The following is a 140,753-nucleotide window of genomic DNA, read 5'->3' as shown; positions in this document are numbered from 1 at the left end:
TTTTGCGTGACAATTACAAGCGATGCAGCTATACCGCTGAGCACCTGTGCAGACTCAGTAATGTGAGGTGCCTTTCTTCACAGGACCACTTCCAGGAGGACCCTGTGCACATGGCCATGATCATCTGTAGATACCTGAAGGAGGAGAAGAAGATTCTGGCATTGGCCAAGAACACAGAGGTGCCACCATTTTATCGGCAGCAAGGGAAACGCGTGTGCTCTCAGAGCGTGTTTGAAGGGCCATCTTGGCCTCGCTGATGGCGCTGGTCCAGTAGGGTCCACATGTGCTCAACGGTGTTGCTTGTGTTCTTGTCAGGAAGCTGTGGGAAACACCCTGAACAGCGTGGTGGTCGAGAAGCAGAAGGAGATGGATAACAAAGTTAAATACATTAAGAACAAAGTTCAGGTGGAGTATGACCTGGGTGCTGCCATTGACTTACCATGTGGTATCCGGATCGCTTTTATTCATTGTTTTTCTTATCAAGTTCTGGATCACAAGATGCATCTGGCGTGGTGTTTATATACACAAACAAACACTACGCAAGTAGACATGCTGTTGTGTTCATTTCACTTGTTACGCAGATATGTCATTGAGACTTTGACTGCAGACGTTATTCAACTGAAGTATGGTACAAAATGGCGCTGTCTGGGTTGCATCCACGCAGCTGCTTTGACTCGACGGACTAGAAGCTTTGCTCTTGGGGTTGTGCATTGCAGTGCTGGTGGAATTGCGTTCATGTTCCTCTCCCCCTCGCCAGGAAACAGAGCAGAAGATAAAATCACTCGAGGACTTGCAAGATGAACACGACTTCAAGCACAAGACGCTGCAGAGCAGAGGTGAGAGAGGCAAATGCTGGGGAGGAATCTGGGCCAGGTGACAAATGTGTTCTTTATGAGGGACGTGTGTTCCTCCTCATCCATCCACAGGGCTTCTAGTGTCTTTTCTCATTACTGGATGATTGCTTTTTGTTGACAGCCTTTGATGGCCTTTGCTTTGTTCTGCTGTAGTGGTTTTTTTTTTTCTTTTTCTTTTTTTTTCTTTTCTTTTCTTTTCCAATGAATCGGTTTCCTTTTCCCATTCATGGCTGATCCTGCTGTACGTAGCAGAGCATGATCTCAACATGACGAACCAGAGGGAGATCAGGCATGAGGAGATGGTCATCCGAGAGATGTTCCTCAAGCTAAGTGTGAAGCGTGAGGTAGGAGACTGTTAAGGTCCACATCAGTGATGTGCCCGCCAAGAGCTCTGTTGTGGACTCCTTACCTCTTCCTTGTGTCCAAGTGCTTTGTGTTTGGGTCTGGGGCAAGAGTCCACGGCTATATTGCTGCTCCAGTTCAAATTCAATTCTGAGGTATTAAATATTAAAAAAAAAAAAAAAAAAATTCTTTTGATGGGCAATATGTTGTGTAGCTGAGGAACACAGCAGCAGAAAGCCTGATCTCTGGTTCAAAGTCAAGTTGCACATAGAAGTGAGCTCGTCACAGTAACTATCAGTAAAAGTATCTAAACTTGAAAGCTTGAAGTGGCCATTTCTGTTTAAATTAGTTAGTATCCCAAGCACCATCTTTGGAATTAAATATAGAAATAAAAGATTGTGTCCAGTTGCACTTAATGACTAATGGCTGTGTTTTTCGAATGAGCATAAACATTGAAATCTGTCATAAAACTGCTTTGTTTTCTTGCGTATGCATGAGTTGAGGAAAGGCGCGGTTTAAAATGTGCCGTGATCCTGTTTTTCTTCATACTTGTGCTAGCAAGTTCTCAAGAGTTAGACTGACAGGGGCTCATGCTGCTGTGTTTTTAAGCACATCTCTCGTTGTGTGACTTGACATTTACATTTGTTCCTTTAGTAGATGCTTCTCTCCAACATGACGTACGTCTCGGGAAACAATACAAATTTGGATCATTCCAACAGAAGGAGCGCTCTAGATACAGACATGTGATTCTTCAAGTTCAGTCAGTTTATCACATACTGTGATTTCCACCAGTATTTATTCACAGGGAGCTGCATACTTCTACTTGAGCACGGTTTCCTCTCATAAAGAATCCGATTGTAATTGGCCAGCTGTTCAAAGGCATCAGATGAAATTTGACAGCTCAGTTTGCAATTATGTCTTGAGATACACAATTTTGACATACAGTTGTAGGAAGTAAGTTGTGAAGCTTTTGGAATTGCCTAGATTTCTCTATGAGTGGCTTCTAAAATGTGATGTGATCTTCATCCAAGTTGTAACAATAAACAAAGACAGCCCTATTTAGCAAAAAACACACAATATTTTACACTACCATCTCATTATTGAACAAATAGTTTAAATAATCTGGGTGTTAATGAAAAAAGTTTGTGAATTGCTATGGTAATACCTTTAAAAGAGAGTAACTGGAGTCAGGTTTTCCAAGCAATAAGTCAGGAGTTTTGATCAGTTCATGTGTGGGTATTATCTGCACTGCCATAGAAAAACCACACAGTTTTGATTCAACTGTTCTTAACAGAATTCTATTGATATGCAATCTGGCCCAAAAAAGGAGATTTCGGAAGACCTTAGAGATCTGTTGACGCTTATAACAGTGGAAAGGTTTACAAAACATTGTCTAAAGACTTTGGCCTCCACCAGTCCACAGACATGCAGAAAGTTTACAAATGGACAGGGACAGCCGGTGGCATAGTGGTTAGAGCTACTACCTTTGCATCCAAAGGTCAAACCTCCAGCTTTAGTACCCTTGAGCAAGGTACTTAGCCTAAAATTGCTCCAGTAAAATTACCCAGCAGTATAAATGGGTAAATAGTTGTAACCTTAACACTGTAAGTCACTTGGGAGAAAAGCATCAGCTAAATGAATAAATGTTAGTGGAAGAAATTCAGCACAATTACTACTTTCCTTAGAAGTGGCTGCCCTACAAAGATTAATCTAAGGGTACAGTCCTCATACAGGTGACAAAGAACCCTAGGGTGACAACTAAAATCTGTAAACATTTCTTGCTCTTCATAACATCTGTGTTCATGAGTTTACTGTAATACTGAACAAGAGTACCGTTCATATGTAGTTACCATGGAGGAAAATACTTCTAAAATCTTTGCCTGTCTCAAGTTTGCTAAAAAATCACCTGGATGTTCCACAGCACTACCAGAATAATTTCCTGTAGCCCGATGGGACAGAAATTATAACACGGTGTAACATTTGGAGAAAAGAAAATGCTCTATAGCAACACCAGAAGCTCATTCATCTGTGAAGCATGGTGGATGGAGAATAATGACATGAGGCTGCTTTGCTGTCTCGTGGGCTGAAAGACTTGCAATAATTGAGGGATCAAAGAATTCCAAGTTGTATTAGGAAATTCCAGGGTAGAATGTCAGGGTGTCTGTCTGTCATCTAAGACTCAAAAGAAGCTGGATCATGCAACGTAATAATGATCCAAAACACAGGTGTAAGTCAACAGCGGAGTGGCTCAAACAGAAGATATTCCAGACTTTAGAATGGTCGTCAGACTCCTGACCTCAAACCCACTGCGATGCTATGGCCTGAGCTGAAGGAGGCCGTTTAAGCAAGATGTCTAAAAAATATACTGGAACCGAAACAGTTTTGTACAGGGAATGGGCCACAATACTTTGTAATCGCCTTGCAGCTACAGGAAGTGTTTTGTAGTGGTTACTGCAAATGGAGGAGGTTCCATGCAGTACTACTGACCTTGATTATGTAAATTATTTTTTCAGCAAGGATATGGCAGTATGAAATGCTCTGTGTGTGTGTTGCTTGTTAAATTAGACTTTTGTTTATTATTCTGTATTAAATGAAGATGAGATCACATTTTAGGAGCCCTTCATGCAGAAATCCAGATAGTCTGAAAGGTTTGCAAACTTCTTCTCGGGACTGTACACTCTGGTCCTGTTCAGAAACCTTGAACTGGTTGGATCAAATTGTTCCCTGTTTGTTCCACATGATAGGAAGTGGTGCGCCAGATGGCAGAAGTGCTCAACCTGGCCGAGCAGATCCAGTACGACCTGATCAAGGACAAGCTTCCCGAGTGGAAGCGGAGGCAGCAGTTTGCCTGCATTGGCGGCCCACCCAATGCCTGCCTGGACCAGCTGCAGACATGGTGAGAGTCTCGAGGCGGGCTGACTTACTCTCTCATGAGAGAGTGTGTTCCAGGTTCCTTACACAGAGCATATCCATAAAAGCCTCTTTGTTGCTTTGTGTTAAGATGGGGTTTCCCAGTCCTGCCCCCATGGGTGCAGCTGTTTTTATTTACACTGTAGTATCAATTGACAATACAGCAGCTCCTCACCTTATGACCACAACTGGGACAAGGAGTATGTTTGTAACTTGTTTCATTTTTGCAACTCTGAAGTCACTTTCAGTTGTCGTTAGTAATCCTGACCCTCCTTCATTTATTCGCAGGTTACATTTTATGAAAGTCTTCATAGTGCTATAATACATAAGTAAAATAAAATCACTGTCATTTTTTTATTAAGTTATATTGTTAAATACACACACACACACACATTTTCAGAACCGCTTGTCCCATACAGGGTCACGGGGAACCGGAGCCTACCCGGTAACACAGGGCGTAAGGCCAGAGGGGGAGGGGACACACCCAGGACGGGACGCCAGTCCGTCGCAAGGCACCCCAAGCGGGACTCGAACCCCAGACCCACGGGAGAGCAGGACTGCGGTCCAACCCACTGCACCACCGCACCCCACTATTGTTAAATATTTTTATTGAAATAAAAACACCTCTCCACAAACTTGTATTCAATGCCAGTTGTTCACTGATTTATCCCATAAACGTGCAGCATTCCTCGCCTTGTTATTGATCACCGACAATCAAGAATACCAAGTATGAGCTGTAAACACTGCAGAACTGAACTGAATTAAGGCAGTCCCATACTCCTGTTATATTTGGGTGTATTTATCTAGCAACTAATGGCTTGGTCTGGAAACATGCAAATCTTAAAAAACAGACATGTGGAAAAAAAATAATTAAAAAAACATAATTACACATTTCTGAAGATTCAGTTCAATTTACTTTTATAGAGTGCTCTTCTCACGCAGTGACGCAGAGGGCTTTAACACAGCCATAAGACAAGAAAAACAAATACATCAGATAAGAAACAAAGAAGACAGTTGACTAATGACTACCATAATGTAGTACTTTTATAGAGCTATAAGTATGCCTGCTGGCCATGGAGGAAAGTAACAGAAACTCCCAAATGAAAATCGAGGGAGAAAAATCCTCTGGGGGTCCAATGGCCAGTGGTTGCCCCCCCACCCCACCTCTCCTGGGCATTCTAGATTAAGAAACATGCAAACATACAGTTTAACACCGGACTGTTTTACTGAAAGGCACTAATGATAGTGACATGATGTTAAAAGTATCTAGAAAATGAAATAAATGCGCTAATTAAGGTGATCCCACTATTCTTTTTCAGCACTCAATACTGCCTTCTATTGCAAACACAGGGTGCGTTTGCTTAGCTGTACAGAAATATTACAAATTCGATGAGTGAATAATAATTAATCCCAAATAAATTAACTGGAAACTGTTAGTATCTTTAAAAATTAGTAATGACCATTTGTAACAGGAGGAGCCCATGTACATGGCAAAGAGTTGGGAGACCCTATGTTAAAATGGCAGTGGGAACAAATTGTAGTGGGAAATGTGCGCTGCTGACTGGAACCGAAAGGAGGATGTAAGAACAGTTAACCAGCTGCGAGAAAAACACCTGAGAAAAGCACGTGTGACAGTGCTGACCCTCCCACGTGTCCCGCAGGTTCACCGCGGTGGCCGAGAGCCTGCAGCAGGTTCGGCAGCAGTTGAAGAAGCTCCAGGAACTGGAGCAGAAGTACACGTATGAGAACGACCCCATCACCCAGAAGAAGAGCTTCTTGGAGGATCGTGCCATCTCACTCTTTAAGAACCTCATCGTCAAGTGAGGACGTGCTTCCCTCGCACCGCTGCCTCCTTCCTTCTGTTGGGTTGTCTTGACGTAGTTGGGATCTGCTGTGTTCTGGTCTCACATCACGGGAAACCACATGGTTAAGACAGCACATTTTAACATTTATTTTGCTTCCATCCTTGCATCCGGTTCCTCAACCAACCTTAGAGAGGAAGTGCTATCAGCCACTGTAGAAGGCCACATAACCTCGGCTGTCTGAGAGAGAGGTCCAGCTATAGAGGCTTCAGTGATGAAAGGACGGTCAGCAATGGCAGTGAGGGAAATGAAATGAGTTGTAGGCCAGAGAAAGGATGTGGGAATAGTGATATTTGAGGGGAACGGCACACTGTAGCTTTGATGAGGTCGTGCGAAGGTATCCCTCATGTCCCTCATGTTATTTCAGCTCCTTGGTGGTAGAGAGACAGCCTTGCATGCCCACAAACCCTCAGAGACCTCTGGTGTTGAAGACCGGAGTGCAGTTCACCGTCAAGCTCAGGTAGGTCCACCTCATGTCACCTGGATATAAAGAATTTATTTACGATGTAGCCTGGTTTGTTGTTGTACCACTTTGTGACCACTTTTTACCCTCAGGCTCCTGGTCAAGCTGCAGGAACTGAACTACCAGCTCAGAGTCAAGGCTTCCATTGACAAGTGAGTGCGTCACACCATCGCCTGTACAACATCTTCTACCTACACCGTCCCATGGCTCTGATGTCAGGTGTCTGTTGTTTTTCAGGGATGTAACGGAGAAGAACACAGTGAAAGGGTATGGTAGTACCTCGCTGAAATGCTTTTGACTACTTTAAGCTTCTGCTTTAACCAGGATGGTCCTGTGTTTGGTTGTAGCTTCCGCAAGTTCAACATGCTTGGCACCAACACCAAAGTGATGAACATGGAGGAGTCCAACGGCAGTTTGGCAGCAGAGTTCCGTCATTTGGTAGAAACCTTTTATTAGTGGTCAGTGACTTGAGCTGGTTTCTTTCGGCTGATGTGGCTTTTCCATGTTCCGTCTTTTCTTCTTGACAGCAACTGAAAGACTGTAAGGCAGCCGGGATCAGGACTAATGAGGTGAAAAATGGGTCGGCCGCATTGTTTACTGTGGTGGGCTACCATTAGGGACCAAGACTTCATGGATTCTCTCGCTTCAGGGACCACTCATCGTGACGGAAGAGCTCCACTCCATCAGTTTCGAGACCAGGTTGTGTCAGCCGGGCCTCACCGTTGACCTAGAGGTAGGTCTGCCGCACCCCACTGACCACACTCCTGTCCCCTTGAGCCGTTGGCTCGTCGGACATTCCTCAGCACTCCGTCTGTGTCCACACCTCAGATAACCTCCCTTCCGGTGGTGGTGATCTCCAATGTGAGCCAGATGCCCAGCGGATGGGCCTCCATCCTGTGGTACAACATGCTAAACACTGATACCAAGGTGAGTGGAGCTGCTACACCCTGGACTGTGGAACCTGAAGTTTCCATGAGGAAATTCCTTCGCGTTCGCAGACACATTGGGTTCAGCGCCCAAGTTTAGATTTCCCTCTCTTTCCTCCTCTGGGGTAGAATCTCTCGTTCTTCCTGAACCCCCCTCCAGTGTGCTGGAGCCAGCTGTCCGAGGTCCTCAGTTGGCAGTTCTCCTCCATCACCAAGCGGGGCCTCAACTCTGAGCAGCTGAGCATGCTGGGAGACAAGCTGCTGGGTGAGTCTGGGAAATGGTGAGGAAGTTATCGTCCAAGTCAAACTCCACGCCCTCCTAAAAGTCTCATTTCACCTTATACACAGTAGCTGAGCTTCGTTGTAGGTAGTGATCCAGCAAGTGTCCCCAGGTTCTGAGGAGCGTGGTTCTGATTCCACAGGTCGAGAGGCTGCTGGGAATCCCGATGGCCTTATCCCCTGGACCAAGTTTTGCAAGGTGGGCCTTCATCTGCCCTTTTCACCGATGTCTTTACTCTTATTTGGGCGCTTTTGATAAGGCAACGTTGTGTCTGTTGAAGCAGAACCTCAATGAGAAGAACTTCCCTTTCTGGCTGTGGATGGAAGGCATCCTGGAACTCATCAAGAAGCATCTGCTACAGCTGTGGAATGATGGGTGAGATGATCTCCAGGGAGAGACAAAACTCGATGAGATGTTTCCTAGTTGAAGAGCACAAGACGCCCCCCCCCGTGTCGGGACACCGCAGACCGCAGTGACCACAGTCCAGTGCATCGCAATGTTGTTTTTTAAAAGCATTTTCTAGAATTGAAGAGTTAGTAAACTGATACCTAAAATGCTAAGAAATCACTTTATTTCAGTATTTAAAGTGGTTTTCAAAAAACAGCTGTCAGTACATAAAATATTTGCTTAGCGATAAAGAACTTGGAAGGAGTTGCTCCTCTCTCTCATTGAAGACATTGTTCTCCCCAGTGGGGGGATATTGAGCAAAATGAGACCCAATTTGTTGAAAAAAAATTTCAATATTTCATATGATTTGCAAGAATACAACAGTAAATACACACACACACACACACACACACACACACACACACACACACATTATCTGAACCGCTTGTCCCATACGGGGTCGCGGGGAACCGGAGCCTAACCTGGCAACACGGCGTAAGGCCGGAGGGGGAGGGGACACACCCAGGACGGGACGCCAGTCCGTCGCAAGGCACCACAAGTGGGACTCAAACCCCAGACCCACCAGAGAGCAGAACCCGGTCCAACCCACTGCGCCACCACGCCTCCCACAGTAAATACAGCACACATAAAATATTTTATTGAATGCAGAATTGGGAAGGAACCCCTGTGGGTGGAGCTTTGAGCGGGGCTACTGTTTACATGTCCCCGGTGTGTGTCATTGTATTTATGTATAAGATTACTGTTGTGTCAACAATTTTTAAAGGTCACGTGTATGATACATGGGAATGAGTGGTCAGTCATGATGGTATGGGTCCCCCTTGGCCCGTTGGTGCGGTCATGAGAGGATGAACCGTACATACAGAGAAGTGACTGCAACAGAACTTTCGTTAGATAACGATTTCTGGTGTTGCGTGGTCGTCTGACTGCCGTGAGCGCATGGATGCCGTGAACACCCGTTCTTTGGTCACGGTTGCCGTCTGCTGTATTGGCCCAGGTTCATCATGGGCTTCGTGAGCAAGGAGCGCGAGCGGATGCTGCTGAAGGACAAAGCCCCCGGCACCTTCCTGCTGCGCTTCAGCGAGAGCAGCCGCGAAGGCGCCATCACCTTCACCTGGGTGGAGCGTTCCGTTAATGGTGAGCCCTTCTGGATACCGTCCTTCCCTGGGCGTAGTGCTCTTGCTCCTCCCACTACGGCGTCACGTGACCCCGTTGAGATGTTTGTCTGTCTAGCAGTAAATGTTGAACTAGGAATGGTACCCTGTTGATGCTCCACACCTGCTGCCCCAGAAGTGAGTAATGTTTATTTTTTTTTAAGGTCAAGTTAATAAGTGTGTATATATATAACAGTTCTGCGAAAGCTCACGCTTTATTGTGGACCTGCTCTACTGGGAACTCTTAAACATTTACTCTACTCTGCGGAGGCATCAGACAGTCCCCCTCCCCCATGGGCTAAATGGAGGGACGTGTGTTAATGTGGAGTCTAAAACCCTGCTGTGTGTGTGTGTGTGTGTGTGTGCGCGCAGACGAACCCCTGTTCCATGCCGTGGAGCCCTACACGAAGAAGGAGCTCACCGTCGTCTCCTTCCCCGACATCCTACGCAACTACAAAGTCATGGCGGCCGAGAACATTCCAGAAAACCCGCTGCGCTTCCTGTATCCCGACATCCCCAAGGACAGCGCCTTTGGGAACTACTACAGCAGGCCCCCGGACCGTAAGTCCCGCCCAAAAGAGGCTCTGTTCGGATGGTGCTTAAGCTCTTACTTGAGATCTGTTCCACTTAGACATTTATCAAAGTTGCACATTTGTATCCCACAATACATTTGCATACTTGTCCTTTGAAAAGCTTTGGACTCTGTACTGCTCTGCAGTACCTCACTGTACTCAGTTCACTAGAAATTACCCTGCTGTACAAATGGGCCAATCAGTGTAGGTAGCATTGTAAGCTGCTTTGGAGAAAAGTGTCAAATTAATGAGTTAAGACATATTGTTGTTGATGATGATGATGATGTGTGTCGCTGCTCAGCATCAGAGCCCATGGACACAGAGAGCGCCACTCAGAACGGCTATTGGAGGACGGCGCTCATCTCCGTCTCCGAAGTGTGAGTAGCTCTACCTGGAGGTGGGCATGGCAATGGTCCCATTCCAGTGGCGTGTTGACTGGCACACTTGTTTTCGTCCAAGGTGTGCGTGCGTACATATTTGCCAGTCTTCTGGCTGTGGTGTAACCCGCATTGGTGCCTTCCCCAGGCATCCGTCACGCCTCCAGGATGCCATAATGCCCCTGTGCCCGGAGGATTTTGGCGCCCTGTCGCGGCTCATCCACCCAACGGATATGGATACTGCGGTAGGTGGGACGCAATTCGTCCAGGTCCTGTTACGAACCTGTGCCCCCCCCCCCCCGGGGTTTCCTGTCGCTTCACTGAACCATGGCCTTATCGACCATCTCAAGTGTTCATGTCACAGCCGGCCGCTTGTGCACATGTCATTTCCTGTTCTCTCATGTTCAAAGGCTGTCTGGGTGAAGCAGAAATGGGAAGTAAATCTGTCTTGGTTTTTACTTGTAACTAAAGTGAACAGGAAGTCTGCCCCCCCCATCATGTTCCTGGATGTGTGTAAAAGACCTTATTCCTGAATGTTTTCTCTACAGATGTCCACTGCATTCCAGAGCTAATCACCCACCTGGAGCAAAGCAACCGCTGGACCACCAGAGCTCCCCCCGCTGTACAAAAGGCATAAAGAGTGCGGCTGAGCGCATCGTCGTTTCCCATCAGCCCTGTGTTGTTCTCCTTTTACCCATGATGTCTGCTCATGTACTTATGAAAGCATTTTTAAATTAGTTGCATTTCACCCGCTTGTGCTCATGACTAAACTTGTGTCCTGTTTACTATAATGACAAAACTTTTCATGTTTTCATTATACACCCTAGAAGAAATTGTTGTAATCAACCACTTTATTTAACAGTGGTGTTAACACACAGTGCAGAAAAGTCCAGCTGAGTGGAGACAGAGGAGGAGGACAAACATCACAATGCCAGTCAACAGCCCCAGAATAAGCCCAACACACAGCTGGCAGAACAAACACACAACACTGTATGTCTGAGCAACTGCTACCTGTTGAACACACCATTGAACATGGATGGAATGGACAGCAGGAGGGCTGTTTACGTGACACACACCCACAGAGAAACTCGTGTACACTTCTCCTTGATCCATGTGGCCAAACTGGCCCTTGGCTGCCATTTTCCAAGGGATTAGACCTGCTGTCCTCCAGTATTGCTACACTATCTGAGCCAGTGGTGACCTGAAGCTCGCTCAGATTTACAGAAAAACCCTTTTCAACCGAATGTTGCACCTACTCACTTTGTGCCTGCTTTTCGTGGGGTGGACTGGAGGGAAACAAAAAATGCCCGAGATCACGAGCAAAAAATATTTGAATACAAACAGTGAGTAGGCAGTAATACTGGTACTCGCTGGTAATGCTGTAAAACTCACCTGTATCCCCGCACGGACGTGAAGTTGCTACGTTTGACAGTATCGATACCCTGAACGCACCAGTCACACAACAGCAGCATCTGTCCCAAACTGCAGGGTTCATCTTTTTTATTGCTAGTGCTATTTGTCCTGACTTTTGTGCTATTCCACCGTAAGAGAACTGAGACCACAAGGAAAAATAAAGAATCCGATTGAACTGGCCGTTCAAATAGCATATGCAGAACAGCTGTGCAAAGCTCTGCCGAAGCAGCTGTGAACAGAAACACGGAGAGAAAAATCATGTTCCAACAGCACGCGCATGGGATCCGTGTCAATTTAGTGTGGGAGCAACATGTTCGAGGTCCTTCACATTAGTGTCACCTCTCTGGTAAAACGCAACACTCTGGGTAAAGAGTGGACCCGCTTTGGTTCAGAATCACCTGACGAAAGTAAGACGGCCTCCTCCGGTGGAGTGTCTGGCTGCGTTAGAAAAACCAGCCCTAAAGTACACTGGAGTCACCCCGTGATCCACACACACACACACACACACACACGACAACTCCATTACATCAAAACCACAGGGAATCAACACGGCTTGACTTAAAGGAACACAAGAAATTAATCTAAAATTTACATTTGTATGCATAAGCATATAACAATTTTATACACTCTTACACATAGAAAACTGTGTTACTTACACAGCTGGTTCTCTACAGCTTTGGGGGGGGGGGAATAAATTACTGTCACTGGGCAACAAGGACAAAGTTCTGAAGTCTTCATCCTGAAAGATAACTTTTTTCCCACCGAATGCAGCACATGAACATCCTAAGAGCATCTTTCTGTCCAGCTTTGAGAAGAGAGGAGGGCGATGGCAATGAGCTCCCCATCACCCCCCAGAGCTCTACAGCAGGCCGTCCAGGTTCTTCTCGGCCGTCTCCTTGTCCGTCGTGCTCTCCGCAGGGCTGTACTTGTTGTGATAGTCCTGAAGGATGGTCACAACATCGTGGTGGCCAAAGTGCACCGCCTCATCCATCGGTGTGTTGCCCCACCTGGACGGCCACACACACACACGACTTACAATCACGACAAAGTCCTGCTGTTGTCCAGCTACCCTAACAGCTAGTTTTCCCAGTATCCAGCACTTCAGAATATGCCTTCTGACCCCATACTGTCTCTCTCTGTGTGTGTGTGTGTGTGTGTGTGTGTGTGTGTGTGTGTGTGTGTGTGTGTGTGTGTGTGTGTGTGTGTCAAACACAAAGACATCAGTTCAAGTTTTCATATGATAATATTCTCTTGTTAAACCCGTTAAAAAAGCCAAAGTGTATGTATTGGTGGATAAGAAGTCTGAACTCGGCCTCCTCACCTGTCCCTGGGTACTGGGTTCACCTTGCAGGCCTCCAGCAGGAAGCGAACAACCTCAGTGTGTCCTGTGAATGGAGAACAAACACACACACACACACACACACACACACGAGTAGGTTTAAAAAAAAAAAAAAAAAAAAATGTGGACCACACTTGAATTGTGAACAGTATTTTAGGAGCTTAACCATCAAAGGGCAGTGACAGAAGTGATGCCATCTGAGAAATCTGCAGAAGACCGATTTGGGGGGAGTCGTACCCTCAGCAGCGGCCACATGCAGAGCTGTTCTCGAGTCGTAGTCCCTCTGCTCCATGTCCATAGAAGACAAGGCGAACCTGCAGAGAAAGTACAGGACCCGAGTCACGCACGAGCACTGCCGCCCATGAACACGGGACCGAGTTTGAAGGGGGAAGGGGGGGGCACTTACCTCCTCAACGCAGACACGTCCCCTGTGTAAGCGGCAAACAGCAGGTTGATGACAGACTTCACCTGCAAGGGGGCGACACGCACAACATCACACAACCGCGGAGAGACCACCGGCCGGCAGACACGGGTTCGACAGGAAGCTCCTCCTGCTCAGCAACATTGTGCCAAACTGCCCCCCCATGCTAATCTCTAGCAAACACATGTTGCCACTACCCAGCAGGACATGGAGATCCCAAAGTTGCACAAAGGACCTTCAGTATTTCCTCTAGACTCTTGTTTTTCAGCCAGTGGTTTGGTGGAGATCTTTACCCTGAATCACCTGCTTTGTCTCCTCTTCCACCCTCCACCTGCAAGCATTTTAAAATCTTCCCGCTACATTATAGTTTAAATACTTTTTCCATTTCAAATTCAAACGCAGCGTGGGACGGCGAAACAATCGTTCAGCAAATGCACGAGTTCACCACTAGGGGCGAGATGAACGAGGAAAGAGCCTGAGGTAACGTGTCAGGAGCTCATCACTGTTGCAAAAAATTCAATAAAACAAGAGACTATGGAGCCCCTGGTCATCCGTCTAGGACCTGTAATTAAAGTAGCGACAGCTGGGAAACATCACAACTTCCTCCTCTGCACCTCGCTCACATCACACACCCACTGTTCTCTGTTCATTTAGCTGCTTTTCTGCAAATTAATATCTAGGAAAATGTTGCAGTTAATTCTGGAGACACTTCTGAGGAAGAGAAGCCACACTGTTCTGGTCAGGCGGTTAACCACTAAATGAGCCAATTGCAGGCGAGCAGAGTTGCGAGACAAGATAGTACTCCGTGGAGAAAAGAAACAGAGTAAACACAATGAAGCTTAGTGAAACCACAGACAAGCACAGTGATCCAGCAGCAAAAATAAAAAGTTACAAACCAGGTGTATTATAAAGGCTTTTCCAGCCTTACAGGTGCGAGTACTTTGCAGTGTAGTTCACCCTGTGTGGCCTTCAGAGTAGAGCAAACAGATGCAGGTGAAGCGTGACCTTGAACACGTCCATTAACACGTATGAGCAGAAACCGGTGAAGGAGAAAACGAGTGGAGGAGGAGATGTTTCCCGTGACACTTTGCAGGCCAGAGGGCATCACAAAGCTTTTAAAACCGGAATTGCCCAACTTGCTCCAGTTTAGCATTCTTTTAATAGAGCCATGTTTTTTTGGAGCACATTTATAAGTAACTGCTGATCCTACACCAAACGAAAACAGTGTGGACAGCAAAACACCTTGTGGGTCTGTTCACACATCTCCAGGAAACATGTTAAAGTCCTCTCTGTACGGGGAAAACAAAAACGACACGTCCAAAGAGTAAAAACAGAACTCGGAACATCCGAGTCGCGGTAAACGCAACAGTTAGGGACCGTTAGTCCCACAAAAAGGAAACGTGGAATTCCTCCTTTAGACAAGAACTGAAAGAGCAGAAGTTTCTGCAGGACACACTGGTTTGGATGACAGTCACAACAACGAAGGGGTCAGTGGAACAAAATGAGCATAAAATGATAAGTGGGATTTAAATGAATTTATTAAAGCATATAAAAACAGACATGCTGGAAGGACAAAATGAAGGGAAACAGACAAGAACAATCATGTTTACATATGGGAGTGTGTGAAGGCATTTTACACAGAGCCTGTGGAATCGTTCAAACATCTGCAGTCAGACATTCGCATCGCGCTGCACGCAAATGGTGTCTTGTGTCTGGCGCTCAGCTTCACCAGTGTGGGATAATAAGGAGTCAAAGCCCCTCGTGTTGGTCCCCTTTCGTTGAACAAACACATTCAAATAAGAGCCAACAAAGCAATTAATGTTTCTTGTTTCAACAAAGCAGTGCGAATGTCCAGTGGAATCTCGGTTTTACATATTTACACTTAAATGGGTTAAATACTGCTTTGATCGAGCTCAACATCAGTCCTGTGAGGGCAACACGATATACTCTATAATGAACATGTTAAAAGTGTGTTAGTGACTCATTCTGGAAGAGCTAATTCAGTCATGTACATTAACACCTTCCTAAACGTTGAAGTGTAACAGCTCTGCAAGTGCACCTATTGTGAAATGCAAGAAGAAAAAGCAAACAACTGATTTATTGTCCCCTGACCATTCACACAGCGCACACACACCGGGAAAAGAGGCGAGCTGCTAGACCCCACTTCCAGGGTAACGTGACATCTACAGTTACCTGCAGGAAAAGAGCTCTCAGCCAAACAGCACCCGCCCCTCAGGCCGCAGCGCAAAAACTGGGGAATATCGGCCTGACATGCTGGTGTACAGCAGATTTAGTGGAAGGAGGTCAAACGTGTGTGTAGAAGTGGTCGCCCTCAGATTCTGATCTACTGTTGAGTGTTGTGTGTTTCCTTGGTGAAATACACGTCAGCGCCTGTGAGAAGTGACCCACAAGTTCTATTTCTGGAACGCTGACTTTTTTTTTTTCCACAGCTGATGGACATGTGGGACCACGGTGTCATTCAGAGGATCAAAAATCAAAACGCTGATATCGTCAATGTCATTTCATTTATGAACCAAATGAAAGAGTAAGGTTTGTGAGAACCTCCTCATTCTCACATAGTGAGAGAACATTAAAGTTTAGTTTTTAAAATGATTAGAAATGGTTTTTTAAAAAAAAAAAAAAAACACAAACTGCTGCTGGATGCAGCAGACTTGAAGGAATGACTCCTGGGAATGACAGACATGTGACCAATTGAAGTTCTGCTCCAGCAGGAGTGCAGAAGAAACACTGAGCAGCCCATCAGGAGAAACACCTTAGCAAGGGCTGCTGGATAGATTCGAGTGTATTGAGGCGTGTATGTGTATCTGCGTGTCTGTGTGCAAGAGATGCGCGCGCAAAAAAAAAAAAAAAAAAAAAAAAACCTACACATACACACACAACCAAAAGAACAAGTACAACTCGCAACAGAAAACATACAGTAACTCACTCCAGCACACAATCATTTACTGTAACATTTAAAATGCATCAGAGCCACTGAAAAATAAATATTTGCCTTGGAAGTTTATACAGTGGTCCGTACGAGGGCACAGGAGAGGGGTGCGATGGGGCGGTGGTCCTCCTTTCTCCACAAAGCCCCCCAATCTCAAAGCGATGTCTGCCTTTTAGTGGTGGTCCAGAACATTCTCCATCCTATAGACTACAGTGGTGGAGCTGTCCTCGTGGGACTCTGTGGGCGACACCTTTTTCCACAGAGCCTCTTTGAGAGCTAGCTCTTGCTGAAGGCTCTCGTAATCCATCGGCCCAAAGGAGTACTGCTGTTTCAAGCAACACGGACACAACATTAGCATTTCCTTCTGTCGTCAGCTCTCTCAGATGTGTTCATCTTCAGCTGGATGAGGACCAGCTGTGTGTGCAATGCTAAAGGCTTTCAGCAAGGGCTTCCAAGTGTTTGTTGAAAATCTCCAGCTGAAAGCCAACCGGTACAACGCCTAGGTTCGCATGCACGCACGCACAAACTGGGACCCAATCACACAGCCCTCTAACACAGTCAGTTGTGGTGGTCTGACCACACACAGCGAGAGCCCTTCATTTGCCCTCTATTTTAATCATCTATGTTGTACACAAACAATACACCACATTCCTCAGCCACTGCAACATCAGAATAAACTCATATTCAGTTAAAACAACAACCATCAGAGGTGTTTCTCCTGACACACACCTGGCTCGTATCCCTGAACCTTTCAGCATCTTACTTAAGACAGACTGTTGCCTCATACCCAACACACCTCTCCAGAGAAGTGTGACCAGGGCTGGGACAGGGAGGGTCACACGGGGAAGGGGTGGGGAAACGGAGTTGCACTCACCCGCTGGTCGCCGCCCTCTCTACGGGGGTCCAGCTTCTTCGCAAAGTGCCTCAGGTTGTCGTAGTTATGGAAGTTGAAGAGGGACACGAGATCCTGAGAGGCAGCACAGAGTGCAGTCAGACGGTAACAAAGTCTCAAACACACTCCTTCTCCGGCTCCTCCCTACCTGCCCCTCCCTTTATTATAACTCCTATCAGTGCCTGTGACCTGCCGTTGTAAGAACACAGTCAGTATAGAGGAGCCTAAAGAGCTCCTCACTGCAGCACTGCTCTGCAGCTAAGGGGACCGTGGAGGTGTTTACTGGGTTACCAACACAGTCACAGCATAGATCCAGATGTTTGTCATAGATCCTAAAGGCAATGCTGTTCTATTATTGTTCGCTAATTGAGTACATAAGTGTTTGCTGGGAAGAAAAAAAAAAGTTTTTAGAAAATACATCAGTGCGATACACCACAGCACTGCATACAAACATGTATGTGACCAAACAAGGGTGCACGTAATGTGTGTGGCGATGCCTACCGTACAAAACTGGATGCCCCGCACACTGTTGCCCAGCTTGTCCAGTGGAGGAGACCAACACATGACGCCCATGACATTAGGCACCACCAGCAAGATGCCTCCGGACACACCCGACTTGGCTGGCAGCCCCACCTGTAGCAGTGGAGGCAGATTACCCACGATACCTCAGTGAAACAGAGGCACCATGGAGAGGGAGGTGCCTGACCAATACCAGCAGTGGCCACAAGATGGGACTCACGTGGAAGGCGAACTGGCCAGAGAAGTCGTACATGCCGCACGAGTGCATGAGACTCAGCGTGTTGCGCACGGCCTCGGGGCTGAGCACACGTTCCCCTGTGATGGGGCAGAATCCACCATTGGCCAGGGTGGCGGCCATGACGCTGGCACTCTCACATGTCACCTCGATTGAGCATAGCTGCCAAAGAGGGGCAACACTGATTTAGATCGAACATTAGATGCAACCAGATAAAGTAAAAGTGTTTGGGGGGGGGGGGGGGGGGGAATACAGGGGATCTGATGACCAGGTTGGACAAAGATACTGTCAGATAATGTGTCCGTCTTCCTACAAAATACTACAATCATCATGTACTGTATGGTCAGTGACCACATACCTCACTGTACCTTTATACACAGTACTGCGTTAATGCATCAGTAACACAGATAGCCTCAGCGCCAATTATCATGCCAAAAAATGTTTTCTTCACCGGTCATTTAAGAGGAGACATTACCATTACAGAAAAAATTAAATTACATGAAAATGAAAATTTCAAAGGCAGTCACACTGATGATCACAGTCTCACATGTTGCCACTTTCAGCTGTGTTCTACTACTTTCAGCTGAACCTGAGATTTGTCTGCTTCCTGCTAAAGTGAACCCACTTTTTTGACTGCTTATCAAATAAGAAAATCGTGAGGCAAAGAGGACCCACTGCACACTGAGATTTACCCACCTTGAATTGACAGTACTGAATAAGCTTAGATTGCACACACTTGACACCATCTCCCCTGTGTGACTCACCTGACACACCTCATCACATATTTCATAATCATCATTTCCTTATGGTCATCAAGCATGCGTTCACATTCCTAAGGACCTGTCCATTAAGACAGAAATTTACACACACTCTTCATTTTAAAGATCTGACATTTCTCAAGGCTACAAAAAGTTTCCCTGGCTCTAGTCACATGAGCAGTGCCTGAACCACTCCCACACCCTACAGCTATGTGCTCAAGCTGACACCCCCTTAGCTGCTCACCTGGAAGTAGAAGTCCAGGATGGACGTCATGTCAGTACCCTCAGGGAAACACTAGAGGAAAGTAGAGAGAGATGAAATGAGCTTCCTGCTGAACACAGGAGACATAGAGGCCTAATGACAGGGCTCACACCAATCTTTCAGGCTTAAAACCACAACAAAACACAGCTACCAGAACAACAAAATGAGCAAAGGGTTGATTTTACACAAACAGGGAACAGCGACATACAAAATTATTAGAGGACAAAGACCAGAAACTCTTGACTTCTGCTGCAAGATTTTCCAGCAGCACTGTATACACCTTTCAGAAAGGGACATTTTGGGATACAGGATGGTCACAAATTAATATGACATAGAGACCAGAGGGGCAGGAAGGGAAATTATGACAACCTTTTCTGGAGTCAATATCAATGCATTATTTCTAATGCGAGTTAATAATATTAGTATTACTACTATTGTGTTACTTTCTCCACATTTAAAATGAATAATATACTACTGCAATACAAACAGAAGCAGTATAGGTATTATAATTTTGAAAAAGAAAGATCATCATCAATGAGATCTCAGCAGCCCAAACCTTCTTCTCCTTCAGGTAGTATCCGATGGCAAAGTTGCGGTCTCCGGACTCTCGCTCCGACTGGAATCTGTGTTAAAGATACACGGCTCATGAGGTTCTGAGGTTGCACTTCTCCAACACATCCAGTCCCCCAGCAACTAGCTCTCAGTGTGATCACCATCTTTAGCGGTATGACCCAACTGACCACCTTGCATATCCTGAGTAACTGCTTGAATTTTTAGTCGTTTAAGGAACACTTTTCACCAGTGTTACTTATAATATACTTATATTATACTATAAACATACTTATAATAGTATGTTTGTACCCTGTTTATACAGCAGGGTAATTTTTAAATACTTTGTAAATGCTTTGTTCAAGGGTACTACAACAGAAGTGGCATTTCAACAAAAGTCTTAATTTCAAGATGATGGCTACAATCAATATGCTCCCTGCTACACCCCTGTTTGAATGAATCTGAACAATTCTTATTGCTGACATCAGAAGGTAACATTTTGCACCAATAAGACTGGAAACTGCTTATAGGAATTTTTCCAAACTAAACCACAATGACACCAAAGAATTAAACTGATCAACTGATGTTCAGCTGTGACTACAGACATTACTAAGAAACACGAGGATCTGCAGTCAACAACACAAACACTGTGTCATAATGAGACCAGCCCATGAAAAACCACTACGGGGAATTTTCAAAGGGCTCAAAGTCCTTTACTCACGTAGCATTACTGAAGCCCACATACTCATTTCCTGCCATCTTGTTCAGGAAGTTCATGACCTGCAAAGAATGTGAAACTGCTAGTGAAAAGATTTCACCAGAGATATTGATTCTGTACATCGGCTTTAGTTTCTCAAGTTGCTCAAAATGGGGAAGAAAACAATTTTATAATTTATTATTTAAATTTACTCACATAATCAAACTTCTCTGCATTACTGGCTCCTTGCTGAATAAAGAATGAAATTAATGTTAACATAAGTTATTTAAAATTTCAAAAAGTACAAAATCACAGCATACATAAGAAAAATGCCAAAAAATCCTTTAAAAAAAGACACAATAAAACAATATCTTATTATTCAGCAAAAATTTCCTGTAAATTTACAGTCACCAAATAGGTATTAAAAACAAACAATACAAATTCATAAATTCATACATGGATATTAGAGGTACAGTAGGGGCTATAGTAAACTAGTGTAAATCAAAGGTGCCAACTCCAACACTATGATAAGTGTCAAAGAGGCCTATAAAGAGAAGTCAGTCATTTACTGTACTGAACAAACAGCTAATGACGCAGTAAGTCGTTGAGCCATTGTAAGCAAAGGGATCTACTGTGCACTAATATTCTGACATTTTACAGCATTAAGGAAGCATGTAATGGTGTAAACAAGATTATAAAGGAGTGAAAATTTAGAAAGCTGTACATCCTATGCATTTCACCTGAGGGGCTGCTGCCTTCAACCTGTGCACCTGTGCATGTTAAGCCCAGGCAAGAGCCTCAACCAGAGTGAAGGAAAGCCATGAGGAGGCAGCTAAAACCACAGGGATTAAGGCCAACGTATTTAATCTGGGTGACTCGATGCTTCAGCCCCCATTAGCATGTAGCACAGTGACAACCTGGGATAGAGTTGTGGCATTGACGGTTGGGGGGGGGGTTACTGTAATTACACACGTCACCCAGAGGAGAGTGAGAGTAACAGAGAAGATTAATTATTAACTGATGTTTAGCTGACATCTTTGCCCAAGGGGACTTACAGTGCTTGGTAGTTTACTCTAAAGACTTCCTCCAATCTTTCACCCTCTCACACAGCAGGGCAATGTAACTCTCATTCAATCACTCACACATACACAAACTGGCCGATTTAGAGATACCAGTTTACCTTAAATATCTCTTGGAACTGTGGAAGGAAACCCTCGCAAACACAGGGAGAACATGCAAACTACACACAGACTGAGCTAGACTCAAACCCACAACCCAAAAGCTGTGAGATACCAGTGCTGCCTGCTGCACCATGAAGACCAATGACAAATTCCCATTTCATTCATACATTGACTTATGTCTAAATTTTGTTTACATGTATGATCAGATGATGTGAGAAACAAAAAGCTGTTGCTCTTTTAGATAGCATAAACATCATCAGCTGCAATAAGTTGATTTACAAATTAATGGGAGCAGAACTGCAGGAGCTCAACCCCTGTGTTCCTGAGACCCAAATGCAGCAAAACTGTCAAGAGTCCAAAAGACAAAGGACTCAATGTTGGGCCTGAGATATTGAATTGTGGTACGGATTGCATGACCTCACAGCTCCCGTACCCTCCAATACAACTACCAGCTATCTATACCCTTGAACATGGAGAAGTAAATCTTTTTTTTGGGAGGTGGGGGTGGTGGTGGTCAATGGTGGGTGAGCTGCTAGTAGTTCAGATAGGAAACGTCTGGCCTGCTCTCTGCATGGCTACGGTTCAAGTACCTGCTTGTTATCTTTTTAGACCTCTGTTAACTGATAGCGGACTGTTGCTTCCTTGTTTCAGAAAGATAAGAAGCCCCCTCCTCAAAGTAAAGAATGCAAAACAGAAACTGTACACTTGGCATAAAGGTAACAAAGTCAAACAGAAACACTCTTAAGTCTGTCATGGTCATGGAGGAACAGAGATTAGCAATGACTACTAAAGTTCTTCTGTATTACAGAAAATTGGGTTTCAACTTTTCAAAGATACATTTCCCTGCGTATTTAACTGCATTTTCTTCAGTTTTGTAAAATCTATTGCACACCAAAAGCGATCTGCAAGTATGTGGGGTGCTGACAGATGGCAGTAAACAACACCCAAACTGAAAAGGTGCCTGCAACCACCTTAATTCAATTCACTTCCATGGTGTTTATAGTTTCTTTAGCGTTCCTGAGTGTTGGTGATCAATGACAAGATGAATGCTGCACATGTTTACGGGATAAATCCATCAACAACTGGTATTCAGTAGGACTTTGTTGAGATGATGCATTACTTAATTTTAAATTAGTTATAATTGGAATTTTGTTAGAAGTTCATAAAATGCAAATAAAGAAGTCTTACAGCGTTTTGCTATTACAGCTTTTTTTTACGGAACCCAACTGCCTGGGGCTTATCAAACTAAGTTTGTTAATTAAAGCAGAGTATCTACTTAAATAGCTAAATCGGGAGATTTTTCACAATTTGTTAGAGATGGAAGTGCTGTGAGGATATTTAAACTAAACACAAAAATTTAAAATACAAGCACTACTGTGAAGTTTAGTATGAAACATGACATCATGAGATATGTTAAGGTGCCTTTGGACCTGACTCATATCTACCAAACCATTGTGCAACATACATGTATCTTGAGGCTTTGGTCTTCACTGAAGCCCCTACAACGTGCACCAAAAGTAAATTCACACTTATTCATGACATGCGTCTAAATTGGTACCTTTAAAACATTAATATGAAACGCAATATTTATAAATCACATAAACTGTATTTGAGACTTAAAAATCCAAAAGGCCTTCTTATATTTACCTTAATGAGGGAGGTGCACACAATAGCTCCTGCATTTACCATAGGGTTATGGGGCTTGTCTGTAGAGAAACATACACAGTGCTGCATCTTAGAGACACATAGACTATGACATAAAAATTACACTATTGCAACACTGGGTTAGAAAAACTGATGGAGGAGACCTTACTTTACAGGCGTAAACTAGACAGTTTACCCATCTTTCTACCACAAGTGAACTGTTTTGTTTCAAGAGGCCCATTATTCCCCACAGTGATCTGCTAATCTAAGTATGGTGTTATCTGTGATCCATAACGCAGGCTAGTTTACTAGGGTGTAGAATAACAAATTGTTCCTTTTCCTCTTCAATTTACAAGATGTGAATGAATGAGGTTTGACAGATGCTGACAAAAGTCTGTGGTTCCTCACCATCCTCGTTGAGGAAGAGCTTATTGAAGCGCAGACCGCTGGGCTCCTTTCCAATGAAGCGGTGAACGTACTCAGTGCCGTGATCGTGCACAGCAACGGCGTACTTTAACGGCTTCACGCACGACTGCAGGCAGAAGGGCACCTTGGTGTCACCCACTGTGTGTCTGCAGGTAGGAAAGACAAAATTGAGTTCAAAGCACAGCATGCAGAAACTTAGACTACTGACACACTGACATAGGTCACATGGCCATGAACTGTCAAAGATACAATGACCTCCAAATAGTCATGCGCTGCTTAACGACGTTTCGGGCAACAACTGACTGCATGTACGATGGTGGTCCCCTGAGATTATAACAGAGCTGAAAAATTCTTATCAACTAGCGATGCTGTAACATTGTAGAGCAACATGTTACTTGTCGGTGGTGCTGGTGTAAACAAACCTACTGCACTGCCAGTCGTATAAAAGTATAGCACATACAATTATGTACAGTACATAATACTGGATAATAAACACGTGTTACTGGTTTATGCATTTACTATATGTCTTATCGTTATTTTAGAGTGTACTCTATTTATAAAAAAAGAAAACTGTAAAACAGTATGCTGTGTTACGCTGGCAGAAGCATCATAAATCCCATGTTTATCGCATCTCTTGCTAGGAGCAATAGGCTATACCATATACCCTAGGTGTGTAATACAAACCTACATGGTATAGCCTACAAGTACACTGTGTGATATTTGCAGTGATTTCTCAGAACGGGTCCCAGTCATTAAGCAACGCATGTCTGTACTGTCAACTTTATTAGCAAATGAAAAACAGTAAAACCAAGTGCAGAACATCAAGTTGGCTTCTACAGAGAAGGAACTAAAACACCCCAGAAGCAAACTGCACAGATTTTCCTGGTGAAGTTGTCAAGACAGACAAAGCTCACTCACTGAAAGAATAAACTCTGTTAAAGAGAATAGATACACAGACAGTAATAGATACACAGACAGTAAGACAGACAGACAGAACAAGAGAGGAAGAGTGTTAAACTGAAGAAATAAGGAGAGACTACAAAAGTAGGAGGGAACACAAATGCCTTTGCTCTGGAAAACATGTGCAGATACAGCAAAGTTCTTATCTTATTATGTTTCAAAACGCCAGTGAAAAGACGACCCTGCTGATGAGGGGCTTTAAACATCTGTAAACACGAATATTAACATTATCTTATCACCTCTTCAGTGTCAACACAATCAAATAGCATAGTGGAACACACCTCTGAACACAGTACTGCCTTTGTCACAATTTTACCCTTGGACTTGTAGATACAAAATAAACAAAGGTCACTGACAGCAGCGTGTTTTCATCAGAAACCTTCGGAAAACAGAGACAAGCTCTTAAATCAAATTTTAAACGAACAGTGAAAGTCAGGCAAGTCGTTCAGGACACGCATCATGTACAGAGAAACCCTCCCCTTACCGTTTCTAAATTAATACACTCTTTTTAGTAGCTGGAGGGGTAAGCTGGCTGCCTCAAAGGGATTCAGAAGCAGAGAATGACAGTGTTGCAATATTGCCCATTCTGTTTGTTGAGCCACCTGCCTTTGGTCGGCTAATCTGGGAGAAAACATTTTCCGGCTCAGACCAACTCGATATAGATCATAAGCAGGATGTCATGGCTTTGTAAGGATAACTTAATCCCAAAGCACGTCGAGTGAAGAGCATGATAGCAGACAAACCATTTCACTCAACAGATCGCGGTTTGTGTTTCAAAGATTAAAAAACAGCCCACCTCTGTCCGTCCACAGTGCAGAGTGCCACCCCCCACAGATCAGGACTGAACTTGGCCAGCTGAGGAATGTAGTCGGCTACCTGAAGACCACAGAGTGGATAGTGAACACATATATTCTCACACACACACACACACACACACACACACACACACACACAAAAACAGAAAGATCAAAACGTAAAATCCCCCCTCCACCCACCTGCCCCCCAGACAGCTTCTTTGCACTCTCATACAGCTCGTCGACGTGTGAGGCAAAAGACTGGAAATCTGGGATGACAAACTTCTTTCGGAACGCCTGCGTCAGCAGCACAATATTGCTCTGCACACACCTGGTATTGGGTGGGGTAGGACAGATGAGAGGAGGCAGCTGTATGGGTGTCAGGAAACAGTCTTAGAACAGGTCAGAGTTCTGCACTTGTCAATATGGAAGAAAAAAAAAACTACACACTAATTGCAGTATTACAGCAGAATAACCTGTTAAGTGTTGCTAGTGGGAAATCTGTAGCTTTGCTACTATCTACATTATCATCATCTCCACAGCATTTGAACATTTCATCAATATGCAAAGGACTGAAAAAAAGAACTACATAAATTCAATGACGGAAATAGAGGGTGGCACAGTGAGTAGCACTGCTGTCTCACAGCGCCTGGGTGGTGAGAGAGGATGTAGATTCAAGTTCAAGTCTATTGTCATAGGTACAAGTTTCATGTACAAGTATCATGAAATTCTTCCTGAATGCTTCTCCACAGACTATGGACAAAGACAGAGACAATAGAAATACTGCATAAACAAAACAATGACAATGACAGTGAGTAGTGCAACAGCAACAGCAATAAATAATGGTAACAGTAATAGCAATAAATACCAGTTGACAGCCAGAGAACTCAGAATGAGAGAATGAGAATGCTTAAAGTGGCAGTGTAATTTACCAATGTGCTTGGGAGGAGCAGTCCAACTCTAGTTACTAAAGGTGGCACATTGGTGAGTGTTGTATACTCTTACAGCAGTGGGGTAAAAGCGGTTCCTGTACCTAGCAGTGCGGGTTCGAATAGGCCTCAGCCATTTGCAGATGGCAGAGAAGAGAAAAGTGCCCGTGCGGGGTGACCGTAATCTTTCACGATGCGCATCCTCTTTCTGAGGCAGCGTGTGGCGTAGGTGTCCTCGACCGCCGGTAGCCGCGTGCCCGTGATTCCCTGAGCCGTTTTGACCACCCTCTGTAGGGCTTTCTTGTCCTGTATGGAGCAGCTGCCACCCCAGGATGCAATACGCCCCGTGAGGACGGACTCCGCAGCACACCTGTAGAAAGTGGTGAGAACTGTAGTGGTCATCTGGGCTTTCTTCAGATGCCTGAGGAAGTGGAGATGTTGATGGGCCTTTTCGATGGTTGATGCTGCGTGCTCAGTCCATGTGAGTCTGACAGTGAAGGTGACCCTCTCTTCCTTGTCCCCTCCTACGTAGATGGGTGCATGAACTGTATCCTGTTTCTTGAAGTCAATCACCAGCTCCTTAGTTTTACTGACATTGAGAGACAGGTTGTTGTCCTGGCACCACTCTCCCAGGAGCCTCACCTCCACTCTGTAGGCCGTCTCATTGTTGTTGGTGATCAGACCCACAACGGTGGTATCGTCAGCGAACTTTACGATGGTGTTGAAGCTGTGACTGGCCACACAGTCATTGTGAACAGGGAGTATAGCACCGGGCTCAGAACGCTTCCCTGTGGAGTGCCAATGTCGAGGGTCAGTGGGGAGGAGGTATTACTGCCAATCCGCACACGTTGGGGTCTGCTGGTGAGGAAATCCAGGATCTAATTGCACAATGCAGCACTCGGTCCCAGCCCTGGTAGTTTCTGGATCAGCTTGGTTGGGATGACAGTGTTAAATGCTGAGCTATAGTCCACAAATAGCCTTGCATAGCAGTTATTATCCAGGTAAGACAGAATAGTGTGAAGTGTGTGTGATATTGCATCTTCAGTGGATCTGTTGTGGCAGTAGGCAAACTGCAACGGGTCCAAAGTGTCTGGGATGGTGTCCTTAATGTGTCCCAGCACCAGCCTCTCAAAGCATTTCATTGCAATGGGGGTCAGGGCCACTGGGCGATAGTCATTAAGGCAGCTCACTTTGTTTTTCTTAGGAATGGGGGTAATGGTGGTGTTTTCGAAACAGGTGGGTACAGTTGAGCTTTTCAAGGAGGTGTTAAATATGTCCGTGAACAAAGCAGTCAGGTGTTCGCCGCATGTTTTTAAAACTCGCCCTGAAATTCCGTCCGGACCAGCAGCTTTGCGCATGTTGACACGGCTAAAGGTTTTTCTCACTTGTGCTACAGAGACGGTGAGACTGGCGTTATCATGCAGCGCTGTGGGGATCCTCACCGGGGGGCATTTGTTCTCGAACTCGAAGGGCCATAAAACGCGTTCAATTCGTCAAGGAGAGACAGAGCGGCACCCGTCAACGTCCGCGTCCGTTAATGTTTGGATTCCCTGCCACAGCCTACGTGCATCTCGAGTCCAGTTAAACTCCGATTCCACCTTCCTGCTGTATTCCCGTTTCGCGTTGGCGATGGCTTTGCGAAGCTCGTACTTGCTCTTCTTGTACGTGTCCATGTCTCTGGACTGAAACACGCAAGTTTGCACGCGGCTCTTATTTCAGATTTTGGCAGTTATCCACGGTTTTTGGTTGGGAAATGAGAGGACTGTTTTATGTGGTATGCAGACATTTACACAGTACCTGATGAAGTCTGTGACCACTGTGGCATACTCGTCCAGATTAGAGGATGAGTTTCTGAACATGTTCCAGTCCACGGAGTCAAAGCAGTCCTGAAGCCTTTCCTCCGCTTCTGGTGTCCAGCGCTGTACAGTGTGCGTCACAGGTTCCTCTCGCTTCAGTTTCTGCTTGTAGACCGGGAGCAGTAGAATCGAGGCGTGATCTGATTGCCCGAGGTGCGGACGCAGCAGGGAGCGGTACGCACCTTTGTGTGAAGTGTAGCAGTGGTCGAGGGTGTTTGTGTCTCTGGTGGGGCAGGAGATGTGCTGATGGTACTTTGGGTACACATTCCTAAAATCGGCTTGGTTAAAGGCCCCAGAGATAATGAACAGTCCATCTGGGTGCTTGTTCTCGTACTTAGTGACGACGTGGTACAGTTCGTTCAGAGCGCTGTGTGTGTCCCCTTGGGGTGGGATGTAAACTGCGGCCACGAGTACAGCCGAGAACTCCCTGGGCAGGTAGAACGGTCAGCATTTGATCAGAAGGTATTCAAGGTCCAGAGTGCAGTTTTGTGCAGTCACTTCCACATTCGTACACCAAGCGTCGTTAATAAGAAAGCATACGCCCCCCCCTCTCTTCTTCCCTGATGAATCAGTCCGATCTGCGCGGTAGACTGAGAAGCCCTCGGGCTGGACCACGTGGTCCGGTGTGCTGGCGGTGAGCCACGTCTCCGTAAAGCAGAAAATGCAGCAGTTCCGCAAGTCTCTTCAGAATTTAAGTCGACCTCTGAGATCGTCCAGTTTGTTGTCCAGAGACTGAACGTTGGACAGGAAAATGCTGGGCATCGGAGGTCTTAGCCCACGGTGTTTCACTCTCACCTGTACACTGGCCCTGCGGCCCCGTTTCTGAGCTCGCGTCTTCTGAGTGGTCCCAGGTGGGTCGCGGTCATGATGTTGTTCGCGGCAGAGTGAAGGTAGCGAGTTCAGCTCTCTAACGCTAAGAATTAGATCTAATCGCACTGTTTCACGTATTTGCAGAAGTGTTTGGCGGTCATAAGTAATAAGAGAATAAACTGGCTGGAGAGATAGTGACACAAACAAAATAATATACACTAAACTAACAAGTCTGCGAGGAGAAGCAATCAACACGTCGCCTCATGCCGGCACCATTTTACCTTTTGTTACCAATCGCTGCTCAGTCCGTGTGGAGTTTACATGTTCTCCTTGTGTCTGCGTGGGTTTCCTCCCACAGTGCAAAGAGATGTTGTTCAGGTTTACCCATAGTGTGTGAGTGACAGAGTGTGCTCCACTGATGTATGGATGAGTGAACCATTGTAAGTAGTGTATCTAGCAGTGTAAGTTACCCTGGTGAATAAGGTATGTGGAGTGATAACATTACATAGAGCTCATTGGAAATTGCTTTGGATAAAAGGGTCTGCTAAATAAATTAACGTAAATAAGCTGAAAATTTCCAGAGCCTGCAGCACCATTCTCACTGTATCTGGGCTGTCCAGGGAACCCAAAGCAGTGAAACAAGGAGGACAAAGGAAGAAGGGCAGAGATCCAGACACAGCGAGTTCATTCGAGACCACCCTGGGATCCAGAACCACTCACTTTTTGAAGAGATGTCTGTCCAGCATTACTCCATCTGAGGTGGACTTGAGGGTGACCTTCAGCATCTCCATACATTCTTTCAGACGTGGGTCCCCGGTCCGCAGGCCAGTGGCCTTGAGAGCCTTTTAAAAAAAAAAAAAAATACCACACACACAGTTGATGCAAAGGGTTAAAAGATCAAGTTTCAGCAGCAACTCAAGTAAAACTTTGGGACACTGGTACTCTGTATAACATACATCACTCTCCCCACTGAGGAAGTCAACAGTTCAGTGAGACAGTAAGCGACATGTTGCTGAATAAGAACCGTTTTATGCATGTTTGACAGAGATTTACATTTATTCATGTAGCTGACAGTTTTCTCCAAAGCGACTTACAATGTTAAGGTTACAATTATAACAGTTACAAGCTTACAATTTTTTACCAGTTTATACAGCTGGGTAATTTCACTAGAGCAATTTAGGGTAAGTACCTTGCTCAAAGTTACTACAACCAGAAGTGGGGATCGAACCTTCAACCTTTCAGATCCAAAAGCAGTAACTCTAACCACTACACTACCAGCCATCCCTACATGAAGACCTCATCGGTACACACAGGAAAAAAAAAAAAATATGTATGTGCAATTTTTTCAGGCTATTCCAAAAATAAGGCTACACACAACACATTGCCAAAGAACAAATAATTCCGCAGACGGCGGCAATAGAGGAATCGCAAAAATAACAGATGGTGGTGAGCGGGAGAATATAGCAGGCAGTTTGGGTTACACCCAAACCCAGATTAATCTATTTTATCTAATACTCCTTTCCAGGTAAAGCAGCTTCCCATATAACTGCAGTGCCTGACTGCTCAACTTTGAACTTGGATTCTTTTGCAAACAGCACCTTCACTCATGCAAACAGTCCAGTTTAAAATCATGTCCCAGTACTGACCTTACAATGGGCTGATCTGATCACCTTAGAGTCACCTCGGTCACAGTTCAGGTGCTGAAGCAGTCAGCTACTCACCGTGACAAACTTATGTGCTGGTATTTTCTCCTGGCCCTCAGCAATGGTGTAAAAGAGCAGGTCTTCCAGGCTGGGTAGCACGCCTGCTTTCCTTCTCCTGGGAACAGTAAGAACAAGCAGCTTGACTAACAAATAAATGTAAGAAATTCAACAGCAAAAGATCGTCGCAAGAAGGAGGGAGAAATAGAAATTATTGGAAGAAAAGCATGACGGCACTAAGGCGCTATGTTGCCAGTCTTAAATAATGCATTTCAACATTCCAGTTCTTCCAAACACTTTTTCACTTGTTATGATTTTATTAGGGAATAAAATGCAAGAGTGGTATCCACTTCACCCCTCTGCGCCTTAACGTGGTGGAGGGGTTTGAGTGCCTGAATGATCTCAGGAGCTATGTTGCCTGGGGCTATATGCCCCTGGTAGAGTCTCCCAAGGCAAAGAGGTCCTGGGTGACAGATGAGACAAAGCGCGGTTCAAAACCCCCTCATGACTATTAAATCAAGGTTCTCGTTTACTCCACCTGGTATGGGGTCACAGGGGCCCCACCCTCGAGCCAGGCCTGGGAGGGGGTTCGCATACGAGCGCCTGGTGGCCAGGTCTATGCCCACGGGGCCTGGCCGGGCTCAGCCCGAAGCCAAGACGTGGAGCCGCTCTTCGGTGGGCTCACCACCTGCCGGAGAGGCCGTAAGGGGCCGGTGCGTTGTGATTTGGGAGGTGGTCGGGGCTGAGTGCCCGGCCGACCCAAACCTTGGGCGCCAACTCTGGCTTTTGGGACTTGGAATGTCACCTCACTGGCGGGGAAGGAGCCCGAGCTAGTGCAGGAGGTTGAGAGATACCGTTTAGATATAGTCGGGCTCACTTCCACTCACAGCTTGGGTTCTGGAACCACTCTTCTCGACCAGGGGTGGACTCTCCACTATTCTGGCGTTGCCCAGGGTGAGAGGCGGCGGGCAGGTGTGGGCTTATTAATAGCCCCCCAGTTCAGCCGCCATGTGTTGGAGTCTACCCCGGTGAACAAGAGGGTCGTCTCCCTGTGCCTTCGGGTCAGGAGACGGTCTCTCACTATCATTTGTGCTTATGCGCCTAGCAGCAGTGTAGAGTACTCGGCCTTTTTAGAGTCCTTGGGGGGAGTGCTGGAAAGCGCTCCCACTGGGGACTCTGTCGTTCTACTGGGGGACTTTAACGCACACGTGGGCAGCGACAGTGACACCTGGAGGGGCGTGATTGGGAGGAACGGCCTCCCTGTTCTAAACCCGAGTGGTGAGTTGTTATTGGATTTCTGTGCTAGTCACGGTTTGTCCATAACGAACACCATGTTCATGCATAAGGGTGTCCATCAGTGCACTTGGCACCAGGACGCCCTAGGTCGGAGGTCGATGATAGACTTTGTAGTCGTTTCTTCAGCCATATGTCTTGGACACTCGGGTGAAGAGAGGGGCTGAGCTGTCAACTGATCACCACCTGGTGGCGAGTTGGATTCGATGGCGGGGGAAAAAGCTGGACAGACCTGGCAGGCCCAAACGCATAGTGAGGGTCTGTTGGGAACGTTTGGCGGAGGCCCCTGTCAGACAGGTCTTTAACTCCCACCTCCGACAGAGCTTCAACCAAGTCCCGAGGGAGACTGGGGACATTGAGTCCAAATGGACTATGTTCCACACCTCCATTGGCAGGGCGGCGGTTTGGAGCTGCGGCCATAAAGTCTCCAGTGCCTATCGCGGCGGCAATCCCCGAACACGGTGGTGGACACCGGAGGTAAGGGATGCCGTCAAGCTGAAGAAGGAGTTCTATCGGGCCTGGCTGGCTCATGTGATTCCTGAAGCAGCTGACGGGTACCGGCGGGCCAGACGGAATGCGGCTCTGGCAGTCGCCGCGGCAAAAACTCGGGCCTGGGAGGAGTTCGGTGAGGCCATGGAGGAAGACTTTCAATCGGCCTCAAAGAGATTCTGGCAAACCGTCCGGCGACTCAGAAGGGGGAAGCAGCGTTCTGCCAACACTGCTTACAGCGGAAGTGGTGCGCTGCTGACCTCAACTGAGGATGTCCTCGGGCAGTGGAAGGAGTGCTTTGAGGATCTCCTCAATCCCTCTGACATGCCTTCCGTAGAGGAAGCTGAGGCCGGGAACTCATCCATTACCCTGGCTGAAGTTGCTGAGGTAGTCAAAAAACTCCTCGGTGGCAAGGCTCTGGGGGTAGATGAGATCTCTGGATGTTGTGGGGCTGTCTTGGCTGACACGCCTCTGCAGCATTGCATGGAGCTCGGGAATGGTGCCTCTGGACTGGCAGACCGGGATGGTGGTCCCTCTTTTTAAGAAGGGGGACCGGAGATTGTGTTCCAACTATAGGGAATCACACTCCTTAGCCTCCCTGGGAAAGTCTATGCCGGGGTACTGGAGAGGAGAATCCGACCGATAGTTGAACCTCGGATTCAGGAGGAGCAATGTGGTTTTCGCCCTGGCCGTGGAACACTGGACCAGCTCTATACCCTCACTAGGGTGTTGGAGGGTTCATGGGAGTTTGCCCAACCAGTCCATATGTGTTTTGTGGACCTGGAGAAGGCATTCGACCGTGTCCCTCGTGGCATCCTGTGGGAGGTACTTCGGGATTATGGGGTTCAGGGCTCGCTGCTGCGGGCTGTTCGTTCCCTGTATGACCGGAGCAGGAGCTTGGTTTGCATTGCCGGCAGTAAGTCAGACCTGTTCCTGGTACATGTTGGACTCCGCCAGGGCTGCCCTTTGTCACCGATTCTGTTCATTATCTTCATGGACAGAATTTCTAGGCGCAGCCAGGGAACGGAGGGTGTCTGTTTTGGTGACCGCAGGATCTCGTCTCTGCTTTTTGCGGACGATGTGGTCCTGTTGGCCTCATCGAATCAAGACTTACAGCATGCACTGGAGAGGTTTGCAGCCAAGTGCGAAGCGGCAGGGATGAGAATCAGCACCTCCAAATCCGAGGCCATGGTTCTCAGTCAGAAAAAGGTGGATTGCCCCCTCCGGGTTAGGGGGGAGTTGCTCCCTCAAATGGAGGAGTTTAAGTATCTCGGGGTCTTGTTCACAAGTGAGGGAAAAATGGAGCGACAGGTTGACAGACAGATCGGTGCGGCATCCGCAATAATGTGGTCATTGTACCGGTCTGTTGTGGTGAAGAAGGAGCTGAGTCGTAAGGCGACGCTCTCAATTTACTGGTCGATCTACGTTCCTACCCTCATCTATGGTCATGAACTCTGGATCATGACCGAAAGAATGAGATCGCGGATACAAGTGGCAGAAATGAGTTTCCTCCGCAGAGTGGCTGGGCACACCCTTGGGGAAAGGGTGAGGAGCTCAGTCACCCGGGAGGAGCTCGGAGTAGAGCCGCTGCTCCTCCACATCGAGAGGAGCCAGTTGAGGTGGCTCGGGCATCTGTTCCGGATGCCTCCTGGACGCCTCCCTGGGGAGGTGTTCCGGGCATGTTCCACTGGGAGGAAGCCTCAGGGCAGACCCAGGACACATTGGAGAGACTACGTCTCCCAGCTGGCCTGGGAACGCCTTGGGGTTCCCCCAGAGGAGCTGGAGGAGGTGTGCGGGGAGAGGGAAGTCTGGGGGGCTCTGGTTGGACTACTGCCCCCGTGACCCGGTCCCGGATAAGCGGAGGAAGATAGATGGATGGATGGGTATCCACTTCATGTCCCTTTCTGAGGTCCAGGTATCCGGACTACCAAAAACAATTCTGGCTGGACCAAATAAGCATTTTGCCATTGTTTAATAAGCAAGTGTGACGCAGGACACATGTTGAACAGACACATTTCTGAGATCCAGACCATAGGCAGGCATGAGACATGACCTCAAGAACATATATGAGCACAGATGCACGTAGCAGGTAGTAGGTTGAAATGCATTCAATCCTAGCAGGAGAAACTGAACTATTAGATTTGACTGGATGCAAAAAAAAAAAAGAAAAAGAAGAAAAGAGAAGATGCAGTTGGACACATTATGAGAGCTTTTCAAAAAAGTTCATACAGACACAAAAAGCGTAGATTGTCTCAGAAATCTTCAAATGGAAAGCAAAGAAAAAGGAGGAGGCTTCTGCTCTGAGAACAACCTTCAGCAGAACAACACATCAATCCAGCAATGACCCAGAGATTATGTCTCCCATGATACAAACCTAGAATCAAATAATACTAGTGAAACTACAAGAGAAAACAGGGCTGCATTAATGTAGCCTCTTTCTCTCAGCCACATGCAATACAATTTTAAGGTGATGTGACGTATTAGTATTTAAAAAGAAAATCTGAGGTCTGCAAATTTACTGTCAGTAAGTTTCTTAACTTCATAAATGTTTGTGACTGTTTAATCCCTGGAGTCATTTCTGGATAGACTGTAGACAAGCATATTGCTACTGGAATCTTAAAAGCAAAAAAAAAAAAAAAAAAAGAGGAACACAAAGAAAAAAAAACTAAAAAGTACTTACACCCATGTTTGAAAGGTGAGCAGGAAATTGAAGAGAGGGAAAAAAAACATTTATGAGTGACACTAATAGACAGACAATGCAATGTCATGCAAATATCACATGCAACGGCTATGATGTGTTAAAAAGCTTACTGTGTCCTTCATGTGTCTTTTGTGTGCTGTATGTATTATTTTTCAACTCCATCTTCTCTGTCCTGCAGTCACACAAGTACAGAGATCTCTAATCTCCATCTAATTTCCATAGACAAATAAACCTTTGGTGCTGCTGAGCTCTGGCATTGCATGAAGTGTCAGCCTGCTGGGAGCAGGCCTCTCATTCCACCACCAAATGCTACTTCTAACCTCAGGTTTCTGGTCCCCACCCCCAGCAAATTCACCACCTGCCTCACATTCCTGTGAGGCTATGCAATTTTATGGCCACTTGTCAGACCAAATCTTCCAGTTGAAGCCCCCAGAGCTCAATCCACACCAAAACCAGAGAATCAGACATGTCCAGATCCACAACTGTGGGAAAAACTCACAGAAGATAAAACACCAATGTCAGCTTGGCTCACTTCAGCCTGACTGCATATTCAGGGAGCAGACATACTACACAAGTATTTAACACACACAGTGTTGTTAGTTTGTCTCAAACTCATGCTGCACTCATCAACATGCCAACAGTGGACCTGAATTCACAAGAATAGCTCAAGCTAAAAAAATTATTTTAACAGATGTGGAAGAGCAGCCAAACCCAAACAAGACCTCAAGAGGTATTGGCAAAGGAGAATGGTAACATATTCCATGTGCTTTAATAAATATCTTCACAGCCTCAGCACTGATCCCAAACACATCAACACTGTCAATTCCCAACAGCCACTAATACTTGTTAACTAGCTAGTTTTTTGGGTTGATTGCATCCATGCCACTGCAACTGGTGAACAGTATCTTTAAGTGCCAACAGAGAATATTGTACTTGCTGGAGAAGACCAAAAACCTTACACCTCTCCTTCAAAGAGGACAACTTGTACACCTGTCCAGAAAAATGGTTACCTTGAAACCAAAAAATTTTTTAGTCTTCTCCATGGCAGACAAAGAGCCATTGTGAACAAAATTCGGCAAATGTGTTCAATGTGCACCATTGCTGCCTCCTGCATGACCCTTGCTAGTTTCTTTGGGTTGGACTCAAGAAACCACCATCAATGGAACGCATCAGGCATGAGGATCTCAACAGCTTGGCCAGTAAGGAATAGCACAAGCAGGCCACAGTCTATTAGCAGAAAGCACTTTGCAGAGTGACTGATTTCCTGGACAGGCACATAGGGCAGACAGTCAAATTACAGCCAATAAAACAGATGCCAACCAATCTGTCCTGCACCATTTCCCTTTCCACTTCAGTGGCAAACACTTCAGTGGCCTGCTGGCCAACTGCCACACTTTCATTCATTTATTTAAGGCAGCACTGCTGGGCCAGAGTTCTCCAGTTATGTCTCCACTGTAAACAAGCAGAGGAGGTACAGTAGCACAGTTTAGCAAGAGGAATCTGGGTTCTTATTCAATTATATCAAATCAATAAAACCTGTAAATCAATGCTATGTTGTTCTGCTACTACTCAGTGGTAATTATGTGAAACACACACAATGTCATTTCAGAAGTATTACAAAAGTTGCACTGACACTGTAATGCCAAACAATGAAGATAAGTTATTTGAAGCCAGCAGGTGGCACAGTGATTAGAGTCAACTGGAAGACCTAGTTTGAATCATACCTTCTGTTGCAGTAACCTTAATCAAGGTACTTACTGTGAATTGACACAACAAAAATTACACAATTGTGTAAATGAGTAAGCCATGTAACCAGCCTAATGTACAAATCTTACTATGTAAGTTAGCTGGTGGGGCATTTCAGTATTTAATGGTCTTTTGGCCGTGATGAACATTGTGCTCACATTATGCATGGATGGGGGGGCTAGGAAACACGCAAGGTGAAAAGCTTGAAACTGTTTGTTCAGCCACAGACAGGGCAGCCTCACAGAATGACAGTTGTTTTCCCAGAGAGGCACAAGTGAATACTGCCTGCATCAGAGCCCAAGTGCTGCTAGGACCAGAGAGACTAGATGCTGTTAGGGACATCTTTCCTGCCAGGAAAACAGCCTTGTGATGAGGGAAAAGATACACAAGAGCTTTTAAAGAAATGGTGGTCAGGAGCCTAACAAAGGATGTAAGGCAGGGTACATATCGAACAGGACATGAGTCAGTCAAAGGTTAGATTCACCAATTCGCCTGAAACATGTTTTTGGACTGTGGGAGAAAACAAGATCACCCAGCAGAAATCTAAGGAGAACATAAGAAGAACATCCCCACGGAGTCAGATTTGAGTCTGTGTCCAAATGCACAACCCAGGCACTGCGAACACTAATGTTACTCACTGCAGCACAATATTGCCCCACTTGGATGAATTACTTCAGTGAAAATACATATGTAAAAACTGATGGATACACTGCTCCCTCAGTATTTTCTCTGAGACGACTTAGGGCTGCTCCATCCTGCATTCATTCCTGTGTGAATATGAGAAGCAGGTGTCTAGTCAGAGACAAAAGGATGGAAGACGGGCTCTGCGGCTCAGGTTCAAGTACAGCCAACGACCAGCCACCATCAGCCATAACGTTTTGCAGAAACTTTGAAGAGGTCAACAGGTGAGAGACTTCTGCACGTGTTGCTGTAAATGGTATGCGAGTACTTGTGTGGGCTGCCCCCAATGTCAACTAAGAAAAGATCACCTCCTGTTACAAACGTGGGGTTATCACACAGGTTGATCCCATCATGGTTAGTGTGAGAAGCATAATACTGCAGAGCCTTTCCGCTCTCTTCCCTCATAATCCTGCTCTAAATAAAGAACTCCAGGGGATTGGCCTCAAAAGGACATGGAAATTAAAAAATACAAACATTCAGATACGTATTTAGATTGAAAAGTGCTGATCTACATTAATATGGAGTCTACTTATATGCTGCCCAGCTGTTGTGACTCGCCTCGTTGAAAATTAGATTTTTTTTTTTTTATATGTGGGGGGAAAAAGGATTTTAGTGTGGAGTTTACATTCGCTGAATGAATCATGTCAAATGCGATTATCAGGGCAGATCCACTCCACGCATTGCCCACGCAGTCAGACATCTAACGGAACATGATGGCGGATGCTGTCACCACCCGTCGGAGGCTGGAGGATGATTTGTGTTGCTTAAGTGAGAGTGAAAATTGAGGGGACTCATGCAGTAACGCCCAAGAAAGAAGGCATGCTAGGAAAGAAGCACAAAAATCTATATTTATAATCTGAAGGGCACTGTTCCACAGTACCAGATGCCTTCCCCTTGCAAGGATTTTCCAAAGTCATTTATTTTTTAGAATAAAATGAGACAGTTTCTCAGGAACAACTCGATCTGCTAGAAAGCATGAGAATCCCCCAAAGTAATTTTAGCCTGGGGAAAGAGAAGAGCAGGTTACTTTGACCTAGGGTGTTCCAATTCAAATGGAAATGGCTCTGTGATGCTCAAACAACACCACCCTCCAGACTTACAGAATGCTTTCAGATACGTAGAAGAATGTCATATCTGCTCGCCTTGCTCTTAGATCATAAGTCAATGGGGGCCCTGTGTCAAAGCTTATCAACATGGCAACCCACAGCATTTCAAGCTGACTGGCGTGAGGACAAACGTCCAAAAAGAAGTGTGCAGTGAGACTGCTTGAGTGAGCCAAGGCTCACAAGCAAATGGTCCACAAGGCCGAGAACTTGAGCTCCTCTATCAGCCTCTCATTAAACAACAAACACGGCCTGGCGATAAAGCCAGATACGCAGGTTTGCTCACATCTCTGTTATCATTCAGGCAAAAAGAACTTTAATGATATAAACCATTATCGGGCCTTTGCTAATATGAAAGCATTCTCCAGAGATATAGTGCTTTGACAATATATCATAAAATGGTTTCTATTCATTCCAGCTGCTGACAATTTTACCTGGTTGCGATTAATAACACAACAAATATTTAATTTCTTTGTTTGGGATTTGAACCAGCCACCTCTCAGATACAAGTTCTCATAATTCCCTGCCACTAATGCAGTAAAATGCTTTTATATTTATGGGCCCAAGTGTAAGAATTCACCCTTATTAAAACAGAGACTACATCTTCCTTAGTCTGACAATACCCACTGAGCTGGGTCACATGTCCCACCCAGCGTGTGGTCGGATCTCTGTAGAATAAAATGAGATGAAAGTCAGGAGACTGACAAAGAGCAGATGAGCTGGAGCACAGAGTAGTCGAATGCAGCGAGTGGATCTAACTGGCCAAGCAACATTTCTGTCCCGGTTGGCTCACATACAATAAACATACTGCTGTCATTAAGCTTCACCTGCTTCAGAGTTTACTTCCAATGAAACCACTTGCTAAAGACGTTGAATACATCACTGCCTCGAGTTGGCAGTCCTTCAGTCATTTTTTCACTCGAGTGGAGCGCCACCTTGCCCATGTGAAGTTAAACAACCTCTCAGAGTCCACAGGCCTCCATCAAGAGAGAAACTGCACTCCTCAATGAGGGCCTGCTTCATCCAGCCCTGGCTGGGATTTCCCAGAAAATCGTTAAACCTAAATCACAGGAAATAATCAATTTTAATTTCATTAAAAAATGTACAGAGCTTACAGCAGAGAATGCATTTTCATAATAAGACAGAGGAAAAGCCGTGCCATCAGTGGGCAGATTCTCTGCCCATTAGCTAATGAAAAGCACATTTGCTGACACTACCTCTGTGTGCCACATGTCCGAGGCACGTTCAAGAGGCGAGAGGAAGTCTACCTTGTCACCCTGCTTTAACAGCTGTGCCCCAGCAGCAGCACTTGTATGATTTACTCATGTTTTATGAATCTCTCAAGTGCAAAGAAGCAATGAACAAATGAGAGAAATCACACATTGCCCTGATAGACAATTAAAATAAGACTATTGGTATGCGGTGAAAGGTCATCCAATATTCAAACTCACAATTTGGGGCAGAGAGTTGTGCAGCTGGGTCTCATGACAACAATGATGGAAGAAGCTGTACAACCATATGCAAGGAAAGCCCCTTTAAGATCCACCTGTCAGAGAAAACATTTATCTCCAGAATGCTCCTCTCCGTCTGTACGTGAACAAATGGAAGGGCGTCTGTTCTGAATTTAACTGGAACTAGCAGGCAGGGTAAAAACCGGTCTTGTTACCAGAGTTCAAATCAACGTGAATTAAAAAGAAGTTATCGCAAACAATGCGGCTGTCATCCTGAGGAGGTAATGTTCCTCTGCGGAACTCAAGGTCATTTAGAACAACACTACATGATTCACACATGGAGGTCCCACGAAAGGGGGACAGCACACATTGCCTGACACCAGCTCACATGAGTGAACGATGGAAGTCAGACGAACGCAACCTCAACTCGGTAACGTCCATCAGGCATTGCATGCCTGCTTGGCGCCCCAAGAGAACCTTGGAGAAGGAGCACTGTTGTAATACTGGTTATATATATTATGCACCAGGGTTTAGCTCAGAAGCGGCTGCTATTAACTCGATTACTCAATGTGTTTATGGTACATTAACATCCAGTTATTTATCAACACCAACTGCAGGTCAAACCCATCCCAGTTCCAACCTGTCCATTGACACCATCTTTCTTTAATAGTTATTAAAACGCCCTGTTTCATACACTTGACATGATTCATAGCTGCTAAAACAGGGACAAAACTACAGTTTTAATTAATCATTGAGAAATGCACCATTTAGTAAATAATGGAATTTCTATTCAATGTTACTGAACATCATATCAACCTTTATTTAACTGACACCTTGCTCTAATACTATATTAATTAATTTCAGTCAGAGTCGTTTGTCATTCGCGCAGTTATACTGGGTACACCGGGCATCGAAATGCTTGTGACGAGGCTCAGGCTCATATAGACGTGAACAGACATGAAGAAACATGTCGTATTTGGGAAATGCTTTTCTCCAGGACAACTTCTACTGTTAGGCTTGTACACTGCTACTAAGCTAATTATTAGAATTTACCTATTTATGCGGCAGGGTAATGTTTACTGTATCACATAGGCGTTAGAACCTTCATCACTGAAACTACAGCAGGAGGTAGGATCCAAGCCCTGCTGGACTTTCAGGTTGCACAGTCACAGTGACACCTCTAACCACACCACTGTGCCACCTTATCTGAACAGCTACTCTCCTCACCCTGAGGTATTTTGGAAATACAGCTGTTATTGATCTTCTTGGGCCATTGGGTGGACAGTCCATGTATGAGCATCCATGGTAAGACGGGCAGCGAGCGGTCAGTCAGTGACCTCACCCTCGTCATCACCAACCTCATCAGCAGCCGGGCCTCCATCTCCTTATCTGTGCGCCACACTAATCCTCAGTGAGTGACTCATGTGGAAACAAACACACACACACACACACACACACACACATTTTTTCTGTACATCCCAAATCGGGATCATAAATGTATTTTGCAACAATTCTGGATAACCTGAATAGGCTGTGTTTCCGCAGTATATCTAGTATTGCGTATACTGAGTGAAATTCTTACTAGCTGAACACCGCGTTCGCCTCAGTGTCACTCGCGTTAAATTAAAGTTCTGTCTCAGACAAGAACCTGTTCTAGCAAATTCTCATTTGACCACATGATGATTGACATTTCGCTTGGCCCCACACACACACACACACTTACTTGTCCGCGCGGCTCTCCTTCTCTCCGGCGACATGATCCGCCTGAATCGGTTCGCTCTTGGTGCACAGGGCCCTGCGCGCGCACCTCACACCAAGTCCTCTCGCGACCCCCGGGCACGACCTCGAATTTCTGACAGAACCCAGCGAACGCGGGAAACCCGTGTAAAACAACTCCTTCAGCACTGAGGAGAACCTAAACTGTAACATCTCAGTCTTGTCGGGCTAGTGCGTTTAATTTGTTGCTGTTTCCTCTCAAACTGATTGTTAAATATTAATAATAGCTGTTAACCGTTAAAGGCCAAACGACAGTTTTGCTACTTTCCGGCCGGCGCGCGCAGTGACTCATACTGAAGGAGAACCGCCGCCACCGCTGCGTGAAAACTGCCCGTCTACGCCCTCCTCAAATCCCATTGGCTGGCGCCTTCGCGCAGTATAATAAAGCCTCGTTCTGAATGGCTGGCCGTCAGGCTGTTTGCTTCGTCGTTTATTGCTGCAGTTCACGCCTTCCGCACGCCGACACAGCGCCGGATTTCGAACACTTTTCTTTAGTTATCTTGTCTCAACGAGAGAACAGCAGAACGCTCTTACTGATTGGTATTATCTCGCTTTTTTGAACCGGTCACAGTTAGCTGATTTAGTAAAGTATTTAAATATATGAACTCCTCTCGACTTGCTCCGTGTAAACTCGTTAAATGAGGACCAGCGAAAGCGTCTGAACAACGATTACATGTGAAACAGTGATTATTAACAGTAATTTATTGTACTGCGTTTCCGTCATACATAGCTTCGCCATTCCCTTCAGCCTTCTGCGCATGCGCTGCGTCGTTTGAAGGGCACGCGATCCGACAAACCCCCCACCCCGGGGCGCATGCGCGTCCGTTCGGCACGTGGCCGGCTTGCACCGGCACTACCGGCAAAGTCAGTTTAATTAGTACACACACACACACACACACACACATTTTCAGAACCGCTTAGTTTAACTTAAAAGGAGTATTAATGAAAAGCGCGCGCGGGAAGTCTCGTTTTCTTCGTTCTACAGACAGATGAAGTCCTGTGCCTGTCACTGAGGATTATTGTAACACTGAAATAATATTTTTTCTGAAACCTGTGAGATCCCTCCGGCAGTGCAGTCCTCATTAAATGCAATATGGCCCAAATTCTTAGTGGAAAGCAGAGATTCAGTGCTGCTGTGAAAGTGGGAGTGAGGTGTCACCTGCAGATTAATGTAACTTTCTGATTCACAGAAGTCCATTTGTTGGGTTACACACAATTTAATATTTCCAAGCAGTGCAATTGCTCAAAAAAAGTGACTTCTGCTCCTTCTCATGCAAGAGTCTAAATGTAGTAGTACTGTACATCCATCCATCCATTGTCAACAACCGCTTATCCCGAGTGGGGTTGCGGTGAGACAGAGCCTTACCCGGCAACGCAGGGCCGAGGGGGGAGAGGGTCACACCCTGGACGGGATGCCAATCCATCACAAGGCAGCCCAAGCAGGGCGGGAACCCCAGACCTGCCGTGCCCCCCCAGTACTGTACATATAAGGTTCAATATAAAGTGCCTCTTGGCTAGGTTTTGTTACTCAAAGCAGACCGATCCTTGTTCAGACGCAAACGCATTTCAGCACATACTGCTTGTCATATGTTGACATACATGTGCTGGAGACAGTTTTTACATTATTTCCACTGAACATGAATCCTTGGTAAGATTTTACTGCTCTTGTGAGTTTCGAGCGAGACTGAAACGGGCTGGTGAGAAGCAGGGTGGTGATCCTGCGGGGCTGTTTGCTGGTCATACGGGTCCAGCATTACAGCAATCCAGGGTCACTGGGATTCAGATTAATGGACCGTGCAGGGAATGGTCATGGTCTGCTGACATAGATCACCCTGCGGCCTGGAATTTTTCCACTCTAACATCATTGGTTCAGATCCCTGACTCCCCATAGCACAGTGACACTCCTACAATCACAGCAGAAGGTATCTACAGTCAGCTACCCCTTTCCTTGGGGCAGGAATCAATGTTTCACCAAGAAGACCCTAACCCTAACGAGTCACACTGAGGGCTTTTTCAATAAGACTGACAATTCACCTCACATGTAAAGGTAACATAACTGCAAAGATGATGGCATTACAGCTTTGTGGCGTGTGACCGGTTCTAAAAAGGAATCAGTAGAGTATATTCAGAGATGATTTAAAAGAAGAGCAACAGCATCCTATCTGAATAAATATCAAATCCTTGGATCCTTTTGCCTGCCCAACATACTGTCCCTTTGTGTGAAGCCACATTTTTCTATGTTTCCTATTAAGTTGTATAATTGCTGCATGTTTAAGAAAAAGTAAGTGGTGTAATAATTGCTCATTTGAAATACACCCTTTCTACACAAAACAGGGTTAATTTGTTCAATGGAATCACCCAAGGAGACAAATTCCTGTTTTGAGGTGGGTCATTATATTTTATTAAATTAGTGGAAAAAAATTCCAGAGCCTGTCACAGAACATAAGGTGTGACACATGGCACAGTCTGAATGGAAACATTTTGATAATTCGCCTCAGGGATGTTTGTCATATAAAGAAATAAAGTTCACCAGATCACTGCCCATGTCCTTCACTCTGAAAATCATGTGAACACTGTGCAGTTAGAGGAGCGCTGTAGCCTTACTGGTGAATCTTTCATCTCCGCTCCTGCTCTACTACCCTTGATCAAGGTACTTACCCTCAGCTGGTACAGTAAAAATTACCGTGCTGTATAAATGAGTAAATCAGTGTAAGTACCTTCACACTAAAGATGTTTTTGGATTGGAGAAAAGAGCCAAATAATAATAATAGTCCTGAATGTGCTACTTTGGTTTGTGATATTTGTTTTATCAGATTCCATGGTGGTTACTGATAGAGAGGAAATAGAAAATATATACAGAAGTTGGTTTTATTATGGGAAGAGTGTTACCGTGGTAATATACTGCTTGAAGGAATATGGACAGTAGAAGAGAGCAGTCCAGTCATGAATATTTGAACCCTACTGGTACACTACTGGTGCTCACTGTTTTCAGGGTAATGTTTACATACTAGATTTAGGCACAAAATAGCCAGATTGACTCTGCTGAAGGACCGAGTGTGTATCTCACCCTATGGGTGTAACAACCACTGTGTTTTTATTTTAATTGGACAAATAACTCGAGCTTCAACATAATTTCATTAATGCACGATGTTCAGTTTACCTACAGGGAGACTATACACACACTGGAGAGGAACCACGGGAGAACACACACACACACACACACACACACACACACACACACACACACACACACACACACACCAAGGTCATAGCCCAAGGCGCACATGTCGGTGCTGCCACCTAGAGGCCGTATCCGGTAGCGCCTTGTAGGTCATTCTCATAAAAAAAAAAAAAAAAAAAAACTAGAAAAACGGATCAATAATCATACGTAATAACTGCACAATAAACAGTGAACCAGGGAGGGAAGACAGAATTACACATTTAACACACATTTCAACGGATTTTCATGGCAACGAGCCCTTGGTCACTATTACAATACAACACTCATAATAATGTGCCGTGTGAAGGGAGAAGGGAGGCCCCGCAATTTTACACACCGCTATAAGGAAGCTGGAGCTGAACTGACACCGGATCAGAACTTTGACAGTGAAGAGATGCGCCACTACATTTAAATTCTTTACAAGTTCAAGTATGAAACTGTTTATGTCATGTGTGTATGGATCAATCAATCAATCTCCACATTCGGCAATAAACAAACGCCTTTGTGTATTTACCCACAGAACTCGCTTTACTGCAGTAAAAGTGCAGTGCGCTCCCTCTGCACTGTCCCGCTGGGGGACAACAACAAGCGCGCGCCCGCGCGGACAAGACGCCCTCCGCGCTGTCCCCACCGCCGCGCCTCAGTGCGCATGCGCGCTCGCGTAAACGAAAGACGTATGTAGCGCAGGCAGGTCGCGTGAATGCCTGAAGCAAGACGAAAAACACGCGTGTGACACATTCGTGCATGAAAAGCAGGTTTCGGCTCAACTCATCGGACACCTCCACTCACGGCAGCTGCGCCCGTGACGCGCAGTGGCGGAAGGCGGCCGGCGTGGGGCGCACGCGGCGCGGAAACACGACCGGTGACGTGTCGACTCCCCGCCGCCCACGCTGCGCTGAATCCGCCGCGGCGAGCCGATGCAAAACGGGGTGTGGGTCGCGCGCCGCCGCGGGCGTTTCAGGGGCGCGCGCATCACTGTTATTAGTTATTAGTTATTTTGGGGGGGCGGTACTGCGTAAAACGGAGTCATTGCCAGGTTTCGCTATGTGTCACTGTGGTGTCACTGTGATGTAGATGCTAATGAAGCAGCGCGGGGCATGAGGGTCACCCCCCCCCCCCCTTCCGCCCGCCAGCTGACCTCTGACCTTTGGGCCCAACTGTGAGGCGTCCACTCTCATCCTGGCCCGTTTTCACACTGGACCCGAGATGTGCCGGTTGCTCCCGTAGACAGCGATCCGAGCAAATGAATCATTTCCTGCCTGTACGGTGCAGCCGGCGGAGACGCCGACTGCTGCAAACTCCGACAAAGTGGCCGAGTGCGGTAAAAACAAGTAAACGGCAAGTAAACAATATATTTTACTGTTACGTTCATACATTCATGGGGGCACATCAGGAGCGCCGGTGCCTCGCAGCTCCTGTGGCTGCAGGTTTGGATGTGGGTTCAAATCCAGCTCAGCCGGTGTGGATTTTGCACGTTCTCCCCCCAGTGCTGCGGGTTTCCTCGGGGTGCTCTGGTTTCCTCTCAGACTCCAAAGATGTGTTTGAGGTGGACCGGTGACTCTACACGGCCCCCGCTCCGTGTGCGCACGCACGCCCTGTAATGGACTGGTGCCCCATCCAGTGTGTACCCGGCCTCCCGCCCCGTGCAGCCAGGATCGGCTGCAGACCACCGTGACCCTGCGCTGGAAATTTCGATGTTAATAACGGACGAATGACACATATTTAAACGTACATTTATTTAGCAGATGTAATAAAATCCACCGTGCAAAAAAAGGTTACTTTCACTCCGCTGTCTATTAGGTCACCAGGTTTTTTTTTTTTTTCAAAATACACTCGAGGTGATTATTCTGGGCATAATTAAAAACTCCCAACGAAGAGGAGCTGCTCCTTGTAATGAAGAAAATACCCCACACGTACCACATTTACCACGGTCACGTGCAGGAAGCAACGGTCAGGTGCACGTGGAAGTAACGTAAGCGACAGAACTGATGACCGTGAAACCAAGGCGATGCCTCGTGTGCAGCTCACCGACCGGACCCCAGTCAGTCATTTTCAGACGTTCCGTCTCGTGACAAACTCAACGGTCCTCCTCCCATGATGCACTGCTCCCTTTCGCCAGGTACCACTCGTGCTGGGCGGGATTTTTAAGCACCTCATAGTGAGACTCTAGCAGCCGATCGCGGGGGGGGGGGGGGGGGGGGCGGTGCACCCGGAGTGCCCGTCGCGGTCACAGCTCCGCCCACGCGGTCAGAGGGCGGCGGCCTTGGCCCACGAGACGGGAGCCGCCGGTCCGGGCCCTGCCGACGTCCTCGCCGCGAGGTGACGCGAACGTTGCGCCGCTCCTCATCACGGCGCCCATCTGCAGAATTTCCACCTATGCAAATACCGCTGCTTTTCTCGTCGGCGAGCGCAGATGTGACTGTGACAGAAGCGGGGAAACGTGAGGGCAGAGCTCAGCTGTCGTGGCCCTGGAGAGCGGTGCGCGTAACGGGGCGGTTTCACCACGGTACAAACGCTGCGCTCTCAGACAAAAATGGGAATTTTGCTGCTTTCTCGGGCACAGCATTTCCTAGAATTGACGTGAATTACACGCAAATACACCCAACGTGAGCAGCCGCTGTTGACGCTCTCATACAGCAGGGTAATTTTTACCAAGTCAGTTCACATCAAGTACCAGAGCACGAGGTGGGATGCGAACCAGAGTCCTTTGATTGCAAGGTGAGAGGTCCAACCAGCACATCACCCAGGGGCCCAATAAGTCCTCTGTAGCTGATTGAGCAAGAGTTTCATTTGGCTGAGCAACTCACAGTTTTGAGTCACCTACAAATATTTACTCATTTATACAGTCCGGTAATTTTACCAGAACGATCCGGGGTATGGATCATACTCAAGGGTATTTCAACCAGAAGCGGGATTTGAACCTGCAACCTAGAGCACCCACAGCAGCAGCTATAACCACCACACTACAACTTCCGCTTTAAAATCAGAATCAGCTCTTTGCACTTATTGTGTGGCACTTGAGCGAAAATGACCCCCAGCAGCTACTTTTACATCATCGCCGTTTTGAGCAAAACGCAGTTTTTGTCCTCAGCGAGCAACTCCCGTTCGTTCGGACGCGTCACCCGCAGCACCTGCCAACGCTACACAAAAAAAGAAAAAATGCAAAAAACTGCCCCGCCGTCAGATCTCAAAAAATAAAGTTTATTGTTTATGTGCCGTATAACAAATTAAATATTAGTGTTTACAAAATAAAAGGTGCATCATTATACAGAACCAGCGACAACAAGTGTAAAGAGTACAGCAGATTCCCAACGCGATCCAGCACCCGTGGACAACGGACACCGAGTTACACAGTCCAACGTGGTCTTTGAGAGAGAAAAAGGAGGGGGACAAACGATAAAGTGAGAGAGGAAAATGCCAGTCCACACAAAGACCCTGATGTGACAGAGGGGTTTTCCTTTGTCATCTTATTAAAATACCGCGGACGGTTCGGTGAGTCTCGGCCCAGTTACGCCCGCCGATGCCACAACGCACATGCGTCACACGCGATCCCTCGTCACGTGTCGTTCATTTCGTTCTCGCCGGACGGTATTCGGCGTATTTGCCCCCCGGCAGGGGGTCCGGCCTCCCCTCCCTTCCTCACGAGGCCACCCTTCTTCTGCCCCCTAACAAGCGAATTAAGATTTGCATATTTGAAAAGTGTGGGGGTGCGGTGGTGCAGTGGTGCAGTGGGTTGGACTGCAGTCCTGCTCTCCGGTGGGTCTGGGGTTCGAGTCCCGCTTGGGGTGCCTTGCGGCGGACTGGCGTCCTGTCCTGGGTGTGTCCCCTCCCCCTCCGGCCTTACGCTCTGTGTTACCGGGTAGGCTGCGACCCCGTATGGGGCAAGCGGTTCTAAAAATGCGTGTGTGTGTGTGTGTGTGTATTTGAAAAGTCTTTACTCCTTGCAGTAACAACAGAAACGGAGTACTTTCGCCTGGGCAACTGTCGCGTGGGTAAACAAAGAGGTACCGCTTGTTAATTCGCTAAAACACATTTCAACATGAACATAGCGACACGTCACGGTCGACGGGCCGCTTGTGATCGCATTGATTTTTCCATCCCTCTGGAACGGAAAAAAAACGATAGTGAACCCTGTGAGCAAACATTTAATAATAATTAAAAAAAACATTAATAACCCTAAATTACACACATCGCCAAACTGGAGAATTATAAAATCGGCTGAATGACTAATTGTTACTAAAGGGACACACACTTACGCACCAAGTGTAACAGCACAGAACGGTTGCACAAAGGGCCAAAAACGAGAGCACGCGAGTTATAATTGACGCCCAACATTGTCACAGGTTCGACTATGGCAGGAAACACAAACGGGACACAGCGACCTGCGGTCGGACAACTCGACAGCCTTGTCTAACGACGGCTATTTAGTATTGCTCTACTTACACGAACATTGTTACACGTTACGAACAACGTGCGTGTGCGCACGCGCTCGGGAACCCTGCCTCCAGATCAACTCATGAGAGACGCTTTCGACCGTATACCGTCCGGTCTCCTCGTAAATCCTGTGCTAAAAAACAAAAACAGATAGGCGATGTTAGAATAAATTTCACCGGAGCCTCAACTTACAAACACGAGTGTGAGCAGAAGGCTGCTTTTTTGTCACGATCAATAAAAGGTTCATATAGACGTCGCTCCATGCGTTCGTAGGTTTGGTCCAGTAAAAATTTTCTCTGTAGCTGTAATAAATTATAAAAAATTAAGACTTTAATATTAAGTTGAGCTACATTAAAATTTAAACTATTTAAAATGGCAAAAAATAAAAATCACATACCGTCAACTCCTATTCCATGCCGATTATGCACGGATTCATCCCATTAACACGTTCGACATTCGTCATCTTCTTATCGATCACAGTCACTCAGGAACACAAGACGCTTGGGAAGTGAGTCGAATTCTCATTTTCCCACGCGCTTCTGTTTCGGTCCTCTTTACTGCCATCTATCGGCTCGGGGGGGTAAACGCGGGTTACGTTCGCTCCGCGACGGGCGCAAATTTTACATGAAAAATAGATACAGTGGCAAAATGTTTGTATCTTCGACATTTTGTAACTGGACCGTTCGTAACACAAGGCGCTAGTGTCATTTTATAGTTTTACTAATTTACTAAAATGGCACGGAAATCAAGGAGACGCACGAGCTGTACTCGTCCTTCGGATCGACGCCGAAAGCGCCATCGTGCTCTTGTGGGCAGGGTCCCCGTCCTCTGGTTTTTTACAACACAACGCCGACGTCACTTGAGCTGACAGAGGACTGTTTGTATGATATATCCTCACTGCTGGCTTTCTGCGAGCACACACACGTGCACGCGCACGCACACACACACACACACACACACACACACACACAAAAAAGTTCGTTCACTCCACTTTTGGCAAAAACAACACAGTTTTTGTTTCCTACACAGAGAACATTTAAACGCTTCCCTATTACGTTTCCCAGAGGAACACTGCAATTATACATAGGAGAGATGCCACCCCACACTGTCCAGCCACAGAGAGCTGCAGTGACAGCAGGAACGGTGCAGTCAGCGAGGATCCCCACCGGGGGTCTCGCCCCACGCAGGGACCGTGCCGGGAGATCCGGGCGCTTTGGCAAACGGCGCTTTACGAGGCATCGCTGGTTGTTAAGGCTCGGCTGCAGCCAGCTAGGCAGAGCGTCCGTGGCCGAGGTTATCTGGGCTCCTCCGGCTCTAGCTTGATGACCTTCTTCTCGGAGGGGTTGAGCACAGACCGCGCGAAGTCCTCCCTGCTCCCATTTTCTGCAACCGAAAATGGAAATGAGCACGATGACGCCGTTTACCGCCGCGAATGAACGCGGCTGATCCAAAGAGGCCGCTCGGCACCGGAGCCTCGCGGAAGGGGAAGGGGAAGGGGAATCGCACCTGCGGCCACCGTCCTGGGCTCTCCGACGGAGTGCCGCCTTTTGAGCTCGATGGCCAGCTGCCTCCCGAGGGGAACCTCGCCTTCAGCTGTGCTCCTCCTCGGCCGGGGGCCCCGCGGGACCGCGGGAGACTCCGCTGTCGGGGAGGCGGAAACCGTTAGAGCGATGGAGGCCCGAGGTCCCTCAGACGGCTCTGCTCCGACCTTCTGCTGTATTTCTTCAGCATGATTGTCAGTCTACACTGACAGCGTTAATCACTCAGATTCTCCCTCTTGCGCCACCAAGAAAGACCGCTAAACAGTCAGCATAACTGTATGATCAATACTGGCATATTTCCGAAAAGCTCAAGGGCTTCTTGTGTCTTTCAGAGCTTTTGGACGATGCCGATTTCATGTGGGTTGCTTGGCAGCACAAAGAAACTGGCCTCTCAAACGTCAAATGAAAAACTGTTTACGTTTATATTCGGTCATTTATCGGACACTTTCGTCCAAAGCTACTGTACGTTCAGCTCAGGGCGAACGAAGGCGCATCGACCACAGATGAACAGCTTTAGATACAGAGGCAGGATTTTCAAAACACAGCTTTTTTCGCCCGATACCACCATGTTGTCGGAGCCTTCTTGAATGCTAGGAAGGATTCAGCAGCTCCGAGGGACAGAGGGAGCTCATACCACCACATCGGGACCAAAACAGAGAACCTGATAATTTGTCACGATTCTCCGAGCAACACCTATATTTGGAGCGCCTGACAAAACGAAACGCTTTTCACGTGAAAGTAAGAACAAGCACAATAATGACGATGACTGACGAGACTCAATGTGCCTTTTCCATCTGTGATGGAGTCGCCATTCCGGGAGATATATTTTAAGTAGCGTGAGATGCAGATAAAAGGTCTCCTGAAGGTTTCCTCGTCACGCACCACACGGGCAGGTCTGCTAAAACACGATTTTCGTGGTGTGTAATCGATGTCTGCGGCCGTTTATGGAAGCACAGCTGCGGGTCTTTGGGTTCAGGATGTTTCTCCTACGGAGGAATGGTGCCGGACCAGGTGACTGGGCTCCTTATGACAGCTGTTGCTAGGGGACGTTTTTGCCATAACGATGCGATGATACATGCTACACACCCACACACTTCCCACTGTGTTGGCTCTCCTCATGCTGCGCTTACTGCCATCAGCTAGTGCGTCACCCCTGCACTGGGACGTGAGAAAAGGAGCCTGCAGATTTAAGGGAAGGGGAGGAAAGGGGGTTTTCTGTTGCACCTTTGAGCAAAGTACTCAACTCCCTTTGCTAAAAAGCCACACACACACACACACACACACACACGTGAAACTATAGCTCTTTCTCGTCGTTAATTAATCCCAGAGTGTGACGCCGCCCAGTCGCTCTACCTTGTGACTTGACCATCCTACTGGCCGACACCTTGTCGGGTTCCTGTCTCTTGAGGGCTCCGCTGGGGACCCTCCACTCCAGCGCCTGAAGCCTCTCGTGGGCCTCTGTGTCCCTGAGCATCTCCATGTGCCTGGCGAGCAGCTGCTCCAGGTGCACCTGTGTCCGAAAGACACGGAATCGGTCTCGGAGGCAAAGCTCCGGCGCCAAGCGACACGGGAAAGCAGGGGTCCATCGGAAGGTGAAGCGGGACTCACGTGGGTCAGCGAGGCAGCCTTGGTGGCCTGGGGGTTCCGTCCAGCCTCGGTGCCCCCGGCTGGCTTGGCGCGGGTCAGCTGCTCCCTCAGTGCCTCCTGCCTCATGTAGATGGCCTGCATTGCCTCCTGCAGGTCAAAAACGCCGTCCTGAGAAGGGGGGGAGAAAGAAAAAAAAAAAAAAAAAAACGTCAACCTGGAGAGTTCTCCTCACTGAGAGGAGAAAACACAGATGAGCGGCAGCCTGACCCCTGACCCCTGACCCCAGGGCGTGGCACCTGTGTCAGGGCTACAAAGCAATGACCCCGTCTTGAATATCACTGAGCACCTTCCTCAGTGAAGCAGTAGAGGAATAACTGCTTTTAAACAGGAGCTTCTGGACAGCATCCCTGCTGAGACTTCTCCTCCCATCTGGAAAAATCCCATTTTTACCGATCAGTGATCGGGACGAACAGGGTAAACTGGAGTGATTCACCAAGCCTCAATGATGAAGACCTGGGGAGAGGGGGCTGGGATTTTCTCTGCACTGAAGATGCTGTATGCAGAGTGATGCTGGCTTACGATGATCATGGTAAAAACAGAGGCGACGCCTGGATCCAGCGGTTAGGAGGTGGGGGTGTCCCATGACCCACGAGATGTATGAAGAAGCCCCACCTCTGAACTGACATCACCCAACCTGTTCTGCACTGACTAATCCATTGAGCGTACGTGTGTTTGTGTGTGTGTGTGTTCTGCGTGTGTGCGCATGACACACACCCGTCACAACTTCACGGGGGCGGGCGATTCCGGCAGCGCCCACTAGCTGACGTCACCGGTGGCGTCGCGCCGGCCGTGGGCACACAGGGCCTCTCGCTCGGGCTTTTCCTTTCTCGCTGCGGGTTCGAGGGTGTGTTCGTTAGTGCTTCCTACCTGGGGGGGTGGTGGGACTTTGACTGCAGTCGCTGTTGAAAACACCCCCCCCCCCCAAGCTCCCAAGTGATGGCAATGTAACCATACAGCGCAAAACAAGGGCAGCGGCAAAAAAAAACAGACCAACAACTGTGGTTTTTACCAGCAGATGTGAAAACCTGCCTTTCAGGGTATCACTCCAGGGTAAGTACCTTCACTAAGGAATGTACCGCGCGGTGGGGGGGGGATTCAAACCCGGGACCCGCGATGACCACGTGACGACCCAAAACACTACGGCATAACTGAAAATGCATCACGTGAAATAATCGCATTTGGTGAAAAAATTCACGAGAGTAAAAAACGTTTGGGGGTGGGGGGTGTTCACTGCTTACTGGTACTGCAGCATGGGCCCCCCCCCCCCCCAGTGGGCGGGGCTGCTGATGCACAGGGAAATCCGCCCTCCTCACATGCTGGAGTTCACACCGAGAAACACGGGTAATAACCAAAAGTACCAGCATCGCAGCAGCCCTGGTCACCAAGGAGACGGCAGCATCCCACAATCCCTCCCTTCATCTGACAGGAAGAGCTGGGGGGGGTGGTGGGAGATTGACCCCCCACCCCCCCGCCCCGCGCTCCAAAAATAAGAGCTGAATTACAGGGACAGGAACGCTGGGGAAGTTCAAAGGCGGCCGTGTGGGCGGGCCATTAGCGGCGTGCTGGGGGGAGGGGCTGGGAGTGGGGGGGGGGGGCACCGCACCACCGCACCACCGCACCCTCTTCAACTCATTAACTCCTTTCCCTCCCCATGCTGACATATGGCCCGTTCCGCCCACACAGCCCAGAGGCAGGGAGGCTCTGCGGAACCAGGGGCCGGAGCCGCACCCCCCGCCCCCCTCGCTCCTGCCGCCGGCCACAGCGATCACAGCAACAGCAACAAGTTCGGTTACTGTGTTTGTTTTTACCCATTTTTATTAAACCCAGCAGCGCAAAGCACAGCACACCGACTCCTCGTGTTACGAACTTCCGGAGACACAAACACGCGCCAGTTTATTCGCCGGTTTCTGACGTGCGACCGCCTTCGTTCAACTCACTGCCACGGTGTTTACCGCTCCTGCGCGGCGTTGCGGAGCTTCAGCGGTCGATAACGAGGAACGTTGCATGTGACTGTGGGGCGGATCGGTCAACAGTCAGCACCGAACAGGAGTGGAGACGACATTTTTATTTTTAATGCGGCTTAACTCGATAATTTTAAAAAAAAAAAAAAAAAAAAGCATTACACACTTTTATCCGAGACTTTCGGGGAACCCGGCGCAAACCCGTGAACGAAACTGAGGGATCTCTGTATTATCATCTTCTTTTGACTGCAATGTAGTGGTGAAAGTGACTTTTCAGTTCCAAACAAATTGAGTTAGACTTCTGGTCCCAACCGTGCTTGTTCCACAGTTTGACCGGAAGGTCAGAATTCCCTCACGGTCTCAAGCCGCACATCGAAACCGAGTTCGGGTTCGGCGCGTAAGACTCATGGCTCCGTTTCCGCATCCGAGGCGGCATCTCCACGCACAACGAAGCGCGAAAAAGTACCTGGGCACAGACCTCGGTTTTTATCCTCTTCGGGGAAGCCTCATCCTTGTCTTCACACTGCGACCTGGAGGACAGAGAAGGAGACGCGTCATCGGCATCCGCCGTCGTCACGACAACCGTGGCACAGGCACGAACAGGCACTGCACGCAGGACGATGATATTTACATATTTGTTCATTAATCTGACTTGCACCGATTTTCCCATTTATACAACAGGGTAATTTTTACTGCGTCAGCCGAAGGTAAACACCTTCATCAAGGGCACTACAGCAGCCGTGGGATTCGAACCCAGGTCCTCCACACTACCCAGCGGGCCCGCAGAGGCAAACCCCGGGTTCTAGCGGACGGCCCGGCGCGGGCGCGGCCTCGGCTGCAGGTTCTCACCTGCCGGCGCGGTACGTGTACTTGTAGGTGACGTCGCGGGACACCTGGCGGGCGAGAGAGAACAGCTCGTCCCTGCGGGTCAGAAGCGCCGCGTTCCTCACGCACAGCTGGGCGGCCGCCTCGTTCACGGTCAGCTGCGGGGCACGGAGCGGATGGAGCGTCAGTTGCCGTAGCAACCCCTCCGGTTAAACACACACGCGAACGCGCGCACTCCTCACCTCGTGCAGCGTGAGCTGCTTGCCGTCCTTCCTCTTGGAGTCGAAGCGCCCGTAGATGGCGCTGTACCTGCGGATCTCCTCCTCTCGGCGCGGGTCCGAGTCGCTCATGTCGAAGATGTGGCCGATCATCTTGGCGAGCTTCTTGTTGCCGCGGAGCAGCTCGCGCGCCTCGGCCGCCTCGCACCGGGGCAGCGCCCGGGCCACTCGCTCCGCGCACTCGGCCACGGAGCGCACGGCCGCCGCGTCCAGCGCCTCGGGACCCTCGCGGGGGGACGGCGGGGACGCCAGCTCGGCCGGGGACAGGCTCGGCTCGCTGTCGGGGCCGCGGGCCGCCCAGAAGCGCGGGGAGCCCGACGCCGGCTCCGGCTCCGAGCGCTCGGGCACCTTGTACACGGGGATGCTGCAGACGGGGAGCGCGGCCAGCGGCTGGCTGAAGAGCGCCGGGTTCGTGACCCAGTCGCGCAGCGCCTTCTGCAGGCGCCGCACGTGCAGCGGCTTGCTGGCCATGCCCACCAGCGCCATGATCTCGAGGAACTCGTCCTCGCCGGCCTCGCACAGCTGCTGCACGTCGTCGCCGCCCTGCTGGATGAAGGCGTCGTAGTAGCACAGCAGGTTGGCCCTCTGCAGGATGCGGAAGAGCTGCAGCTCCCCCAGGGTCCGAGGGAAGGCGGCAGCCATGTCTGCGGGGACCAAAACCAGTTTAAAGCTGCGTGACGGACGTGCGGAACGTGGAGCGATCGCTCTTACAGACTTGGCGGGGAGATGTATTGCACTGCCCTGGTCTACGCCTGCGCCTCGCGTTCCTTCCCTAAATATGCGAATGAGCAAAGCGCTCACCTTTCTGACTCTAGGAAAAATGTACTTTTCACCTGCATGGCAGTCTAGACCGGGGTTCTTCACCTTTTTTCTGCCGTGGACCCCTTTGGCAGTCTGCTGAAGCCTGTGGACCCCCTTCTCACAATAAATGTAATTGAAAGCATAAAATAAAATACACAGGATTACAAAGGAAACCAATTATAGTGATACAATTACCAAAATTAATATCAATATTGCCTACATTCATAACTGAAGGAAATGCTCATTTCAGTTTGCAGTTAATGAATTAGTTGAGAGGAATTCTGGGATGTGTGGAGACCCTTCTAAGACAGTTCAGTGTGGTAATACCGCTGGAATACCGTACTATCCCCTCTGCCCCCGTTTCATGTGCTGTTTGCAGCTTCTTACGGTTCTGTCTCGGTGGCACAGCGAGTAGCGCTGCTGCCTCACAGCACCGGGGTGGTGCGAGAGGATGTGGGGAGTTTGCATGTTCTCCCTGTGTCTATGTGGATTTCCTCTGGGTGCTCTGGTTTCCTCCCACAGTCTAAAAACATGCTATTCAGGCTCCCCCATAGTGTGTGAGTGACAGAGAGAGTGTGTGTGTTCCACTGATGTATGGATGAGTGACCCAGTGTAAGTAGGGTATCTAGCAGTGTAAGTTACCATGGTAAATAAGGTGTGTGGGCTGACAACACTATGTAGAGTTTGTTGGAAGTCACTTTATAGAAAAGTTTCTGCTGAATAAATACATGTAAATGATGCTCATGAAACAAATTTAAATTACAGTTAAAACAGCAAACACACTTTAACCAGCAAAGAAGGGCCTGTTTTGTACATTTTACACTCTGATGTTATTTATAGACAGACACACACACACACAACAGGCAGTGATGCTGAAGTAAAAGAGGAAAAGCAAATAAGTAAATAAATAAAGTGGTCAGGGACAGGGGGATGGGGGGAGCAGAGCACAGAAAAAGAACATATTCAAGAAGAAATTTCCCTGGGTCACCATTTTAGAGAACAGAAGAGCCGTTTGCTTCACGATGGAGTCTTTTTGTACCATGTTATTTAGTATTGCTGAGTTCAAAAAAAAAAAAAAATTACAGGCATTTAAGGACCACACCTTTGTGGGGGGGGGGGGGGGTGCGGGGCGTGGACAGAGCCCCGGCCCACAGGCAGGGACATCCGTGCGCCACGCCCCGGCCCTGCGGCACGCGTGGGCGGCCTCTCGGCACCGAGCCGCTTGTTTGCGCAGCCCTGGCAGTGGGAGTGGGGAGCAGCGCGGCTGTGCAGGGGGGCGGAGCTCTTCCCACAGGAGCTTCCAGTTCCCCTGTTTACACTGCAAGGTGGGTATAACACTCAGAATGCAGGTGAGGAACTAGACCCAGAGAGTGCAGGTTCAAATCCCACGTGGCGCTGCCAGCGTAGCGCCACACCCAGGTGGAAGTGGGTAGCTGCAAGTTGGCGGCGGAGAAGGTGTCACCAAAGCGCCGCACGGACCGGACGTCCCAGGAATCGGGGACGAGCCAGTTCTGGGCTCTGCCCACTAGCAGCCAGGAGCTCGAACCCTTGGCCACGTGACCCCAGAGTAGGGGGGTGAAAGGTCACACACTGAGTGACACCACTGCAGTGTTTATAGGGAATCCCAAATTTCAAACATCACCACCTCAGACCATGCTCTGTTTGGTCAACGGTCAAGACCCATGTGGGGGAGCCAAAAGCTGTTTCCATGGCGATGGGGGGTCAAAACCTGAAGAAGATTTGGTCAACAGTTGCACACGATGAGTAGCATACGCTCACTAGGCGGCCTAGTGGTTAAGGCTCAAAACGGCCATCTCGAACCCAAGGCCATGGAGTGTAAAAGCAACATACAGCCCACCCCAACCCCCCATGACACACCCAACATTAACCGCATCGGGGGTCCCAATACTGGGCCCGGACAGTGACTCAGTGAGGGGGAGGAGCTCAGAACATCCAGGTCTCTACAGGAGATTTTATCATATCAGAATCACTTTATTCATATTCATATTTACTGCCAGTCCTGCGTGACCACCGATTCCTCATCACCGGTCATGCAAACATAGATGAGGGTTGTTTGGAGGACCCAGAGCCTCTGTGTGTGTGTGTGTGTGTGTGTGTGTGTGTGTGTGTGTGAGAGAGAGAGAGAGAGAGAGAAACGTTCGCCCCCCACTGACACTCTGCGCTTACAGCTGCAGGTTCTAACCTCCACTCCACCGCCACGTGCAGCAATAAACAACAATAATGAATAACCGACAGTGACAGCAGCACCGCGCCGCCGAGGTTCGAGTGCAGAACGTCGCCTGTAAAGTAACTGATTCCTTCCTGACAATAACAGGTCATGAATAATAATAATAATGAAATTCAGATCGTAACTCACAGCAGGACCCCTGCCCTGTGCGCGCACACGCGTTCCTACTACTCTACACTGCTGTGACTGCACTCGAGGCGCATCTGCTCTGCACACAGACCAGATGTGTGAGATCCGCGCGCGAGCGCGCACACGCACACACACATTCACACATTCACACATACTATAGGCGCGCTCGCTTCAGGAGCACCACGGCATGGAGATCGAGGACGAGAGGACGAGGATGAGGGTGAGGACGAAGACTCCCCCACGCGGGGCTCCGCTCCCGCCGGGGGAAGGGGGAGGTACGGACGCGCACGGGCTGCACGTACCTGTGCGCGTGTCAGTGCTCGTCTCGCGGCTCTGCTTCCTCCTCGGTCCGCCGCTCTCCAGGTGTCCTCAGCCGCGCTCGCGCGTCTGGGAGCTGCTCCAGATGTCCCGTCGGAAGGGGGGGGGGAACGCGCTGCGCGCGCGCACGTCTGTCGCCTCGGCCGGAGCCGCGCACGGAGACCGGGACGCGACGGTGCGCTGCCGGCCACTTCTCGGAGTGCGAGCGCGTCTAAGAGCGCGCTCGGGTTTAGTACGAGGACCCGGGTACCGCTGGTCCCCCCCTCTTCTCCTATACCCTCCCCTCCTCACCCCACCCCACCCCCCCCCCTCCGCACTTGGGATATTCCGCTCGCGCCGCGCGCCTCTCTCTCTCCGACGCCCACGCGCCCTGGCGTGACGCAGATGACGGCGTGGGCGGCCGCGAGGCGTGGGCGGCTGCTGCATGGAATACCGAGCGCGTGTCATGTCACACCGTGAACACGGCGCGCGGACACGGCAGGATTCCCTTGCAGTGGAGCGCAAGACACCGCGCGCGCCCACCACACGCTGCACACACACTGCGAGCGCGCGCGCACGCACGCACACACACACACACACACACACACACACGCAGACCCCCCGCTGTTGGACGCTCGAACCGATTACCCCCCGTGGCGCGCATTCCCCCCCCCGACTTATTTTCACACCCTCCGTGTTTACAGTGAATTGAGCGAACGGTCAGAATCGAGGAGGAGCAGAAACACACAAACACACACAGCGAGTGTTCGAATAAAAACACAACACACTTCAGTTTTTTCTGGTTTTTCCGACTTCTCTTTTCGAGGTAAATTGCAGTGGAAACCGGGGAACGAGAGTCTCGCACCTCTGGCTTCGTGCACTTCTATTATTATTACCATTACTAATTACTATTTTTATTATTATTATACACCCTTCCGCTCAGTCCGATATTCCACCTAGTTTTTATTAATGATTCAGTTCTCGATCAGAGAGCTAAGAAATCCATCCAAAACACTTTTTGCAGCAAATTATTATTGTTTATTGCCGCTGTCGTTGTTCACACATCATCATGATGTATATAAATGAAATTAAGAAGATGTAACACTGTAACACTAACACTGTAACACTGAAACCGAGTTCTGTGACTCTCGTCTGTTGTTTTGTGGTTAATCTCGTAAAGCCTGTATCATACCTTGCTTTCACCATGTTTATTTTGAATTAAGTGTAATACGGGTTTTTTTTGCGCAGTCAGGAGGACAAGCGTGACATGCACGTTCACACACACACACACACACACACACACACACACACACACACACACACACACACACACCTTTGCTTTTTTAAACGGGTTCTTTAGGGAGCTGAAGCTCAAACTGCTGAAGGAAATAAAGATTCGATTTTTCTGTGGAGCAGCAGTGCAACATGATGAGGTCGATTCCCACAGGAAACCCCAGTTACATGGGCTCCACCTCCATCTCTCCGACAGAGTTAAGTACGATCGGGACAGCAGGGGGCGCGGTGGTTAGAGCGTCACCTTTGGACTGAAAGGATCCAGGTTCGAATCCGCCCTCCTGCTGTTGTACTGACACTGAACTGATACAGTAAAAAAATGGCCCTGCTGCGTAAAATAGTGTAAGTTGCTAAATAGTGTAAACTTTGCAGAAAAGTGTCAGGTAAATAAATAAGTGTAAAAGAGCAGAGTGTGAGCCTGGAATTTTAGTAACAGAATCACTGGGAGGTTTTCACACACTTGAAGGTCCATGATGTCCTGATGAGGGACACCTGGTAGCGCAGTGGTTACAGCTTTGGATCCAGAGGTCGCAGGTTCGATTCCCAACCTCCAGCTGTAGTACCCTTGAGCAAGGTACTTACCCTAAATTCCTCCAGTAAAATTACCCAGCTGTTTAAATGTGCTAACAATTGTAACCTTGACACTGTAAGTCGCTTTGGAGAAAAGTGTAAATGTAAGTCATGTGTAACGTCCTTCTCCGTCCCACCAAACTGGACACATAAATCGGGGAGGGGGGGGCTGGAGCAGATCTGAAGGAGGACTGGGGAGAAAAAGGGAAGAGAGCTCCTCCTCCCTCCTCATACAGACCCCTCTGCTGCTCTCCCAGGATCTCTGCACTCCCACACAGGGTGATTCAGTCCGGTGGGGGGGAGATGCCCCCGGCCCACCCCTGTGGATGGGCAAAGGTCTCGGCCTGTTTGTCCACTCCGGAGAGCAGGACGGTTCCCAGAGCTCAACCTTCTAAACATGAGTTTCACAGTCCGTCCAAAACCAGCGAACCCCACTGGAGCGCCGATTCGGGGAACAAAGGCGTGTGAGGGGTCTCCTCACCCCAGAGCCCTGGAGGAATGTAAACAGCTGGTCTGCTGAGTGACCAGGAGATGCTTCTGGAAGCGAATGCACGATCCCTCAGCTTCCCGTTGCCGTGGGACACCACAGGAACACTTAAAACACTCAGAGTCTGCCTCGGCATCACAAGCTATTTTTAGGAACTGTGCACGCTCTGTGAGCTTCCGGAGGAAGATGGGGTGTGATTTCTTCATCCCACCGACAAGAGGAGGGGCTTTAACCCCGTCTCCACCTGGACCAACAGGATGTGGTACTTTGAACCTGCAGCTGCACTACAGCACTTTTCCTTCAGTCAAACTGCGAATCCTAAATGCCCTGGGTCTTAAATAATGATTCATTCCAAGATATTAACAATGTCAGAGCTCCCTATGCACCTCAGAGCTGCTGAATCCTTCCAAGGATTCAAAAAAGTTCTCAAACCCATGTCTTTCAGGCCCAGTTCTCTGCAGAGCTCCTGGAAGCTTCCTAAATGAGTCCTTCAGCACCTGCTGATTTTATCCACCTGTTTCTCTCTTTGTGTTGAAAAGTGTCTGGCAGTTAAGACAGAGATGTTCTTCTTCCCCACTGAACCGGTAAAGAGACCTGGAGCTTTGTGAGACGCGTTGTAGCTGTTTTAATCTACTTATTCGCATTGTTGAACTTGGCACCATGAAGCTCCACACACACACGCACACACACACGCACACACGCACACACGCACACACACACCCCGCTGTGGATATGGCTGCGGGTCAGCGAGGAGATCCGGGTGGACGTGAGGGTCTGGATCTGATCAGGGTGGAGATCACAATGCAGATATGGTCAAAGGTCAGGGAATAGATTGGTGCGTAGGTGGTCAGGGTGAGTGTGTCGGTCATGGAGAACCCCGGATGAGTTCTTACATCACCTGCTGGACCTTCACAGAGCTCGAACATTGATTCATGTGTTACCGTGGCAAAAGCAGACACCTCAGGCAGAGACATTCTTCCTGACACTGAACTACAATTATTCCAGTGTTCCAAGTGCTGCCAGGGAAACGCTGACATTTATTAAAGTATTTATCTGTGTATATATATTACCTTGACCTGGTACAATAAAAAATACCCTGCTGTATTAATGGATTTGAACAGTGGAAGTAGTTCAGTGTACAAATGTCACACTTAAGTCACCCAGGAGAAACAAATAATCAATAATAACATCAATAAGACCAATAAAGATTGCTTTTTCCAGTGGCTTTTGGAAGAAGGATTATGAAGCTGGACACCAGAAGCGGAGGAAAGGCTCCGCCCTGGACTGGAACATGTTCAGAAACTCATCCTCCAATCTGGACGAGTATGCCACAGTGGTCACAGACTTCATCAGGTACTGTGTAAATGTCTGCATACCACATAAAACAGTCCTCTCATTTCCCAACCAAAAACCGTGGATAACTGCCAAAATCTGAAATAAGAGCCGCGTGCGAACTTGCGTGTTTCAGTCCAGAGACATGGACACGTACAAGAAGAGCAAGTACGAGCTTCGCAAAGCCATCGCCAACGCGAAACGGGAATACAGCAGGAAGGTGGAATCGGAGTTTAACTGGACTCGAGATGCACGTAGGCTGTGGCAGGGAATCCAAACATTAACGGACGCGGACGTTGACGGGTGCCGCTCTGTCTCTCCTTGACGAATTGAACGCGTTTTATGGCCCTTCGAGTTCGAGAACAAATGCCCCCCGGTGAGGATCCCCACAGCGCTGCATGATAACGCCAGTCTCACCGTCTCTGTAGCACAAGTGAGAAAAACCTTTAGCCGTGTCAACATGCGCAAAGCTGCTGGTCCGGACGGAATTTCAGGGCGAGTTTTAAAAACATGCGGCGAACACCTGACTGCTTTGTTCACGGACATATTTAACACCTCCTTGAAAAGCTCAACTGTACCCACCTGTTTCGAAAACACCACCATTACCCCCATTCCTAAGAAAAACAAAGTGAGCTGCCTTAATGACTATCGCCCAGTGGCCCTGACCCCCATTGCAATGAAATGCTGTGAGAGGCTGGTGCTGGGACACATTAAGGACACCATCCCAGACACTTTGGACCCGTTGCAGTTTGCCTACTGCCACAACAGATCCACTGAAGATGCAATATCACACACACTTCACACTATTCTGTCTTACCTGGATAATAACTGCTATGCAAGGCTATTTGTGGACTCTATAGCTCAGCATTTAACACTGTCATCCCAACCAAGCTGATCCAGAAACTACCAGGGCTGGGACCGAGTGCCGCATTGTGCAATTAGATCCTGGATTTCCTCACCAACAGACCCCAACGTGTGCGGATTGGCAGTAATACCTCCTCCCCACTGACCCTCGACATTGGCACTCCACAGGGAAGCGTTCTGAGCCCGGTGCTATACTCCCTGTTCACACGACTGTGTGGCCAGTCACAGCTTCAACACCATCGTAAAGTTTGCTGACGATACCACCGTTGTGGGTCTGATCACCAACAACAATGAGACGGCCTACAGAGTGGAGGTGAGGCTCCTGGGAGAGTGGTGCCAGGACAACAACCTGTCTCTCAATGTCAATAAAACTAAGGAGCTGGTGATTGACTTCAAGAAACAGGATACAGTTCATGCACCCATCTATGTAGGAGGGGACAAGGAAGAGAGGGTCACCTTCACTGTCAGACTCACATGGACTGAGCACGCAGCATCAACCATCAAAAAGGCCCATCAACATCTCCACTTCCTCAGGCATCTGAAGAAAGCCCAGATGACCACTACAGTTCTCACCACTTTCTACAGGTGTGCTGCGGAGTCCGTCCTCACGGGGCGTATTGCATCCTGGGGTGGCAGCTGCTCCATACAGGACAAGAAAGCCCTACAGAGGGTGGTCAAAACGGCTCAGGGAATCACGGGCACGCGGCTACCAGCGGTCGAGGACACCTACGCCACACGCTGCCTCAGAAAGAGGATGCGCATCGTGAAAGATTACGGTCACCCCGCACGGGCGCTTTTCTCTTCTCTGCCATCTGCAAATGGCTGAGGCCTATTCGAACCCGCACTGCTAGGTACAGGAACCGCTTTTACCCCACCGCTGTAAGAGTATACAACACTCACCAATGTGCCACCTTTAGTAACTAGAGTTGGACTGCTCCTCCCAAGCACATTGGTAAATTACACTGCCACTTTAAGCATTCTCATTCTCATTCTCTCATTCTGAGTTCTCTGGCTGTCAACTGGTATTATTGCCATTACTGTTACCATTATTTATTGCTGTTGCTGTTGCACTACTCACTGTCATTGTTTTGTTTATGCAGTATTTCTATTGTCTCTGTCTTTGTCCATAGTCTGTGGAGAAGCATTCGGGAAGAATTTCATGATAGTTGTACATGGTACTTGTACCTATGACAATAAACTTGAAACTTGAACTTGAACTTGAAGCTCACACACAAACACAGTGTAATGTACCGCAGTAATAATACTGTCATTGGTAACTGACCTGAAACAATTTTTTCTAGAATTACAAAATTTTTCATACTGTACCTGTGTGTGATGGGACAGGATTGACAGGTCAGGGGTCAGGAGGGGTCAGCTCGCATTTGGCCAGGGTAGTCGGCCGGCACAGTGAGCACACACTGGGGGAGCAGCGGGGGGTTGGGGGAGGGGGGGGGGGGGTCACTGTTCTACGCCTGAGAGTGGAAACACAGAGGCCCATCGCATATGCACGCACACACACACACACACACACAGGTGTTTCTGCCCTCAGGGGTTTGTGTTTTAGTGTGCAGCTGTTTCAGTGTGGAAAGTCCATTCTGTGGTAATGAGGTAAAAAGCAAAGGAAAGCAAGACCTCCTTTACCACACGAGCGGTACGCTGCATAGCGCCGCCTCTTACTGGAAACGCACCTGGTCACTTCCACGCTCAGGCCTTCTCTCTCTCTCTCTCTCACACACAAACACACACACACACTGATACCCACCTGCTACTACTACTACTACCGCAGGAGGTGGGATTCGATCTCGGGTCGGCTCCTTCTAGTGGTATTTTGCAGCTCCAACCGCTACGCCCCCTGCTGGCCCCTGACTCCCAGCACTGTACAGCAATGCAGGAACTTCATTAAAAAGTGGCACCTGCTGTGATTTTGATGTCTCAGCTCCTCACCAGAGTTTTTTGCATGGTTTTTGTTAGAATAAAACAAACATTTTTGTTGCATAAGTGTCAACAAAGAACTTTTACTTAACAGATACCATGTCTTGGGTAATTTTTACACATCTGCCAGGCATCCAGCTGAGCTCTGACTTTCCGCAGTTTAAAACACAGGCTGATCTGCAGGATGGCCCCCTCCTTACCTTTGCCCCACCCCAGGTTCTGCCATCTGCCCCGCCCTCCCCCCAAGCCCCGCCCACAACCTCATCCAACAAACAGAACGCCTACGCGCCATGGGCCCCTCCCCTCACACGCTCTCTCACACATGGCTCCCACAGACACCCGGCTCCCCTGAGCTGCGACCGTTGAGTCCCTCCACCCTCCGCGAAACACGCCCACACAGACCAGGTCTGGCTTCCCAGCGGCCCTTGTGTGTGTGCGTGTGTGTGCGCGCGTCAAAGGAAGGGAAACGTTGGTCTGCGCACTCATGTGAAAACAGACTGAGTATGTGTGAGAGAGGATCTGACAACTCATCTGAGTGTTGTGTGTGTGTGGTTTCAGTAGGAGTGTGTACCTGCTCGCACTGGCAAGCCTGTTTGTGCAAAGCGTTTACATGTGTGGGCAGATGTATGTCTGTGCGCATTAGGTTTTTGTGTGTGTGTGTGTGTGTGTGTGTATGTGAGAGAGAAAAGCTACTGGTGAACATCTACTGACATCTGTGTTACAGCAAGGACACGGATGCCTGACCACCCAGTGTCAAGTCTCCAGTGTGTGTGTATGAGACTTTGTGTCCACACAGGGGCCGATGTGTGTGTGTGCATGTGAAGTATTTGTCTGTGTCACACTGGGAGTTTGTGATGTGAGCAAATAGCTCCTGGGGAACTTTCCCACGACTTCCGTGTGATGTGGCGGGGGAGGGGGGGGGGGACACCATCCAGAGAACCAGCTTCCACTGAAGGATCGTGTACCATTTGTCCTCGTTATTAGATCATCAGTTTCTTCTCCGAAACAACTTACAGTGCGAGGTCTGTACACAATGCTATTTACACTGATTTACCCATTTCTACTACAGGTACTGTGTCAGATCAGGGTAAATACCTGATCATAGGCAGTACAGCAGGATCAGGACTTGAACCCATGGACTCCTGACTGCAAGGTGGCAGCTCTAATCACTGCGCCCCCTACTGGCCCTGCTCATATCTTCAGGAACGGAAGTCAATGTGACCAGAGTTAGGAGCTCTTGTGAATCTGTGTCCAGGTGACTCTTCCGGGAGGGGGGGAGCTCTAGCTGAGTGATTTCACGGTTAACGCACACCCTCGGAGAGGAGTGCCCCGGTCGCGTGACCGTGACCGTGACCGCTCAGCTCACGGACGACCCCCAAAGACCGGTCCGTCTTCGGTGAGCCGGAGCCACGGGATTCTTCCCTGGCGGGTAGGAGGCTGCGCTCTCGGCCGGAAACGTCACGGGAAGTGGTCTGGTGCGGGGGGGGGAGGTCGAGGTTCTGCTTGTCTCACCACGAGACTGCATGAGAAAAGAGGTGGTTCCTGGTGCCGAACAGGACAGTGTTTCATTTTCACTTCAAGTCAACTTACAAAAATAACTAGCTTTTGTATGAAGGAAAGGAGAGGAAAGGAAAGGAAAGGGGAAAAGGGAGGAATGGTTTGGTTTTGTTTCCATATCTGTCATGATGTAGAAATCTCACAAAGCAACAGCATTTTCTGATCACACTTTTGCAGTCCTGGGGGCAGCAGGTGGCATACCTGCAGTGCCCCCCCACCCCCCACCCACAGGGTCTCAGAGATCACAGGTTCGCAGCCCACCTCCTGCTGCAGCGCCGACGATCGAGGCACTTGCCTTGGCAGAGTAAAAATTACCCTGCTGTATAAATGGGCAAATGAGTGTAAGTTGTTTCGTCAGCTGAATGAATAATGGAATGTAAATGAGCTCCCAAGTCCGACCGCACCTCAGCTGGACGGTCACGGTCCTCCGGGGCGATGGCGAACGGTACACATGACTGGATTCATAACCTGAGTAATACAAATATGGTGTTTTTTATTATCAGTTGCCAAGCAACCCATCCAGCCACCTGGACTCACAGCTGTCGCACTGTCTCATATTTAGAGCCACACACACACACACACACACACACACACACACACCCATATATATGTGAGACATTTAAAGTAGATGCCTGACTTGGCCTCATCGTGTGATGCTTGGCTCCGCCCTCCAAACAGCTCCATCTCTTCCCAGCATGAGGCCAACGACACAAACGCTTTGAAAGAGGGAAGGAAAAACATGGTATTTCCACCTCAGTTGTCCCCGAACGTCGTGGTGCCGCTCTGAAACACCACATTAAATGCGATGCAATAAGGAAACAAACCGAGCTGTAAATAAGAGGAGCGCAGATTGAAAAGAAAAACATTCCCAGGGAGCAACTGGAAACGGTCGACACAAACGGAGCCAAAGATCAGTTTTGCCTGAAACGTTTCATTTGTTTTTATTGTTATTATTTTTTATTTTTGCTCTCAGTCAGCAAACTAAGTTTCTCGTGTTTACCAGACATCAAGTAAAAAAGGGGCCCCGCTGAGAACAGGCTCCTCCCACTCAGCCGCCCACCCGCCGCCGCTCCTAGCTACTGGCTGTCCTGTGAGCCCCAGGCGTCGATCGGGCTGCGAACATGAGAGGCTCCGTCTCTCTCGCGTTATAAAACGGCGTCTCGACGCACCGCCGCCTTCGCCTCGTACGCGGCTCCGCTTTCGCTCGCGGTTCTGCGGTTCTCTTAGAACGCAGTCCCAGGGATCCTGCGGCAGGGGGCGTAGTGGTTAGAGTCATCACCCTGCGATCATAGGCCTCGGGTTCGAGTCGCCCGTCCTGCTGTAGTAGCCTTGACTGGGGTACTTACCCTGAACTGACACAGTCGAAATTAGAGTGCTGTATAAATGGGTCAATTAGCATAAGTCGTAACACTGTAAGCACCTTTGGAGTAAAAATGAGCGTAAAATGAGCTCGTCGTCGGGCGGCACGGTGCTGCGAGAGGACGTGGGTTCGATCCCCGCTCAGTCTGTGTGGAGTTTGCATGTTCTCCCTGTGTCTGCGTGGGTTTCCTCTGGGTGCTCTGGTTTCCTCCCACACTCCAAAGACATGCTGTTCAGGTTTCCCCATAGTGTGTGAGTGACAGAGACAGAGAGCGTGTGCGTGTTCCACTGATGTATGGATGAGTGACCCACTGTAAGAGCGTATCTAGCAGTTTAAGTCACCACGGTGAATAAGGTGTGTGGGCTCATAACACTACATAGAGTTCATTGGAAGCTGCTTGGATAGAAGTGTCTGATAAATATGTAAATGTAAAATGATTTTTCAACAGTATTTTCCTGACGATGAGTTTCAGTTTCTGCCCCGATAAGGGAGCTTTGCCGGCATCCCACGGAGATGCTGGGCAATGACGAAAGACCCAGCGCAGACCGAAGGGATCAGTTTGGACCCCAGAAGAACCACAGCGGTACAGTAAAGTGAGCAGTGAAGAAACACCTGGAAAAGGGTAAAGTTCTCGTACCTCGTACTTCCCGCCCGGGTACTGCACTGCTGACCGCGGCATTAAATTCAACACGGTGACGGCCTTCGCCGCCCCGTCACACATGAAAGGGCACCGAGACAGTTACGAACACTGCGAAAAAATCAGTTAAAACGAAAAAAAAGACCGCATTTTTTCTCTAAGTGTGACTTTTTTTTTCCACGAGCGTTTTCCCCCGACACCAGCGCTCCTGTTACATAACCGCAGGTTGTTGGGTCCAAACACCACGCTCCCCTTCCGCCCCCTCCTACCCCAAGCGACCTCGCCGTCGACCTGCCGACAGTGACGAGCGCCGCCCATCAGTCATGCGTGTGTCGTGACAGACGTGTTGGCACGTGGCTTCGCCCGTGTTATTCAACAGCTGGAGTCGCAGCCAAACAGCTGGAGGTGGATGTGGGTATGCAAATGGGGGAGTGCACTGTCAGAGTTACGTAGGTGTGGGGGGGTGACGCAGACCCTTTACCGTCATGGCGACCTTCCCCCGCCAGCCTCCGTCGCTCACCGCCGAGCGCCGCCCCACCCTTGCACTTTTATTTGTCCATTTAACACACACCTGTGTACAAAGTGATGTGCAACTTTGTAAACGACAAAGAGCTTTAGATGCACAGACACCACCATGTTGTTGGTTCACATCCCTCCAGTAGCAGCTACAGAAGTGACATTCTGCACCATCGTCTGCAGACTCAGTGACCGCCCACAGGGTTTCTCGCATCCCCCACTGGCACGGAGTGTGTTGCAGGTAGGGCTCGCGGACCTTTGACCTGTGCAGGTGGGGGACAGAGAGAGAACCAGGCTGTTCGCTCACCTTCCTGCACACGGGGTCAAACGCAGAAATGCCAGCGATCCCGCTTCAAAAAACACACGGCACTCACAGCAACACTGTATTTTACCACGGTAAGCAGCTGAGACAGACCGTTCCCAGGATCGCGTCTACGTTGAAACGCCCCTGGCAGAGTTCAGTCCCGCCTGCACGAAAAACGCGTCCAAGATGCAAACACCAGATGTTGTTTCGAACCAATTACTGGGATTTGTGAAAAGAAGAGCATCATGGGAAATTTAAGTGGAGATATTTGCAGTGACACATTAAGGGCACATTGAACAGCAGGTGCGTTCAAAGCACTGTTGACCGTGGTAGAAAGAGCAGCGGTGAGTTTATCACCCGCAAACTGTCCCTTGACTGGTCAGGCAAGTCGTTCCACCGCGGAGCAGTTCCGCGGCGCCACAGTGTGTAGCGCACATGTTAGTGCTAAGAAGAGCTGCAGAATTAGAGGGAGATATTTCACTTAGGGCTGAAACCCACTCCTGGAGCATCTCGGTCTGGAGGCAAAAGTCGGGGTGTTCGAACCAGATCCCTCAAGTAGACAGCGACAGTTTTAACCACTACACTATCTGCTGTCCTGTACCAGTAGAGCATGGGATTAAAGCCCTTCTCGGGAAGAACAAGAGCATTCGAACCCGCACCCCGGGTGATCCAACAACCCCGTGTCCCATGACCGCTTCCCGTCTGCCCTCGATTTGCTGGATCTGGGTTTCCGAAAGGGGCCGGGGTTCGAACCCTGGATCTGCAGGTCCGCCTGCGAGTCGCGAACATCGCCGCCCCAGCAGGTAGTCAGCTCGACTCCCCCAGCGAACATCTTCTCAGTAGCTCAGGTGTTGTGAATGTCACTTCCCCTTTTCTGCACCCCTTTCAATCCCACCTGAGAAGATCAAACGCCTTTCACTTCTGTCACCACAACAAACGATCACGTTACCGCGGTGTTTACAGCGCTCGGGCGAAGCGTGGCGTTCGTTAGTCTCTCTGCAGGATCCGCTTCCTGTTTCCAACGCCTGGAGGAGAGCGCACCCCCGCCCCCCTCGGTTTGATGATGGTGGCTCAGCGGAATACTGCCCCCTACTGATCGCTTCTAGGAATAACCACAAAAAGAGGCTGAGCTGCTTCTTATGGAAAAATCAGGAGCCGTTTCCCGCTCAGCTTCCAGCGTCAGACTTTGGATGAATTTATTGTTTGTTCTTCTAAGTGTTTCTTCCACAACTGCGTATTTAAGCTTCCACTTCTAATATTAGGTGTTATAAATTAAGAAAAAAAAAAAAGGAAAAATATGAAGGCAGGACAGACACACATCTGGTTTGCTGAAGTACTTTGTTTTATTAAAACAATCTCAATTCCCTTTCGGCATCGGAATAACATCGTATTACACCACGGTAACCCGCGTGAAGAGCTCTTCTCTTTCTGGAGATCGAAAAGGCCACGACGAAGCAAACAGGAAGCGAAGGCACACAGACTCCAGTACACACAGATAGAGAGGAAAAGCAGAAACAAAGACAGTCGTTACAGTAGGATACAGAGCAGTGACTCTGTTAATATTAATATTATTACTATTAATATTATTAACATTATTAATACACTCAAATGCGCTGCGATGGTGGAAGTGTCCGCCGGTAAGCGCACGTAGGTCAGGCACTTCTGCAGGTGAGCGGCAGTGGAAACACGAGCAGGAGCAGCGCTGTTGTGGGAGGAGCTTAAGGTCACGCGAAGAGGCCACAGGAACATGGTAACGCGTGGTGTTTACCCACAATCCCCTAGAGGATCCAGACGGCGCGAAATTCATCCATCCAGGAAGGGCGACCCCACACGCCGCACCCACTTTCCGGTTCTTACCTGGTTCAGCTGTAACGAGTTTAACCCCCCCCCCCCCCCCCGGCGCATAGTTCAGTGGGGTTTTGGATCACCTGTCGGATCAGCTGTGTGAACCAGACCCCTCCCCACCGGGGGTCTCTTCATCATTCTTGAGAGGGGTTAAACTCTGAGGAGGCGGAGTCTGTTGGCAGGTGGGCGGAGCCTGCTACGGTTTGGCTGTGGTCAGTAGGGTGGGAGGGCTGGGGGGTGTCCAATTGGTCTGGGGGTCCCGGGGGGGCCTTTGCCTGCTCAGACATGCCGGAGGGTTCGCCTGGGTGAGCTCGTGATGCACCCTCACCAGCAGAGTCAACTGGAGTGGCATTACTTGTCTCCTAGCAACCAAAACACACACACACACACACACACACACACACACACACACACACACACACACACACACACACAAAGGGACGATGCCACACAGAGAGAGACACACAAAGGATGAACATGAGATCGCACAACGATAACTGGAAAAGCAAAATGAGGGAAAGAGAGCAGAGATTTGCGGTCGACCTCCTCGAGGAACGACGTTCACAGGTGTTTCATTTCATCTCTAAAAATAACACTCGTAGCGGAGAAATTAACTATTAAACTATTAAGTCACGCGGCGAAAACGAATCAAGTCGCCTCCGCTCAGCGAAAGACAGAGGGGAAGTTCTCACCTTTCTTCAGGTCCCACCCGAAAGCGTGAAACGTGAGAGATGGCACAAGTCACACACGCGGTTTGATAAACACAAGAGACGCCTGAGAGCAGCTGCACGTTGGAACGAACGACCGGACAATCCGGTGCATCACACTAGTATTTCTTAAATATCGCTTTCTAGAAAAAAGGCAAATTGTGTCATTATGTTGAGTTTAGTTAAAATACTATCATGTTAAAATGATTTAAGGGAAGGGAGGATGACACATGAAAACAACTGGTCAGTCACATGACTGCACGGGGGGGGTGACAATCCAATGTATCACGCACATTACTTTTTGCTACATTTAGGTTTTTAACCCAGCTACGTCTCCCCGGCGCTGTAAAAAGGCCCCGAGGACAGAGTGTGGTACGAGGCCCTTATTTCACAGGTGCCGTCAGCGGGAGAGGATGGCGGTGGGGGTGGGGGTGGGGGTTACGCCCGTACCTGCAGCGGCTGGAATTCGGTGGCGTTGTTCTTGGACAGGACCAGCACCTCTCGGATCTGGCAGACGGCGAAGGCGATGGTGACCCAGGGCGAGGCGGAGATGACCCAGGCGGGCTTGTTGAGGTCCTCCTGCTCCTCCTGGTGCCTCGTCTTCTTGATGGGGGGCCGCGGGTCCGGTCGGGGCATCAGGGAGTCTGGGTGGTGCTCTACTAAATCGATGGTTGCTATGGGGACCGGGCTGGATGGAACCGGAATGTTCTCTGCCAGCATCATGTCCTCTGAAAGGGGGTAAAAACATCCTTTAAGTGTCTTTAAGTCCTGTAAGAGAAAGTGGACTCAAAGAGGGTCTCCTGCTCTGCAAGAACATTGAAAATTAAGTGTTCAAACCCGTAACACCAGATGCAGCGTTTTACAGAGAGATACTGCTGTATACATACAAGCGCATAGGTTTCTGGTTCTGGCTCCGGTGTGGTGGAACGACCTCCCTCCCCTGTCGCTCAGAACTGCTGAATCTCTCTCTACATTTAAGAAGGATCTCAAACTTCACGCCTTTCAAACTCACTTTTCCCCCCGATCTCAATAAACGCGTACGTGTTTATGTTCGACAATTTTTTTAAATAACTCGTCTAATAACGCATAAACCTTTCCGCACCCCTCGCGTCATGTACGCTGGTTTATACTGCAGTACGTGACGAATGTACTGTACTCCACAGTCGTGTCTGTATCCAAATCTCTCCTTCTGTTGATGTCATGAACTCTGTTTTTCTCGGAGATGTGCGTCGCTTTGGAGAAAAGCGCCTGTCTGTCTGTTGAATGAGAAAATGTAACTGTCGTCGATAGAGTTTTTACACCGCTGCGCGTGGTAACTGCGCAGGGATGCGGTACCTTTGTCCTCGTTTTGTCCCGTGAGACACTGGATGAAGGAGAATATGAGGAGGATGACAAGCGAGGCCATTCCGAGTCCTCTGAACGTCGCCGCCGCTCCTGGAACACACGAGAGTCAGAGCCGCTCCTCCGCATTACCGCAAACGCATGCGGTAAAGCACAGTACAGCCCATCGGGCGAACACACCTCAGCGAAAAGGTGCGTGTGGGGGGGATTGCTACAAACACAGGAGGGAAAGCAGCACCCACGGTGCAGGTGTCGTACTGATGCCAGGAGGCGTTCGTACCGAAGTAGTTGACGAAGACTCCGCCCACCATGGCCCCGCAGCCCCGCCCCAAGCCCAGGTGCAGCCCCTGCAGGATCCCTTGGGCGGAGGTGCGGAGGGCGGGCGGCACGGCGGCGCTCAGGTACGAGATGCAGGCTGCCCAGACGGAGGCGTGAGTGACACCTGCGAACGGACAAACGGACGGACGTCAGCGTGGGCTTCGGGTCGGACGGGAGGACGGCGGCGCGGACCCTGACGAACGTCTCCGTCGATCGGTGTTGTTTCGAAGGCTGAAAAGGGGGGAGATTCCGGGAAACCAAATGGTGGTTCTTGTTCCTGACGGGGAGCTCAAGGTCCTGGGCAACAGTGTCCTGCCACATGACGGTGGGAACTCGAACCGAAACCACTTGAAGAAAAGCCCTTGCCTAGGGTGCGGGCACACACACACGCACGCACGCACACGCACACGTACACGCAGGCTGCACCTCCTCCTCCCTCCAGAGTCGTCTGTGCCTTTCCAACAGCCATTGTTGCACCCCTTCCATTTCCTGTCACACAGAGGCAATTTGCTGCTTTCTGCCCAAACAAATTAAACCCCCCCCGCCTCCGCCCCCCACCCCAGACGCAGAGCAGGGTGTGTGACAAGCGCCGGCTTTAAGCAACAGAGCGGCTGAGCTCCGGCAGCCCTGTGCCAACATCCGCCCCAAAGCCAAACAGGTCGCCTCCCGCCCCGTGTGTCAACAGGAGCTCCGCACTCACCTTGGAGCACCTCCATGGGGAGAACTATCCAAGCGTTCTCCAAGTAGGAGATGTAGAGGTATCTCGCCGTGTTGCAGGCCAGGCCGATGTAGAGAACCCTGCAAGAGGAGGGATCCTTTAGTCACGGCAGCACCTGCTCGTGGGACCAGTATGAGGTGTGAATCCACCTGCTAGAAAGCATTTCTTTTTGTTCACAAGGTGTTTGGAGAACGAGTTTGGGCTGCGAACGAGGCGCCTCGTCCTCCCAGCTCCCCTGCGGCGCTTCCCTGGGACGTCGGGCACTTGGGCCGCTTCGCCTTCCCTTCTCTCTTCAGGCCAGTTTGTCCCATACAGCTGTTACCCAGGTGGACTCACACTTGTCACACACACTGGATGTGGGAGGAGAAAGTGCTCTGCGCGCTCGTCCCAACGTACAGGACCCGAGGTCGGTCGGTCAGTCGGTCGGTACAAGGCCTGGACAGACTATGAAGTTCCACACACTCCAGCTCACTTGGTGGGGCCTCCTGGACTTAAGATTCGTTCACATTACACAAACAAACAAACGCACTGGCTGAAACCGCTTGTCCCAAGTGGGGTTGCGGCGAGCCGGAGCCTAACCCGGCAACACAAGGCGCAAGGCCGGAGGGGGAGGGGACACACTCAGGACGGGTAGTTCACATGATGTGGAAATACACTATTATACTGTATTAAAAACAACAATATCTACATTCATTAGCTTATATTTTGACACAAAAAGTGTTAGAACTATGCAACCTCTTCAGTAGGACCTTCCTTACCCATTCAAAGTTAGACACGGGAACCCCGGTGCCGGTTACGGTTGGGGTTATAATAACCCCGGTGCTACTATATAATAACCGAAAGAGATGAGAATCCAAGCTTTACTGCCCAGTAAATGTTGAACAATCTGGAATTTGTTCAACACGCCTTATTTCAGTCTCATCGAAGCAGCCGATTCTTCACTGAAAAGCTTCGGTGAGAAATGAGGCCGGGATGCCTGACGTTCCTTAGCGGGCATTCGCGAAGCAGAAGCTCGTCCGGGACGCGCAGGGAATGGCGTTCGCCGTCGGCTACGATTCGGCGCGACTTGCCGACTCGCATCACCGTCACGATCGGGAGCGGCGTTCCGCACGGCACCGCGCCGGGACCAATCGCAATGTTGAATCATGTGCTAAAGTGCCCCGAAACACGTGAAAAAAAAACTGCGTGAGATGCGAGGGACCTCTTTGTTTCTCAAACCTTCAGGAAGTTCAGGTAACATTTTGTGAAACTACTGTAAAAATCACAGCAGCGAACTTAGTAAGCAGGATGAGTGGGGGGGAGGGGGGGCTGGAAAAATACCACAGACTCACCGAACTGCTCCAAGTGTCACAGAAGCTCGGCCCCACACCGAGTTCGCATCGACTCCCCCCGCAGACACGTGGCGGGAAACGGAGGGTCCCGGGGAGCTGCTGTCAGCCTGAGCGCTTCTGTCGCGGCACCGGCGACTCTCCACCGCGAACCCCCGCGGGGGGTCACGGAAGGCCGAACCGCATTCCACTCGACGCTGCCGTCACACTACGCTTCGCTACTTTTCAGTTATAACATCCTACGTAACGTCCTGCGTCAGACACTCTTATGCACAGAGTATCACCTACTGTGGGTTCCGACATTTCTCTTTACTTACTAGCTATTCGGGTGACAAAGTGACTGGAGCTGCTGTCTTCCACTCAAAGACCCAGGTTCGAATCCCACATACTGCTGTTGTATTCTCCATCAAGGTACTCGCGCTGAATTGACACGATACAATTTACCGTGTTGTGTAAACGGGTAAATCAGTGGAAATCACTTAGGACAAAAGTGACAGGTGAATACATTAAATGCTCATGCAGAGGGATGTTATTATTAAGTCTATTTTTAGCTCTCTTCCCTTCAAAGTGAGATACCGTTCGTTTTGTACACAAAGTAATTTCTACTGCTACTACAGTAGGAGCTGCCGTTTGGACCAAGGCACAAGGCATTAGCTCTAATCTCTATGACATCCATCGCTTGTCCAATGCAGGGACATCGAGGTCCAGGGCCTATCCTGGAAAGATAGGGTGTGAAACAGGGTACATTACTTTTACTCACATAGCTGATGCTTTCCCCCAAAGCCACTTACAATGTTAATCTATTTACAATTATTTACCCATTTAGGGAGAAATTAGAGCTCAAGGGAACTGAAGCTGGAAGTGAGATTTAAACCTGCGGCCTTTTGGTCCAAAGGTAGCAGCTCTAACCACTACGCTACCAGCTGCACATCCAGCACAGGGCACCAGTTATGCTACACTAACCCTAATATGAGAAGGTTAACTAAGATTTATTTGTATTATCTTCCAGGAGTCTCTTCTCACACCGTCGAGCCCTACGTGTTAACTAATGTCTCCAAGCAGCGATTAAAACCGCATTCTTAGCACGGCAGTAGAGGTACCTAGAAGGGTTGTTATGGCGAAGCCACGCTATGTCGGCTTGATCTTCCCCACTCTGCAAAAACAACGCAGCTCCACCCTCTCGGAGCATTTTCCCAAGGTGCAAAGCTGGCACAGGAGCGCCGGATTGTTCCGAAGGGCGGCAGCGCGACACGTGCCACGCCATCGACCGGTCCGCGCTAAATCTAGCACCGTGCGCTCAGATGTCCCCGGAGCGCGTCACGCGGGAGAGGCCGGGCAGGGCTCGCGGTCACAGAACAACCGCGTCCTGGAGAACCCGGCTGGAATTTCAACCGATAAGGCGTGGAAACAGCAGGTCTGTTTCTGGCACTGTGGAATCCGACCGAAAGCGAGCACAAGCGAGATGCTGAATATCTGAATCGCCTCACATGAAGCCGAAAGGTCGGAGAGCTCCGCAGCGCTCTCCGAATAGGAAGAAGCGGCATCGTGTCGAACGCGGACGCAACTAGTACCGAGAAGGAGCGGCTCGCACCTCATCGGGAACGGACATCGTGCGGCAAGCGGCACGCCCGCTTCAAGCGTCACGTTAAGGAACGTGCAGAAGCACGTTTACGCTGGAACCTTCTGCCACCCCCCCATGCCGTACCTGACGTGGCCCACCAGTTCGATAAACTTGTGGCTGGCGAAGTACGCGGTGAGCTCCGACACGTGGCTGAGGACGGAGCAGACGCCGAAGAGCGTAGTGGTCCCCTTCAGGTCCTCCAGGTGCCAGTAGAGGAAGGTGAATACGAAGCCGTAGCCGAAGCCCATGAACCAGGCGACGAAGAGCACGGTGCCGTAGCGCACGCTGCACAGCAGCCGGATGAGGTCCGTGTAGCGGAACGGGCGCTGGGCTCCGCCGGGGGCCGCGGCCGCCTCCTCCGGGCTCACCTCCGGGCTCACCTCCGGGGACGGGGCGTTCCGGGCCACCTGGGGCATCTCCACCTCGTGCGTCTTCTCGTCCCCGTCCTCCTCGTCCTCGACTCGGCCCTCGCCGCTGTCGTCGAAGTAGAACTGCGTGGCCACCAGCAGCGCCACGCCCATCAGCACCCCGAACACGATGAAGGCGATCTGGTAGTTTTTGTACGTTGGCTGGACGCAGCCAGTGCCCTGGATGAAGAGCGCGATGTGCGTGTGGTCGATCCAGATGCCCACGGAGAGCATGGCCAGGCCCCAGCCCAGCGAGCCCCACATCCTCTGCAGGCCATAGCGGTCGCGGTGCCGGCCCAGGTACTGAAGGGTCACCGTGTCCACGATGGTCACCGCTGGGGCGCTGAAGAACTCGCCAATGATAATGACCAGCAGGATCAGCAGGAAGATGGTCTCAACCTGGTCTTTGTTATAGATGATGTTGTACTCCTTGGGTTTAGTGCTGGTGGCTTTTGTGGTCGTTTTGATGATGGCAGAGGCGGTAGTGGTTGAATGGTTGCTGGAGGAGAAGTTTGAACCAGTCTGGTTGGTAGAAGACAAGCTGGAGACCGACTGGATGGTAGATGATGAGTTGGAGGCTGAACGGGAGGTGGAAGGGAAGGTGCTGGTGCTCATGGTGGTGGCGCTACTGCCAGTCTCTGCGGTTGAGGTTGTGGTTGAGGTTGTGGTTGTAGTGACGGTGGAAGGTACAGCGGACACATCCTTGGTCACGTTCTCCAGGTAAGCTGGGCCCACGGTGTCGTTTCCACCGGCGCTCCTGACATATCTGTGCGGTGAACTGTAGACGGACAGCAAGTCAAGCACGAGCGGGGGAAGGGCAAGGTCGTCCCCGGCGACGCTCCGGCGGTTCCTGGAGTGATTCGCGACGGAGCTGTTGGCGATCGGGTTCTTTTCGACGCAGGTCATGCCGGCGGGCTTCACGAAGCCGATGCCGAGGTTGAACACGAGCCAGCACAGCACCGAGAACAGCAGCACCGCCTTGCCCTTCCGAAAGCGGTCTGCCACCACGCCCCAGAAGGGGGCGCTGCAGAACTCGATGAAGTAGCGGATGCCCACCAGCAGGCCGCTCTGGCTCGGCGACATCCCCAGCTGTTTGTAGTAGACCGGCAAGAGGGGGTGCAGGGAGCCGTAGGCTGCGTAGAAGAAGAAGTAGAAGACCTTGGAGATGAGGAGGTGGTTCTCGATGCGAACGCAGCTCTGCTCCAGACAGTCCGTGTCGGGCTCGTGGGACGGGGCGGCGGACGCCTCCGACGGAGCTCCCGAAGAAGCAGGGTCCGCCACCTGCTCCAAGGACAGCGTGTTGAAGGGCTCGGCCAGAACGTACTTCCTCTTCTGGTCCTCCTCGTCGTCCGTCAGGATCGCCACGCGGTCGTCGCTCGCCATCTCTACGGCGTCAGAAAAACACAAAGAGAAGAGGGGCTGTTGGGGCAGAACGCGGACTGACCGTCGCCATCGTACACGGGCTCAGCAGGCAGCGTAGCGTCTGCCTTAAGCGTTATCGGCATCTTTACAATTAAAGTACAAGAAATGATAGAAACGAACTGGTAACGAGGCCTGGAAACCTCTTCACTCGAAGGCACACGTTAGCCACTTTCCATCCATTAATTGCCATGACAACAGGGCTGCTGCCCTTGGGGCGGGTTCCTCCTTTACAAACAGCCTGTATCTGATTTCACCCCCCCCCCCCCCCGGGTTCTGCCCCCAATTCCCCCCATGCCGTACCGCGGTGCCACAGTGGCACTGACTCACCACAGAGAGGTCCAATAACCCATCTCTGGGGTTTCCATGGCAATCTGATGCTGCCTGCTTCAAGACTCAACGTGAACCCAGTGCACTTGTCACACATCCTATGCAAACTGCAGCCTCATGGGTTGGGTCCGAGTGATGACGTCACCCGCGGGCTGGCCTCTCGCGGTGCTCTCGGTCGGGCGCGCGGACAGCTCTCCTCGCCTCTTATCTCGCCCGCGTTTGCGGAAGTGCCACTGTATGAAGGGCGTCGTTGTGTAAAGACTGCGCGCTCGCGGGCCCGTGCACGCGCATCGCACTGGAGCTTTCGCTTTAGCGGATAAACTCGGGCTATAAACACGACTGTAATTCAGAAAACGAATTAAAAAAAAAAAAAAAAAACACACGCACAGAGACGTGAAGTAAGGAAATGTGAAATGACACTGACACTAGTGTAAGTATGCGGATCGTGAAGCGGCCCGGGCGGCGGGGAGTCCCGGCGCTCACCTCAACTCACCTGTCTGTGTCTGTCACGACACTTGACTTGTCACCTGTCCGCGGTTCCGTCTCGCTCTCTCTCTCTGTGCCTCGCGCTCCCGCTCGGGACTCCGGCAGGTGACCCCCCGTGGCCGTGCACGCTGCAGTCTCGCGCAGCAGCTCATCTACGGACACGAGCGGGGCCCCCCCGCCGGCACCAGGCGCTCCCTCCGCATCGCACGCCGCGCGCACACATAAAAATCAGCGATGACCGCAAACGCAAACAAAGAGAAATATTAAATGGATAAAATAAAAAAGAGAGCGAGAGCGAGTGTGTGTATGAGTCTGCGCGCGGCGCTGTTCTTCTCCTCAGATACGCTCCTCTTCGACGCCCATGTTCGTGCGCAGCGCCGGGAAGCCGGAGCGCCGGGGGGGGGTGGGGGTAGTGACGTCACTTCTCACCTGGGCACGAACGGCAGCATCCGCGAGAGGAGGAGCTCGCGCTGCGGCGTTAAAGGCGCCCGGCCCGTGAAAGCGCGGGGTCGCTTTTATTATTAGCCATCGATCATATCGCCGGTAGCGGAGTTCCGTCAATTATTGACTCAATTATGAGGACAAAGAGAGTAAAGTAAGAAGGAGCGAAGGGACGACGCCATGAGAAGCTGTTTCATTCAAGCTGTTTCGTTCTCGACTGTGCGTCACATTTACATTTAAGATCAAATTCACTCGGACAAGGGGGGTGAGGTGGTGCGGTGGTGCGGACCGGGTCGGACCGGGTCCCGCTCTCCGGTAGGGCTTGGGGTTCGAGTCCCTCTTGGGGTGCCTTGCGACAGAGACTGGCGTCCCGTCCTGGGTGTGTCCCCATGCCCTGTCTTGCCGGGCTAGGCTCCGGCTCCCCGCGACCCTCTCTGGGACAAGGGGTTCAGACTTTGACAACGAAAAGGTAGAATGTCGCCTATAATCCTGTGATATTATGATTCTGCGAACATAATTCCGAACTTGTAAAATTGCTCTTATTGATTATTCTTGAAATCGTTTCGTTCCTAGCAGCAGAGAGAGACTGTGTCCGCCGTTTTAAGGTATATAATAAATAATCTTATTAATAAGTGTCGACTTCATGAACCACACAAACACATTTTGACATCATTTATTTAGATGATGTGAAATATACAAGGGATATATTTAATTAATAACTCTTACAATTTCATGTTAAAATATTCTTTTCGACAATAACAATTAACCATGTTAAGTTTTTTCTTTAAGAACTAGAACATTTTTAACAGAAATATAATGGAAAGCTATATTTCTTCAGTCTCTTAACTGCATCTGCATTCATCACCATTAAAAAGAAGAAACTGTCCCTGAAAGGAAAACGCTGTACGAACACAATGGGTCCCCAACTTCAGAGCAAAATAATGGAAATTAAAAATTCTTTAATGGACAAGAAGTTTCTTTACAGCAGCACATCAGGGTGTCAGCTGATACTAGTAATTATAAACTTAACAACGTTATCCAACAATTTCTCATTACCTGCACAGAGCGTAGGTCATTTGTTTTCCTTTTCAAATAATGACTTAAGTATCTTATCTTCCTACAATATAAAAGACAAACTCTGAATCAGGAGTACAACTCAAAAAATACTTGATTGTAACCGAGCGGTTAAGGTTTACCTGGTTAAACACTTATATACTCCGAATATACGAATATACCCCTGCCTACACTGCAGAAATGATAATAATAAGCAAAAACTGAGATGAGGCAAAAAATGCACCATTTTCAAACAAACTGATGACTTGCATCACTGTTGAAAGTCACCACAACACAGCTGAGCGGGGCTGAGAAACTGACAGTTATATTCATGACCTGCTACATTTTCATTGACCAGCAGGCCTGAGCATCATCTGTGGGGCTTAAAGCTGCGTTTGCAGGCGAGACAGGTAACTACGCAGGTACAACCGGACTCTCCAAAGAGCAGAACAGCATATTTTGATAACATTTGTGACACTCAGAACTACCCAGAAAGTTGAGCACAGCGAGTCCCGCGTTTGTGTTTCCACAGATGAGTCATTCGCACCCTTCACAGGTGTGTCAGTTGAACTGAAATGTCAAACCACTGCAGTCATCGTTCTCTGAACTTGTCTTATTTTGCAAACAATGACAGTTTCTAGTTCTTTTTAAAAATGTCAGCAATTTACTACAAATTAAGCCTTCAAAAAAAAAAAAAAAAAAAAAATCATTCGGAGTAAAAATTGTTTCATTGCATGGCACACATTCATAACACGTGTCATTTACAGAACTGAAATGTTTACCCATTTATATGGCTGGGCGTTTACTGAGACAAAGGTAACACTCAGGGGTCCCTGGAGCAGCAGGGACTTTCCTAGCATGTGAAGCGAACACCTCGAGGGTTTCAAAAATCCAGTTATTTAACTACTGTGCCACCTGGTGCCTCGATACAGAAGACAGCTGAGCTCTAGAAGTTTTTTCTGCTTGTGGTGAACGGCAACCTAACAACTGACTACTCATACGGGGCCAGTTCACATAAACCCGGCCAGAAGGCAGCACAAGACGTGTCAGCCGTGGTGCTCAGTGCATTTGAACACACAACGTGTCTGAAGGGCAGCATCTGGAAAATTTGGCAAAGCGAGGGTGTCACATTTTCCAAACCTGTTCAGCGTTTTTTGTTTTTTCTTCTTCTTTTTTCAAAAACTACACACAGAAGCTCAGTCTGAAACCTAAAGGCTTAAACTATAGACATATTCAGCTCCATAACGACTGATTACATTTAAATACAAATATACCTGTTACCATAGCTACAGCAAACCATCCTGCACGTAAACGTTTCCAAGCTAGCGGCAAGATTTCGATAAACAGAACGGTGGTTTTTCAATCCGTGATTCTTGGGAATTTGCAAAACTGCTGTGTCAGGATCCACACACTGCAACTTCCCATCTAGATTATCAGAAAGCATGTTGAGACTTTTAAAAAATGATAAGAACAATACATGTGAAATTTCCCCATGACTGCACCGGGGTGTTCATGGGTGTTTACGACCCGCAGAAAATGCAAATTGTGCACAAATGAAATGCAGAAAAGCTGGAAGGTGACACTGACACGATCATGGGTCACTACAGCGCGACCGTGGAGAGCAGCGCGAGCACCGCGTCCAGGTGGGCCGGTGACCTGTACGCCACGAGGCCGCCTTTGTTCGCCCACCTGTCGGCCCCAGCGGCACCCTCCACAGGGGCGTTATAGACCAGCTCTGGCCGCAGCTCGGGTTTCCCATCACGCCTCAGCCTGAGGCACTCCTTGAGGTCAGCCATGCCACCTCCCATGGAGCGCAGGATGGCATGAGGGCCGCAGCAGTCCCAGCGGAAGGTCGTGTCCTCCGAGAACACGTACGCGTCCACGAGGCCCAGCACCACACACAGGCTCTTGTACCCGGCGCCGGCAGCGTAGTGCACCCGTCCCTCGCAGGCCTGCAGGAGCGCCTTCTTCACACCCTCCGCCTCTCCGGTGCTGAGTACGACGGACATCAGTGCCTCCTGCTGGCTGCCGTCTGCCCCTGTTGTTCTCTCTCCCGAAGGCTGGAGGGAAGCGATGTTATTTGAGCCTGACGATATTCCCCAGTAGTACTTTCCATTCCACCTGCAGGGATACATAATGAGGCTCTAAAATTTAACTTCCAGCCAGAGAAAGACACTGCAGAAGATGAATGACCATCCGTTACGACCACAATGAAGACATACCATGTATATATGTGTGTACACACACACACACACACACACACACATATATGTATCTCCTCTAGAAATAGTCATTCATTTTTGTCCACTCTAGAGAACATATGATTGAGTAGAGCAGATCCCCTATTTACAAACCTAATCGGGAGAGTTGGCTTGTCACTCGAGGCCTGGTCTCTGGTGGGTCTGGGGTTCGAGGCCTGCTTGGGGTGCTTTGCGATGGACTGGCGTCCCGTCCTGGGTGTGTCCCCTCCCCCTCCAGCCTTACGCCCCGTGTTGCCGGGTTAGGCTCCGGTTCACCGCGACCCCACTCGGGACAAGCGGTTTCAGCCACTGTGTATGTGTGTGTTTGTCACTAAGAGCGTTGTCACCACACAATGTCTCACAAAGTCGCTGGGTGGACTTTGCATGTTTTCTGTGTGTGTGTGTGTGTGTGTGTGTGTGTGTGTGCGCGCGTGCGCCCTGTGATGGAATGGCATTTCATTCAGGGCAGACCCCCCTCAGCCTTGCACCCAGTGATTTCAGGATAAGCTACAAACCCCCGCAACCCTGCTCAGAACAAGCAGTTAATGTAAATAGGTGAATGAATGGATGGTTTGCAAGCTGAACGTGAGGGTTAGAGGCCCATCATCAACTCTACATACAGCTGCTCATGCAATGTATGCTGGGAAAAGTTGCTCTATTGTACTAATTGACTGTACTTTGTGTCTCTTTTTTTAAAATTTAAAAACATTGTAGGAAGGTGATCAGGATTCATCTATCCTGCGTTTTATGCACCTACTCGAGTGATGAACATCGATGCAGAGTCGAAAGTAACAAACTAGGTTTAGTTAAGAATCACATGTCTGCAACTATGTCTCTCTCTTCTAATGTAATGAACACACTTTATTTTCTCTGAGATGTATGTCACTTTGGAGAAAAGCGTCTGCTAAATGAATAAATGTAAATGTAAAATTTAAACGTCTCTGTATGTCTCTCTGAGTTGGAAGGTGGGAGGCAACCGTGGGATAATCTGGAGTCTCTCTCTCCCTTGGAATGCAGAGGGGAACACGACAGCCCCCCCCAGTGAGCTGGGATGCTTCACTGGAAAGTCTGGGACCAATTATGTGTCTCCTAAACTACATGTTACAGTGTAGATTCTCAACACAATTGTTAACGTAAATCTGATCAGACAGGCTTATTAGTCTCACTTTTGAGTTTTCGGATCCAGTGCAGCAAAGGGCTGGTTGACGACGCCCACGAGCGGCTCCCCGGTCTGCAGGTCGTACACCCCGATTAGGACAGTCACGCACTGCAGGCCCTGACTGTACACGTTCCTGTCTGCGATGGAGTCGCTGATCCCTCTGATGTACTGAAATGTGGAATCTGGAAGACAGCACACAGGACACACACGCACACACACACCTCATCACCGCTGTGCCCCTGATGTTTCGGAATGTTGCGTTTGGACAGTACCCTCTGGTGAGGGCTGTTGGCGTTACCTATGGGGTCCACCCACACTCCGAGACGGTCCTGGGGAAGGTGGACGGTGCCCACGTCCAGGTTGGAGACAGCTACGTCCCGATGCGCGGCTCGAGCTAAAGCTGCCGCCGCTGCCATGTTTCCGCCCAGCACCTTACTGAGCAGCAGGCAGGTGTCCTGCTCCGTATCGCACACCTTCACCTGGATCTTCTCACCTGCCAACGTGACCAGAACTTAGAGCTCCCTGCTCCAAACTGAACTGTAGCAACACATACTTCACAAAAATAAGATCATCGTAAATCAACTTACCTAACCCGTTAGTGAACTCATTAGATTCCTCTCCAAATATGCAGCCCTCAAGACCTGGGAACTGAGCAACCGATCAAAACAATGTCAATTTTTCCATAATTTATATAGAAAATTCCATCTGTGGCCTTTATTTCTGCATTGTAACTAACTGTAGAAGATCTGGTCACGTTTTTGGAACTTCTTACACTGGGCTACATGAGCACCCCAATAAATACTGCTACTTTCCGCCACGTGCTGTATTCAGGCGGTAATAAGCAGGAGGTCCGTACCTTTGAAAATTCATAACTTGAACACTCCCAACATGAGAACCTAATGTATTTGTATTTTTATGATGTACTAATTCTGTCTCTTTGGTGCCGCAACCCCGTTCTGTTTCATTTTCCCGCAATTAAACAATAAAACAAAAATGTAGCATCTTCCGGAGTAGACCGCGTTGTCATAGAGACTAATCCCAGCGTTTCGTTTCCGATGCTGGAAACATCCTCGGGGTTCTGCATCGTAAGCCGTTAGACGTCGTCTTCACGGATCACTGATGTAGTCTACATCAGTAAAACAAAAAGTCCAAGGTGTGTGTAATAAAAAGGAGAATTTCCATCTACCTCTTTTCCAATGTCATGCTTTATAACTTCTTGCACCAAGACATCTGCGAGCGTCTTGAAGTCAGCGACAAACTTCTTGTTCTTCTCGCCTTCCTTTTTCTCCTCGACGAGCAGGCCGAAGAGCGCGTCCTCCTGCCGGCAGGAGCGGGCGATGTTGGCCGCCTTCTCCGAGGCGCGCACCAGGGCGCACGCGAGCTCCGACATGTCTCGGCGCGCGGGGTGGTGCGCTTCTTCACCTGCACGGAGCGGAGAGGGGTAGATCACGCCACCGTGCGGACAACAGTACATTTACATGATTTATCCGACACTTTTGTCCAAAGCGACTTGCAACCACGTTAAGTTACTTACAGTAGTTATTTACCCATTTGCACAGCGGGGTAATTTAACTGGAGTAATTTAGGGTACGGGGTACTATAGCTGGGCGTGGGATTCAAACATGCGCCCGCTGGGTCCGAAGGAAGCAGCTCTGAGCACTCTACCAGAAGAAGCCCAGTGGGGAGACGCCGGACTGTACCGGCTGGGGGACGTCGGCTGGATTCTCCACATTTCGACCAACAGCTTCATCATGATAAGAATTTAATTTAAAGACGTTTAAAAAACAATGTATTCAAATTAGATCTAACATAATTATGCAAACAAAATCTCAGCTGTCACTTTCACTTTGCAGTCGGAAGGGTTTGGGTTTGAGTCCCACCCCCTTTCAGTACTTACCCTGAACTGATGCTGGCAAAGTCAGTGAGCCCGCTGCGCTGTGTGTGGTTAAATCAGTGTAAACTTACTGTAAAGCTGCTCATCTGACTTACACATGATGATGATCATCAAGTCAACTTGGACAAAGGAATCGTATAAATATATGGAATATAATTAGTGTAACTAAGAATTAAAATGACAATGAGAGACACACACACTTAGCGTCGCCACATCCCGAGTAGCTCCTTTTTTCTGCCGCCCAGCAGAGAGAGAAACCCTCGTCTAACAGGAACGGCGCGTAACCGCGCAGTGACGGGAGCGCGCGCGCGCGCTAACGCGGGGCCACGCCCACCTCCAGCTCCTCTCCGACGCTCCGTTCGCGGTCTTGTTCATCGAAACGCACGCGGCGAAACACCGACGCGCGACACGCAGAGCAGCTCCAGGTCAGCGGCGCGCCAACTGCGTCATCTGTGCGCGCCCGACGCGAGCGCTCTTCCGTCTCACGGTGATGACGTAGAGGGGGGCGGTCCGACCCGGTCTGCCACAGGAATTCGCCGTCGATGCGGAAGCGATGCGTTCAGCGTCGTCGCGCTGTTCGGAGGCCGAGCTTCTCCTTCAGCCGAGCAGCTCTTCCTCACCCACCTGGATAGCAGTGATCATCATGATGTGTGGACGACGACGCCCGTGTGAAATTCCCTTTGTCTAACAAAAGAAGCGAGAGAGAAGAAGAAAAGTGTCTTTCTTACAAATGAATCCACAAAGTTTACCCGCCCGCCCGAAGTAGCGCTCAGAAACATGATCTCCTAATTTTTTTCAGTTGTGCAGAATCGAAGAATTAGAATCATGTCTCTCACTCACTGCACTCGAAGTGTTTTTCCTCCCGTTTCTCCTCTTTCAACATATTTTTTGCTTGGATTTCTCAGAGATATAATTAACCTTGTCTTTTTATTAGAAACATATTACACAACGGACGGTGTAAATTCAGTAACTAAAGCCTCTCTTTCCCCTCTTTGTAAAGAAATGAAACATTATGATTAGAAGAACTCTGTTCTACTTTCTAAAACCCCAAAGCAGAGAGAACTTTGCTTCTAGTGACGCCTAAAGTCACTGGTGATGAATAAGTGTTCATTTACATTTCTGTACAACATATGTCTTTTTATATTTCTTTTTAATCTGTTTCCTTGTTCATTTCATGTGTTGCTTTATTTCTACATTTTTTTTGTTTATTCCCTCTGGCATTGTTGTTTGTTGTAATATTTGGATCTGGTTCCATGTTTCCTTTATGATCCTAACTTTTCTATTTACTACTCTTTCACAATAAAGTTTGTTTAAAGAAAGATACAGTAAATGAGAATTATTAAAGAGAATCAGCTGCAACTTTGTTATTTTTATTAACACAATACTATAGTACAAAAGATAGCAACAGGCAATAGCATAAATATACAATATAAAAATAAAATTAAAAAAAGGACCAGGGAAATAGATGACAGTTTAAATGAAAATTTAAATGAGCGATTTACAGTGTAATTGTTTTTATTACTTTTTATTATTCTAGTCTAGGGTAGTAAAAATGTACTATTTGATTTCATTCCAGAGAGCTATAAAGTCAGGTTTCTAACTAGAGCATTTGCATGTATGGTTATGAAATTTGCTTATTAAATTAGATCGATTAAATAAAATTGTTTGTTGTCCTCTCTGCAGGAATGGAAGAAACCAAACAGCACATTTTCGTCATTTGCAATGATGAATATTTACATTGACGAAATTTTGCACTTTTTGCCAAAGTTTTACAACATATGAGCAGATTGATCTTCACAGAAAAGAGTTTACGTTTACATTTTTTAATTTATTAGAAACTTTTCTCCAAAGAGACTTCCGATGAGCTCTATGTAGTGTTATCAGCCCACACACCTTATTTACCGTGGTAACCTACACTGCTAGATACACTACTTACAGTGGGTCACTCATCCATACATCAGTGGGGAAACCACAGTTTATGTCAATGTCATTTTTTTGAATTTCTCAAGGTATTGACTTGAGGGGTAAATTCTGCGGATCAGCGTAAATGATACCTCTTAAACATTATTTCCGATACTTCTGTGGTAACAACCACGTTTTCCTCCAGCACACAGGCCTGCTACTCACACAGAAATCCAGAATGAGATGACGTAGCGGTCATCTGAATCCCATCGGTACCATGTTTTTTGTGACTAAACCGTCCGACAGGATCCTGAGGCCAATTCTGTTGTGACTCCAGAGAGTTTTCAAATTACAAAATAAAGGCTTTTGAATATCAATCCCTCAACATTTGTTTGCAAGTTACACTTGGGGTTGATCATAGTATTTTCACACCATCATAATCTAGCAATATCATCTTATAACAGATCTTATAATACAATCTCAGTTGAGAGAAAAGGCCTTTAACGAAAGCTCTGTTTCAGTAATCAAGGTTTGTGCAGATACATTGAAATCTGAATCCAGAAATTAGTACATAATGTGTTTTGTTGCGTGGGGGGTGCGGTGGTGCAGTGGGTTGGACCACAGTCCTGCTCTCTGGTGGGTCTGGGGTTCGAGTCTCGCTTGGGGTGCCTTGCGACGGACTGGCGTCCCGTCCTGGGTGTGTCCCCTCCCCCTCCAGCCTTACGCCCTGTGTTGCCGGGTAGGCTCCGGTTCCCCGCGACCCCGTATGGGATGAGCGGTTCTAAAAATGTGTGTGTGTGTGTGTGTGTGTGTGTGTGTGTGTGTGTGCGCGCTCAAGACTAACATCAGTGTTCATGAACATTATAGCGCCCCCCTCTGGTACCCCAACAAAAAGAGTCTGGAAACAAACGTTGCTACGTGCTCTTCATCAGCGACATCAAGGCAATCATAAGGATAAACACTTTGGACAATGTGGTTAGTGGTCTCAAACAGCTGGAACTTGTGACCTCCGTGACTTGCCCATCCACGGTTTTGGATCGCACACTGGCATCCCAGCATCCCCCAGAAGTGACGCATGCATAAACGCAACATAATAACCAATCAGATTTAACTATACGCAGGCATTGTCCAATAAAAACTATTTACATCCTTATCCTCTGCAGTGCCACAATATGTGACACACATGAAACCTAAATATAAATTCATATAGTTTTACCCCGCCGTGACAGTAAAGAAGGACCAATGAAACATCCCGGCCAGCAGCGTACAGTTTGCTTCAGACTGGCATCCACATGTTATGCTCTAGCTTTGAGAGTCGTACGACATGTCGCTGTCCTCACTCCAGTGTTTTCCCGTGCGTTTTTTCCTGTTCCTCTCTGCCATGACGATGGAGGCCACCACGGTGATCACGACGGTGAGCGTGATGATGAGCACGGTGACCGTCTCGGCCACGCACAGCTTCGACTCGACTTCGGACAGCTGGTGTCCCCACAGCTCCTGGGGCTTGGTGCAGTGCAAACTGCTGTAGTCGTCCAGGGAGAGGCGGCGCACGTCGCGTAGCTTGTGAAAGACCCGCTGCAGGTCGCAGTTGCAGTGCCACTGGTTGCCCTTGAGCAGGATGTGGGTGCTGTAGCTCAGGATGCTGAGAAAAGTCCGGAAGCAGATGGAGGTCAGGTTGTTGTTGGTCAGGTTGAGCACGGCCAGGCTGGTCAGCGGGGTGAAGACGTCCGCATCGATGACCTTGATCTGGTTCTCCTGCAGGTGCAGCATCTCCAGTCTCTGAAGCATGGGGAAGATGCCGGCGCTCAGGCACTCCAACTGGTTGTCCTCCAGGTGCAGCTGGCGCAGGGATGTGAGCCCTCTGAAAGCCATCTTGTCGATGGAGCGGATGGCGTTGGCGCTCAGATCGAGCCTCTGCAGCTCTCCCAGCTGCAGGAAGCTTCCGGCGCTCAGATGTGTGAGTTTGTTTCTGGCCAGCAGGAGCTCCTTCAGGGATCCCAGGCCCAGAGAGAATCCCTGGCCCAGCGAGGAGATTGTGTTCCTCCTCAGATCCAGCTTCAGGAGGTTCTCCAGGGGGCAGAAGGTGCCGTCATCCAGAGAGCTGATGTTGTTGTCACTGAGGAACAGCACTTTCAGTCGGCAGAAGGACCTGAATTTCCCACTGGGGACGGCGCTCAGCTGCTGCTTGGACAGGTCCAGGTGTTCGCTGAACATGTGACCAGGGTGCTGTGGGAGGAGCGGACTCGAGTAGTTCACAGGCTGGAAGTCCTCCCTGCAGCCCCCACCCTCCTCACAGCCATCGGCCTCAGGAGCAGCTGAGGACCACAGTGTGGAGAAGAGGGAGAAGAGCCAGAGGTGAGATTTCATCTTGGGACACAGGTTAGCAAGAGCTGGACTGGGACGAAAACCTGAAGCAAAGAAGAAATGGTTGTTTTTAAAGGGTGACAAGGATGAAGAGCTTTATAACATCCATCCATCCATTTCTGATCAATAACTGCTTGACCAGTGCAGGGTCACGGGGGTGCAGAGTGTGTCCCGGTGCACACTGGACAGGACACCAATCCACCACAGTGCAATCACACACACACACACACACACACACACACACACACACACAGAGGCAATTTAGAGTCAACAGTCCACCCAAAACACATATCTTTGGGCTGTGGGAGGAAACCAGAGCACCTGAACAGGAATAAAATATGAAAATTTATCAGTAACACATAAGAAAGCTGCATGCAAAAACTGTGATGCCGAGAAATTCGTACCTGTGACCCAGCAGCACAGCACTGGGACTCAGCGCTCCAGAGAACTGTGGCGTCTGGCCGTTGGGGGAGGAGTGCTGCGCCGTTCCTCGCTGCCGTGTCTGTCGGCAGGTGGCAAGCGCCACGTCCGGGGCTGTGGGGGGAGGGGTCTGGGCCCATTGAGCGCCGAGGGACACAGCTGACAGGAGACACAAAGGGAGAGAAACAGTTTGTCAATAATTCAGGTGTGTGCGGCACCCACCCCCGCCCCCAGCCCCACACACGAGACGTGTTACACGTTGCTCAGGTTGCACAGCTGACTTCTGCTGCCCTTTGACTTCCTGGAGACGGAGAGCAAAAAACAAAGAGCAGGTGGCATGGTGGCACAGTGAGTAGCGCTGTGAGACACTGGGTGGTGCGAGAGGACGTGGGTTTGAGTCCCCACTCAGCCAGAGTGGAGTTGGCATGTTCTCCCCGTGTCTGTGTGGGTTTCCTTCAGGGGCTCTGGTTTCCTCCCACACTCCAGTGATATGCTGTTCAGGTTCACCCATAGTGTGTGTGAGTGGCAGAGAGAGTGTGTTCCGCTGATGTACGGATGAGTGACCCAGTGTAAGCAGTGTATCTAGCAGTGTAAGTTACCCTGGTGAATAAGGTGTGTGGGCTGATTACACTACACAGAGTTCGTTGGAAGTTGCTTTGGAGAAAAGTGTCAGATAAATGAAGTAAATGAAGTACCATAAATTACCAGTATTCCTTTGGGGTAAAAACACTGTGTTCACATTCTCTCAAATATGGACCTAAAAGCCACTGACACACTCTCACACCTTGAGCCAGATTCAAATTCACACCAAATGCAGAGCCCAGGCACCAGTGCCACCTGCTGTGCCACCCTGTTGCTGTTGTGTTGTTTTGCATTTGTGTTTGCGCTTTGTAGGAAAGTCGCCAGCCGTGACCGAGGTTTTTACCACATGTGTTGCTCACTGTGGGTAAACGCGTTTTGCCAGTGAAAGGAACCGTGACGGACCATCTGAGAAGTAGCCGATTCCCCGGTTGACCAGCTGAGGGAGCAGCTCTCATGCAGAACGCTCCTTCCTCGTGCGGCAGCGCCAAACGCACAGGCGGGGGTTCGGGGTGGTAAGGGGGAGTGGGGTAGTGTGAGCATTTATCAGTGCGGAGTCAGGAACGTATTTCTGGTTGATGTTTAGTCCCCCCCCTCCCCCCGGGGTGCGGGCAACCGATGAGACAATCAGCTGTGTGGCTTCACAACAGGCCCGAAAGGTTTTGATCCGGGTTCGGTTGGACCGGTGCGCGGTGGCCGAACTGAAGGTTTGGAGCCAGGGGGTGGTGGGTGGGTGGGTGGGGGCGATGGCGATCACATGACCATCACACACCAGCCAGCGTAACCACCATAAGAACGGTCCCCGCTCGTATCACTCAGCTCCTGGCTATCCTGAACCACGACCTCGTGTGACCTTTACAGGGCAGCAGCATACAGGACCTGGAGCCACGTGTCGGGGCTGAACGTGGCTACGCAGGTGCTCTCCACCTCACTGATGGCAGCAGGCGCTCATCGAGGACTCGCCGCTTGGGTTTCGCTTGTTTTTCATCTGCGACCAAAGGGCCTCACTGGACCGTCCTTGGTTCTGTGTGCACATAGTATATACAGTGTGAGAATCATATGTGCACTGTGTCGTGTGTGTGTGTGTGTGTGTGTGTGTGTGTGTGTGTGGCACGTTTCTGTGGTTCATCTGCAAATAGACTGTGGCATTTTTCCATATTTGGTCGTTAAAATGAACATCGTGCTCAGCAGCAGCACGGTAACTACGGGTTACAATTACAGTACACAAACATTTAAAAACATCAGTTATGTCAAACCCAGTGAAATAATTGAAAATAAATCTAATTTTAACGTTTCTGTACCATTAAAAACAGGACACCGTGGGACTGGAGCTGCGGTCGAAAAAGCCAGATGTACAAGTAACCTAATTTTGCACGGCGCACAGTAACCTATATACTGTAGGTGTGACCATGCGTGTTCAAATGTGGCCACTTGCATATTTCATAGCGGTTAATGCACCACACTGGGCCGGGAACTGAAGCATTAAGAATCTCCTTGACGCTCGCAGCTACCGGAGGGATGCGAACCAGCAACGTGGCGGTGTCACACGGACAAGCTGCGTGTCCGTAGTCCCGTGTTTGCGTCCAAAGCCCTTTGTCTGCTGTCGATGCACTCTGTTCGCTCTGAGCTCCGCACCGCTTTGGAGAACGGATGTGACGAAGAAATACGTGCGAATGGAAACTCGAGTGTTCCCGCACTGCGTCCCAGCTGCCGGTGGCGTCTCATACTGGGTCTGCGGCTCCAAGCTCTTCCAAGGGCCGATGAGATGCCCTGGACGAGGAGCACCCTCGAGCAGCGAAGTGGACGACAGGAAAAGAGGCGAGTGAAGAGATGAAGGTCACTCTGCTCACCGGTGAGTCGTCCGTAAATATTTACTTTTGGCGCATAAATAGCTCGAGACCGAGACCACATCCAGGCGTCATCGCCGGAGGAGGCCGGAGCCAGAAACTGCCCGAAGAACCCACGAGAGACACACACACACGTGTGTGCGTATAAACGCACGAGCCTATATATGCGCCCAAGACACGTACGCACAGTAAATATGTGTGTATGTAGGATGCCCTGGATGCACACATCCTCTTATTCACTTGTATATTTTCATATTATTTCTTTTCACCACAAGTTCAGAGGATGCACTCAGCTCTTCTTTACTGACACATATTCCAACCCCTGAAACCCCTATCCCAGAATCCTTAGCGCGTGGCCACAGGTTGGGCCTTTTTTTCACTAGAAACACATGTCTTCGGTGTGTGGGAGGAGACAAGAGCACCTGGAGAACACCCACACGAACATGGGCAGAACACACACCTTCGCACCAGCTGAGTTTGATCTGAACTCACAGCCCAGGGGCTCTGGGGCACCAGCGCTACCTGCTGCACCGCTGTGCCTCCAGAACCGTGTGACATTTAATCATTCAGTTTCCCGGGCGCTGCGGGGAGGAAGGGGGGTGTCGGATATCGCAGAGCCCCGCCACGGGGGGTCCGCTTGTACTGTACAAACACTGTTTGTTTTTGGGTGGGGACCCCCTGCTGTGTCCAACATGGCAGCATCAGCAGCCAAGTGAGGCAGAGAGCAGCGCTACACAAACCCAGTGTGGAAACACACACACACACACACACACACACACACACACACACACACACACACACACACACACACACACAGCATTACAGAGTTCATACATAAACCACATGGATTTGTCCATCATGTAGGGTGGGAGTGTGTGGGGTGGGGATGCAGAGACTGCACTGCATTGAAGTTACAGTGTGTCTCGTGACATGGGACCCACCAGCAGGTGGCGCAGTGGTTAGCGAACTCGCCACTCACTCCAAGGATCTGGGTTCAAATCCCATGTGCTGCTGTAGGACCCTCGATCAAGGTACTTACCCCGAACTGACACAGTAAAAATGGCCCAGCTACATGATGGTTAAATCAGTGTAAGTAGCTCAACAATATGAGTACGTGATGCTCTGCTGCAGTGCTGCAGTGGTGTTTCAAATCCGTGGCGCCTCTCTGCTCCTCGCACTGCAGGGGGCACCATGTGCATCATGGGAACACGGCGTCGCTTCGCCCTCCACCTGTGTGAGGTGGCGCGTCATTACTGATCACATCTGCAGCAAACAAAGGTGGTGTTGTTCGCGACACACTGATAAGGAGGCAGAACACACACACACACACACACACACATATGTGTGTTGTTTGACGATCCACATCGGTGTGGCTCCTGTGAGCTGTGGGAAAATAGAAAGACACTAAACTGGTTCTTGATTCTTCTCAAAACAACAGACAGCTTCAGCGTACCTCACCATGGTACTTTACCACAGGGAGATTATCCCGAGAGTGACGGTGTGACCTTCCGCTCTCGCATTTAGCCCAGCTGAGAGAATTAGATTTTAACAAACATCCTCAAAGAGACAAGGCCCTGGGTTCGAACCACACCTCCTGCTGCAGTGCCCGTGATCAAGGTACTGACCCTGAATTGCTCCAGTAAAATTACCCTACTGTACAAAATGGTAAACAAATCAGTGTAAACAGCTTAGTGCACAAACCTCACACTGTAAGTGGCTAAAATCCAAAACTAATAATCATAACAAAAATAAATGAGCAGCACTGAGCCCTTGAGCCACTTGATTGTGTGCAAATATACAGACACTAATCTTTCTTTGTGCTCCTAAAGCTCCTCTAAGGCCTCTGTAGCTCCACACACTTATTACAATGGTTGACCTTCGCGGTGTAAACACGGTTTCGTCGCTGTTTAGTGTCTTTCACACTGAGACCATCGAGGGGATATGGTTTGCTCCATCTGCGAGACTCGATCATTCGCTACACCCCAACCAGACGGCTACGCTCTTCCACACCTGCTCGCTTGGTGGTCCCGCACACAAAGGTAAAGCACGGAGGTTCTTAGCTCTGGCTCCGTTGTGGTGGAACGACCTCCCCCTCTCCCTCAGAACTGCTGAATCCCTGTCCACGTTTAAAAGGGTTTGAAAACTCACCTCTTCCAGACTCGGTTCTCCCATCATCTCTTAAGTTCATGTAATGTATAAATGCTCATGCGCCAGAACCTCAAGATGATGCTGGATAACCCTTTACGCAGCTATTCCTGTAATGTAACGTAGATGTTTATATATCTAAAGAAAAACAAAATTACTAGGAAGGTGATTTGGAATCGTCGATATTTGGATAAAGTTTTATGCAGCTACTCGTGTGACGAACGTTGGTTCATATGGTGGAAAGAAACAAATTAACTGCACTTAAGAATCACACGTCTGCATCTAAGTGTCTCTTCCTGCTCATGTAATGAACACATTGCATTTTCTATAAGATGTTCGTCGCTTTGGAGAAAAGTGTCTGATAAGTGAATAAATGTACATGTAATGTATGTACTGGAGTATGGAGCAGGGATACAGGCACAGCTGTGATGGCATCTCTGTACCGGTCTGCGAACTAAAGGCCTTCCCCCCTGCTGTGCTCGGTCAGCAGCCCCCCCCCCCCCGATTTCTCATTGACCCTGAACTGACCGTGACCGCGGGGATGAGTCTCGACGGACGGGCAGCCGAACCCGGGACCCATCGGCTCCGCGCAGCCGAGCGAACGAAACCCTGACATTCTGCTAATGGAGACGGGCTCCTGGGACGCCTTCGCCGAGGACCAATCGATGGACTCTGGGAAAGAGTCCTGCGAAAACGATGAAAGTAATGAGCGAACAAACAGCGAATGTCTTAAGTAAACAGTGAGTGAAAAAAATGATGCAGAGCTATACAAAGTCGGCATGTGAATGCAGACAGATAAAAATGATTAAGAGCAGGTGAAGAAACAGAAACAAATGAGCAAAACAGGCAAACAAATTAAGAAAAGGTAAATAAGTGAACAATCGGTGAAATAAAGCATGACTGAAAACAAGTAGTGAAACAAAAAACAAAGTGTTTATGCGTCTGGTTCACGTTGCACGTCACACACACACAGGGCAAGGACACACTGTTCCTTTAGAGCAACAAAAAAAGAGCTAAAAAATATCCAGCGCGGTTCCCATTTACACTCCTGCTCGTAAAACAGAAATTTTAGGATGTGACCCCAGCTAACCTTCCCCTCTCCACCGCGGCTGTCACCATCTTTCCAGCCCCTTCCAATTTAGCTCAAGTCCAGAGGAGACATGAAGGAGAGAGGAAAAAAGCCTGTAAAGGGGCTCTGCTTTTCCTGGAGCCGTTGGGTTCATCGAGAAGATGTGCAGGAGGCCCTACGAAGTCCCATTAGAAGCCCGTCTCACGGGACCCGCGGCACAAACGGCTTTGTCACGTGTAAAGAACGCTCGTCAACCGCTCCCTCCCGCGCCCCCCCGCGCCCCCCCGCGCCCCGTCCGCCTGCAGCCTGATGTCCGGGGGGATTCTGCCGAGCGCTTTGCGGTGTTCGCATACGGGGCGGCGGCCGTCCTCGCTATAAACTGGGCTGGGGCAGAACCACAGCGCCGCCCTGCAGGCCGGCTCTCATGCTGACGCTTGACCGTCGGACGTGGAGCGCTTAGGGGAGGGCAGCGGTCCGGGACACGGCGGCAGCTTCCTGAGACGCGCGAGGAACGGGGCGACTTGCCCCCCGGCGACATGTGAAGGATGTCCGATGTCTGAAGGAATTTGACCGACTCCACGTCACTGCAGGGTCACCGCTATAGCGCCAGAAAGGGAGCAAGAGGAATCGAAAAAACTCGCCCTTGCGATGCAGCTGGAGCGGATGGGCACACGAGACCTCTGCGGCGTCACCTGGCAGCAGGAACTCGGGTGAAATGAGGCAAAGGCGGCGAACCCCACGCGCCTCCCCGTTAGCGTGTGGTCAACAGGGGCTCGTGCTCAGAAAGGGCCTGCAGGTGCAACACGGACCAGACTTGCGCTGGTTCGAACCTCCGCTGGGTCTCCGCGTGCGTTTACCGTCGTCACGGCGCTCGCGGGTGAGAAACACGTCGCGCCGTGCGTCACACCCTCGACACGAAATAGACACAGGAGGTGTTCTGCGTCCATCGAGGACCTGCCAGGTGCAAAGCGGGGACGGAAATGACCCGAACGCGTTCGGATTAAAAGCACGTCCTGCTCCGGAAGCTCCTCACCGGTCTCGTTCTTGACGTCCCTCCATTTGGATTTTTCTTTTTATTTACGCTTCTCAGTTTTTCAGCGCAGTGCTGTGGAGCCGCCGTTTCGCAGAAGGAGACGGAGCCGGATCAGGACTCTGACGATGTCATGGGGACGTGTGTGACTGACGGGGGTCTCATGAAAGCTGATGGTTGTCCATCACCCCCCCCACCCAGTCCCAAATCCAAACCCAAACCCAAACCCAAACCCATTACCTGTCCAGGACGGCAACACCTTCATATCTTTAGCGGCTCAGCTCTCCGGTGGCTCCATGACCCCAGTATCTTCCTTCCACGTTCCTGCACTTTCTACGACATGAGCAAAGAGTGAGAAAAGGGATCGAGGCCCCCCACGATGCCCCCCGCCCCCAACAAACTGCTCTGAACGGACTGTGAGCGAGCAGCGCTGTGGTTTCATTCATTCATTCATTCATTCTGCAGGAGCCAGAGGACACAAAGCAGCTCTGACACTAATGAGAAGCAACCAGAGCAGGAAGTGGGTTTCTGTGTGTCTACGTGTTTGTTTCTGTGCGTTTCTGCTCTCGCACACTCAAGAACAGTAAAAAGAGAACGGAAAAAGAGTCCTGCCAGTAACCCGCCGGTGGAGCGGCGGAGCGTTTCGCAGCTCGCGACGTGACGGAGCTCCTGAAGACGCGCTGTGCGTCTCACCGGGTTCTGCTCCGCTTTGAGTTTTGTGGGCGAAGACACATCTTACATAATTTAAAGTGCAGAGGAGGGGTGACTCAGTGTGCTGGTGTGGAAAGGGTGCCCTCTAAACCAGCAGGAGTGTTTTCCACGTCCGCGGCAGGAGGGCCGGAAGGTGGGCTGAGTGCGATGCCACAATATCAGAATATAGACTCTTATTCATTGTACATATGGAGAAAAATACAGTAATTGTTTCCACTTTCACGCAAGCATTTGTGATTCATACAATAATTTTTATTTTATACAATAATTTTAAATTCTGTACAATTTATATGTTGTACACTATGGTACAGAGCCACGTACAGTATGGACCCCTTTCAGACATCTAGGCACCTTTACATATGACACACATTTACTTTACACCCCTTGAGTCTGAAACAGACACACACACACACACACACACACACACACACACACACACACACACACACAGTGACACACTCTGGCTCCTCTGCCCTCCACCCGTCGCCCTCCACGTCACCAGGGAGCTGGAAACCAGGTCAGTGAGCTCTCAGGACCGGCGCCTGGCGTCCTCGCGAAGCCCGTTACCTCTGTTTGCCATTAGGGAGTTGTTCCGCTCGGAGCGGAGCCGTACCATAGTGAATATTTAAACCCCCATCTTTCCCCTCCTGACTGGGTTCGAGGCAGCCCTGCCCCCCACAGTGTGGTGTTGACAGAATGAGCAAGAGAAAGATAAAAATGTAAATATATGTAAAGTGATGACCTGCACGGGATGATCTACTGATGAACCACGTGGGACTGTATGCTAATGAAGTGTGAACTGACTCCCAGCTTAACAGTGACACACGCACGCACGCACGCACGCACGCACGCACGCACGCACGCACACACACGAAAGTCAGATTGTGTTCTGAACAGTCGACAGCCAGGGTACCAGACAGCTGGAGGTGTAGCGGTTAGAGCTGCTGCCTTTGGGTCTGAAGGATGGCAGTTTGAATCCCACCTCCACCTGTTGTACCCTTGAGCAACATACTAACCCTAAAATGCTCCAGTAAAATTAGCCAGATGTATAAATGTGAAATCGGAAGTAGCTTAACATCATATGACACTTTGGATAGAAGTTTCAGCTAAATGTGAGCTGTATTCAATGGGATTTGGTGATATTTTACCATAAATACCTGTTGATTTTAACCATTTTTACAATTCGCAAGTCAAAATGACCCTTCTCTATAAATGGTAAATCACGGTAAGTAGCTCAACAGTGCAAGCTGCTGTGGAGGAAAGAGCCAAGTAAAGGAATAAATGTTTGATTTAATTTAATAATTTAATTCTTGCCAATGAAAAAATAGATTGCTGACAGGAAACGGAGGGTCGAAGCTGGGGACCCTGTGGGAAAGTCATAGTTATTTCACTCTCCTACAGGGGGCGCTGCTCTCAAAACGTTGATTTGCTTGCTCACGACAGGTGACCGACCGCTCACGCACCCGAGTGCGAAAAGGGGCACTCGGCGTGGACCGCACCGGGCCGGGATCGATATGGGGGAGATAAAAGCTCCCCCCCCCCCCGGCCCCGGGGCCCCGTGTGCTCAAAGGTGGTGCGATGTAGCTTTCTTCTGAAACGTGCCGTGTGACCAAGTGCCTTCACACTGGCCACGTCCCCGAGCGCAGAGTGAGTTTTTCCCCTCTACCAGCCCGAGAGTGGAGTTTCTCAAGGACCTTTGCTCCTCCGCTGCTCCGCGTGTAGAAAGGAGGCGGAGCCTCTATGAGGGACGGTCCCCGGGTATGCTGGACCGAGTCTCTGCAGGGGGAGCACGCTGCACGTGGGAGTCACGGAAGAGAACAAACCGGTGGGGCTGCTGTTTCACCTTCTACGCTGTCCAGGTTGTGGGCTGATTTTAGGGGCGGAAGAGCAGGTCGAGGACAGACACAGATACACAGGAAATAAATAAGAGAGGTGGTTGAGTCTTGGGGCGTGTGATGCAGAATGAATGGATGAGTGAATTGATGGATGCATGGATGGATGGATGGATGAGTGAATTGATGGATGCATGGATGGATGGATGGATGCATGGATGGATGGATGGATGAGTGAATTGATGGATGCATGGATGGATGGATGGATGCATGGATGAATGGATGGATGAGTGAATTGATGGATGCATGGATGGATGGATGGATGAGTGAATTGATGGATGCATGGATGGATGGATGGATGCATGGATGAATGGATGGATGAGTGAATTGATGGATGCATGGATGGATGGATGGATGCATGGATGAATGGATGGATGAGTGAATTGATGGATGCATGGATGGATAGATCTTCATGCTACAGAAGGGAAAAGCAGACAAGTGGACTGAACCTCTGACAGCGCAGCACTGACACCCTACAGAAATAAAAAGTTTAGACAGAAATAAGCAAAAATTAAACAGAGGAAATCTCAAAATAGACTTTTTTTTATAATTTAGTTTCCCTAAAACAGAACACTTAGTTCCTGCAGCTATGAGTTTGAAAACCAAAGTGCATAAAATATTGAATGATTAAAAAAAACTAATAAATATTAGAACTGTGGTTTAAACTCGGCCTGAACCGTAAGGAAATGAATGGACTTAATTTCCACATTTCCAGCGTGACTATTAAAAATTAAAAGACTAATTTTATTTTAAAAGGCTGACAAAAATAAGGTACCTCCAGACACAGAGGAGACAGACAAAAATAAGTGTAGAAAATAAAAAAGGAAAACAGACCGCACCCCCTCCCCCCCAACAAACACATTAAACACAGTATCTAATCTAATCTGTATTAATAATATTCTCATGCACCTTATTTATCTCACAACATATGATGGTTTACATTAGTTACGGCACTTACATGCAGAACAAGTACAATTGAATGAGACCGATAAAAACTCATTTTAAAAATTACCGTGACAGATTCTGTTTGAAATATAACCACATGACAGAGTGCAGTGTACTGTGATCGCACAAATCTTTTTATTATTTTAAGCGGTCATTTAGGGGTACACACCAACCCTGATGTTGACGCTCACCTTCAACATATTCAAATAATTTCACTGCGATTAAAAACACACAGATAGAAGCTCATCTTAAGACATCAAACGGTAAACTGTCCACAGTGAGATCCACCAGTTATGGCACCATTTCATGAACATCTAAAGTGTTTCGAACCTTCACATTAAATTCAAACACAGTACTGGAGCTTTTTTCACACAAACTGAATTTCATTACTCAATAATAACCCTTTACCTTTAAATCTACGTTCAGTGCAAGACAAAAAGATTGTCAAAGAGCAGTGATCTGCATCACTTGTAAAATAATGTTTGCAGCACAATGTAGTAAAAATCTTTTACTCTTATTTACACACCTGTACTACATGACTTAATATGATTGTCAATTTGCCTTTTTCCATAAACTGCTGTTAGACTTAAATCACTCCGGCTTCATGTAAGAAACACCTCGATAAACAGGAGGAATAAATATGAGATTGACTGTGCAGATTTCTAATAATTCTTTAAGATATTAATAACTTATGTTACAAAACAAATAACAAAATGCCTCTAGAGCACCTTTGTGATGAAATAATCTCAATTTAAATCTTGTCAAATGCACAAAAATTCAAAAACACATCACTCAGCAGGAACTAGAGAACTTTATACAGCATTTCAGCGAGATGTACGGTTTTGGGCCCAATCTGCACTATGGACTGCGTTGCCGATTCAATCCCAAGAGAAGAAGGACTCCAAGAAAAACGTTTCTACATGATGCGACGATGCAAGACGGCGCTGGACTTCCTGTGAACTGTGGTCCTTGTTTTTTCGTTAAGCAGCTTGTAACGGTGCTCATTTGTACACTACAGGTATTATTACGGAGCAGCTGGCAGAGCTGTGGTTGGATCTGCTGCCTTTAGACCTGAAGGTTGCTGGTTCAAATCTCACCTACAACTGTAGTGCCCCTGAGCAAGGTATTTGCCCTGAACTGCTCAGGTAAAATTACACAGCTGTACAAATGGTTAAATACTTGTAACCAGCTTAACACTTTAAGTTGCTTTGCAGCAAAGCGCCAAATAAAGATAAAAGTAATTCAGCCGTCAAAGTAAGAAATGTCAATGCAAAATAAATTAATAAGTTCAAGTTTAATGTCTCCTCTTCTCTCAAGAGCTGAGGCAAAAAGATTAAAACTGACCAATAGTGCTTTGTCTAGAAAAAAAGCAAATATTGGAGGGAACCAGACTTCGTCTGAAACTGCTTGTCCCATACGGGTCGCGGGGAGCCGGAGCCTAACCCGGCAACACAGGGCATAAAGCTGGAGGGGGAGGGGACACACCCAGGACGGGACGCCAGTCCGTCGCAAAGCACCCCAAGCGGGACTCGAATGCCAGACCCACCGGAGAGCAGGACCCGGTCCAACCCAGTGCACCACCGCGCCCCCCTGGAACCAGACTTCGAGGCCCATAATTAACACTGATTTAAGAGAAAATGCTGCCTGAGATTGAACAGCAACGGCAACTGACGACGTGAGTTCTAACTGTGATATTTGACCCGCGATGGAAAAGTAACAAACGAATTAAGGCTGTATTGGGTCAGCGCCACTGTTATTGTTTATTATAAGCCAGTGCAATCAGGCGCACCTTAACCACACTGTCCTCCTGTGCCACTGTGACACACAAACACTGAACATGACCAATGACCATGTGCTCAAGGAACCCAACTTTTTCTTACATGAAACCACAAGTGACATCTTGCCGTCACGAACATAAAGACACACTTCAGAGAGCAGCACTTGTAGAAGAACAGCATCACGACGCTGAGAGCAGCTCTCTGTCTTTCTGAGCACCGCTGGCCTTTACTGTTAATGGAGATGTGTTGAAACATGGCAAATCATTAGGGGGCGCTGTCTTCTTGATGAAAACACCTCATTTCGCTCTAATCGGTGCTCTGGTGGGTCTGGGGTTCGAATCCCGCTTGGGGTGCCTTGCGACGGACTGGCGTCCCGTCCTGGGTATGTCCCCTCCCCTCCGGCCTTACGCCCTGTGTTACCGGGTAGGCTCCCCGCGACCCCGTATGGGACAAGCAGTTCTGAAAATGTGTGTGTGTGTGTGGTTGCTCTCATTATCACATGAGATGGTGTGGTTTAGGCAGCTCAGAGACCCTCCTGTGGGCAGCAGCTTGGACTTGGAGGTTGTAGGTTTGAATCCCAACCCTGAGCAAGGTACTGAACTGATACGGTAAAAGGGACAAGGCTGTATAAACGGGTAAATCAGTGTAAGTAGCTTAACACTGTAAGCTGCTTTAGAGGAACACGCTAGATAAATGAAAAAGTGCCCCCAGCAGTCTGCTGCTCCACTGTGCTGAGGACCAGCAAGGATTTGCTGTAAACCTGGTCCTCAGGGCACATTCTCTTCATCAGTGACCGCACTGCATTGCTCGAAAATATTACGACAATACAAATCAACTCAAGAACCTGAAATATCTCACTTCCTTATTTTTTCTGTCTCAAAAGGCCAAACTCCTCTACACAGCTGAGGGATCCAGATCCCAGAGGCACCAGCGCAGCCTCACAGGTAGAATCCTGAGGTCTGGTGGTCTGGGAGGCTGGGGGGGCTCCGGGACTTGGATGCGAAGATTCTGGTGGGACTCCGTTGGGCACGAGGCAGTCGTCTGCGTAGGCCAAGGTGGAGCCGTGGGGAACACAGGAGCTGCTCTCCAGCTGCAAGGGAGTGAGACAAGCACATGGCGTGATCCTGCAGAAAGGCAACGGCCACCACAAGGACACAGTGACTCCGTAGGTTTGGAATCCGCCCAAGCAATGATGGAACGGGAGCCTTATGGCCAAAAGCTGTCCAGGTGAGTAGTGAGCCATTGAGGAAGTGGCCTGGGGATGGGGGTTCCCAGAATGGCGATAGTTGGGCTACCTGCAAGCACACATACCTCTTCCTAAGATACCAAACTACACCCCAGGAAATGGGCAACAGAACTCCAGGCTTCAGAGGGTTAGAGTGAGGGATCTTTCCCTGGAAAACAGCCCCTGCCAGTCCTAACGTCTCCAGAAACTGTCCTTACTGGGGCTTAGTTTAGCACAGGAGGGTCCACATAAGAGGGAAGGACGTCCTTCCTACCCTTGAACTTGACTGCTGCTCACTGAGGCTACATGGATCTGTAAAAAGGTCACGTATGCAAGTCCCACAGATGAACTGCTCTCAGGCCCCAACAATGAAACCCTGGCAAGGAGCTCAACGGTCATTCCAACCATGCAGGCAGAAGGGAGCAGGACCTGCAGAGGTGCCTGTTGAGTTGTTCTAAACCACCAGAAATCAGCCACACCACATGGAAACAATCCCCCCACCCACACACAACTTTCTGAACTGCTTGTCCAATACGGGGTCGCGGGGAGTCGGAGCCTAACCCGGCAACTCGGGGTATAGGGCCGGAGGGGGAGGGGACACACCCAGGACGGGACGTCAGTCCATCGCAAGGCATCCCAAGCGGGACTCGAACCCCAGACCCACCGGAGAACAGGACCCGGTCCAACCCACTGTGCCACCGTGCCCCCCTGAAACAATAACCAGAGAGAGCAAATTAATAAACGTCTTTCGCACGACTCTGGTTGGATTTTTGTTCTTTTGCTGCGAGACAAAAAAAAATGAATCTGCCACTTTGCGGCTGAGTTTTACCGGGTTTTGCACTGGTACTGGCAGGAATCACGGTGCAGTTGAGTTCGGGATGCACAGCTGAGAGAGAAACAGGATTTTCCAAAAATCTTCCCTACCCGGGGAAAAAAAAAAAAAAAACATGCTCAGCTGAACGCCCCTGCGCCCTCACAGAAGTGCTTTCCCTCCTTTTTTTCCACTAATGGCAGCAGCACATTGTAGGTCAGATCCGCTGAAGCGTGGCTAACCGGCCGAGCCGAGTCCCCCCTTAATGGAGAGCGCCGAGTTCCGACAAAGACCCTGCGACGGCGCAACGAGAGGAAAGAACGGTGCCTGGTCAGTGGGCCCATTGAGGCGGTGGCCCATTTTCCTCCCGTCGCTCTGCCTCTTGCCCCCTCTTCGAAACGGGACCGCCGGGCTGCTGCTGTCCCCCCCGGGATCGTATAAACTAACAACAAGACTCATAACCACAACAACAAACAGCAATCAGCAGTAAAACAACATGGCGGCTGCGTGCGGAGAATCAGCTCATTGTCGACCGTAATCCACGCAGACAGATCTCTGCGTTCTCCGGCCATTTATTAGGGCCGCCGACTCCGCAGCGCAACTTTCGCAGTCATGGAGCTCGGCCTCCTGCTCTTGTTCCGCATCCCAAAACACCCAGACTGGGCGTGACCCCACGTGCGCCCGAGACGACGGGATGCGATCTAGAGCGGAGCCCTAGAGGGTGTGAGCGGCTCACACATGCTAACACGCTACATGCTAACATGCTAACGAGCGTCCTGAGACCGCAGGATCCTCAGAGTTACGTTATCGTGAGAGGCGAGATCCCTCCTTCGGCCAGGGACGGCGATGTCCTCGAGTCACGCAGCAGGCTCGCAACAGCTGGGTAGCCATGCTGAGCAAGGCTAATTCCAAGTAAAGAGTTTATTTATGAAAATCCAACATTCAGAGGTGGAAAGAATCAAGCAACGGGGCAGAAGACTCAAACCCATATCTCTTCTGCTCGGCCACCGCATAGGCGCATCCTCCATATGATGCGAGCGAACACGAACAGAGACGTTGCTACATCCCCTGAGCTACGGTATCGGACAAAAAAATGCGGAGTGCACGAACGTTGTTTTTTGTGGGAAGCATCATGAGGCTTTGACTCAGAACAGAGCCGGGATGCTGTCTGTCCCAAAACGCTCCAGTGACCCCGCTCTCGTCCGTACACCCGCGTACCTCACGTCAGGGTACAACCTCGGTGTCCTGAAGTGCCCCCTCCGTGGAGCCGCACCGCATCCCAAATAGCTACTTACGATCACCGCGAAATCCAAGCTTCGGCGAAATGACCTCATCCATTATCCATGCGTGACCGCCAACGATCTGCCCATCGCTGCTGCACTTGGTCTCACAGAACGCTGAGGAACAACGGCACCGTAAGACAAGACGGTTACCGAATACGTACCGCCTCGTTCTGCCGCTAAGGAAGCGATCGTCTCCGTTACAGATGAACTGACCTAGCAAATTATGTGAGATCTGCAAATTACAAGGACTCCAAGTAACTCAATACTGTCAAGTGACGAGGAAAACAGAGAGGTTCATTTCACACCGTTTGGACAGGGACACATTATTTATACAGGACATATATGCAGTGTCAGGGCTGAAATCTGAGAGCAGGTACCCACTGAGGTGACTATTTGGAAGCTCAACTGGAGGTTGTGTATACTTACTAATGTGCTGATGTGTGCTGTGGGATGGTTAAACACATTAAGACATGACCGCACAGCAACACGGATGTTTGTGAAATACCTGCTTTTATGCAACCTTACACCTAGTGTGGCAAAACATGCCAACACGAAGAAAGGAGTGTAAGGAGTCACTATAACCATATATGGAACATCTCACACACACACACACACACACAAACACACACACTAACACCTACACCTGCTCACCATTCTGGTAACCATGCCAGAGGAGCACATACACCTAGTTACCATAAACAAACACCCAGTTGCGATGACTCCCGTATTTAACCTAATGCTTGATCAGTCCTAATTCCCGTCTTATGGACTCCTTGCCCAGGCAAAGGGTTCCAGAAAAAAGACCACTGAATCCAGAGATCCTGAGTCAGTGCCCTCTTGCTCCACAAACCAGTACGTTTGCCACACCTTGACGGCAGCCACATTTTGACAAACCACCCCCCCCAGCTTTTCAGGAACAGTGCACTTGCCTACAGGTAACCCATCGAAGGCCTGTGCTGCTGAGCTCTTACCTTGTTAAAGGTGTCCTGTAGACACATGGTTGAAAACGTGTCATAGGACTCCAGGGAAGGCAACTGCTGCGGTTGGTTTAGGCTAATGGTCTGTTCCATGGTTAAGTTCTCGGACGGACAGTGGAGATAGCATGTGGATGGCTGTGAACACAGAACTTGACCCCTGGGGGCTGTATGACCCAATGAGGAAGTGCCCATCAGTCCCTGGTACACTTGCATGTTGGGGTTCAGGGTGAATCCCCCAGAGGGAACAGCAGTCAAGCTGTAATCCATGGAGTGAGGTGGACCCTGTGCTCCTTGTCTGTGTAGAATGAGCTCACTGGAGCTCACATTTGTGTGCTTCTGAAGAAATGCCGACTGGGCAGACCACCCAAGGGAGCTGCAGTGGTGGCTGCTGCGAGTGCTGTCATCAACGTGAGCTGGCTGGACCGGCATCGGGTTGAGCTGGTGCTGGTCTTGCTGCTGGTCTGCACCTTGCCGTTGGGCCTCACCATTGAAGAGTAGCTGCAGGTGGAAGCTTTGGTCATTCAGGCCATTCTGGAGACTGGAGTCCCCTTCCAAGTGATGGTCAGGCCAGTCGCCATTGTGTAAGGGCTGTTCCCACAAGTCGAGCCCATTTTCCACTGATCCATCACTGGTTTTGTGGTTCTGGTCTGCAGACCAAGAGGCTTGCGGTTGGGTCTGATGACACCAGGTGTCCACCTGCACCTTGGATGGCTGCTTACTCAAGTGTTTCTGCATTTGCCGAGACAGCTGCACAATAGGAGGCAGCTTTGGCTGCATGGCAGGAAGGTAATGAGATTGTGAGGTTGAGGGGGCAGCAGATGTATCCAGTAGATGAGATGTAACCTGCGAGAAGGAGGCTGGAGCTGGTGGCCGGGATCCTGAAAAGTTTCCTCCAAGACTGTTCTCAGTCCTTCCCTCTAGGGAATCGTGGATGTAGGAGAGTATTTCATTGTTGGTCAACAGGTCGTTAAGGGATGGGATATAGTCTGGATCCATGTCCACCTGAACCATCCTCTCATCCAGCAATAGTAGCTCCAGGTCCTCTGCATTCATGCCAAGGTTCTCCAGTGCACTGAAGAGCTCGGCACTGGAGCAGTTCTCATCGCTCTCAAGGGTCAGAGAATCAAGCGTAGTCAATAATGGGTCAAAGGTCTGAAGCTTGGGTTTTGACTCGGAGACACCATTTGTTGCCACACTCAAATCCTTGCCTTGTGCTGGGGTTGGAACCTCAAGTCCCTCACCCCGCCTGCCAAACAGACTGCCGTGGAAGGACAACCTGGGCTCCAAGGCTGCCTGGCTGACATAGACAGACTCATCCTGCCTCATCATGGCACCCAGTAAGGAACTGGGGTCCAGGTTTTTGCTGGATGATTTGTCACTCTTGGCCTGCTTGAGCTTGGCACTTTTGCCCCTTCCCTGGTGGGTGTCAAGGAACCCTGGGATGGGATGGCTTGTCTGGTAGAGTAGGGCCTCCCCAGTGGCAAATGTGAAGGGCAGGTGAAGCGAACGCTTTTGCAGATGCTCTCCACCCTCTTCCTCCCTGGAACAAAGACGGCATCCCTGTTACTCACATTGGCTTCATCCATCACAAATTGAGATCAAATACCTCGAAAAAGGCCAACTCTGATTGGAGGAGCAACATGACAACCATCCAGTGACATTCAGGAGACATTTCAACAAAGCCTCACTGGGTCGCTGAGACACCCAGGCGGACTGATGGTCCATGTGAATTATCTGTTTCCAGTGAGCTACTGCTCAGAAATCTGAGGCACCAGGTAGTGTAGCGGCTAGAGCCACTTTGGACACAAAGGACCCAGGTCTGAATCCCACCCCCTGCTGAAGCACCCTTGATCAATGCCACATCTAGTGGAATGACAATAAAGCTCGACTTGACTTGACTTGGTTTTCTTGAGTTGACAGAGTAAAAATGACCCTGTTGTATAAATGGGTAAATCACTGTAAGTATCTCAACACCATCAGTCATTTTGGATAAAAGCATGAAATAAACGGATGAATGTAAATGTAAATTGGAGCTGCAGAGCCCAGTATGCAGTTGGTGAGAATACATTCAACCCCTGCATTGGTTTAATGTATAAATTAGACATTTAACATTAAACAGTGCATGTGTGTCATGCAAAGCTTGTCTCCTGTAGATCTGATGTACTACGGTTAATCTTTGTGGGTGCACTTACACGAGGGGCCTCTGGGTAGCGATGATGTAATCAGGCCTGCCGTTCTTGTACACCAGCCTAGCGTTGGACTGGACCCACGTCCAGCGGTTGTCCTTGGTGAGAAGCCTGAACACAGTCAACCCGCTCTCTCCCGTCTTGATCACTGGAATGGTCGTACGTAACAAACATCGGTAATGAGGGGCAGTCCTGACCACGCCAAATACCCATGAGTGAGAAACCAGCGGTTCGAAACACAACTCAGTCAAAGCACCCTGTCGGCTGTGCCCTGTATGCCCCAGTCCTTTAGAGCCGCACTCTCATTCACATGTGTGACATGTCAGTCAACCGTGAACGCTGTCTACTGTTGCTCAAGCTGTGACCGCCCATCACTGAGGTCCATATGAGGGTCATGAAGTGGGCTGATCGCAGGTGCCTGTTGTTGCTGCCCTGTGATCCCACTAGGAGCCATGGAAGTAATGACCTCAAACTGGGCCAGTCTGAAACCAGACCCAAGGAACCTCTCCTTAGAAGGAGAAAGGACAAAACCGGGTGAGACGTATGTGGTTGGAGTGCCTTCCAGAATACAATAAATGATCTTTTCAAGTTCATGTTCAAGTTGTTTTTCTTGTCCTTCCTTTATATAGCTTGTATACAGTGGAATGAAATGTCGTTTCTCCGGATACCATGGTGTAACACAGCACAGGAGTACAGGACAATCAATACATGGAACATTTCACACAGTAACAAAAAGCAAATGAGACACCCATTAACTATTCTAGCCCTCATATCTGTCTCCGTGCCCCCTCCCATGGCCCAAAGAGCCTCTCGAACCCTAAACCTCACTGAGGGTTGCCCTGTGAATCTATTAGTGCTCAGAGGTTGGAATGAGAAGATCCTAATTTCAGATCCTCGGTGGGACCCACTGCCCTGGAGACTTTGTGATGATGGACAGCACTTGGGCTGAAGGGTGACTTCAGAAGGAGCCACTAGACTCACTGCGGATGTGGTTCTCAGCGCAGTGGAGCATGTCTGCTGCGTGGATGAACTGATACCCTGACCCTCGAACCCGCAACTCTGCCTCGGTGTAACCAAGGACAATCTTCCCTCTGCAAGACAGAACAAATGTCATTTCAGCAACAATGATGAAGATCTTTGATGAAACAGCAACAAAAATAATAACCTATTTCACAATCTGTGTCTGAACCTTATGAAAGTCCCAAGGCTTATTAACATCCCCATAAACTCATTCATTCATTCATTCATTCATTCATTAACACAGGGCTGCCATGGTCTGGAGCCTATTCCAAATGCACAGGCTATGAATTAGGGTAACAAATTCATACGAACGCCATACAGACTGATCCAGGAGCTCTAGGGCATCAGCTCTACCCGCTGCACCAATGTGCCACACAGCCATATATACTCATTAAATATAATCATACGACTTTGAAGACTAAAGGAAGTACTTGGCATCACAGGCCATGGGTGTAAAGTCAAGCTTGTGCTTGGTCCGGAAGATCATGTTCTTGGTCCTGATCTCCAGGATGGAGGGGAGTTGTAGGGGTGTGGCCACGGAAAAGAGGGCCAGCTGGGGAGGCGCCTGGTCTCCGTCATCCAGCCGCTGGTTCTGCCCGTGCAGGAACTTAAGGCGACCCTGCAGATTCAGGGCCTGGGTGGTGGTGGGGTGAAGAAGGGAAGAGAAGGGTACATACAGGCTTTACTGAGGGGGACGTGCCAATGACCAGCGGAAATCCGGACGTTGGGTCCACGAGCCAGCCAATTACCCTACAGCCCTTTACCCTTCATTACTACATCTAGCTCTGTAACAGGAACTATTTGAAGGTGTGTCTACAGCTGCAGGCATTTGCAGAAACCGTGATGCAGGGAAACGCATTTCGAACAACAAAGAAGCAAAACAGACCCCCGAGGAACAGGATCGCAGGGTCCCGTCTCACAGCCTGCGATGTCAGCCCACGTTAGCCGAGAGCACCACCGAGCTAATGAGAAGCAGCGAGGACACAGCCCCCCCAATGCGGGACATGACACAGCCTTCCAATTACGCCAAGTTCAAGTCTGAGACTTCTTGTTGCCACGGTGACAGTGCAGTCATACACACACACACACCAGAGCAAGGGAGCAGGAACCGCATCACATGGGAATGACATCATGGCGAAGGGAAGGGGAAGAGTCGCTCACAACATGAGACCGACGCATCTCCTACCATAGGGTCACATCCCACCCGCTAATAATGAATGCAGTTTGTATTGTTCTGCATTCTTTTCCAACTGCCTTCAAAGAAACATGATGCTGAGGAGCTCCTGCCCAAAATCCACCCTCACAGCTGTTCTAAAGTCACGGGGCCCTTTAATCGTGACCATCCGTGTTTCTGACAAGCTCAGGGCACTGGCACTGGATTATTGTGAGTTTTTTTTCCTCTTTAATAACTAAAGCTTTGTCTAGTTATAGCAGGGCTTGAGTCGCAGACTGGAAAAATTTTTCAGCGAAAAAACAACGTAAACATAGTAAAACAGGAACACTGTGTTTCCCAAGTACACTATAATGAATGAGTCTGAAGCTGGAAAAAAGCTCACATTAAAATCCTGCAAATGTAAGCAGGCCTTTGGGGGGAAACATGACATTTAGGATTAGAGGACAAGCAGCAGATGAAACAGGCCAAGGGAACGGAATACATCCTCTGCTGCGACGTACAGAAAACACGAGCTGTGGACGGTTACTCAGGAATGTGATCCTTCATTTGGTAATTGATGATTTAAATTCAGAGCGGGCCGTCTTCAGAAGTGCAGCCAGTGCCGTTGCGAAGCGAAGCGAGGGCCGCGAAGCTCACGGGAACTCTTCTGACTGACGGGTCTCTCTCCGGGGGGCAGGACTGCTGCGCTTCGGCCACCCGGCACCCCGTCACTCCAGCGGGTGGTCCTTTTGTTAAAATACTCAAAAAAAATCCACTTTTACACACAGCTCTCCAAATCCCGAGTGCATACACGAAAGACGGTGCAGGGAAAAACTTTCACAGTCATTTTTCCGCTGGAAGAAACGGACTTTAGTGAGACCAGCTGCTGATTTCTGAGCCAGAAGGTGCTTTACCTAAACCGAAAAACCAAAGCTTTACAAAACAAAATTAACTGGCCATTACTGTGAGAAGGTGAGCAGCACTTAGGAAACCCACAACCAGAAAGTCAACCAACCCACGACGAGGGGAGAGAGGAAACGCGACGGGACGCGTCCTGACGGTGGGCGACCAAACACTGCAAACAATCGCACACAACAAGCCACCCCAACAGACATCAACACTGCGGCACACTGATATCAGCCCACTGACACACTCCTTAAACACAATGAAAACAATAAGAAAACCCTGCGTGGCAAGGCATGATGGGAAGGCCCCCCTTACCCCACTGCAGCAACAATGATGACCTGCAGTCAGAACCATAGGCTTCATAGCAGCTGTACAGCAATTAAAACTGCATGCATACATGACCACTGCGGTGATTTCTAGCCCTGCAAGGTGGGGTAACGTCAGTGTCCTCGGATTTCCGCGTGATTATTTACACAGTTTACCGCTCCCCTCTCTCGAGCAGCACCGGCAATTTCAGCACTGGGGCAGCATTCGTGGGAGATGCTCTGCTTTTGCTCTGGTCTTCGTTGGTTCTTGGGACTTAAGACGGTGCCCTAAAAACCTGCCGCAGTTTTATAAGTCCGGGCTGCGAAAGCAGGTGTGGACTTGGCCGGGTGCTCAATGTTTTATGACTCTGGCTCTTCTGCATCACAAAGAGAGCGGCTCTCGAGTCGACGCCCCCTCCTGCCACATCACACGGCGGAAACGGCTCGTTCCGATGCGGCCCTCCAGAAGGTGCTGACTCACTCGTCCTCTTCGCCTTCGGCTGACGCGGATTGAAGGCAAACGTTCCGAAGGCAAAGGCTGCAGATCAGCTGCACAGCCACCCTTTGAACCGCAGCGCAGCATCTGAATCAAGTTGAGACTAATTAGAACCCACAGCAGAGAAAAGACCGCGGCTGAGCCACAAACGGACATGGACTGAATTTCAGCGCAGTCTTCGGGATGGCAGGGCCCGGCGATAGGCGTCGCCCGGAAAGGCTCGTCCCCGACCAAGAATAACGTTTGTGTTACAGGCGTCAGGCGTGAGACACCACATACGGACTGTGTGTAAACCTGCGTACACTGTGATAAAATGTGTGTAACGTGTGTAACAGTGCATTTAACTACGTGTCACACACGGGCATGACGTTTGCCATCATTCAGGGAGCAGAGGCGAGTACCAACAAGAGGGACAGAGACATATCAGAAGGGGGACAGGGATATTGCCAGGAAGAGGGGCAGGAGGAGGAGGAGGGACAAGAACATACGAGGAGGAAGGACGGAGACATACCAGGAAGCCCGAGGAGTTGTCCAGGAGGCAGCGGAAGCGACAGACAAAGCTCCTCTCCAGGAAGGAAGAATTCTCCGGGGGTAAGTGGTCAGGGCTGTAGGTGACCACTGTGGACCTCGCACCTGGTTGTCCCTCTGAGGTAGGGGTGGGGGTTGGGGGTTGGGGGCAGGGGCGGATACCCAAATCAGAACCTTCCTCACAGACCCATATCCATTCCAGCCTCCTCACTTCTTACCTGCACTGTGCTTTGGTTGCTCTCAGCAAGGAAAAGTTCTCAGGGAGTTCTGAGGGAAAGTGGGCAGCACTACATACGAGAAGAATAGCTTCACCCCCCCTACCCCCACCCGTAATCCCTCCTTAACATTTCACCTAATGTTTATTTAACACTGCGCATTACCAGCAGTGCTCTGCAGGCACTCGGGGGTGAGGGGGGCTGGGGGTGCCCTGCTATCGACCCCCACCGCGGCCCCATCCCGGGACCCGTCCCCCTTAATTAAAGTGGACGTCGAGCTGCGTTTCCCCACACTGCAGCCTTCGCCCAGCAACACGGGGAGCCTCTCGAAAAGGTCAGAGGAGCCCAGTCCAAAAACACCCCCCCGCCGTGCCATCCTTTGACACAAGCTCAAGTTTTGGTTTAAGTTTAGTGTCTCGCTTCATCCAGGGCCGTTTCTGAAAAACAGAGTGCAGATCGCTTACGCTTTCAAATTACTGAGTGGGAAGCGTTTGTGATGCTTGGAGAACCATGGGCAGGTGGGACAGGTAGTGTTGGGCGCTCACCGTTGGACGAGTCCTCAGGTAAGTCCGGCGTGGGGGGGTTCAGCGCCCAGTGCAGGTTCCTCCTGAACTCCTGCTGGTCCTCAGTATGGATGAGGTCAAAGACGCTCTGGTGCATGACGTCCGTCTGGGCGAGAGAGAGCACAGGGAACCTCAGTGCCATCACAGCCACCTTCCCCTCATCGGGAGGAGTGGAATGTGTCCGAAACGTTCCATGCATGATGCAAATCTTACTGTGGCTCGAACTAAGATAGACTCCGTGAGGTGGGTGGGGGAAGGATGGTTGGAACGTTCTCCATGACACTCACCTGATGAAAACCCAGGTAGTCCTGGATCGTGTGGGAGCAGTAGAACACCGTCCCCTCTGCGGTGACAACCAGCACGAAGCCATCGAGAGCCTGCGGGACAGCGAGGTTGGAGGACAGCCTGTTAAAGAGGGAGGACTCGTGCTGCGCGGCCTCTCGGAGGATTTTCCGCCCGAGTGCCGTCGGAGAAAAGAGAGATGTCATCTTGGGCTAAGTGGGGTAGAGGGATGGCGGTGAGCACATCACTCGGTGTCCTTGCTCTGAGCCACAACAACCGAGTGTCGCCGTGGAGATACGTGAACTCGGCTCGTTCTGACAGTCCTCCTCCGTGTGACCCGGCGTGGCTTTGGGATTCACCGTGGCACATGAACGATGTGAATATAGTAAAGAGAACCGAGGAGGTCCTGGGTTACGAGCAGGGAAAGGGGCGGGACTGAGACTGAGCGCTTGCTGCCTTTCAGGTTTTCGCCCTGCACTTACATCAACCAGGATGGTTTTAGACAGAGGTGATGGTGAAAGATCTGACACAAGGGCCCTTGGAGGCAGTTTGGGGGAGGGTCAGCGGAGGAAGAAGAGTTCACAAATACAGATGAGTTGGTGTCTGGCCCGCTGGCTCATCACTGTGAAAAGCATAGGGTTAGCCGGTTAGCCTGGGCGACACCAACGTTCTTCTGCGACAGCCTCTGTCCTACTGGATGCTCTCTATGAGTTGAGGAGGATTGGTCCTCAAGGGTACTACAGGACAAAACTCAGGATCCAGAGCTTTCCTTCATGCCCACACCTCAGCCAGGCCAGACAGGTTCAACACAGACAGACGCCAACTGTGTCAAGAGCCAAGGGTCAAGGTCAATCATGAGCTGGTCAAGTACAGAAAGACCCTGTTCCCCTTTCACTCTTTCTGTACAACTGGTAATGACAGGTTTGCACCAAAAATGCCAAGATTGGTCATCGGATGAACATTAAACTCAACCACGTGTGTGACCAATCTTCTCTTTTAGCTCGACCCTGCACCTGAAGACACTGGTATGCTCAGATCTACGCCTGAAGACACCTTCTCCTGTTCAAATGTCTACTCCTGAAGTCACAATTAGGCTGTTCAAACTTCCTCACAGAATGCCAAGAGAGGAAATCTTTTGTCCACCAGCCAACCTTGGGATGTTTCCCTGATCGAGGCCAACAGGTATCTCCAACCCATGAGTGCAGCCACAGCTGGTCTCATGGCTGAGGCACCTTCTCTGATGGTGCTCCTGGGTTCCCTGTGGTTCAGGTTAGACAAGCAGTTCATGCACACTGAAGCAGCCTACAGTGTGTGCTGTTATGTTCTGGAAAAGTGGAAGTGCTTTTCTCATATGTTCACCACAACTGGTGAAGAAAACACCATGTGAGTCCCGTCGGCTGAGCTGTGGCAGCGCTGGTCCGCAGAGCCGGTCCGCAGAGCCGTTCTGGATCGCAAAGTGAGAAACGGCATTGACTCTGATGGCGGGAGGAGGAACATTCTGAGCGAGAGGAGCGCGACAAAGAGGCCATGGCAGCACCTGAGAACACGGAGGACGCCTGCTAATGATGTGGCTCTCGAATGTAAGGACAGGAGTCACGGCGGGGGCTACAGACACGTGCAAACAAACCCAGGCGCGGCAATGACTCACACTTCGTTATTCCGCCGACGTCACCGCCGCTCTCCGCCTTGCAAGCCTGGAGCGAAGGATCGCGTCTCTGATGGCGCGAGGGGGTCGCGGCCCCTCTCGGCTGCTCCTCCCAGACCGCGCCATGACCCGACCGCTGTCACGCCACGCGGTTGCCCCGGGCATCCCTTCTGACGACCGTCGAGCGGGAACTGCCGAGCTCCCATCTCCTCCACCGTGGCCGCACGAGGCAATCGTCTGCAGCCTCTTCGCCTTACACCCAACCGGTGGAACACAAACTGTTCTACCGTGCGGTCGGGAGGCCCCCGATTCCTGGTAAATGGACGCGGGGAACGAGCCGTGCGGTTCCCTCAGCAGTATCGGGTGTCAGGCTGAGTCTGTGCAGTTGGACTTGTCGGGTAAACTATAGCAGAACACAGCACCACAAACTCCGTGTTCCAGCCCTTCATTATAGTCCTGCGGTCAACAAATGGGGCTCCGAATTGCTGCGCCGCTGAGAAATGTGCTCCTACTGAAGGCACCGAACTAAATATTACGTGTAACATGGTCTTATTTTCCGGGGGAAATGAGGTGATGCACCCACAGCACAAACCACATGCGTCTGCAGTGTTCCTCACACATTTCGGTAACACGGGGCTGGCAGGTAGCTAAGGTCAGAGCTGCTGTCTTTGGACTTGGAGGACATGGGTTCGAATGCCACCTCCTGCTGCAGTACCCTTGATCAAGCAATGTACTCTGAATTGATACAGTAAAAACTACCCTGCTGTATAAAGCGGTATACTGTATTACTTTAAGGTGCGTTGGAAGAAAGCACAAGCAAAAGAATCACTGCAAATGATACCATGGTATGAATGAAGGCCACTCAGTATAACATACACTCTTCCTCTTCGCAGCACTGAACACCCCCCGGGGGTCAAAGGTAAGGCAGTGCCGAACCACCATGGAACGGCAGACATGGTGCCACGCTGTCCTCTTGCACACGGCCCGCTCTTTTCCTGGTGAATCACACCGTGACCTCTGACCTCGTCCTCCTTCGGCCCAGCGCCCACGCCGCACACGAATGCAAACAGCCTCGACTTGGGCTCTCTTCGTCCACATAAATATTTACGCTGTACCGGCTGCAGGGGGGCATATGCTGCACTCCCATGGGGGTCATGGAAAGCCTTGGGAGACCACTGAACATCCTGAGCAGAGGGGGGCGAACAAACCCTGCGGACCATCCGAGCTGTTCCCGTGTATCCGTGCCGTGCTGCGTGTGCTCTGCACACACGCGTGTTTGTTTGTCAATAGGGATAAGTGCCGAGGGCAGACATCGCACAGCAGGGCCCGGAGCCACAGGGAGGGACGAAGGGGCACGAGGGAGGGGCGTTTCGGGTTTGGTGGCCAACGCGGCCACAGCAGGAAGAGAAGGGAACGGAAAACCTCCCAATGACTGGTTCTCATTTCCCAGAATTTCCTCTCCCCGGAGAGCTGGGGCTCCGTCGCCGAGAGCTCTCCCATGCTGGGTTATTCCTGGATCTGGGATGCCGCCAAAATGAGATGGCAAATAAAGACGGGCGTATGGAACATGTATGTGCATTTACACGTCAACACAGGTTAGGAGAAACACCCGGTGAAATAGAGACGTGTTTGGTGGAAGAACGAAGCTCTGAGTGTGAGGAGACCTGCTCTGCGGGTTCTTCTATCTCTATTTACAAGGGAACGTTTCAAAAATTACTCATATGATAAATAAAGCTGTAAGTGAGAAGCGTTCAGTGTCTGATTGTGGAGTCAAATTAATCCAGCAAGTGTTACTGGACCTCCCCGAACATCTCTCCGCTGCGGATCATGACGGTGGCATTTCAGGGCATTTCTAGTCCAATTTCCAATTTGTAAAACCCACAGTCACATAGACGTGTACTGACCGGTACACACATCAGCAGGTGGCGCAGTGCTTAGAGACTCCGTCTTGTCCTTGAAGGACCTCTGCTCCTGCTGTAGTACCACTGAGCAAGGTACTTACGCTGAACCGAAGCAGTAAAAATTATCCTGCTGTAGAAACGGGTAAATCAGCGCACGTAACTAAGCATGCAAACACAGTAAGTCTCTGTGGCTAAAAGTGTCAGATGAAAGAATGAAGGTGCCTTCATTGTGGTTCATGAAACGCCCAATTTACTAAACAAATGAAAAATATAAGGGAAATTTGTCATTTTTTGTGACTTATCAGTCTGCTCCTATTTCCTGTAGTTTTTCTGTCAGTAAATCCAGTGTAAAGCACGTGCAAACCACTGTAAAAAAGTTGCTCTGCACTGATTATCCCTTGAGAGGAAGAGGCACGTGTTGGCAAACTCAAGTGCAGAGCACGTGTTCTGTATGTTAAGAGGTGTCCTATACTTTCCTCTTCTCTTTCCAGCGTCTGTGAATAATTGAAGCCTTCTGGGCTCCTCTATAATTCAGCTGAGTGGCCGAAATGGAACACAGCCGGGCGCGAGGACTTGCCCCGAAAGGGCCTCCTCTTCCTTGGGTCGCCTCCCGAGTGACATCTCTGCACTGGGTAGCACTGAACTGATGACGACATACTGTATGGCCTAAATACATATGTATTAATGTCTCATCAATTGCACCAGTTTACGTATCATCTTGATGCCATTTCCACCTCTTTGCCCACATTGCTCAGATGTGTTCATACTTTTCCCTGCAAGTAGCTGTACTGAACTGTTTGCACCATCTCTACAGTAAATTATTTATTTATGGCATCTTCTTAAAAATGAGTTACTATATGAGTACCCTACTACTTTCATATTGCTCTCTATGTTGAATATTTCTGAAAAAGCATCCTTGTACATGCAAATATACTCGGTCAGTTGAGCGTTTTCTTATCTCATGCAACACAGAAGACATGTTATATGGTAAGAATAATGTAATCTAAAAGGGACAAAAGCAATTAAATAAGTAAAAAGATACGGACAGTGTACTTTACGATGACAAAATGATGATGAGGTGGCCAGCCGGCAACAGAAGGGAGAAAAAAAATCTCCAGGCACACGTGGAGAAAAGCTAAGAGGAACCCAGGGCTGTGCAGGGAATTGGTGCTCCGGCCCTTTAAATGCCAGGCAGAGGTGAGGTGACCCAGACCTGGCATCTCCTCATGCGTTCATATACAGAAATGCCACTTTACCGGTGGCAACCTGCCTAGCGCTCCTCACAAAGGAGCTCCTGTTCGGCGCGTCCTGGCTCCACGGTGCAGCTGCAGTGCAATACCGCAACAGACAACGGGATGCACTTGTCCCACAGACGCCTTCCCGCAGCCAGCGAGTCCATCCTCAAAGGGGCTCTGCTGTCGTACCGGGAGGTGCTCTGATCTAAGCCTTTCCTTAGATTCCCTACAGTGTTGTGAGTCATGATTTCTTTAGCCAAGGCGAGCAGCTGGCCAGATGCGTTGGGTTGGCGACTGGAGTGGGAATGTGGGAGGGGTGACATCGGCGAATTGACCAAGACAAGGAGGGTGGTTTTCATGGAAGCAGAAGAAAACCAGCAGGATGCAAGATGGCGCATGGAGTTTGAGGAGGCAAACTTTTACACGCACACACGCACGCACGCACGCGCACGCACGCACGCACGCGCGCGCACGCACGCACGCACGCACGCGCACGCACGCACGCACGCGCACGCACGCACGCACACACGCACGCACGCACGAACACACAGGCAGTCAGCTGGCACCCTGCCACACCCCGGGTTCAAACCTGCAGCAGGAGTTCGCCCTCGGGAACGCAAACGTCCACCAGTCCTGGGGCTTTGTTTTTGTTGTCATGGTTACCGAAGCTGGTCGTCCTCCTTTTGCAAGCATGGTTCTTCAGGGCAACTGAACAGCGGACAGAAGGAGAGACAGGGAGCGTGGGAATGAGAGAGATCGAAGCTCGAGTACTGGAAAAATGTTTGCTAAACGTGGCTGTGAATGTCAGCACTTCACACTTACTACAGTAAACACGCAATATGCATGTTGGGATCAGGTTCATTAAACATTGATTGAAAATATTATTGAAAATTAGGGGGTGCGGTGGCGCAGTGGGTTGGACCACGGTCCTGCTGTCCGGTGGGTCTGGGGTTCGAGTCCCGCTTGGGGTGCCTTGCAACGGACTGGCGTCCCGTCCTAGGTGTGTCCCCTCCCCCTCCGGCCTTACGCCCTGTGTTGCCGGGTAGGCTCCGGTTCCCCGTGACCCCGTATGGGACAAGCGGTTCTGAAAATGTGTGTGTGTGTGTGTATTATTGAAAATTTGCTGCGCAAGAAAACTCCAGTCTTTTCAAAGCCTGATTATATCTTCCCCAACATGCTGAGCACATTCATCATGGAAAACTAGGATTAGAGTCATCTGCTTAGGTCACCAGCACAGTTTGTGCATTGCAGGTCATACAGCTCCACAGATCTTTGAGTTGGAGTGCAGTTTCCTGCTTCCAGCCTTAGCCCCCCCCGCAATCAAGGCCCCGTCTGCGGCGTTCCCATTCCCGATCCCAGCTCCCTTTCCACTGCGTCCCCATTCCCAACCGGAGTCGCGTTCCCATTATTATGTCCACGTGCCGTTCCCTTCTCCATTTCCAACTCCAGTCTGCAAGGCATTTTCATTCCCGACCCCACAGCCACTCCTGTCTCGGGCCTCAGCACAGGTTCATGAAAATTGCAAAACGCTCCGATATGTTTGCAAACGCTCATCGTATCTGAAAGATGAATCAGTGACACAGATGACTCGGGACTGTACAGCGAGGAGCCAGAGAGAGAGGGGGACTAGAAAGAGAGATTAGTGTTTATTACCACTTACGTTTGTCAAATCTGTGCTCAGTTTATTGGTTTATGGGGAACGAGGGACAGAGATGCAGCCTGAGAGCAATTTTCCAAAAGCGGCAGAAAGCTTCCCAAAACCCCCAAACCTCTCCCATAAAGGGAGACTCGCATGGTCTGGGGAGGAGATAAAAGCCGATTGTCCCTACAGCGGTGCACGGCAGAGTGTGTCACTCCCGGAGACCGTGGCTGACGCACACACACACTATGACACACACTATGACAAACACTCTGCTCTTCTCCTTTGAGGGAAATACAGTGTTATCCAAACTAATATTTACGATCATCACAGTTGTCGGCGTGCATGCTTTTACAATGGGAACATGGATCCGTCAGACGAACGAAGCGCCGAAACCCTGCAGAACTCAGCTGAGATACGGGGACAAAAGGTAACAAAAGGTGGACAGAAAGAAGAAGGAAGGCGGCTCTTTGTACGGTGCCGCCAACAGCTGGTCTACGCAGGATCTGTCTTGTGCTGCTTTTTTAAATTAAGTACTCTGTCATGTAATCATACAGTGAAACGAGGTCCCTCCGAGCAGTTTCGTATCTATGGGCCGCCACGGGCCGTTCCGTTACGTATTGGAGGAGCTAATAAAAGGTGCCGGTTCATCACAAGCTGAATGATGGGAGGTGACAGTTCCTCCAGGGACCACAGCACCACTTGCCTTCCACTAATGAAGCACCGTGTCCATCTCTGTCCACGTGACCCCCAGTGTAGGTGCCAGTGTGTGAAGAGAGAACAGCAGCAAATTTGTATTCTCACAGACGGAATGAGTCTCTCCTTACCTGGCGCTGAACAGTCAAAGCAAGAACCTTCTAGATGCCGGTAGGATGGAAGCGGCTTCATCCAACGAGCCTCACTTCGATCTCGATTTTCTTTAAATCTGTATGTTTATGTTCATTTGCCTGTGGTTAGTAAAGCAGTTAGAAGCTGTGCCTTGGAATCAGAAGGTTCTGGGCCTGAACCCCAGTGCCTACTGCAGTATACTTATGTTTATGTTTATTCATTTAGTAGACAATTTCCTCCAAAGCAACTTTCAACGAACACTATGTAGCACCCTTGATCCAGGTACTTGCCCTGAACTGATATAGTAAAACTTACCCAGCTCTACAAATGGGCAAATCAGTGCAAGTTAGTGGGTGAACAAGACTAACGCTGTAAATTGCCTTAGAAAAAAGGGGTCGAACAAATGAGAACATTCTGGAATGAGTAAATAGCCTTAATTTGCAATGACAATCACACTATTATCACAATGTTTTCACACATCATGTATTATAACTTTGAGAGATGCTATGGGAATGACAATGGAATGCGCTTCCGCAGTCAACGGCCTGCCAAGCTGACCTCCGACCCCTATTACAAGATCAGGGCACGACCTCCCGTGACCCCTGACCGAGGGGGTAACGTCTTGACATCATTTCATCAGCAGCTCTGGTTTTGTCTGTTATTGTCTGGCTAGTGAACTAATTGGGGAGGCCAGGATGGGAGGGCAACGGGCCACAAGGGAGTTGACGGGATGCATTCGAACTCTTGGTTCCATCGCTGCAGGAGTGAGTGTAGGGCTGCCGCCCATTGTGTTGGTGCCAGACTCCTTTATCACGGTTATGGACTGATGCTCCGACTTGACCTGCAGGTCACTTCTCACTCTAAACGGACTGATCAGGTGTGTGTACCGAGAAGGACGGCATTTACTGTGGGAGGCGCTGGGATGGAGTGTCTTCGCGATTCAGTAAATGACACCGATCAACTGTCCCGCGGCTGCGGCCGCCTACCAAATAGACTCAGTTCCAAAACTTTGTCGATTCCACTGGATCAGCCAGCGACTCTGTTACCATTTACGCTCCCCCGTTCCCACAGGTATTCTCTGACTAACTCGCTACGGTAAGGCTGTTGGATCACGATCAGGTTCTTTCGCTGGTTTGCTGACTCCTAGCCTCAAAAATCCGAAAGAGGAAAGAAGAAACCTCCCTGCTTCTGTGGGTTCGTCTCAGTTCACGGATCTTTTACGAAAATGAAAATGTACAAATACTTAGAAAAAAAAATGCTAACCAAAGATATAAACATCACTAGAATCCACTGATCCCGGCGGGATTTTTCCACGAATTCTTCCAGGGCGTAGCCTTGGCCGCCGATGCGGCGGCCGCACACCAAGTTTCCTCCGTTGCTTGTAGGCACCCAGGGCACTCTGGTTTGACTTCTGCTGAAGGAGGGGTGGTCGTGAAGAAAAAGACCCCTAATTTCTGCCCTTTTCCTTCAGAGGCATTCTGGGAAAACAACGGCCACATTCCCATGACCTTCAGTGGAACCCAGTGCCACCAAGCAGACAATCTGACAGCGTGTCCCGAAAGCAGCTGACCTCATCGGGACGGAAAAGCAAAAAATAAGGCAGAGAACAGCGGCCTTTTTCATTTAAAACCAAATTAACCTCCGAAAATAAAGATGCTCGATAAAGGACACTTTATATTTTGCCATCTCAAAAGGCTCATTTGTAGCTCTGAGAAAAGGTCTTTTGATAACCATCTTTACTGTAATTCAATTACATCTAAGGGAACGAACCAAACCACCCACAGCGTTCAAAATATCTTATCTTATGCAGCATTTATCACTTTGAGAGACACAGGGCAACACAAACAGCCGCACTTCATGAAAAATTGAGCAGAGTAACGCTGGCTGATGAGCTAGCTGTAATTGGGTGTAAGAAAGACGTGGCACTGGGCGGAACGACCAGCTGAGCACAGATCGGCTTCATGGCACCGAGCAGCCCGAGCGGTGCTCCCTTCAGTCCGAAGGGAATCGTCTGGTATTCTTCAATGCCATGCCTCCCACCATACTGCCATATAGGATCCTAGAGGTCAGATTTTATACTGACACTCAGGCAGCGAAGTGATGAAGAACAGAGAGGCTCTGGAGGATGGCAGCATAGGCAGTTTTATGGTCCAAACCAGGCCACAAAATTCCATACAGCTGAGCTGCATACAACACGCCATGCCTCATGAGATTATGGATGGCATAACGTTCCAGAAGCCAGCAGTCTTTTCTGAAACCCAGACAATATGTAATAAATGCAATCGCTGCCCTGATGTTTTTACAATCAAGATTTTTCCATTTACAATTTAGACACTTGCTTGACGTGTTTACAGTCTTGACCACCATGATGTGTTTCTCAATAGCAATTCGCCATTTATAGTTAAACGCTTGCGTGATTGAAGGAGCAGCAGGGACCTGTAGTCATGATGCTTTCACTCATGATTTTCCATGCACAACTAAACGCTGCTCTGAGTGATTCACCGAGTGTACAGTGTACACCTATGGCCTACAGGTGCCACGTCACATGAGAAAGACACATCATGTTGCGCCCAAAGGCTCAGGAATGAGGGACTGAGATGCAACATCCCCATCCTCCACTGAAAAGGTAAAAGTAATTCACCAGTGAACTTTTCTTACAGGAATCGACGTGGGCTGGCTGCAGCCGAGCCGGCAATAAAAATGTCAAAATATGGTCTCATTATGGCATGCGTGTGACCCGCCTTCCTGGTCACTAAACCCTCCAGCAGTTAGAGTGCCTTTCTGTGTGTGTGTGTGTGTGTATGCACACACTGTGCATGCACACACTGTGCAAGAAATAGGACCCTTGGAGTTGAAAAAGTGTGTCCAGACAGATCCCTAACAAGTTGACAGCTAAATATTTGCTACCAAACACTGAGGGCCCATGTGGCTTGCCCTTCCCTGGGGGTCACGGAGACTAACTTCTGCAGAAGACAAGGGGTTTCTTGGTATCATCCTTTAAATGTTGACGCTCCAAGGCAACCTCTGGAGCAAAAAGTACAATGAGCCAGACGTTCTGACCCGGGTCAAGTGACTGGTCGAGAGACGGACTCCCCCCGAACTTCTTTCCCGGCATCCGGCACGTGCATTTCACCGTCAGGGTGCTGGTGTTTGGGGCTGCTGCGGAGAGTCAGGGTGCATCGTGCCCGTACACGGGGTGCTCCTCCGTGGCTGTGGAGAAACATCGAGCAAAGAAAATTTCGCCCATATTTTTTTAGCGACACGTTTGAGCAATTTGTACCATTCAGAGGGACATTCCGTCTCTTTTACCTTCTGAGACGTTAGCGATCATTAACGCGACTCACACGGGATCACCCAGCCACACGCAACAGCGCTCGGATCTATAACCAGGCCCGTTCTCTAGTGCTCTCTTCGTGCACCTTTGTGCCATTTAAATTAGCACTGTGCTTACTTTTACTTTGTGGGTTATTCATCGTTATTATTATTTCCAGGAGGGTCAGACTGCTCCACTTATTTACTGGTTATCTGCCTTCTGTCTCGGTCCCATTTGCCATTGGCTTAAAACATTTTATTATAAAATAATTTCTATGGAGGATATGAGCACAGTGCGCATAGTGATTGGCAATAATCATCATCACTTATCAGTGTCCAGTGGGCTGAGCAACCGCCAGCCAGTTCAAATGCACGTTTCTGTAATGGTGTACAAAAATTAAATGTACCTTACAAAACCGTACACATTGTACAGAAATACAATGTTTCAACACCCGTATTTGCAGATATAACACTGTTAGTCAGTATCATCTGGGCCACTTTAGACCTCATATTAATAATCATTAACACCGCAAAAAGTGAGAGAGATACAATTTTAGTTTAAACTGCAGAACCAGAGCACTAGAGAACAAGCCAAGCCTGGCCATGGGTGTGAGCGCCGTCGCGGTGGGCTGAGGGTGTCGCAGCCCGGAGAAAGTAATCGTCGTTATGTTATACGGCACGGAACAGCTCAAACGCTGTCATGAGGGATTTTTTATTTGCGCCGTTATTGGGGGGGCAGTGTCTCTGGTCAGGCCACGTTACACGTGGATGAAGAAGAATGTGCCGTGCAGCCCTTCCATCACACTCCTGTGTGAAATGTGCCCTTTCGCCGAAATGCCACAACTGCTCTCGAACCACATGCATTTTCACAGTCAGTCACAAACTATAAGCAGTGACATGAGTCACGGTGCGCCGCTATTTGTGGCTCTTTAAGGGCAGCGCCGCGTGAGAAAAACAGGGTCTGCCGATGATCTCACGATGACTCCACGGCTTCGAAAGACTCCAGGTGAACAGCGCGTGTTGTAGCAACACACAGATGGTGCTTTTCATCGGAGGCCAATGGGAATACGCTGAGCGACCGGGCGGCAGGTGGGGTTAGGGTTAGAGCTTAGAATCCCCAGTCCCGCCACGTGCCCTTGATCAAGGTCCTGACCCTCGACTGACCCTGTAAAAATGGCCGTGCCAAATAAATGGGTAAATCGGAGTAAATGGCTTAGTGTACCAACATCACACTCTCCTGACCTTGGAAAGGAGTGTGAGATAAATAAATCAATGATAGTAACGAGATGGGCTCGTTTTTGGAGGGATCCAATCAGACTTTCAAAAAACGCCACCGAAATGGTCCACAACAGGTGGCACAAAGACCGAGGATGTTGCACAGATTGCGAATAAACACATTAAAATATTTTACCACGGTGCCAAACAGCAGGGCCTTTCTACAAAACGAGAGGGCAGCCCTCACACGCCACAGTCAAACAACATGATGTAACAAGCGCAAGATTATAGCTGTACAAACTGAATAAATGTGAGCGTTAAAAGTTTCCCTTCAGAGGGTTACAATTAATTTTCAAAAGTTTCAAAAGTTGGTGCTCAGCAGCTGTCGGGTGTTTAATCGATCCGATCGCTCCGACTGCGTAATTATACAAGAAATAAGAGTCCGGAAACACTTGAAAGCAGCGTCTCGCTAAGTTATACGAACTACGGAACACATTTTTCTCATGACATCAAAGTGGCCGATTGATTTATTCTTGTCTTATAGAGAAAAGTGCCGACATTCCGAGTCACGCAACAGATATTTATGACCTTTTTTATTCATTGCAGCTATTGTTTTAATAAGGTCCGACTCTCATTTCCTCCAGCCTCATATGACTACAACAACTCAACAGGTAGCGTCGCACTGCGTTTACATTCCCTATTTCTGTCTGTCCGCGTGGGGGTTTTACTGGCTTTTACGCTGGTACTGACCGGAATCACGGTGCAGCCGAGCAAGAAAAACACATTGGTTACCCAGAGACGTACCCTGCTTAGAAAAGATGACATACATGCACAACGTGTTGAAACGGTTGCCAGCGCCGGGTCCAAGGGACAAATGTCAAGACGCGCAAGAGGGGAGAAATGAAAGCTGCCCGGCGATGCTCTCAGCACTGCGCTTGAAGCCAGAACAGAAAATGACTGTGCTTTCCGGGAAAAGGACGGGTGCGTATCGAACACAATGAATCACGATTCACCGAAAGACCATCCCAGCTGGACGCTTCCTCTCCCGCATTTTTCCGAACACATTGCCCTGGATGTTTGGGTGCGCCGCCCACTAAGAGGAACTCTCCGCACTTCACTGTTATAGTAAATATTATTATTATTATTATTAACAACCACTATTTCTCTAACAAATTGCTGGAAAGTGACTTAGAAGGTTAGATTTGTACTGGGAGCTACCTGCAGTGATTCACCCACTTACACAATAACGGACCTTCTCCTGGTAAAGAGCCCTAATTGGTTCCGAAATGGAAAGTGCATCACTTCTCATGTATACGGCACGGTATTTTTACTGTATCGTTCAGGGTAAGTAACTTAATCAAGGGTACAGCAGCAGGGATGGGGATTCAAACCAAGGACCTCCCGACTGCAATGAGTCCGTCTTAAGCACTAAGAACCTGCTCCCCATTTCAGAAGCACCAAGCACTTTGCAGAGCTCCGTGAAATTGTGCTGAAAGAAATGTATTTTCTACCATTAGAATATCCAAGCAAACTAATTACATTAACAAGTAATTATACAATCAATGGGCTGAAATGCGCTACTCTGGAGTGTTACCATGTTCTTAATGAACAGGACCAAATTATGTATTAATTGTTAATTTGGCACAAATACATGTTCATTCAGACGTGAGGCCCCGACTCATGCTTTTCTTTCTAACAACAACATTTTTCAATTTTTTTTATAACACATGATAATAAACTACTAATTCTTAGCAAAATTTCAAATACTGCACATGTACCATGCAGTAGGGTATGCGGAGAAAACACTGGGTTTTGTGTTTCAGTCCTCAGCTAAAATCTCCTACGAATGTCTTTTTCAATACTTTTTTTTAATAGGAGATGCACAAGAGTCACAGACATCACCGCACACACGGCCCGCTGGGGGGGGGTGTGCAGAGGGGGTGGGTGGACCTTCTGATGTTAATGAGCCCTAATTGGTTCTAAAATGGAAAGTCCATCAGTCCTGTGAGCTCCCCGTGTCCCTCGGAGCTACTGAATCCCTCCCAGCATTTGAGAAGAGCTTCGAACCCATCTCTTTCGGAGCCATTTCTCTGCTGATCTCCTGACACCTACATTAATAATGAGTCCAGCACCATCTGCTATGATTATCTATGTATTTTATATTTTAAAGTCAAACATAAGGGAAGGATGCGAACCAACGACATGGTGTCAAACACACAAGCCGTGTGCCCGTAGCGCTGTGTGTGTGTCTAAAGCTCTTCATCAGTTGTTGGCGTTGCTGTTTGTTCACTCTGGAGAAAAGCACAATGCAGGCGTAAAGTGTAAACGTGATGTAAATGCAAAAGGTCCTCGCAGTGTGACCCAGTGCACTAAAGAGGTCTTTGCCGCAATGCCTCGCAAAGGTGAGTGACACCCCCAAGCGAATATCCCACGATTCCTTCTTCTCTGAGTCACCAGGAGCTGGTAGTAGCTGAGTTTGAAACCCACACTGACCAGGCCAAAGGGAAGACAGAGAAAAGTTTAGAAACTGTTGAAACTTTGCCTCCTTTTCATATCGTGATGTTACTTGGTCATCATTACTCAGGTTCGCTTGGGCTGCGGAAACGGTTAAGGCTCATAACCCTTTTCAGTCTCGTTTTGGGCAGTTTCCCACTCCTGCCGACACACCTCGACGCTGCCCCTCGCCCTCACTCTCCACTAACTCTCCAATAACGGGAGTGAATTTCACGACAGGGAGGAGAAAACGATGGGGGTGGGGCACCGACGGTCTCTCAAATAATGACCAGTTACGGCTTGGACTTCACTAGTCCGGTCATGCAGCGGACAACTTGCGCACAACACACCCCTGTGTACACACCACAAGTATTTCGATGGTCAAGGGTACAACGGCAGGACCCACGACGGGACGCAAACCTGCGACCTGTCGGTCAGAGGCTCAGACCACATTCCCGCAGCGCTCGGTAGCGTGTCGGCAACCGGTGAAGAAAATGCAGAGGCCCTTTAAATCGCATGTGAGCTACTGCGCACAGAGGCGGACCCCCCACAGGAACGACGCTCCCGCCGCTGACATATTGAATCGTGCAGAAACTCTGCCTCCGCACTTGAGCTTTTAACTCAGTCAGCTCACCCACGAGCTTCCGCAAAAGTGCCGTTTCCCCCGCGGCGAAGTGGCTGCAGAGGGTCAATCGGCACGGTTACCTGTTATTTCCGCTACGGCGGGCACCAGGTAGCGTAGGGAACAGGGCTGCCGCCCTGCACTCTAAGAACCAAGGTTCAAATCCCCCTCTCTCTACAGCACCCTTGGTTAAGGCACTTGTCCTGAATTGATGCAGTAAATATTACCCTGCTGTATAAATGGGTAAATCGGTGTCAGTAGCTTAACTCGATAAGTGTTAAGGGGGCAGCCAGCAGTAAGTGGTAAGAGCTGCTGCCCTTGGACCCACAGGCTACAGGTTCAAATCCCACTTCTGGCTATAGCCCCCTTGAGCAAGGTGCTCGATCCGGATACTACATTCATACAGTAAATCAATGTAGTATCTGTATCAAGTACCTTGCTCAAGGGTGCTGGAGGTGGGATTTGAACATATAGCATGACATAAAATATAAATATACAGCATGAACACAAAATCCCAAGTGTCAGAGAGGTTAGTGGCTAAAACACCTCACACTAGGTGAACTAATCTGCGTCTACAGCTGTTTGTAACTAAAACGCGCACGGCGGCTCATGCTGTTACCAGACCACAGGATCTGGCTCCGTTCCCCAGCTGATTCTTTGTTGTTCAAATTCCCTCCTTAGTTTCCAAAGACAGGGTGGTTTAGCGCCGATGTTTTAGGTTAAAGAGACCAAGCCTTTATTCCTTTCCCCATAGGACGTGCTAGAAAGTTCCGTTTCCCCTCTCGGAAACAGCAAGGGTCGTGTGTAATTTCGGCAAAAACGTCGGGCAGGATCTCGCCGCGACACCGCGAGCGTCTCTTTGTGGAAGAAAGGAGAACCTCGGTGACGGACGGCGCACCCTTCCCCATCCCCAGGCTGTTGTCAAACGTAGGTTTATGAATTTCTGTGAAGGAAGTGACCCACTGCGAGAATAACATACCGCAGACACACCGTCTCGCAAGTCATCTAGGCGATCTAAATCTACTTTGTAGGACAGTTACATAAGACGGACCTCGTTTTAGTAATTTCATTTAATGCCTTGGTCAAGCGTACGGCTGCAATGCCGCTACTATATTACTACTAATCCACCATAGCCAAAACACCGCTAATCCACCTCCATAGCCATTGTGTGACTAGTCGACTTCCGCAGCCACGTTACCGATCCACTTCCGTAGCCACGACGTGACCGACTGATTTCCGTAGCCACTATGTTTCCAACTAACTTCCATAACAACTACGCTACCGACCCACTTCTGCAATGGCTTCGCTACTAATTTACTGCCAGAACTGCCATGCCTCCAATCCACTATTACACTTCAGAAGTTCTTGACCTTCGAGGAACTGCACAGCTTTAAGTAATTCCTCAATTAAGTAGGAGCAAAAGGCAAACAGAATAGAGGAAGAGAGAAAGCGGGAGCTGTAGAAACCGACGACGGTTCCTCTTTTCCTTTGGGCAGCTTCCGAGACGCTTAGCGGGGCAATTAGCGTACGCCGGGAGCCTAAGAGCCTCAGCACTCCTCCAAAGCCACGCCGAGCAAAGTGTCGGCCGACGCTCGCCGCCCCCCGGGGCAGGGCCGTCGGGCTGCCGGGAGCGACGGGCGGCTCCGCTCCACCGCCTTCATCGGAGCGCCGCCGGAACCGGGCCGTTCCGGCGTGACGAGGACGCATTATTAAATACCGCGCCTATATCAACAGCATGAATCATCTTTTAAGAGACGAAAAGCGCTACGTGCGACACTTTAAGACAGGAGGGAGTCCGGCTTCACGTCACACAATTACACTGAGCACGGCGCGTGGCATTTAATTCCGCGTGACTGGGCGGGCAGACACGTTTACAGGAGAAGCGATGGCTGAGAAGCCTGCAAGAATGGAGGACAAGCGGATCCTGGAACTCGAACCCGCAACCGTCGGCCTGCTTGCTGCCACTCCGTGCTGCCGTCGTGGCGCTTCGCTCCGATATCCCTCCCGTCTCCCGCGTGCTGCTCGGACAACGTCGCTTCACTACAGCTGCTTTACTCTGCTAATTACCTTGTCAGGGACGCAACGCAATTTCCTCGGAGAACGATAAAGTTACCGCGCACCTGTCCCTCAGCAATCCGTGTCCATCTCATTAAATGGTAAAACCACATCAGCTGGTTACACCCTGAAGGATTTCAAAGGAGCGTGAGGTCAGAACCACGGATGACCACGGCGGCGGATCACAGCGGTCACGGATACTCAGCTGAACGGTCGGCGTTGTGACACTGAAACCCGTGAGAAAACCCACATGAGCAATTTGCTAACAACCTCTGAAGATGCTGTAATGGACACGTGTTGGGCAGCAAATGTCCCGTTTGCGTGTACGGAATGCATTTCGCTGCACAGCCGATGGAAACGCATGACACACACACACACACACTCGCTACTTGCGCAGGCTTCTTTTTCCTTCCTCCTGCCTCCGGAGAAGCTCAGCAAGCGGGTTAGTTCCACTCGGCGACTCTCCAACCTTCCCCGTTCATTATTCACGGCCTTAAAGGCATGTAACCAGAGCCGGCTGCATCACTCATAAATTGACGTGTTTGCACAGCTGGATGTTTTTATCGATTTAATTTGGCGTGAATGTTCACTCACAACAGTAACATACCATAGGAGATTTCAATCAGGAACCCAATGTGGAACCCTTCCTCCATGGCATCCAGATGCCTTAACCACTATACCCACCAACGGCCCCTGTTACAGCACAGCCGGCTGCACTAGTGACGAACTGAGGCTCTACTCAGTAAAGTTAATTTCCAGCTAATTAATTCATTCCCAGCTCCTCTGGGCTCCGAAAGCATGTTTTCTCTTTCCGTTAATGACAAAATATGACCTGTCACCAGACACAGCGTGACCGTGGACCAGCTTTCAATTTAAAAAAAAACAAAAACGCGGTGGCGCAGCGGGTTTGGCCGGGTCCCGCTCTCTGGTGGGTCTGGGGTTCCGGTCCTGCTCGGGATGCCTTGCGACGCGCTGGCGCCCCACCCTGGGTGTGTCCCCTTCTCCCAGCCCCACGCCTGTGGGGTTGGGCTCCAGCTCGCTGTATGTGTGGAGTAACTCTCCCCGATCAGAGCCTAATAATTCAAACACCTTTTGTCAAGAAAAAAATCCTTGACATTTGTGCAGCGTATTAACGTAATTGTGAGCGCCTTTCTGAAATTACTGTCATTATTGCACTATTTCATCAGCGCAGGTATTTTGTGCATTTCATCCAGAATTAATTACACAATCGTTATACTTAAACTGACGACTTTAAAAACAGCACAGTTGACCTTAATCCTTCCTCAACTCTCATTTTCTCATATTTCTACCTTCATCTGCCGTTCATTTATCAGTCTGGACTGGAGCTTGAGGTCAACGGTTTTGACGCTTCGCTGCTCCGCCGCTCTTAAATGCTTCGCAGAAATTCATATAGAAGCAGCTTCACGCTTATTAAACTCCTTAAAATATTAACGCAGTTATGGTCTCCATGATACCGGTACAACAAGGGCCACTTTTCCTCCGAAACGTCACAATGAATGAAATATTGAAAAGCTGCCATCAGCGCAAAGCTGTTGCAAAGTTTTCTTATGATGCAACCACATAGAATTGGGCTCATTATTAATCCCCATTAATAGCGTAATTGTAGCAATAATGGAAGCGTGTGGACGGGTGACCTGCGATCAAAATACCGCAAACTCCGTGATTCGCCGTTTCCTTCGGCATGAAGAGTCATCGAAGTTCCACGCGTTTGCGCGCTTGACATTCTGGAATGTTCCGGCAGAGTGCGCTCAGACCAGGTGTGTGTGCGCACGTGCACATGGAGCGGAGCAGAGCAGAGCAGAGCAGAGCCCCCCCGTCGCCCGCCGCTGCACTCACATGTCTGACATGTACGGGCACCGCGTCCCTCCCCCCGTTTTATAAATTCTTTAAGATTGTTTCTTTGTGAATTATTGAGGCCCCGGCGGAAGCCAGTGGCCGCGGCGCCGGGCTCTTCCCGGAGGGCAGAAGGCGCATCAAGGGCATCGAGGCAACAGGAGCAGCGTAAAGGGTGCGAGCTGCCGGGCCTCATTCAGCGCCGTCTCCCGCAGCGTGCGAGATGTTCCGAACCACTGGTCCGAACCCAAACCGCTCCTGGAAGAGTCTTTTCGTCTCGCTAATTATTAAATAGTCTTTGCGGCTTTGGGCCGCATCAGCTCACGAGGAAGTGTTTTGTTTTGATTTTTCAAAACGCGTCTGCCGTTTTTGGGCGAGAGCGTCGATCTCATAACCCTCCGGTCTCGACTGGGCGCCGCCGCCCGCCGGCAGCTCGCGGCCTCTTCAGAACGAAAAGGAAACGATCCGTCCTTCGGGTTTCCTGCGCTTCATCGGCCCGGTTTGCTCTGCGAAACGGCTCTTATTCCGGGGCTCAAACTGCCATCGTTCGTTATAGGAAAAAATGATTTGTTCACAGAGCAAAAATCAATACAAGATCAAAATAAAGACGGAATCGCAGTAAAATGAGCACAGCTGCATTATTTTACCATATTTGGGTCAATAATTATTGCACACTGACAACTTGTTCGCGCTCCCAAAGAGTCCAGCTGATGTCCAGCACATGGAGCCGAGCTGATAAAGTACGTCGCGGTACATCTACTGGCCTGGTTACACCAGAGTACCGGTAAAATGAGCCCACAGCAGGTAAAAGTGGCACCGTTTCGAGCCGAAGTCCCGATACGTGAGCCAAAGGGTCCCTGTTTTCACACACAGCCCTCCGCCGAGCTTTTGTCATGCGGGACCCCCCCTCTGTGCCGTACTCCACACTTTGGGTAACAGGGTAAAATACAGCTCCCTGTGGCGATCAGTCAGGTTTCCAGCCATTAAAATTTAAAGGAGCTGAATGCTGGAACCTGCAATTCTTTTGCCTCTCAGTGTTCTTATTTATATGTCTCTTTGTTTGTCTCTTCATTTATTTCTTTGTTTATTTATATTTCTTAATTGTTACTTGATGCATGGTGGGGTGGTTGGGGGCTGCGGATTGATTTAGCGTAAGACCGGCCCAGATGTTCGCCCCCACACCTGTCCGTCCCCAGGTGGTTCTCCCGAAGTGCACCTGCAACGCAGACAGTCTGAGTCTGACTGAGGAACCCGCAGCGATGTGCAGCCGCGACCCAATCGGGTCCCGGTTCAGGACATACTGACAAGACACCTGGATGGAAGCGCTTTGGCGGATCGATAGTCAGCTCGTCCAACGGTCGGTCCCTCCCGCGACCCCATCCGAGAGGCATCCGCGCCTCGCTGCCTTTAACGTTACCATGGCAACGCGCCGCACGCGCCCACTTACCGCTGAAGAAGTTCTTGGCCCGCAGGAAGCTGACGCTGAGGCGGAGGATGGACAGCTTGTCCAGGTTGGACGTGACGTCCTCGGGAAAGGGCAGCAGAGCAGCTAAACGGTCCAGCTCTGAGTTCAGACGGTCGCGATGCCGCTTCGAGGGATTCGACTTCACCCCCTCCGCCGGGGGCTGTTTCACCCTGGGCCGAAACGTGCAGCGAACTCAACACCTCCACCATCTCTTAGAGAGCAGAGTTACGAGGGACTGCGGCATCATGACACCGTTACCCTGTTTTTCTGCAAATATAACCAGTTCGTGTTTTTTCCTCTTGCGATGCTGTGCTTACAGTTACTCGCGACTCGGAGTCACTCAGCTGCCGTTTCAGAACAGAGGTGTTACCCCTCTGCCCCTCAGAGCTGCTGAATCCCTCCCGGCATCCAAGATGGGCCTCAACACAACCTAACACAAGCTGCCTGAAAACCTGTGCACGAATTTATGCTTTAACTACTGACAACTACAGTCTGCTGGTGGAAGGTTACAGGTGACAAGTGACAGGTGTGACCATGCGCACGGACACACGCACACACACACAGACTCTGTACTGGTTTTGCACCAGTTTGTTGTCAGTTTTGCACGATCGCGTTGCATACACGAACACGGGAAAAGCACCCGAGGAGATGGGTGAGACTGGGTTTCAAGGGGGCAGGCGGTGGCTCGAAGGGAGCTGACGGGGGGGTGGGAGTCGAGGAGTCTAGGAAGGGCATGTGTGGAGTCGGGGGGGGGTGACTTGGGAACACAGGACACACAGATGGACCGTTTACAGGCATCACAGAGCACAGTTTGCACTTACATTCTCTGCATGGGTTTCCTCCTTTTGCGTCCGGCGTACATGGCGAGGGCTTTACCTGCAGCGTGTCCAGTGTGTGTGTGTGTGTGTGTGTGTGAGCGAGCACCAGGTGGAGAAAATCCCTCAGCGGGGCTCCAGAAGACCCTTCATAAGGTACGGAGAAGATGGAGAAGATGTGGAAGAGTGAGGAGGTCCTTCAGAGGGTTTGGAGACCCCCCACACTCAGAGCGCGAGCCGAGCGCAAGAAGATCCTCCACCGGCAGAAACACTTAACGTCCAAAGTAGGGGGGGTCCGACACGACAGAGATTCGTTGCGAAACTTCCGATGAAAGACGAGACACCCAAGTGTCGTCACGCGCGCGCACGACGCGCAGGAGGGTCAGCGGAGCCCAAACGACGCGTCCGGTCGCGCGCAGCGACAGAAACACATGGTGACTTTACGCACATGAAAGGAGAGCCGAAGGTCCCGCTCTCGCGCACACCAACTAAGCGCCTTGCTGCCTGTGCGCGAGCCCGGCGCGTACCCGTACGCGTCCGCATCCCCGCGGCGGACGAGCGACGGACGAGCGACGGACGAGCCTCCCGCGTTCACGAGCCGCCGGGTTCGGCCAGTGAAGCCAGCGAAGCTCTTGTGGTGGGAGCGCGCGCCGCGCGAGTCCGGAATTAACGGAGACGCCGCTCGCGGTCCGTAGGCTCCTTGTGACGTCACGACTCCTGCGCTCGTAGGGCGCGCGCGCGGTTCTCAGTCCCTGCCTGGCGCGTTTATTCTCACTATTATTTCATTACTTGTTCCTTCGCTCCTTCTCTAATTCGCTCTCATTTCCTGTTCATGAGCAAATCAGTTTTTATTTCTGTCCCGCTCGCTGTCATTCGCTGCTCACCAGTGGTCAGTGTTAATAACTGACCAGTGACCCTCATAGTTTACAACAGGGCTTTGGCTCAACACACACACACACACACACACACACACACACACACACACACACACACACACACACACACACACACTCACACTCACACTCACACTCACTCACTCACTCACTCACTCACTCACACTCACTCACTCACTCACTCACTCACACTCACTCACTCTTTCAGAACCACTTGTCCCTTACGGGGTCACGGGGAACTGGAGCCTAACCCGGCAACTCAGGGCGTAAGGCCAGAAGGGGAGGGGACACACCCAGGACGGGACGCCAGTCCGTCGCAAGGCACCCCAAGCGGGACTCGAACCCCAGACCCACTGAAGAGCAGGACCGGGTCCAACCCACTGCGCCCCCCTGGCTCAACACACAACAAGATTATTTCTCTTGTCCTTACAGCTGTAATAGTCAAGATGCTTTTTCCCCCTCATCATTTGTCAGGGTGCGAGGAGATGAGAGCGTCTTCTCGGGCTGGACCGGATCCCGGAGGCCCGGGAAACGGCTGAGGAAGGGAACATCTCAAACCGTCGGCTCGCGCCCGGGGCCTTTTCGTTTTGGCTTCTCCGCAGAGGGCTTTCGAAAGCAAACAAAATGTCAGAAACAGAAGAACTTTTATGGGATCGAGCGAACTTCAAATATGTTGAGCGCAGCCATCCCACGTGCAGCTGGGCCATTAAACTGCGCTTCTACTCGCTTTCAAGCGCAGAATGTTTTATATGCACTTTGCAAAGTAGCGTATCGCTTATTGCAACAATGTCCAATATGTTTGAAATTCTCCAGTACAAGGGCATGCAATTTTTATTTTATTATATTGTTATTGGATAGGGGGTGCGGTGGCGCAGTGGGTTGGACCACGGTCCTGCTGTCCGGTGGGTCTGGGGTTCGAGTCCCGCTTGGGGTGCCTTGCGATGGACCGGCGTCCCGTCCTGGGTGTGTCCCCTCCCCCTCCGGCCTTACGCCCTGTGTTGCCGGGTAGGCTCCGGTTCCCCGTGACCCCGTGTGGGACAAGCGGTTCTGAAAATGTGTGTGTGTGTGTGTGTGTTATTGGATAGGGGGGCGTGGTGGTGCAGTGGGTTGGACCACGGTCCTGCTCTCCGGTGGGTCTGGGGTTCGAGTCCCGCTTGGGGTGCCTTGCGGCGGACTGGCGTCCCGTCCTGGGTGTGTCCCCTCCCCCTCTGGCCTTACGCCCTGTGTTGCCGGGTAGGCTCCGGTTCCCCGTGACCCCGTATGGGACAAGCGGTTCTGAAAGTGTGTGTGTGTGTGTGTGTGTGTGTGTTATTGGATATAATGGAGCTGGAAGGATGGGATTTCTGGGCGGAGGGTGGAGGTTCTCCAGAGGCCCCCCGCCTGGGAACTTTCCTGACCCCTGGGGAGGGAGTGCAGCTGGTCAGGTGATGAGCCAAGTGCTGGATGAACATAAAACACACGCCTGTCCATCATCAGTAACTGCCTGTCTACTGCAGGGTCACGGTGCTCCAGAGCCTATCCTGGACACAGGGTGTGAGGGAGGGTGCAACCCGGACGGGATGTCACTCCATCGCAGGGCAATCACGCACGCGCTCATTCGCTGTCACACACGCTCAAGGCCATTTAGTGTCACCGGTTCACCTGAAACATGTTTTTGGGCTGGGGGAGGAAACCAGAGCACCTGGAGGAAACACGCAAACGCGCATGTCCAAACCCACAGCTGAGAAGCTGAGAGGCACCAGCGCAACCTGCTGATCCACTGTGCTGCCTGCTTAAAAGACGCGGCTGCAGGAAAAAGCTGTGTGAGAACGACAGGCGACGTGTCGCGGCTCGGACCCGCCCGGATGAGGCCGCCGCTCCCTTGGCTGTCGGTCAGGAGCGAGGGGGTGGGCGGGAACCGGGACTGCGGTGTAAACATGGGCAGGCGCCCCGGGCCACACCGACGGCGGCGTCACTCGACGCGGCAGGAAGTTGTAATCTCTTGATCGGGAGGTGTCGTCGCCATGGAGACCTCGGCGGTTCGAAACAGAGCAGGATGTCACTGTGCCAGACATTCAGGAATTGGGGGGGCGGGGGGCAGACCGAGGGTGGAACCCCAGGTCAAAGACCGTCCTCCATCAGTTAGCTACGTAGAACATGACTAGAACGACACACACCTGTCTTCACAGCAGACCTGCACACACAGCTTTCTTTACAGTTCAGCTCTTCTGGCGAACGTAGAGCCGTGAACTGTGAAAAGGTAACAGAGTGAAACGGTCCGTCTCCCTGTGATACAGTAATAACTCCCGAAATGATGCCTCCCTGATTTGTGTAAAAACAATGCGGTTGTTACACCACATATTCCCAAAGAAGACACCTGGGGTCGGCCTTTTCGCCGCGATGGTTCGCTGTAGCTCTGGCACCATATCATTTGTAACGACTTTTCCAACAACGCTTCAGAGTGGAATCGTACTGAAAACATGTGCTCCCTTGTGGCCGCAATCATGTAACTACAGTTGCTGCTCACAGAAAGTTTATGTGGAACTGCAATTTACTACAATTTGTTGTCAAACACTAATAATCTTTAAAGCACACACACACACACACACTTTCAGAACCGCTTGTCCCATACAGGGTTGCAGGGAACCAGAGCCTAACCGAGCAACTCAGGGCATAAGGCCAGAGGGGGAGGGTACACACCCAGGACGGGACGCCAGTCTGTCACAAGGCACCCCAAGCGGGACTTGAACCCCAGACCCACCGGAGAGCAGGACTGCAGTCCAACCCACTGCGGCACCACACCCCCCTCTTTAAAGCCTCTTAATATAATAATCATATTATTCTAATACCCTTCAGAATATAACCATGTCTGCTCTCTTTCAATATGCTGTGCAATAATTTATAAAACCA

General features: G+C 49.5%; 6 protein-coding genes and 1 pseudogene across 20 annotated transcripts in view; 1 reads left to right on the top strand and 6 right to left on the bottom strand.

Annotated features, from left to right (window-relative positions):
• Nucleotides 1–10,933, top strand: part of LOC108929360 (signal transducer and activator of transcription 1-like) — a 13,233-nt gene extending 2,300 nt beyond the window's left edge. Inside the window, exons 4-24 of one of the 2 annotated variants that reach the window (XM_018743833.2) lie at nt 84–179; nt 316–405; nt 758–836; nt 1,107–1,198; nt 3,941–4,092; nt 5,768–5,926; nt 6,336–6,428; nt 6,524–6,583; nt 6,669–6,698; nt 6,779–6,869; nt 6,959–7,000; nt 7,081–7,164; nt 7,260–7,358; nt 7,487–7,622; nt 7,780–7,835; nt 7,921–8,012; nt 9,040–9,179; nt 9,569–9,757; nt 10,070–10,145; nt 10,294–10,390; nt 10,694–10,933. In XM_018743833.2, coding sequence (XP_018599349.1) covers nt 84–179; nt 316–405; nt 758–836; nt 1,107–1,198; nt 3,941–4,092; nt 5,768–5,926; nt 6,336–6,428; nt 6,524–6,583; nt 6,669–6,698; nt 6,779–6,869; nt 6,959–7,000; nt 7,081–7,164; nt 7,260–7,358; nt 7,487–7,622; nt 7,780–7,835; nt 7,921–8,012; nt 9,040–9,179; nt 9,569–9,757; nt 10,070–10,145; nt 10,294–10,390; nt 10,694–10,717 — 1,977 coding nt within the window. In that variant the 3' untranslated portion in view covers nt 10,718–10,933. Of the gene's footprint in view, nt 1–83; nt 180–315; nt 406–757; nt 837–1,103; nt 1,199–3,940; nt 4,093–5,767; nt 5,927–6,335; nt 6,429–6,523; nt 6,584–6,668; nt 6,699–6,778; nt 6,870–6,958; nt 7,001–7,080; nt 7,165–7,259; nt 7,359–7,486; nt 7,623–7,779; nt 7,836–7,920; nt 8,013–9,039; nt 9,180–9,568; nt 9,758–10,069; nt 10,146–10,293; nt 10,391–10,693 lie in introns of both variants that reach the window. The other variant, XM_018743825.2, reaches the window with a different exon arrangement.
• Nucleotides 10,934–11,077: 144 nt separating this feature from the next.
• LOC108929377 (glutaminase kidney isoform, mitochondrial-like) lies at nt 11,078–42,045 on the bottom strand. Of its 5 annotated transcripts, none has more exons than XM_018743861.2 (18): nt 41,668–42,045; nt 30,502–30,598; nt 29,501–29,622; nt 25,387–25,516; nt 25,188–25,267; nt 23,414–23,577; nt 23,009–23,067; nt 20,397–20,429; nt 20,205–20,263; nt 19,491–19,557; nt 18,917–18,967; nt 17,900–18,076; nt 17,662–17,793; nt 17,143–17,235; nt 13,304–13,365; nt 13,135–13,211; nt 12,880–12,943; nt 11,078–12,565 (listed from the first exon to the last, which is right to left on the bottom strand). In XM_018743861.2, the coding sequence occupies exons 1-18, from the start codon at nt 41,871–41,873 to the stop codon at nt 12,418–12,420; spliced, it is 1,821 nt and encodes a 606-aa protein (XP_018599377.1). In that variant the 5' UTR covers nt 41,874–42,045; the 3' UTR covers nt 11,078–12,417. The 5 variants fall into 5 exon arrangements, with proteins under 5 accessions (XP_018599377.1, XP_018599387.1, XP_029112518.1 ...); XM_018743871.2 differs by having other exon boundaries at nt 30,502–30,592; nt 41,668–42,023; XM_018743879.2 differs by lacking the exons at nt 11,078–12,565; nt 12,880–12,943; nt 13,135–13,211; nt 13,304–13,365 and adding an exon at nt 15,953–16,593.
• Nucleotides 42,046–49,705: 7,660 nt separating this feature from the next.
• Nucleotides 49,706–59,400, bottom strand: LOC108928245 (NGFI-A-binding protein 1-like). Of its 2 annotated transcripts, none has more exons than XM_029256616.1 (8): nt 59,107–59,400; nt 55,591–56,270; nt 55,373–55,506; nt 54,990–55,053; nt 52,524–52,670; nt 52,269–52,425; nt 50,881–51,015; nt 49,706–50,757 (listed from the first exon to the last, which is right to left on the bottom strand). In XM_029256616.1, the coding sequence occupies exons 2-8, from the start codon at nt 56,266–56,268 to the stop codon at nt 50,669–50,671; spliced, it is 1,404 nt and encodes a 467-aa protein (XP_029112449.1). In that variant the 5' UTR covers nt 56,269–56,270; nt 59,107–59,400; the 3' UTR covers nt 49,706–50,668. The 2 variants fall into 2 exon arrangements, with proteins under 2 accessions (XP_029112449.1, XP_029112450.1); XM_029256617.1 differs by having other exon boundaries at nt 55,002–55,053.
• An 11,877-nt stretch (nt 59,401–71,277) lies between these two features.
• Nucleotides 71,278–80,856, bottom strand: LOC108930773 (major facilitator superfamily domain-containing protein 6-like). 5 transcript variants are annotated; one of them, XM_029256960.1, is made up of 9 exons: nt 80,481–80,856; nt 79,988–80,326; nt 77,916–79,623; nt 74,865–74,962; nt 74,127–74,288; nt 73,841–73,939; nt 72,956–73,233; nt 72,491–72,494; nt 72,036–72,160 (listed from the first exon to the last, which is right to left on the bottom strand). In XM_029256960.1, exons 2-9 carry the CDS (start codon nt 80,082–80,084, stop codon nt 72,150–72,152), a joined length of 2,457 nt encoding a protein of 818 aa, XP_029112793.1. In that variant the 5' UTR covers nt 80,085–80,326; nt 80,481–80,856; the 3' UTR covers nt 72,036–72,149. The 5 variants fall into 5 exon arrangements, with proteins under 5 accessions (XP_029112789.1, XP_029112790.1, XP_029112791.1 ...); XM_029256956.1 differs by lacking the exon at nt 72,491–72,494 and having other exon boundaries at nt 71,278–72,160; XM_029256957.1 differs by lacking the exon at nt 72,491–72,494 and having other exon boundaries at nt 71,278–72,160; nt 79,988–80,220.
• A 742-nt stretch (nt 80,857–81,598) lies between these two features.
• Nucleotides 81,599–87,700, bottom strand: LOC108927928 (inositol polyphosphate 1-phosphatase-like). Of its 3 annotated transcripts, none has more exons than XM_018741566.2 (6): nt 87,264–87,700; nt 86,553–86,788; nt 85,954–86,014; nt 85,665–85,859; nt 85,374–85,548; nt 81,599–84,088 (listed from the first exon to the last, which is right to left on the bottom strand). In XM_018741566.2, the coding sequence occupies exons 2-6, from the start codon at nt 86,754–86,756 to the stop codon at nt 83,569–83,571; spliced, it is 1,155 nt and encodes a 384-aa protein (XP_018597082.2). In that variant the 5' UTR covers nt 86,757–86,788; nt 87,264–87,700; the 3' UTR covers nt 81,599–83,568. The 3 variants fall into 3 exon arrangements, with proteins under 3 accessions (XP_018597082.2, XP_018597092.2, XP_018597102.2); XM_018741576.2 differs by having other exon boundaries at nt 87,459–87,700; XM_018741586.2 differs by having other exon boundaries at nt 87,595–87,700.
• A 2,757-nt stretch (nt 87,701–90,457) lies between these two features.
• LOC108928252 (leucine-rich repeat transmembrane neuronal protein 2-like) lies at nt 90,458–91,529 on the bottom strand (annotated as a pseudogene).
• Nucleotides 91,530–104,629: 13,100 nt separating this feature from the next.
• On the bottom strand, nt 104,630–137,229 carry ahr1b (aryl hydrocarbon receptor 1b). Of its 3 annotated transcripts, XM_018745807.2 has the most exons (11): nt 136,978–137,229; nt 136,139–136,326; nt 121,263–121,381; nt 115,898–115,987; nt 115,593–115,716; nt 114,816–114,949; nt 111,876–112,078; nt 111,406–111,515; nt 110,431–110,572; nt 108,233–109,778; nt 104,630–105,032 (listed from the first exon to the last, which is right to left on the bottom strand). In XM_018745807.2, the coding sequence occupies exons 1-11, from the start codon at nt 137,016–137,018 to the stop codon at nt 104,805–104,807; spliced, it is 2,925 nt and encodes a 974-aa protein (XP_018601323.1). In that variant the 5' UTR covers nt 137,019–137,229; the 3' UTR covers nt 104,630–104,804. The 3 variants fall into 3 exon arrangements, with proteins under 3 accessions (XP_018601323.1, XP_018601330.1, XP_018601338.1); XM_018745814.1 differs by lacking the exons at nt 136,139–136,326; nt 136,978–137,229 and adding an exon at nt 128,472–128,596; XM_018745822.1 differs by lacking the exons at nt 121,263–121,381; nt 136,139–136,326; nt 136,978–137,229 and adding an exon at nt 117,541–117,701.
• Between the last annotated feature and the right edge of the window lie 3,524 nt (nt 137,230–140,753).

The sequence above is a fragment of the Scleropages formosus genome, chromosome 12, assembly GCF_900964775.1.
Source record: "Scleropages formosus chromosome 12, fSclFor1.1, whole genome shotgun sequence".
NCBI classification, from domain to species: Eukaryota; Metazoa; Chordata; class Actinopteri; order Osteoglossiformes; family Osteoglossidae; genus Scleropages; species Scleropages formosus.
Note: the sequence above shows the minus strand (reverse complement) of the source record. Positions and strands in the feature narration are given on the sequence as shown.

Excerpts from the sequence above, each read along its gene's own strand:
- LOC108929377 (XM_018743861.2), bottom strand. The coding sequence starts at position 41,873 with ATGTTACAGTTTAGGTTCTCCTCAGTGCTGAAGGAGTTGTTTTACACG. Across the intron at positions 20,430-23,008 it reads TGTGCACCTCCCTCATTAAG|CAAGGAGCCAGTAATGCAGA; the intron begins GTAAATATAAGA and ends TTCTTTATTCAG. Across the intron at positions 12,566-12,879 it reads AACCCAGTACCCAGGGACAG|GTGGGGCAACACACCGATGG; the intron begins GTGAGGAGGCCG and ends GTGGCCGTCCAG.
- LOC108928245 (XM_029256616.1), bottom strand. The coding sequence starts at position 56,268 with ATGGCTGCCGCCTTCCCTCGGACCCTGGGGGAGCTGCAGCTCTTCCGC. Across the intron at positions 52,671-54,989 it reads AAACCGAGGTCTGTGCCCAG|GACGGCGTTTTTGACCTGCA; the intron begins GTACTTTTTCGC and ends CCCCCTTCTCAG. Across the intron at positions 51,016-52,268 it reads TAGGATGGTCAAGTCACAAG|CGGAGTCTCCCGCGGTCCCG; the intron begins GTAGAGCGACTG and ends CCTCCCCGACAG.
- LOC108930773 (XM_029256956.1), bottom strand. The coding sequence starts at position 80,084 with ATGTGTGACAAGTGCACTGGGTTCACGTTGAGTCTTGAAGCAGGCAGC. Across the intron at positions 74,289-74,864 it reads CCCCATGGAGGTGCTCCAAG|GTGTCACTCACGCCTCCGTC; the intron begins GTGAGTGCGGAG and ends GTCCGTTCGCAG. Across the intron at positions 72,161-72,955 it reads CCGAATTCCAGCCGCTGCAG|GAGACAAGTAATGCCACTCC; the intron begins GTACGGGCGTAA and ends TTTGGTTGCTAG.
- LOC108927928 (XM_018741566.2), bottom strand. The coding sequence starts at position 86,756 with ATGTCGGAGCTCGCGTGCGCCCTGGTGCGCGCCTCGGAGAAGGCGGCC. Across the intron at positions 86,015-86,552 it reads AGCATGACATTGGAAAAGAG|TTCCCAGGTCTTGAGGGCTG; the intron begins GTAGATGGAAAT and ends TCGGTTGCTCAG. Across the intron at positions 85,549-85,664 it reads AGTGTGGGTGGACCCCATAG|ATTCCACATTTCAGTACATC; the intron begins GTAACGCCAACA and ends GCTGTCTTCCAG.
- ahr1b (XM_018745807.2), bottom strand. The coding sequence starts at position 137,018 with ATGTACGCCGGACGCAAAAGGAGGAAACCCATGCAGAGAAT. Across the intron at positions 136,327-136,977 it reads AGGAAACCCATGCAGAGAAT|GGTGAAACAGCCCCCGGCGG; the intron begins GTAAGTGCAAAC and ends GTTTCGGCCCAG. Across the intron at positions 115,988-121,262 it reads AGGGCGAACTCCTGCTGCAG|GCTCTCGATGGCTTCGTGCT; the intron begins GTTTGAACCCGG and ends GCTGTCCCGCAG.